Source organism: Vicugna pacos, chromosome 9 (assembly GCF_048564905.1).
Source record: "Vicugna pacos chromosome 9, VicPac4, whole genome shotgun sequence".
NCBI lineage: Eukaryota > Metazoa > Chordata > Mammalia > Artiodactyla > Camelidae > Vicugna > Vicugna pacos.
The window spans coordinates 72,379,532-72,523,710 of record NC_132995.1 but is presented as its reverse complement, the minus strand read 5'-3'; the positions used below and the strand labels follow the sequence as shown (position 1 = coordinate 72,523,710).

General features: G+C 36.5%; 1 protein-coding gene, 1 long non-coding RNA gene and 1 other non-coding gene across 11 annotated transcripts; 1 reads left to right on the top strand and 2 right to left on the bottom strand.

The window, feature by feature from the left end:
• Nucleotides 1-38,666: 38,666 nt before the first annotated feature.
• LOC140698532 (uncharacterized) lies at nucleotides 38,667-40,520 on the bottom strand. The gene is made up of 3 exons (XR_012076349.1): nucleotides 40,441-40,520; nucleotides 38,964-39,173; nucleotides 38,667-38,815 (listed from the first exon to the last, which is right to left on the bottom strand). It is a non-coding gene; the product is annotated as an uncharacterized lncRNA (long non-coding RNA).
• Nucleotides 40,521-72,648: 32,128 nt separating this feature from the next.
• PTBP2 (polypyrimidine tract binding protein 2) lies at nucleotides 72,649-143,090 on the top strand. 9 transcript variants are annotated; one of them, XM_072968157.1, is made up of 15 exons: nucleotides 72,649-72,943; nucleotides 74,599-74,629; nucleotides 96,717-96,792; nucleotides 104,658-104,830; nucleotides 105,821-105,964; nucleotides 110,994-111,158; nucleotides 111,250-111,360; nucleotides 119,433-119,628; nucleotides 120,230-120,274; nucleotides 133,507-133,646; nucleotides 135,110-135,143; nucleotides 135,561-135,653; nucleotides 141,050-141,266; nucleotides 141,368-141,445; nucleotides 141,613-143,090. In XM_072968157.1, exons 1-15 carry the CDS (start codon nucleotides 72,936-72,938, stop codon nucleotides 141,743-141,745), a joined length of 1,644 nt encoding a protein of 547 aa, XP_072824258.1. In that variant the 5' UTR covers nucleotides 72,649-72,935; the 3' UTR covers nucleotides 141,746-143,090. The 9 variants fall into 9 exon arrangements, 6 of the variants coding, with proteins under 6 accessions (XP_072824258.1, XP_072824253.1, XP_072824257.1 ...); XM_072968152.1 differs by having other exon boundaries at nucleotides 72,814-72,943; nucleotides 141,616-143,090; XM_072968156.1 differs by lacking the exon at nucleotides 120,230-120,274 and having other exon boundaries at nucleotides 72,814-72,943; nucleotides 141,616-143,090.
• On the bottom strand, nucleotides 109,826-109,932 carry LOC116281820 (U6 spliceosomal RNA). Its single transcript, XR_004191285.1, has one exon. It is a non-coding gene; the product is annotated as a U6 spliceosomal RNA (small nuclear RNA).
• Nucleotides 143,091-144,179: the final 1,089 nt, after the last annotated feature.

The following is a 144,179-nucleotide window of genomic DNA, read 5'->3' as shown; positions in this document are numbered from 1 at the left end:
TAATTCATTCAAAATCACAAAGGAGCGGAAAAGCTGGGTGGTCAAAACCAGAGCAATGTTAGGAAAATCACATCTGCTTTTAAATCATCATGTTCCTGAGATAAAGCTTCACCGAAGGCACAGTAACATCCACTGGTCCACGGGTTTCCCATTGTGTTTAATTCAGCTGTGATTTGTAACTAAGCTTTAGCGGGGTGCTTTGCCGGCCCTGCGGATGACAGCAGCGGCTGTGGGCTCTCTCCTATCCAGTTCTGTTTATTAAGACGCCTCCTGAAAGAGCAGCGCATTTGTGTAGCTTTCTACCTTCGCCTCTTGTCACAGATAATTATCTCTTAACACTGGTGTTTGTTTACCTTGTGTTTATACTGAGCCCCCCGGGAAGGGATCATTCCTCCTCTGTGATACTCAACGCAAAGCTGAGTCTATCACCAGCGCTAAATAAATGTGAAAGAATAAGGGTCCTACACTCCTGCCATGAAGAACGACTGTTTAAGAAAAGAATAAAATTGAAATCTATTACACAGTTGCCAAAGAGATCCTCTACGGAACTCAGATATAAAAGTCAGACTCTCCATTTCGCTTTTAGTGCCATATAAAAAGGCCATGCTATTTAATTATTCTAACCATAGGTTAAAGAAAATAGCCATTAGCTCTTTTGTTAAAACATTCTTCTACTCTCTTCATTGATTTGAAAATTAATAATGCCAGTGGTTTTCTATGTCACAGTACTGAGTTTTAAAATTACTGAACCTTACTCTCAAAGTCAGAAGTGTCTAAAATGGTAATATAGAGTCTCTACACAGAACAAAATAGGGTATATTTTCTTGAGGTTGTTAGATATCTTAGAGCTAAGGTTATTTTAGAAAATACAAAAAGAAATAAAAAATGTTGAGCAAGGACTCCTGCTTATAAACTGATGTCTGAAAAGTTATCTCTTGGCACCCTCAGAAACACATTTAATGTGTAACTGAATCGCTTTGCTGTACACATGAAACTAACATTGTAAATCAACTACATTTCAATAAAAAATAAGAATTAAAAAAAATTTTTTAAAGAAAACGTTCAAACTTCCTCTGGGGATCACATGGACCCATTCACTATGTCTATTCTTCAGTCTAAAGCAACAAGATCTGATTTAATCTTAAATAAATTTCTAATCTCACTCTAACCTGTTATCCACAACAAAACATAACTTTGTGCCAAATTAACTATCAAATGAAAAATACCAATCGTATCTCATAATTCGCTTTCTTACCCTCCACCAATTCTACCAGTTCATTCCTTTTTCCCTCGTATCAGCATTTAAAACTTTCAAGCTCATTTTATTTCACTCCATCGGGAAACAAACTTTGAGAACTTTTACAAAGTGACTGCTAAAGTTAACTGCCGAAGAGATCCTCCGCAGAACTCAGACATAGAAAGTCAGACTCTCCACTTTGCTTTTAGTGTCACATGAAAAGGCCATGCTATTTAATTATTCTAACCACAGATAAAAGCCCGGTTGACTTTTCACACATACAGGCGCGCATGAAAGCTTACCTCCTCAACGACTTATTTAGTTCTGGGATCTCAGCAGTCGAAAGCAGTCCTCAGGGTGTGCCTCACGCTAGGGCTGAGAAAAGCAAGGCTTCCTTCAATGTCACTCTGTACAGAAACATAAGAAACTCAGTTAAAGGGTTTACAAGCTTGGAAGCATAAATAGATTAAAACTGAATGTGAGATTCATTCAGTAATAAGAGGCATAATTGTTAACAGCTCAGCAGTGGTCCACCAAGTAAACTGAGCCAAATACATCTCAGCAGCTTTGATGAGATCTTTGTCTGATACACGAAGACATAGACTGATCAAATTCTTTCACAATATTCTCATATATAGTAATATCAATAATAACAGCTCTTATTGGTTGAATAATTAGTATATGTTAGGTACTCAATCATCCAACAGCCTTTTGAGATTAGTATTATAACCCACTTTTTTCAGTGGGGGAAACCAAGTTCCAAAAAATACTGTATAACTTGCCCATAGCCAAAACAGCCAGGCCAGGATTTGAACCTATGTCCATCTGACTCAAAACCTGTGTGCTTATACGTTACTAGGTGATAGGATGGTCAGAAATCTTAATATTGATTGAACAACCTCATTTATAGACTGTGAATAGATGTTATTAGTCAGCATTCTCCCAGAGAGCGGTCTCTTGTCCACAGATTTTCACATCTGACCCTACTTGGTTCAATTTTTTTTTAATCACCAGTTTATTAAGATCAACTTTTCAAATTTACATATAAAACAAATAAAGGGACTAGTTAATACCTTGATTACTAAATCCATGTTGAAAAAGATTGCTCAACACACAGAAATAATGAACCCAAACCAGAGATATTTTAATAGAGAGAAGTGTAAAGGAGAAGATCTATCTTAATGTAGCTCATAGTCAGGAAAAAGAAAACCCCTACATATTTTATGTGACCACAGACAGCATGATAACGCTGCCCGCAAATTAAAGGTAATGTGCACTGTCCAGAGAGGAAAATGGTTTCAACATTGTCCTTTGTAATTGTCAGATAATATCTATAATATGAAAATGTGTCCCAAAAAGATATGACACAGCTTATGAAGGTGTGGAGAGGAGACCTCTTGCAGTTTTCAACCAGATTAGAGACAATATCATGTTCAAGTAGGAACCCTTTCTATAATCACCTAGGCCTAAGCGTCTTCCTACTGAAACCCACCACCCGTCCCACTCTGATACAGTAGATCTGTTCAGAGGCTTCAGCAGACATTGAGTTTTGAAAACGCTTCTCCTGTGACGCTGGTACATTTCTATAAGCCCTACAGCTTATATTTCTCCAACCATGCCCATAGCATCCTCAATCTTTTTAAAATATCCCAAGTAGGAGCTATTTATTTGCATATATTATGACTACAAAATAGAAACAGACATTAAAATCATGTGGTAGGAGAAAGAAGCCAATATCTCTTTGGTATATAGTGGCCAGAATTAAGAAACACATTAGCTTCGATATCCCAGCATCAAAGCAAGAAGTGAGAAACCAGGGTTTAAAGTAAGTATTGGAATAAGGTGGTTAAAAGCTAAGATTTTAGAGTCAAACGGATATGGTTTGAATTTCTGCACTGTCATTTATCAGGTTTTTTACTTTGGAGAATTTTTTAGCCTCCTTAAGCCTCAGGTTTCTCATCTGCAAAATAGGATAAAAATCGTTCCTCAGTTTGAATCCCGCCTCCACCACTGCTGGCTTTGCATTCTTGGGTAAGATGCTCAACCTTTCTGGATATTAGCTTCTTCATCTGCGAAATGGCTTAGTACTATCTACTTCATAGGCATCAGGGAGCAAGAAATTAGCTAATATATGCAAAATATGTAAACAACATGCAGCTTATGATTGATCTTCAGTAAATCTCAGCTGTTGTTAACCCTTTCTTCACAGTGGAGATTATGTAACCTGCCTTAACCATTTCACAGGACTCTGACAGGAATCACATCATGTGGTGAATTAAGACTCCTTCTGCAAGTTGAAACTACCATTGAATAGTGTCTGGTATTTCTGTTTTCACCAGTCAGGAGTACACAAAGCATTTGTATAAATTTTAATTTTGATTATATTTCTAGCTGTGTATAATTAGATCATTGCAACAAATCTCAAAATATGTTGCTCAGAATTTTGCACACACCTTGTAAGTATATCCTTAGACACCCATATTTGCAGGAGACTTTGGGAAGAATCCAGACGTTGTGAATCTCAAAACAACTTTTTAATGAACTTCATTTTCAGGCTTCCAGTGGAGAAAGCAGAAGGTCGTTTTTGGTTTTGACTTTGTTTCTCTCGGCCAGACCCAGGGTTGTTTTGAATTGACTTTATCCACTAACCTGGGAAGAGAGAAATCATGTGTCCCCAGACAGGCACAGTCTGAAGGGATCTCCAGCCACCACAGCAGAGACCCTGCGCGGGCTGAATTATCTTCTAGAAACATGGCTTCAAGTTGCACTTTTAAAGTCAATTTCAGTCTTTTTTACACTCATAATTGAATTTCTCTGTATCTGCTGCTTAATACACAGCATTTTGAATTCGTATTAGAATTCCCTTTAGCCTTTCAGTAACAGCCCAACTGTGTTCGTTTGCTGTCTGTTTTACTTCCTCTTATTCTGTTTCACCTACAAAGCGCAAAAGCTGAAATTACAGTAACTACACATAATGCTTGGGGGCTAACTTTATCAAATTAAAGTATGTACAGAATAGGTTTCCTAAACTTAGCAAAAGAAAATCTTGTACCCAAACAGTCAAAAAAACAAGATTTTGTTTTCCATATTTTATTGTAGTACCCAATCAATGGAAAGTCATGCTGCCTCAAAATGTATTGGATTTACTGAACTGTGCCTTCAAAGAAAAGGTTGTTTTATGGAGGAGAGGAACTAGCTTGCTTTTTTTTTTTTTGATCAGAAGATTATCTAGTTTGAAGTGAACTGTTATCTCAAAATAAATGAGAAGCAGCAGTGGAAGCTAAGTGAAAACCCAAGAGACAACGCTTGCTTTGAACTGAAAGTGGAGGCAGCATTACACCACGTGTAAGCGTCCAGCAAGACCATCAGACACGGGTCCCCTTCAGCTCTGCCAAGCGTGCTAAATCCGAAGCCTATTTGATAGCCATCAAAGCCTCCGAAAAGGAAATTTGTTTTCAAATGCCCTGGAGTGTTGATGATGCCCTTAATTTCACAGTGACCAAAAAAGGGATAAAACAACCCTTCTTTTTGGTTTCTGTTGTCTGTCCAAATGCAGTTTCTTCTCACAATCACCTCCTAGTAGATTTTTTTAAAAACAATTATTTATTGGGAAAGGAAGTAAGTATAGAAAGAATATTCCTCTAAAAAATGTCTCTCAAATGGGCCATTTTAAACAAACAGCACTATTGAAAACCAAAGGCTCATCAAGATTATTTCACACCACGAGAAGATGGATACTGGGATGTTTAGTCTACTTTTTAAACAGTATTCACACAGGTACCTTGGGGTCATCTACCTGCAAGACGATGAAGTTTCAGACTGTCTTAGATTGAAGATAGATTGCACCCTTTAGATTTGCCAAGCCTATACTAGCACAGGAACGAGACCTGTTATTAATGAAAAGGAAGGAAAACAGAGGAAAAGTCACAGCTACTCCAAGTGGGTGCATTCCACTTCTTAACAACCCGTCTAAGAGCTCCCTTCTGCAACGCCGAGGTTACTCTCAGGAGCTAGCTCACGGGCCTTTCTCACAACACAAAGAAGTCTTTAAAATTATCTTTTTCTTTTATAAAGGCAAAAATACCCACTAAAAAAAGACTCCTATGGCTCTGCTTCCCCCCATAAGGAGATAGTATCCTGATTGCAGGAAATAACCACTCCAGGGCTTGAAAGAGAATGACTTTGAAATTTTCCCCAAATAACTTTTGGAAGAAGGAACACTAGGACTGTCATATCCATCCCCAGTAAACAAGAGAATAATCCTTCCACTCAGAGTAAAAATACTCTGTGATTGGACCTAATTTAAACTTGGACTTCCAACAACGTTTTTGTTCCAGGAAATAATATGTTAAAAAATGGAAAGGATGCCAAATTAAGACATCAACATTCAGTTCTCATTACCAAAAATACAATCATAGAAGGAAGGGCTTCTGAAATTAGAACCCAAAGTAACTATTGAGCTGACCTCACCTTCAAAGCCAGTACTAAGCATTTAATTAGGCTATTTCTGCCAGGAAAGAGCTGGTAAATCAATATAATCTAATAAGCTTTTCGCCAGGGCGAGGAAGAGCGATCACAATTCCTTGCCATGTGTTTACTCTTGAGGCCTTTTGTGGGGTAACTTCCACTAAAGAACAATACAATCAAAGGGGAAGGAATTGAAAGATTTTTTTTTTAATGGAAGAAGTCTGGCTTCAGGATACTATTTTATGTATTAAAGATACATAAACCTTCTTTGGAAATTCTCTCTAACCGTATGGTTTGAGCTTCATAAGTTTGATAAATGGCTGTTTTTTCTTTTTTTCTCCAGCCTATTAAATAGAGAGAACAAGATGACCGGAACATTCCTGGGTTTAAAGTACAGGACATGAATCTGTGAAAGTTAGCAGCTTTTCTGATTTGATTCACTGTTGTACAAAAAAGAATTGCCTTACATGGCAAGAAGAGGACTTTAAATAACTCACTTAGCTTTTCCAGGTCTTATTTCTATTGTTTGCGAAACAAAAGGGTGGGATTAAATGTTTCCTAACTTTCTTCATAGGACTTTGGTTCCTATATGTTTATATTGTTAAGAAGAAAACTATTCTGACACTTGTAAAACTGATAAGGAAAATGATTACGACATTGTGGTGATCATTTTGAAAAACATAGAAATATTAATCACCATGCTGTGTAATAAGAACATAGTGTTGTAGGTCAATTATACCTCAAAAACCAACAAACAAAGTCAGAAAAAGAGGTCAGATATGCAGTAACCAGAGACAGAAGATGGGCTGAGGTAGAATAGGGTAAAGAGTTAGAATATACAAACTTTCAGTTATAAGATAAATAAGTTCTTGGGATGTAATGGACAACACGATTAATACAATTAACACTACTGTGTGGTATATGTAAAAGCTGTTAAGAGAGTAAATCCTAAGAGTTCTTATCACAAGGAAAAACTTTTTTTCTTTCTTTAATTCCGATGACGGACATTCACAAAACTTCTTGTGATAATCATTTCATGATGTACGTAAGTCAAATCATTATGCTGTACACCTTAAACGTATGCAGCGCTGGATGTCAATTTTATCCCAATAAAACTGGAAGAAAAATGGTAAGGAGGATTTTATTGAGAGCTGTGACCAGAGGTGTCAAGGCTGTCACAGCAGGGGAGAGACCCGGGGCTCAATGCCACTCCCCCTACAACAGAGCCAGCTGGGAGTTTACAGCCAACAAACAGAATGAAGGGGTCAGTAGACGGAAAATTACTAAGAAGAGACATCAAACGTGGAGGAGATTCTTGCTTAACAGACTTAACAGGATTCTTGCTAATGGCAGATTAGGGCAATCAGATCTTAGGAGTGAAGAATTTTATCAGCTACTGAGGTAGGAGGCTTCTGCCTGAGATGACTTCTCAGAATCCTAGCTACAACTGCAGGCCTCGCGGTGACCAAACCAAAGTCAAGTCGTAGTGAAGAAGGGTCCGAGGAACCTGACTAAGGGTTAATCAAGGAGAGTCTTTGTCAGTATGTAGGTCGAAGCTCTCCGGCAGACAGAACACTAGATTTGGAGGAAGCAATGAAGTGCACTTCAGAGTTAGAGACAGATTAGGATGGCCCCCAAAGAGATGCTGTCTGTAAACGGACCATTATTCAGGCCCCTGAACAGGGGGCAAAAATTCGAGAGTCAAATCAAAGGATTCAGAAATAAATCCTTTCAAGTCTCACCTCGCAGCTCGAATAGCCAGCAGGACGGCAGAGCCAGGGAGCAGAGGAGTGGTTTTGGTTCTGACCGTTCATGGGTTCTAGAAGACGTCTGAGGGGACTGAGGAAACTTTTGCCATCTTTTCTATATTCTGTGAAAACAAATGACCAGAAGTCCTGAAGATTATCTCTAGGCAGAGGCTCCGGATGGGGAGGGGAGGTGAAACAACTTCACCTCTGCCCCTGGGGTTAGACCTCCCCCTTTCCCCAGTCGTGTTCTCCAGTTCTAACATGCCGTCCTCACCAGGGCTGCCCCACGGGCCACTGTCACTGAGAAATAGGTCAGACTTGTATTTCTTCTATTGCTTCATTAGAGGTACCATTATATGAGGACCAATAGAGAAGAAAGCCTCACTGAGTTACAAACGCAACACCTTGAGCCAGACTCACCCTGAACGACTCAAGCCCCAGCTTCATGTCACATTTGATTTGAAACGTAAATTCCAACTTTAGTAATCTTGACATTGCACATGGACCTTAAGGGACTGTCTAGTTCAAAGAGTCTCAGGTTCTGTTGAACATAAGAATGACTGTGCTGTCTTTAAATGCAAATTCATAGGCCCCACTCCTAGAAATTCCGATTAGGTCAGTCTTGGTTGGGACTCAGGAATATGCCTGTTTAATAAGGCTTCCAGGAATATCCATTTAAAAAATCAACATATTTAAACTAAAACAAAAACAATTCTATTCATTTCCCCCACCTCTGCCATCCCTCATCTCTGGCAACCACCAATCTGTTCTTTGTATCTGTGATATTTACACTCCACATATAAATAAGATCATATGATATTTATCTTTCTCTATCTGACTTACTCACTTAGCCTAATGCCCTCAAGGCCCATCCATGTTGTTGCACATGGCAAGATTTCATTCTTTTTTATGGCTGGGTAATATTCCTTGATAGATAGATAGATAGATAGATAGATAGATAGATAGATAGATAGATAACAATTTCTTTATCCATTCATCCATCAATTGACATTTAGGTTGTTTTCACACCTTGGATACCATAAATAATGCTGAAATGAATGTGGGGGTGCATATATCTTTTCAAATTAGTGTTTTTGCTCTCTTTAGATAAATACCCAGAAGTGGAATGGCTGGATTATTTGGTAGTTCTATTTTTAACTTTTTGAGGAACCGCCATACTGTTTTCCATAGTGGCTGTATGAGTGTACGTTCCCACCAACCATGCACAAAGCTTTCCTTTTCTCCACATGCTCACCAACACTTGCTGTCTCTCATCTTTTTGATGATAGCCATTCTAACTAGTGTGAGGTGATACCTTATTGTAGTTTTGATTTGCATTTCCCTGATGATTAATGATGCAGAGCATCTTTTTTCTGTGCATGTTAGCTATCGGTATATCTTCTTCAGAGAAATGTGTATTCAGATCTTCTGCCCATTTTTCAATTGGATTGTTAATTTCTTTTACTGTTGAGTTGAATGAGTTCTTTATATATTTTGGATATTAGCCCCCTATCAAATACATAATTTGCAAATATTTTCTCCCAGTCAGTTTACTTTTCCCCGTTTTGTTGATGATTTCCTTTGCTGTGCAGAAGCTTTTAGTTTGAGGCAATCTCTTTTACTTATCTTTGCTTTTATTGCTTTTGGTTTTGGTGGCAGATTCAAAAAATCATCACCAAGACCTATGTCAAAGAGATTAGTGCCTATGTTTTCTTCTAGGAGTTTTATGGTTTCCAGTCTTACTTTTCATGTTTTTAATCCATTTTGAGTTAATTCTTGTGTATGGTGTAAGATAGTGGTCCTGTTTCATTTTTTTGCATGTGGCTGTCCAATTTTTCCAGTGCCATTTATTGAAGAGACTGTTCTTTTCCTATTAAGTATTCTTGGTTCCTTTGTTGTAAAATAATTGACCACATACGCATGGGTTTAGTTATGGGTTCTCTGTTCTGTCATTGATTGGTGTGTCTGTTTTATGCCAATACCAAACTGTTTTATGCCAATATCACACTGTTTTAATTACTGTGGCTTTATAATACAGTTTGAAATTGGGGAACTGATGTCTCCAGCTTTGCTCTTCTTTCTCAAGATTGTCTTATTTACTTGGGATCTTTTATGATTCCATACAAAATTTAGAACTGCTTGTTCTATTCCTGTGGAAAATGCCACTGGAATTTTGTAAGGACTGCATTGAATATATATATATTGCTTTGTATTTTATGGACATTTTGACAATACAAATGCTTCCAATCTATGATCATGGAATATCTTTTCATTCATTTGTGTCTTCTTCAATTTATTTCATTATGTTCTGTAGTTTTCAATATACAGGTCTTTCACTTCCTTGGTTAAATTTATTCCTAGGTAATGTACCAAGAATATCTGTTTTTAAGTCAGCTTCTAGGAGATTTTGGGAAGTTTTTTTGAGGAAACCCTATCTAGCAAAAATCACAAGTATCAAAACTCCTCTGAATTCCAATAACCTGTTACTTAGGAAAAACTGAAATCATTGCATCATCAGCACAGAATTTAAAAGTGAATAATCACATGAGAATAAATCAAGCTGAGGTATCCCTGCACCATGAAAATGCGGAAACACACTTTACTTGTCCATCTCTTTTTATAAAATTTAAGTTTGAAGAGTTTTCCTTAAACTAAAGCCTCTCATAATAATTGGAGTGAAGGAATGTTGTTGTAAAGTCAAAAATTGCATCCTCTGCTAAGTACCACTATAGTAAGGTCCCTGATTTGCTACAGACAAATGTATTTTTCAACTCCCCAAATTAAGACAATCTATAAAGAAATGTTCATTTATTAGCAACTTGTGTTTGACAGTTTATTTCATGTCAGCCTCCAGCTTTCCTTTGCAAGCTTATTTGCATAATGTGTTATTATGTCTAAATGGAAAACTAAATGCCTCCATGTGGTCTTTAAATGACAAGTGCTTGTCAGCTTCATGCAATATTCAGAAGTAATAGATCCAAATCACAACAGCACTCACTGAGATGTTAAAAAAAACTTGTTGTGTATCCTTCCTTGACAAATTTACACTTTGGTACAGAATTGTCAATTAGACATTCCATGTGTTAAACAGTTTAGTTCAACTGTGAAGGAATTTACTGTAGTTCTATTCTACAGTGTTCTAAGTAATTACAATTCACATTACAATTTTTTTATTTCAAACAAAGCAGCTCCGGGAATAATCTCCAAACGACCTTGGCAAGATATCTCCAAGAATTTCTCTTTTAATTATTTTAGAATACATAGAAGTTTGATGATAATGTTTTTAAGAACTATGAAAAACCCATTGTAGGAATCAAATTTGGGGAGTATCTTAGACTTGATGTTTAAGACCAGCAGAATGATACTAATTTTGGGTATTTAATAATAAACACAGTATTTTAAGGGAGTTCTACTGCATCATGGTTTTCCCCCTCATATGTTTAGAATAGTTCTTTTCAACGTACTAATTGATTCCACGTGAACATTTGACTCAACGTGAGCACCAGCAAATGAATTCCAGAAACTTCCTCCACACATAACCCACTGAAAAGAAGCCATTTTGTTTTGAGAGCCTTTTCAATTGAAAGACAACAAGGAGAATTAGCTACAAAATCTCCATTCACGCAGCTTCTCCCACTTCACACTGTCTTCCTCCCTCCCACTCGGGTGCTCGTTCAAACAAAGCTCAAGCCTGAAGTTGCAGATGACCCTCAGTGGACCCGGCCTGGAAAACCCCATGAGAGAGAAACATAAAACCATAACGGCGGTTTGAGACCTCTGGTTGAGGGATCCTGGGGAGCCTGAAGCAAAACAAGGCAGGACTGAGGTTGCCATGGGGAGACAGGACTGCCTGGCCTCTCAGACGAGGCAAGAGCAGGAGGCGTGGGTTCATCTACGTGCATCACACAGACCCTCTCCGTAAACTGAGTGGGCAGGGGTGGAAGCGGGGCGCTGACAATGTGACTGATTTCCTGAGTGGATCCCCTAGGACTTAGCTGATTTGAGTGATGAGAGTTCACACGCCAAGTTCTAGTCGGTGGGAAATGTGCTTTTAGGGATGTTTGACCCTCTTCCTGACCCTAGAGAGTGATGATGTGCTCGGTCGCTTCACTTTGGGAGGGCAGGAGGCTGCTGATGGATGGCGACTGAGTGGGGAGAAGCTGACCTCAGAATAGGAGCAAGGACCCAGTGAACCCAGATAATGGCCTATTGAAGTCAGTTCCTAAGAGACCTCAAAATGTAGCCACAGAGAAAGAATTCAAAACAGTGTGATGAAAGTAAGCGGCCAGAGAGGCTGCTTTGTAAAGGAGAAAAATCATTGATCCAGAACTGTGGGAGTCGTGGAACGCCGGACACGGAGGGCACCTGAAAGGCACACGCACTCGTCCAGGACTCTGACTTTACGGACCACAGAAGAGACGCCCAGGAGAGTGAGTTACAGAACGATTTATCCCGCTGCTAATGGCATAGCTGGACCTGGATCTGGATCATCGAGGACTTAGTCGTGGTGGCTTTCACCATGTCACGTTGCAGAAAATATCAGTTTACCCAAGTCCTCTCCAATTCCTTAGTCACAAAGTCAAATAGGGTTAATGGACAGGTAATAAATCTAATCCTGTTTCATTTACTATCCAAGGGGTTCCCAGAAGTTCACAGTTTGGGGTCATTTTTACTAATATTAATATTATCTGTTATAATTATACTATCAAGAAGAAAAATGATACAGTAAACAGTGAGTGAAACTGCTCTCTTTTTGGAATCTTATTAAACCATTCTGATTACAGTGCAGATCTGTTCAAATCTCTTTTTAGCAGAATAAGAACATAACATTTATATATTAAAAGTCTAGCTGATAAACCAAGATGTATTTTTTTCAATGCCTATTCTGTTCATTATTTCAACAATACATAAATTACCTGTTAGGTCCCAGGCATTGTTCTACAAACTTGAGATGTAGCAGTGAACAAAACATAAGAAGTCCCTACATTCATAGTGCTTAGCCCTAAAGGAAGGTACACTGATTATGTAAAATAATTCACAATATAATCTCAGAAGGGGTAAGTACTGTGCAGAAAATGAAGCCAACTCAGTGAGTGGGAGCCCCGGTCTAGTCTGTGATCACCAAGCAGTACGTTATTTGGTCGTGATGGCAGCATGAAATCATCGAAGAGCTTTAGAGGATTAAAAATGCATCGCACAAAATGTGACCCGTATGGTACTGGTTCTGTCAGATAATAACAGGTGCTTCGTGCAAAAACAAAAACAAAAGAAACCCACTGGTTAAATAACTTGAGGAAATCTTGGCTGAAATAAAGTACATGCATTTCTGTGCAGCTCTTCAGAGCGTGTGGGATGCTAGTAAGCACTGGGCACGCCAAGGCAAAAGTGATGGAATATTATGGGGAGTATTTCCCTCTTTGACTCTAGAACTTGATGAACGAGTTTTCTGTGGAAAATATTTGGAAAAATGCGGTGCTGTAGACTTTGACAGAACGGGGACTGGAATTTATATCTGCAAATACTTGAGCTGTATAGACACATCATTAGTGACCCAAATAGCCATTTTGTTTACTATAATGATGGGTTCAGTGCTTAATTTTAAGAAGTGATTGAAGCATCCAACTTTGAAAATTGGTGCCTGAGGAAACATCTGTTGCACATTTCCGCTAAAGAGAAACATATGTTATTTTTAATTACAGAACGTATAGTTAACTAGTAAAACATAAGATGGGCGTCCCAAGAAGGAGAGCTTCTATGGCGCAGACAAAATGCTTGTATTTGTCTATATCCCGTCTAGACAGTGTGCTAAAGAGACGCCAACCAAGTCTCGCCTGGTGACACGGAGGACAGTGCTCGACAAATGGTACACAGACCCTGAACGTGTGCTAAACAATGGGTCAAAGAATGAATGAGGGTGAGGTGGCCTCAAGGCTGTATTGTGCAACATGGGGAATATACCCCAAATTTTGTAATAACTGTAAATGGAAAATAACCTTTACAAAATTGTGAAAAAAAAAAAAACTTAAATGAGTGAGGATACCACATAGCATTTCGTATTACCATGCTTACTTTATCCTATGGTTGACATAGTGCAGTATCCTTTTTTATTGTTGAAGTAAAATTCACATAACATGAAATTTATCATTAACTTTAAAACAGTGAGCCATTCAGTGGCGTTTAGTACGTTCACAATGTGGTGCGATCACTGTCTCTATCTAGTCCCGAGATAATTTGACACCCCAAAAGGAAGCTCATATGCATTAAGCAGCTACTCCCCATTGCTCCTTCCCCCTCAGCCTCTAACAATGACCGATCTGTTTTCTGTCTCTGGAGATTTAACTATTATAGATATTTCATAAATGGAAACTTACAATACATGACCTTTGCACCTGATCTCCTTTATTTAGCATGTTTTTGAGGTCTGTTCACATGGTAGCATGTTATCCGTATCCATTCCTGGTCATAGATGACGAGTATTCCATTGTAGGTCTACACCACAATATATGTATCCATTCATCCATTGATGGACATTTGAGCTACTCCTTCCTCTTGGCTATTGTGAATGCTATGAACTTACTGCTGTGAACACACACATACCTGTATTTGAGTACATGTTTTCAATGATTTGGGAAATACACCTAGTTACGGATTTGCTGGGTCGTAGGATAATTCTGTGTTTAAATTTTTGAGGAACTGTCAGCAATACTCTTGAGAATTTAAAATTTTTTTTCAATTAAAAAATGTCGGAATCCTGTAGCCTAGCTAAAATTCTGCTATTGCTCAAAGATAAAGAAGGAAAAATAGAGGGAGTCAGGTAAAATTTGTAAGTATGAGATTGTCTTTGAATTCAGCTTCTCAGGGACATATGTTCTTTTTATCTTTCCATAACTCATTCCAACCTTAGTGTCCTGTGCGCTCCCCTCACCTCCCCCATCAAGTCGTGCTCTCGTGTATACGTTACTGTGAATTCAAGCTACTGTGCTCCTTTGCGTTGTCTCTGCCATTACTATCTTACAAGGTTCCTGGGAGCAAGGACTTTTCCTGCTCTTTGCTGTTTTCCCAGCATCTTAGACAGTGACTGGCACATATTAGGTGCTCAATTAACATCTGTGGCCTGGTTTCTCTAACTATGAAACAAAAATAGCTTGTGCTTGTTAAAAGAACTTCAGTCATCAGCAAACTGCCATGTGTGTGTTCGTGTGTGTGTGTGTGTGTGTGTGTGTGTGTGCGCGTGTGTGTGTGCGTGTGTGTAGATAGGAGACATCTAAAGGGGAAGAAAACACTGAGACATGGTAACCCCGGGCAGCCACTTACTCTAACTATGCACAAGCCAAGTGGACGCCGGGATCCTCCCAGGCCAGACAGATGGCCAGTTCATTCTAACCATCTGCAACAGTAAGTTACAAAGTCTGAAATCTCCTAAGTTTGGCTTAGAAAAAGAAACTGGGGGGGGGGGCTGCTATTCTCTAAGGTGACAGCGACTTATAGGTGTGGCTCTCCAGGTATCACAGAGGAAATAAACCCTATGATGTCTGAAGCTAACAGAAATAAAAAGCTTTCTAATGTATCTGTACAGCAACTATCAGCCAGATTTAATTTAATTACCTGGATGGCAATCGGACTGTTTCTTCAGGTAAGAATAAATTAAAAGCAATAGAAAGTTGTGTAAATACTGCTATTTATTCTTAATCTATTGTTACAATCCTTCACCCAACCTTGGTATCCTTATCTGGGTATAATTATGCATGTGGAGCCTGGTTGCAACCTTCAAGGCAACTGTGGTAGATTTCAGTGCTTGATAAGGTCCGATGGTAATAAAATGCAGCAGGACCTTCAAGACAACGTGGTGGGGGGCAATTATGACCCATTACTTTGTGAATCACACACTGTGATTAAACTCGGAGGAGGCACTCAGCATCCGCACTTGTTGTGAAAAGGGTCCTGATTAGCATTTGTACTATGCATTTTGGTAATCAGAAATCATTACAGAGAAGGCAACATTAGATGAAGGAATATGGCAATCTCCCATGCATTAAATAGGCTAATTTTTAAAAAGAAATGATTTTATATCTGAAGCAAATAACATCATTTCTTTTCTTGCAAAGCACTAACACTTGGTCAAATGCTCTCTACTGCAGTCCTGTAGTACTGCCCACAGTGACCATTAGATTAGCAAATATCCACTCTGCATGATATAGGGGCTATTTTCATTTAATTGCTGATATGTAAGAGCTATTTTCGCTATGTGTCTTTAGTCTTGGAGAGAGCTAAATGATGACTTAAACTAGCCAAAGAGAGAACAGCAAGTTTTAAATTCTTAAATCTTTCCAACAAACGAGGTCAAGATTCAAGAAGGTTTCTGACAGAAGCATCAGAAATAAGTTTTTGTTGTAAAAAATATTAACAGAAATGAAAGTTACTAATACAATGTTTTTGACATATTTTGACACTTGATCTATTGTTGCTTCAAGAGATTTGCATCTACTCATTGTATTAAAGTCTTCATTGTATCAAATTGTGTTGTGTATGAATTTCAAAGGCTTTTTCAGTGTTGTATCTGTAAGCAAATACATTCTGAGAAATCTTTTCTGTATCAAACCTTTGCAAGATCAGATTCTCCCCACTCACAAGTACTCAGTTTCCTTTGTTTTAATTATATAGATTCCTTCGTAAAACAGCCAAGAAAAGAGACATTGTCAAGAACTGAATGGGATAGTCAAACTCTGCATTTACTCAAAAGAAATTTTAAACACTAAGCAGGTAAAATTCCAACTAATCATTAAATGACCATTTATTCATGATTTTATGCCATATGATTAAAAGAACTCTTGACTTTGACAATAATGTTGCCAAATTAACTCACCTAAGCCTTCACTGCTGTATTTTTCAATAATTCTTCTCTGGCAAGCCATTTGGATTGATTAATCAAAGAGCTAAGCCTGGCAAATAATAAAGTAATTACCACTTATTTCAAAGTACATTAGACAATAGCTAAATAAAGAACTTCATTGACATATTATAAAAAGATAAAAACATGATGACTATCCAACATTCTCCTTTGCTTTGCATTAACTGATATTACTCTAAAATTATTCTGTGAGTAATGAAATGCTCATGAAAATTAACTTAGTAGCATACCCCAATTGTAATTATCCATGATTTTTTATAGAGATGTTTATACTGACCTTTCAGCACGAGAGTACTCTATGTATACCCTCTCTCCCACTTTGTGACCAGAAGCATATTTTTGCAGAGCTGTTTGCCATTAAGAACTATGGTCATTATCTATAATGAAAAAGATTATGAAAATGAACACATGTATGTGTGTGTATAAGTGAAACATTATGCTGTACACCAGAAATTGACACAACATGTAAACTGACCATACTTCAATAAAAAATTTGTTAAATTTTTTTTAAAAAAGGAACTATGGTCATTCATGTAAAACAGAAAGCTGGTGACTTGGTCCTACATTGAGGTATGACAGTTTTGAAAAAGAAGGAGAGAGAGGAAAGGGAAAGTAAGGATAAATGAGTCCCATCATGTATATAGTTTTACACATTTTAAAATTAACTTGAGCTGCACACACATTTTAAAACCTAAAGTGAGCCCCGCATAAAAAAGTGCAAAATAACACAGGAAAGTAGTCAAATCACCAAAGACAGTGGAAGTCATCCCCCCAATTTTCAAGTTCAGCTCCTTTAAAAATTTCATCTGTCTCGTAGTCAGTGTGAATTCCATGAGGAACATCATCTGGGTTCACTGAGTGACAATGCTAAGTTGAAAAGTATATTGTAAGACGAAAGAGCTGCATGTTTACTCAGCAGGAAAAAAATGCTAACGCTTTCTTTTTTTTAATTTTACTTGAAAAGGTCTTGGCCTGGCATTATTATATAATAGAGGTTTCACTGATGATGGAACTTGGGTTCAAATGCTTTGCTGAAGTTAAGAGGAGAAATACGTAAGAATATGAAGTTGTCTATTTGTGGGAAGAAGGAATCACATGGGGCACTCTGGGTTCTCAAGGTCAGGGTGAACAGGGAAGGTTGGAGACAAACTTCAGCAAAACCATCGGGGTGAGTTAAACTGCAAGAGAAGATCTTTCCATGCTTTTTACATCTGAGACCACTTGAGATGCTCACGTTGCCAGGTGACAGAGATCTGAACCGCCTAAAAAGAGAGACTGGAATCAACATTCACTTCCTGAGTATCGTCACGCTTGGCGTTGTCGCAGGCACTATGCATTTACCATAAAATGAGTAAGTCGCACCGTCAAGCTTGCAACCTCTGGAGCCTTATGCAACAGGGTGGTGCCGAAATTACTCGTATCTCCTGACCAAGCCCCAGATTCTGCCCACTACACATCCAGTACTATGCTCAGTGCTTTTATGTAGATTAATTTCTTTAATTTCCACAACTCTATGAGAGAATTATCTTTGCTGTCCCTATTTTACAGATGAGGAAACTAAGACTGAAAATTGTCCATGGCCTAAGTTCAATGCTCAAGCCCACACTCTTGGCTAACCTTAGGCTGGATCTTCAGGTGTCCCTGGTGTCCTTCACATTCTGAATCCCTTCTACTCTGTGAAATCACATGAGCCATTCATCACCCAGAGTACATCTTAGAAAAAAGAAGTGGGGAAAATATGAAAGAGTTTACAGTTAGCCTAAAATATCTGAGTTTCCTGAAGAGATTGTTCTGGATTCTCTAGACCCAGTCATAGCACCAATATGGGATGGTAGAACTGGTCCACCCCGAGCCTGGCAGCCTTTAAGCATGACTGGCCTTTCCTGCTAGGTTGGCTTGACCTCCCTGTGCCTGCACTGGAACATGAATCTGAAGCCTCTTGCCTCTGCTCTTGGAACACAGTTCACAGAAGCCTCACCCTGACCCCAGCCTCTGCTGAGCCACAAGCTTGTTCAGCATTCTTGTGTCTTCCCACTGGGGCCTGCTAGGGCCTCTGCATCTCCTGCTTGCCACGTACCAGCCACGAGGCAAGCCATGGGAGTAATGGAGCTTACTTAGAGCTTACCTACCTAGCCACCTCCCAGTAACGTTGCACATCGTTGTCCTGATGCATGCTGGAAGGGGGTGGGGAGTGAGGGAGAGAGGCGTGGGGGTGTGTGTGTGTGTGTGTCCCCATACTTTGCTAACCTAGGTGCTTGTAGTCTCCTCCTTGTGCACCTGGGAAGCATATCATGTTTCATCTTCCTCTTGGAAGACAGATTGCTACCTGAGACAGACTGCTCCAGTGCCTGGGTTCCACTCTCAGCCCCGTCATTTACTAGCTGTGCAACCGTGGGCAAGTCACTTAACATCTCTCTGCCCCTAATTTCCTCACCTGTAAAATGGGTCCCCTAGTAGTCCCTCCGCCATCATTGTTTCTATAAGGATTAAATAACTTAAAGAAGGTATGGTGCTCAAAGCAGCACCTGACACTGGTAGGCAACGATAGTTTGTTGCTAATTTTCTTTTCCATCTCCTCTACCTTCTATCCACTTCTCACCACGACCAGAAAGAGCAGGCTTTCTACTTCTTCCATGCTGTATCTCTCTTCTCCATAAGGCAGAAACCTTCATAGTTCTCCAGGTGAAAGAGGTTTTATCTCTGCATTATGAAGGAAGGAATCTCCCCTCCAATTTGAGAACTTTCTGCTTGGTCCCTTGATGCCTCTGTTGAAACAGCCTGACTCTTAAAATTATGGCTTCTGACAAAATCCAATTTGGGTATCAGAGCTGAACACTAACCATTCTGTTTGCATTCCTATTGACACCACAGTTTCCAAGGCAGGTAGATACCTTGGGCTGACTAGACCAGTCAATAAAAATATCACCAAAGTATAGATATCATTACTGTATTTCAAATTATCATTCTTATTATGCATACAATGCATTATTTAAGACCCTTTAAGGCAATGAGTGTTTCTCAATCTTAGATATATGTCAGAATCACCAGAAAAGCTTTTTAAAATATAATTTCCAGTACCTATCCAATTCTACTAAATTAGAATCCCCAAAGATCATCTGTAATTTGAAAATGAAATTCTAACCTGCAATTAAGGTTAAAAGTCACTGCTGTTGACTAACAGAAGAATGCATAAAAATACATAACTTGGAAAAAGTTGGACCTGAATTCTAACTCTCATCTCACTTACTAGCTGAGGGACCTTATTGAAATTTTATAAACCTTACTTTTTCATCTACAAAGTAGAGCTAAAAATAGTAACCACACGGTTGTCAGTATAGAATGAGATACTGCAAATACACTGGCATTTGGCAAACACCAATAAATGTTGACTGTAATTAATATCCCCAATTTATGGATGGGAAAGTAAATTCTCAGGAAGTTGTGAAACTTTCCCATAATCTACAGCTAATATGTAACAGAGTAAGTACACGAACCGCTGCGTATCTGACTGTGAAGCGCATGAAAGAATGTCTAGTAGCATAGGATTCAGACTCAAGGGTATCTCATTTTGAAACTCGTATGCTTTTCACTTCCCCACCCTGCTTATCAAATGCAGGTGGCAGAAAAAAAAATCAAGGAAGGTAAATAGAAGCAGAATGAAAGAAGGTATAATCAGCTCTCAGTGAGGCTTGCAGTACTGCTGGAAGTGATAGGAAGTGGGAGGCATTTGACTGGGGTACAGTATAAACTTCTGACTACGTGCACCCAGCTTGTGAGTCAAATTTGCCAAGAGGAACAGGGAATCCAAACAATGTCCCTTGACGTTTGTTGACATCAAGTCACCTAACTTGCTCTTCACTAGAAAATATTTCTTCCTTCTCAAGTAGCACCAGCCAACAACTTTTTCAAAAGAATTAATTTAAAAACCATCACGTAACAGTTTGTATTTTACATCCTCAATCTTAAACCTTCGTATTTGTCAGGTGTTTTGTATCTTTTCATGTGATAGTCAGTCGGGTGCAGCCACAAGAGGAGCTTGAGGAGAGGCTCAGGAAGATGGTGTGTTATACTGGCAGGTCCAGGTCCGCGACCGGAGGCCCGGCATGCCACACAGGGCCACGTGGAAAAAACAGTGGTTGCTCAGGGGGCAAAAGACAGGAATGACGGCAAAGTGGGTTTTTTCCTAGCTTTCTGGGGGGAGTGGAGCGGCAGATTTATTTATTTACTTATTTAAGGAGGTGCTGTGCACGCTCAGCACACACTCTGCCATCGAGCCCCTGCAGGGCCTAGTTCAGACCAGCGCCCTTATTGGGGTTTCTGTGGGAAAGGCAAGGCGGGGCAGGGTAAACAGCGCCAGACTGGCTAGTTTGAATCATTGCAGTGGGCTCTAAACTAAAGAGGTGACCCTTAGCTATCGGAGACCTGGCCTTGGCTGGTGAAGGCCAAGGAGTATTGCCTCCTGGGGTGTACAGGCCAGACAGAGGACGTACAGCTCTGGGCTGGGCAGTTCGTGTACCAAAGGCATGTTCCCGACTGAGCACTTCGCCATCTCTAAGAATTTCTAGCCCTGGGAGAGGCAGTCTCTCCCCAAACAGAAGGGTTTGTTTTTTTTTTAACAATGTCATAAGTATTTAGGTTTTGATGTCTATATACAAAAATTATATACATACATATTTAATTAATAACAGGTACCTTTTAAGTTGCATATTCATACATCAAACTATTTTTTCATATATAATCTGAAAAACATACCTTGAAACATAGTTATCTATAAATAAGACTGACTTAACTGACTACCCATACAATAGTCTGAAACTACATACTGAATCAGTTCATTTCCAATGGCAAAAAAACTGGATGATTTGGGTTGTGTTTTTTGGTTTTTTTGACAAAAACTATAAAAACTTTACGTTTGCCTTGTTTTATAAACGTCCTTTCATTCTAAGTATTGCTACTGTACGAATATCGTGGTGAGTGGGCAGGACTCGCTTTATAAGGGCTCGGGAAAGCGACAGCGTCATTACCCCCTGGGGAATAGGGGCGACTAGGACCCCAGGCCCCAGGATCGAGCAGACGATCACATCTCACTGACGGCTCCACCTTTTCCTTATTGAGACGGGTTCCAGCAAAGCTGCCGCTGTACAAGGGTGACAGAACGTGACCTCCACAGGACGCAGGAGAATTCAAGACAAATTGAAATTTCAGGTAATTTATTTCAAGTTAGAAATGTAACGAAAGCCTTGTGCTGATAAAGAGGCTCTCACACAGGATCAGAGCCATTAATCTCTAAGACCCAGCTGAACAAAACGCAGTATCCTATTAGTGATGGAGAAAATACGTTTGTGAAAACGGTAGGCACGGCTATCATCTGAACCTCAATTATTAAAAATAATCCCATTATTGAGTAACAACTAGATCTAATGCTCTGGATGAGGTATGGTAAGGAATAAAAAGATGTTTAAATGATAGTCCTTACACTCAAAATACTTGCAATCTAGAAAGGGAAAGACCAAGTATATAGGGTAGAATTATCTGCATTTTCCTTGGTCTGGAAAGATCTCAGGACCCCTCTGCAACTCCACCACCCCTTATCCTCACTTCTCTGGCACAGAAGCTCCAACTCCGGTTCCAAAACGCCCTTGTTCTTTGAAACCCTCGCCAGGTCCCCCACACGGAGTCACCGCCTGCGTGCTGCTCCTGGAGCGATCTGCGCGACTTCCGCCGCGGCGCTGCTGTCTCGCCGCGGTGTCCGTCCGCCCCGCGCCCCGCGCCCCGCGCCCCGCTAGAACAGGGGCTCCTCCCGCCGCCGCCGCCGCCGCCCTGTGGCCGGCGCCTCCCCCGCTGCAGTCCCACGGACGCCCCGCAGCGCCCGGGCTCCACCCGGAGCAGGTGGGGGCGGAGCGGAGGCCACGAGCCGAGGCCACAAAACCGCACGAGGTGGGATGGGTCTCAGTCTTAGCTGGGCCTGCTCCTATCTCAGTGGTACTTTCCTCGCACTTCGCTCTTCCCAGTCTCTGGGGGCTGCAGATTGCCCCCGGCGGGGCTGCCTTAGCTGGCCCCGTGAAGAAAGCCGTGGCAGCTGCCCTCCGAAACTGCGCTCAAGAACAGAGTGGAAGCAACGCCAGCTTTCCGGAACCGGAGGGGGCTTGCGCTAGATAGGATAACTTCTGATACTTCAGGTTTTAAACGGTTCACGTTGGCTAGAATAGCCCCCAGAATGGAGAACTCCACGAAGGTGCTTGTGCCCAAAGCTTAGATTTCAAGCTAAGAGAATTAAAGCGTTCACACGCAACCTTGGTTGGCTTGACATGCCGTCTACCTAAATGTTCTGGCTATTCATCCAGCAGCCCGCGTAGCCCGTATGGTTACCATGGAGCCCATGTTAGACTGAATGCCATTTAAATCTTCTAAATCCCTCTGTTAAAGGATTTCATCCCACACTCTGCTTCCTCCAACAAAATAAAATGTTGAAAGGTGGCCGTCAGTAGGGAACTCAGAACCAGCTATTGATTTTTCAATTTCTCAATTTGTAAAACAGAAATGTGATTTCTTTTCACATAACATTTCGCTAAGAATCTTGCCAGTATTTGGGTTTTGATGTCTGTAAAACGTCCTGAATCCCTTAGAATTAAAGCTATCTGGCCTCTCTTTCTAATTTGGGGGAGAAAGTTTGATTGATTTAAAATACCTATAATGAAATATGTCATTAATTCCTGCTAATTCTGCTACAAGTGTACATTTCTGAAACCTTTTCAATTTAAAAAGAAAATAAATTAGAAGACAAAATCTTGAGTCCCTCCCACCCCACCCCGGATTAGAAGGGACGGCTTTCTGTTGTTACTGCAGTCCTTTCTTTTGCCTTAATCATTGATTCATCTTTAATTTATCAGCTGGCGTTTTCCCAAGGGATCTAAACAACTGCTATTTTCGGTGTGAGAGATTTGTGATTTTTCCTCTCTATTTTTTAAAATATGCAATTATTCACACATAATGAGGAATGTTGTATTGGTACACATCTCAGCTTCACCAGTTGGAGAATTCTGTCCCTAAAAACAGTACAAACAAATGGTTTGTGGGAGGGCAGAACGCCGAGATGTTTTCCTCGAGATCTCGTCAGAAATCCATCTCCCATGCATGTAGCTGAACCCTTTTAAGTACATTCTTATTTCAACCTATACTGAATCTTGAATACATTTCCGTTATTTCAATGTCCATTATATAAGGTTCTAGTATCATTTACTTGTTTTACATGTTTCTTCTTTTAAGCCCCAAAGGACGACCCGTTCTAGCTCTACGGCTGTCAGTGAACAAGTCCATGTGAGTTACCCTTTTCAGATCTTTCACAGTATGAAGTTGACTGAAGCCCCTCTAACCTTTAAACTGCAATGTTCTACTTATTTAATATATTTCATAGTCACTATCACTGAGGGATGACCTGATAAATACCAACACGTTAGCCTTTTCAGGAATCATTCTTTTTATTTCTCTGCGACATATGACACTGTTGATCACATCCTGTTTCCTCAGATCCTATCCTACCCTGGCTCCTCTGACACACTGCATTACCCAAACGTTTGCTCCGCTCTTCATCCTTTGTTCGGTAAATAGTCTCTTTTTGCTTCTGGGCTCCAGCTCTTCCTCTGTGTGACCTAAATTTAGAATTTGACTGTCATTCTTCCCAGCCATCCTCATCCCCTCTAACAAGTTTTTTTTTTCTTTTCTAGTTGACTTCAGGAGTCAATCTAGAATGCCTTTTTTTTAATAATTCAAACAAATCCTGAATCAAAAATGAAGGATTTCAGATTTAAAACAATGTAGGTATGTTATTTTATTATCTCACCCTTGTTATGCATCTACTGAAAAATGAAATGCTTTGCAGCCCAGGCAGCCCCAATAAATCTTTCCAAAGTTTATGGGCAAGTTTATCTTTCCATATTTGGTTAAGTTGAGTGCTCATTGCAGAATATTACCTTGTTTTTCTGGGTCAGTTACAAATGTGTGAAAATAAACTACAGCCCCAATCTCTGGGAAGCTTCACAGATTGCGTGTCTCCAAGTTACAGCTGCCTTCTAAAAAGCAGAGATGCGAAGCTCAGCAAGCTTCGTTTATTATTTAATTGATTTCCTTGATCACGTGAGCACTAAAATGCAGAGCTCTCCTAAGATGGTCCATTCTCTCTCTAGAGATGCCCACTTTCCTGCGATGTTCTGATTCTACTTTATCATTACACTATAGATACTTCACACGCAAACTTTTTTTTCATACAACCTCTTGTTTATTTCCTGTATGTATACTTGAAGGCTATTACAGAAGAAAATACAGTGACAACATGAATAAGAATTACAAAACTTCTGAAGAATTTTAATAGATACTACAATATCATTATGCATAACGAGAAATGCAATTTAATTTATTTATGTTCAGTTTTAATTATATTAAAATGGAAATATTAAATGTGGATTGCTACATTAACTGATCAAGCTGGCCTTAGAGGCACAATGAGATAACATCTAAGGCATGGAGTTTAGGGGGAAGTTTGAACAATCATGAATTTCAACAATATCAAACCTCTCTGCAAAACCACTTAAATAATTTTGTGTCCTTTCTAGAAAGGAAAGACTGTTTCAAACTGCATTTGATGCAGTTTTTGTCACCGTATTTGGAGAATCAGTTTTGTATTTGTGCCTTCTTTCTCCCCTATTCTAAATCCTAATCACAACTTAAGTTGCTTGGGAGTGTACAAAAGCATAAAATATTTTGACTGAGTTTTTTCATCTTGACCATTAACAATTGTGCATTTCCAATAAAAATGTAGCAGCTGCGTATGTGTGTATGTGTGTGGGTGTGTAGACTGACAAAATGATTCTAAAATGTAACCAAAAATGCACACAGTCAATAGCAATAATAATTATCAAAAAGGACAAAGTTATTTGACCTGCACTAGTAGATATGAGGACTTATTATAAGGCTACATAATTACCCCTTTATTTATCTGTGACAGCGGTTCCACTACAATGCACTGAGGAATGGGTAATCATTTCAATAAATGATGCTGGGTTAATTTATATTCATACAGGCAAAAACGAACCTTGACCCCCATCTCATACCATACATAAAAGTCAATTTCAGACGGGTCATAGACTTGAATGTAAAGAATAAGACAATAAAGTGTATGAAAGAAAATATGAAAGAGTATCTATGTGCCTGTAAAGTAGACAATGATTTTCGAGAAATCAAAAAAATCACAAAATATAGAAAGCACTAATCACAAGAAAGAGATTGGCAAATAGGACTTCATTAACATTTGGAACTTCTGTTTTCTGGAGACACCATTAAGAAATTAGAAAGGCAAGACACAGAATGAGAGAAATTATTGGCAATATATACATATACATATACATATATGACAAAGAACTCATATCCCAAATAAAGAATTCCTACATATCAATTAATAAAAGATAGAAACCCCAGTTTCAAAATATGGGCAACATTTTTGAACAAGCACTTTACCAAACAGTGTATACAACTGGCCAAGAAGCATATGACCATGTCCTTAGTCATCAGAGAGATGCAAGTTGAAACCACAGTAGATACCATTTCACATGTCAAAATAGCAAAATTAAGTATTTTGACTGGTAACGCTAAATACTGGTGTGAAGCTAAAGCAATCAGGACTCTCCAATTGTGCTGATGGAGTGTAGATCATTGCCACTGCTTTGTAAAACTCTTTGGCAATGCATAGTAGAGCTGAACACATAACTACCATATGACCCAGAAATTTAACTCCCAGGTACATATCCCATATGAATGAGTTTATATGTTCACCAAAAGATGTGTCAAAAATATTCAAATCAGTTTTATTCATAATGACCAAAATAGAAAAAATCCAAATATCCCTAAACAGTAGACAGGACAAGTAAATAGTAGTATGTTCGTATAGTGAAACACTATGCAGCAATATAAAAGAATACAGTACTGCAAAATGCAAAAACATGGATTAATTTGTAACATTAACATAATGTTGTACCAAAAGCCAGACAGAAAGACTTTCTATGATGTTCAGGATTCGACAGAGCTATTCTACGGAGATTGGACTCAGAATAGTGACCGCTTTCTGGCAGGAGGAGAATGACTGGAAGAGAATACAAAGGAGTCTTCTGTGGTCCAGGAACCGGTCTACACTTTGACCTGGGTGATGGTTCTCTGAGTGTACATGTATTTCAAAAACTCATTGAGCTATACGCTGAAGACTTGAGTACTCCACTGCATGTGTATTAGACTCAAAAATAAAGAAGGAGGAGGAAGGGGGGAGGAGCAATAAAGGAGGAAGAGAGGCAGGAGCAGAGGCAATAATGGGACAACTCATACATTCAACCTGCTACAAAATGTCTACATTTATGAGAATACAGATATTTGCTTCATAGAATCATCTCTAATGGCCTTATTAGTTTGGCTTTAATAATAAAACATGAAATTTAACATGGCGGAAAAAACCCTTCACCTTCTCCCAATGGTAAAATCACAGAGTATACCCTAAGTTTTCATAATGATTTAATTTGCTGTTATCTGTAGTTATATTAAAGGTTATTTTACAATTTTTCTTATTAGTTTACCGTCACTCCATGTATCTAGCTTTTTAACTTTTATTCTGTAATTACCAAAATTTTTTTAAAAACCTCATAGCTCATAGATATATTTACACATATATAAAGCACATTATTAGAGAAAACAATCCACAAATTTTAAATGACTAGCATTTTTATTAAATTATGTTTTCTAGAAGTGAACATTTATCAGTTATTTTTGCTCAGACTTATGTGTAATACCAAAGTCATAATAAATCAGTTACAGATAAAATAAACTAATACCTTTATGCAATATTAGTTATAACATTAAAAGAGTGTACATTTATAGCATGCTGTTAATAATTATGCATTAGACAATAATATAAATCACCTGAGTGGCATTATTTAATATGTTACCTAATTTGACATATACGTTTAATGCATGCTTTAGATTCATTCACTTTTCCAAATGTTTGAGATTATATATTTTTAGAATCAAATCTATATAGACATATCTAGCTAAAGTTTCCATGTAATAATTTGTGTATCTGCACTTGGACATTTGAAAATAAACAGTAAAGATTTCTTCACAAGGAGTGAATATCATAAATTAGTCTTTAAATCAGTAGTGTGAACCAGAAGTGGTGAGAATAGTCAATTAAATCTAGTCCTTATTTTTAAATTTTTTTTCAATTTCTTAGAAGAACAGCATGGTTGGTGAGTGTAACACTATGTACACTGGCTGCCTTTGTTCTGAATTCTCTCTTTCAAACATGTTTGTAGGGCAAACAGCCTTGAAAGAGAGAGAGTCCCCCTGTGGGGCGGAGCATAGGCTTGTGTACTGTCCAGTGTAATACAGGTAATGTCTCCCTCCAGGGGAAAGTTCTGTCAGGTTTGCTTTCATTTCATTATAAAAGATTCAGGTCCCCCGAACTCAGGGTTGTTCCTCTGTGGGACGTAAACCCACCATGTGTACACGGCACCTGCCTGGGTCTTCCGCATCACGAGGGGAACCGGGGCAGATGTAAATCTCATGTCACTTTCTGTACTGTGAGTAACAAAGTCCTCGTCTTCAGCTTGGTGGTGCAGGTGGAGAGGAGAGGAATGAGGGTCTCCGTCTGGTCTTATTATTTACAGCAACACACGCCTGGGTTCAAATCTTAATCTTGGGAGAGGAGCTTAACGTCTCCAGGAAGAGCCAGCTACGTAATTTGTGGGGTCCAATGCAAGATTAACATGTGGAACCTCTTGTTCAAAAACTTATTAAGATTTTCAAGACGGTGAGAGTGAAGCATTAAACCAAGCATGGGAGTCTTTCTAAGTGGAGGAGTCTGTCAGCTCAGGGGCTCACGTGCCGTGTCTCTGGGCTTCACACTCCTGATGTGAAAATTGTTGATGAAAATGACTGCCTCACTGGGTTCTTGGAAGAGTTACTTGAGTTCCCTAGTCTGTTGTAAACATTCAGTAATTATTGCTTCTGACCTCCCCCCTCCCCTTCCCTCTCTTTCCCCCACAGCCTTCATTGTAATAAATACATTAAATACACCTATACTATTGCTTAAATTAACTGTCAAAGAAACAAATATAACATACATGTGCATAATGTTAGAGATAATTTTCTATAATAACAATGATAGTACAGGAAGATTGAAATCCATGAATTATCTCAAATCACTTCCTAAGTCTAGCATAAAATTTCTCCCCATCAATTACGCTTAATGAGAATTAATAGGAATCAATTTTTCCTGTGCCATATTTTACAATTACAAGTATAGTGCTGGAATTAAAATAAAGATCTTTTCTTAGTTCAATTCCATATACATTAGAGCACTCTGCTTTAATTACCTTAGAATTCACTGCACACTCACAAAAGAATGGTATCTGCTGTGTGTATATTTTTAACAAAGCATAAATCGAAAGAATTGGTTTTGTTTATTTTTATATAGTCAGTCTGGACAGTAGCAGAGATACCCTGCATGACAAGTGTCCTGAATATGAAACTTAAGTATTTTATATGAAATTCCCTCCTGAAGATATTGAGAAAATGCCAAGGCATCTGCTATGTAAATTAAATATCAGCCTTGGGCAGCCATGAGGTATGGGTCATTCACATTATACAGTAAAATGTTTTACTTTCTCTTAACTAGCACAAATTCCCTCTAGACCTAAAGTAAGAGTCACTCACAATCACATATTTAAGTACAGAAAATGTAAATGACATGCTTCTGAAACCCAGTCATAACACCAAAGAAGATGCAGCTTACAATCATTGAAAATGGTATTTTCAAATACATTTTCTAATATTTTTGTTTTAATTGTCAAAAGAGTTGATGCTTTTCTTTTAAAATGCTATGCCTAAAAAAGGTAAGTCATGGAAAATTCATTAAATTGTAACAGAATAAGAAAATATCCAATGGATCTTATAAGTGTGACTATCATTTCATTTATAACATGGTTCGTATATCAAAAGATTCACTCTATCTTCACAAAACTTAACAACAATATTGTGTATATATATATGAAATATTATATAATATATATGTATATTAAATAATATGTGTGTATCCAAGAAGATCTTGGATCTTGATCTTTTTCAATCTATTGTTAATCAGAATTTTTTCTTCTTTTTTTTAATTGGAGTATAGTTGATTTACAATGTTGTTAGTTTCTGGTGTACAGCAAAGTGATTTAGTTATACGTATATATATATTCTTTTTCATATTCTCTTTCTTTGTAGGTTATTATAAGATATTGAATATAGTTCCCTGTGATATACAGTAGGCCCTTGTTATCTTCCTGTTTTATATATAATGGTGTTTATATGTTAATCCCAAACTCCAAATTTATACCTCCTGCCCCTCATGCTTTCCCCTTTGGTAATCATAAGTTTGTTTTCTATGTCTCTGAGTTTAAACAGTTCAAACAGAAAATGCTGCATTAGAAAATCACATATGTACTTTCTGCTTTAAAACCTCAAGTTGGTCATCTGCGGACCACAATACTAATCACCATGAAGCACTAATTTTTGAATGACAAGCAAGTGATGTAGAAGAAAGAGAAACAGAAGAAGACTTCATGTGTATGGAGTGTCTACCAGTGTCTTATATTATTTGAAGAGAATGAACTCCTAAAATATCTGAGCTCTATAACACACACTACCAATGACTTACTTCTCAAATATGGATACAGAAACATATGACAATGCTATCTAGTGATTTCTTACCTAAGAAATTTTACAAATGATAAATAATTATGACAAAAATCAAGACAATGTGGTATTGAAGGTGAGATGCATGCATGGATCAATGGAACAGAACTAGATCCAAATGTGTGCTCAACTGATTTTTGACAAAGGTGCAAAAGCAGCTCAAGAAAAGGATAGTCTTTTCAGTAAATACTGTTGGAACAAGTGGACATAAATAAGAAAAAAAAAAAGAACCATGACCTAAACCTCACCTTTTATAAAACTATTAACTCAAAATGGATCATAGATCTAAATGGAAAATGAAAAACTATAAAACTTATAGAAGAAAATATGTATTACCTGGGGTTAGAACAAGAGTTCTAAGAAAAGCAAGGGAAAAAAAATCAATAAACTAGAATTCATAAAAATTTAAAACTTTTGCTGTATGATAGACCCTAAGAAGATGAAAGATAAATCACCAACTGGGCAAAAAATGTTTGCAAATCACATCTCTAACGAAGAACTTGTAAGCTGAATACATAAAGAACTCTCTAAACTGAACAGTAAGAAACCAAACATCCTAGTTAGGAAATGGGCAAAAGAACTTGAATGGACAACCCACCAAAGAGGATATGCAGACGGAAAATAAGCACATGAAAAGACATTGAATATCACTAGCCATTAGGGAAATGCAAATTAAAGCCACGATGAGCTACTATTACCCACCTGTTAGAATGATTAATTGAAAAATAATGACAGTTATCAAGTTCTAACAATGACCCAGAGCAACTAGGTCTCTCGTATGTTGCTAGAGGGGATGTAAAATTCCACAACTACTCTGGGAAACAGCCGAGCAGTTTCTTATAAACATTCATTTACCATACAACTCAGCAATTGCACTCTAGGGTATTTACCAGAAAGAAATGAAAACATATGTCCACACAAGAACCTGTACATAAATATTCATAGCAGCTTTATTTGTAATTGCCAAAAACTGGAAGCAACCCAAATGTCTTTCTAGGAGTAGATAAAGAAACTGTCCATACTACAGATTAAAAAATAACTACTGATACATGCAACGGCACAGCTGAAACGCAAAGGCATTATGGCAAAATGAAAAAAGCCAGACACAAAACGTTCCACACTGGAGGACTTCATTTGTATAACACTCAAGGACAAAATGATAGTGATGAAGAACAGACGAATGTCAACCACATTTTCGGACTGAGAAGAGGGTGTGATAATAAAGGGTGACTGCGAGGGACTGTCTTCACGGCAACAGGACAGTATTTTTACCGTGGAGGTTGTTATGTAAATCTATATATGGGATAAAATTTCACACACACAAACAGAAAGAAAAGAGTGCATTGAAAAGCCAGTGAAATCTGAACATGTCCTGTAATTTATTTAATGGTATTATACCAACGGTGATTTCCTGGTTTGATGATTTAGTGTGGTTACTTGAGATGTTATTGGAGAAAGCTGGGTGAAGGAAACAGGAAATTTTCATACCCATTTTTGCAACTTCTTGTGAGTCTTAAATTATTTCAAAATAAGTTTTTAAAAAGTAATGTATGATGTGATTGGAATGTAAATTTACTTCCACCTACGACTTCAAGTCTATATGAATACCTATACTGGTTTAAAAAAAAAAATCCTTGACACATCTGAAACATTCAAATCCACACCGCAGCAGATATAGAAAGATCTCTGAGTGATTTCTCTAGTAATCAAGTCTTCTAAAAATAATATTTACAAAACCAGGGGAAAAAGAATAATTTATGGGCCTGCAAGGAGTTTTGAAAGTGAAGGAAGGAGGGAGGGGGGAGATTTGAAGCTAATACCAGAGGCAACCATTGGAGATAAATTCAGGGACAATAGACCCGAGATAATTAGTTATCAGGAAAAGTTCAGTGATGAGCGAGATTAAGCAATGAGTTTTATTTAGTGAGATTAAAGCCAAAGATTACAATTTTAACTTCAAATTGCTGTTTCTATTATTTGCTGTCTTTTTAAGTAAATGATTGAAATACTTTGGAATTTAAAGTCCTGGGTTTCTTTCTTTTTTAAAAGCATAGGACGTCTTATTTCATTGGGTGACAATATTTATGTTATATTATCATTCATCTCTAAAAATTTCTCTCAAAATTCAAGAAGTTCTTTTGCAATTGGAACTGTGTTCATTCCTGTGAAGCTGTTTACAAATTGTCTTAGCATCTTGCAAATGTACTGGCCTTGGCTCATGATTTCAAATGATTCTCCCGTCTGCAGAGATTAAACTTCTCCAAAGTTACACTAGGGAATAAGCTTGCAGTCTCCCTAGGATTTGCTAACATTCTACATCTTTCCTCTAAATTAAAGATTATAAAGCAGTGACATCAGAAAATCGGGCATTTGTGATATGGAGGACAAGGATCAATTCTTGGATGAATATTCAGTGCACCAGATTATAGACACTGATGCAGCCACCACTGCAGCAAATGGACTGCAACTACGTATTTTGACTTACTGAAGCAGTGGCTTGGAACTATTCAGTAGATCAGATGTATTGCCTTCCTTCACGAGACTGATGAGAATTCAGCTCTGCTAGCCACACTCCAGCGCAGAGGACTGGAGGGCATTTAGCATGCTGAGAAAGGTCAAAGCAAGCCCGTATCAGTTTCTGAACCTAAAAATTCCAAACTCCTTGCTACCCATTAAAATGAATGAAGAAAAGCTCTGTTTTGATGTGTAGCATCCCAGAGATTTGCTTGAGGCATAAAGGAAAGAAACTTCTCCAGCTCAGACCAGGAAATGCTTATTTGCTACCTTCCAGAGCATGAAAAGGACCACGGCGCTCTGCACTGTCTCACTTGTGAAACATTACGGTACCAAAAGTCACATGCAGCTTAAATAATGGGCGTTCCAGCATAGACGATCTATTATTATATTTGGCCCTTCTTTTTGGCAGATATTCCAGAAACAAACAGCAAAGTAATTTTGCTCTTCAAATTGATGGTGAAATTGATTTTGCATACAAAAGGCTGGAGTCAGATTTCACTGTAGGCAAAAATCTAAAAATTTAGGGAAAGCACTAATTATGCAGAATATTAGGTTTCTGAGAAAATATTTACCACTAATGATGAAATATACTCTTAAATTGAGCTCAACTCCAGTCAAACCACCACAGCTCCAAATTGTATGACATGAGGAATAGCCTTATTTAAACATGTTAAATGATTGTTCCTTAAGCTGAAATAGTGGGAATTTAACAAGGTATAGGATTTTTTCTTGCTTATGTGCTTCTTATTAGCATGTCAGACCGATCAGGACTAGAATTCTATCACTCTCTTTCCTACCTGTTTTTTCTCCTTCCTACCTTTTTTTTTTTCTCCTTCCTGTGACTCCCTCTAGCATCAGAGATCACAAAGAGCTTGCTATAATTACTGAATAATTTGGCTTCTGGAAGAAGGAAATGTAACAAGCAATGTGCTTGTACGCACACACACAAAATTTCTTTCCTCTGAGTTTATATCTGATATTTTTTTATTATCCTTATCCCCAAATTAAATAATAAGGGTCAAATAAAATCTTCCTTTGAGACCTTATAATGGGCAATCTCCTGGAAAATGGAAAAGTAACATTTATTATCAATAATTTAGCCTCCCCCCTAAAAAATATAAAATAAAGATTAAAAAAAATTGCCAAAAAAAAAGATTTATTTGTAATTTAGAATGCCCATGGTAGCATGGTAACAAAAAGGGCTAACTTTGTCAAATAGGTTTCTGTTCCATCCTTTTTTATTGATTAATATTTGCTACATATGTAAGAGTATATGTAACAAATTATAAGTCAATGAATTGAACAGTTATTAACCTAGTCCCAGCTTAAGGATGTTGCCAAGAATGTTGCATCTACCTGTATGTCCCTTCCTTATACCAATTCTCTGACTCTCTATTACCCCAAAGTTACACTATTCTGATATTTGTGTTTATCCTTCCCTTGCCCCCAAACAATGGTTTTATCATAAATGTATTTAGGTCTAAACAATACATTGATGTTTTTGTTTGGAGATTGTGAAAATGGTAACTAAAGAACACATTCTTCTATGATTTCCTTTACTTAAGAACATTCTATGTCAAGGATCCATTGATGTTGCATATAATTGTAGATCATTCATTTTCACTGCTGTATGAAATCACATTGTATAAATATTATATACTTATCAGGTGAAAGAAAACACTTAGTGGTGGTCCTGTTAGAATGAGGGAACACACGCTCCCGACTCACAGGGCTGCCACATTACACACAAATGGTGTTCTCTGTGGTCGTGCTAATATGGCAGCCCTGGTTTTCTTACATAACCAAAAATTTGGAAGCAGGAAGTCTCTACAGCTACCCCACAGTGCTATCGAAGACAAATGCTCATTTAAGCTATACTTCTGCTGTGTACTAAGCATGCAGTTTTTGTCTTCACAATTACAAAATGGCTGCTGTACCTCCATACATCACATCTGTGTTCCAGACAGGAGAAAAGCTGAGGGTCATATGTTGTCTTCACACAGAGTTTCTCCTCTGGGCTTCCCTTCCCAAAAAGTCTCTGTTTATATTATCATTGACCAACATTGTGTCTTATGACCAATCAAGCCTATAACCGTGACTCAAAAATCAAGTGTTTTAACTTTCCAGCCTCTAGAGTAGAAGACACAAATTTTACCAACATATCATCCCTTCCCTTGAGGGTTAAATCAGAACATTTTTCTTAAAGTTTAAGGAAATAGCCCTTATGAAATGTATATCTCTTGCATTTCATTATGGCTTTGACTGCGGTGTTTTAGGCACTACATAAATAACTCTCAAATGATGAACATTTTGCAAAATAACTTCTTAAAGATTACACCGCAAGGCCAAAGTATGTGAAATAAACATGGGAAGAAGACAGGCAGCAACAATAAAAAAAGAAACACATTAATAAATGGAAGATAGAGGAGAGAAAACTGAATTAAATGTGACGAAATAGTTCGTAACCATCTGAAGTTTCTCAAAATCAAAGTCAACTTGCTCTCAGTCTCATCTTCACGGGGTGCTGATGAGGCTGCTACAGAAGAGGAAAAGGTCCAGGTGCTTCCGCCTCCACAGAAACACATGTGTGATCATTTTCAAACATGAAAAAAATGTTGACTTTATTATGCTATGTACGAATATTAGGCCACAGGCTAAAGAAAACAAGTTTTTCTCTATCTGAGGAATTAAAACCAATGAGTAGATTTAAAATGTACTCAGAAGTTTGCTAACAACATACTACATATAAAATTGGAGTGAATCAAAGATTCTTCTTTTTAAACTCTCTTTTGCTTGCTCGCCTTTTCCCTAAACATACATACATAAACACATACACACACAAATTAATTCAAATAATATTATATTTCTCCATAGGATTTAAATAAAATGTATACACAATTTAATAACATGTGTTTGTAAATAAAATGAGATATTAGACTATTAGAGCATATGGCTTAACTTATAAGGGAGCAAATGTTTTCAAATTATCCCCTTTTTTTAAGACTTTTTTTTTATTGTAGTCTAGTCAGTTACAATGTTTCAATCTCTGGTGCACAGCACAATGTCCCAGTCATGCATATACATGCATATATTTGTTTTCATATTCTTTTTCATTAAAGGTTATTACAAGATACCAAATATAGTTCCCTGTGTTATACAGAAGAAATTTGGTTTTTTATCTCTTATATATAGTAGTTAATATTTGCAAATCTCGAACTCCCCATCAAATTATTCCCTTTAATTCTTTCATTTGTTAAATGAAACAAGATAGGACGGCAATAACGTGTTCCATTGTCTAGTGTTCTCCTTTATCCTAACTTACACCCTTCTGCATGAAAATGCAGGTACAATTTGCCACAAACATTATAACACAGACTTAAAACGGTTACAAAATGTCTTTTCCATTTAAGTTTTATGTCTCCACCATCTTAGTACTATAATAATAGTATTCATTTTCAAGAATACTTCAAAATCCACTTTTAATATCTGTACATAAACTACAATTCTACAATTGTGAGTATGTTTGTAACCATATTGCAACTAATACACTGACCAGAGAGCTCATGAATAGTATCTAATAATTTTATCACAGTAGGATAAATAGTCACATTTTAAATTCATTAATTCATTTGACATAATTTTTTGAGCACTTGCTATGCGCCTGATATCATAATTGACTCTTTCCTTATTCATAGCACACGATGTGAAGCCCATGATACAGAGGCTAAGTGTGGGGTCTGTCTTGCTATCCACTCAGTTGTTAGCACCTACCTAGTGTCTGGCACACAGTAAGTGTCGAATAAGCATTTGCTGAATGCCTGAATTAACATTCATCTCTAAGGTCTGTTTCTGTGTTCTGAATCATTTTAGTCATTGTGAATCAAAACCTCTCTTCCCAAAATGTAATCTCTTTCCTTATAGCAGAATTTCAGGCTTGAATCATGGTTCCATTTGTTTCCCAGCTGTCTACACATGTGCCAAACTGCTTGAGTGAATTCTTAAGGCTTCCTTCTTGCTCTTCCCACTTCCCATTACCTGAATTCGAATCACTAGCCAGAAACTTCGTGGGTGTCTTCTCAGAGGCATTCTGTTGTGAAAACCAAGCACTTTCAAATACACGCATCACTGACTCACCCAAAAGGCTGCTCAACCAAAACTGTCCTCCCCATGGAGGGCAAAACTTCCAAGAACGTCCTATTTTAAACTCATTTTCTTAAAAAGTATAAATACCACTGGTGAGTGTAACATTAAATTTCAATAATTTTATTTATTTATTTTTTTTGAGAAGGGAGGTAACTAGTTTTATTTATTTATTTTTTAATTTAATGGAGGTTCTGGGGATTGGACCCATGACCTTATACATGCTAAGCATGTGCTCTACCACTGAGCTATACCCTCCCCCCATTTCAATAATTTTAAAATTTAGTTTAACAGATTACTTTCCTTGCTGAGAGAAAATATTGAGGGCACGTCGCAACTACTGGGAGTTCCCACGTATTTCCCAGGAATTCGAGATCCATCTTGTACATTTAGCAGTAAGCCATAATATTTAATACAAACTGCTTTGTAAGGTTAATGCTCATATAAAACGAGGTTAGTGAATGTCTTCTTTCTAAGAAAAACATTTTGGATGTGAAAACACATTTACTGGATTATTCAGGGTAGAATTCTGACATATCTTGACTGTGAGTTTTGGCTGCGTATTATACATACTTTATTAATGACTTGGTGAATCATTTTAGAGAAGTATCATAAAGTAAAAAATATTGTCAGTACACTAGAAATGTCTAACTCTGTATTTAGAACAAACTGCCAACCCACCACGAAGCAGCGCCTAATTTTAGGCCTAATTATTGAAGCAGTTACAGGATGAATTATTTCTCATCAAAAACCATCCTGAGTCAAGGGACCTCTGAATAGTTCCTGAAGCCATCTGCTCCCGCATGCAGTTCATAAGGAACCCATATTTTTAAATGTCTATAAATGTTCTCAGAAGCTGTGAATTCCAATCCTGTTCTATCACTAACTAAGTTGCTTTGTAATTTTATGTTGTCTCCTCCCTCAAGTTTTTGTCCCACTATAAGAATGAATTCTAGCATAATACTTTTCTGACAAGGACACTGTGAAATTTAATTAATTAAGATACGTAGAACCATTTGGGAAAATCAGAGGCAAGATACTGTGTAGGTCTAGAGCATTATGCTGAAGTTTCTAAACTGACTTAATGATACAACAATGCACATTTTCAATATGAATGTTCCAGCACTGTATTCTCTGTGCCAATATTTATAATCTATAATAATTATAGTAGCTTTACTTCTCAAAAAAGGACTTCTTAAAAAAAAAAGGACACCTTTGTCTTAGAATACCAAATGCACTCATCTTTTAGCTGTGCTTAAAATGATAAATATAGTAATTTTCTGTTAAGGAACCAAAAGTCAAATATAACAAATTCAAGGAGAGTGAGGAAGATGACTGCCGTAGTTGGCCTGGGCTGGGATGTTTATAAGACATGCTGACATTATTCGGGACGTATTAGGGTTCTCAGGGTGGGCTTACCATGGTTCTACATAGAGAGCCAATTTGAATTTAAAGCAAAACTTGATGAAATGGTGTCTACGTGGCAAAAGGCAACAATTTGAAGAGGTGGGGAAAACTCTGAATGTCACAATGACAACCCTAAATTTTCTTTTGTTTGTTCCACCGAATTGAAAGCAGTAACAGCCCATCATCCACCTGTTATGCATTAAGCCCCATAACTTGTCAGCAGCTAAAATAATTGTCCGACCACTTAAATATTTTCACTATATTCCAGCGAGCAATGACAGTGTCGAATTCCCTCCAAGTATAGAGTATATGATCTTAGAATCCTCTTCCTTTTCCTACTGAGTCCTCATGCATATATAGTTAAAACTCTACTTCTAATAGCAGAACTATTTGAACTCATCATGTCGGTCATTTGTTGTTCTCAAAGTAGTTTACTAATAATAAGTAATCTGTGAGATGTGTCTCTGCTCTGGGCATTACTGTTTGTTTCAGTTGCATGTCCCTGACATTGGTCCCGTCTGTCACGGCCAAGATGTCTGAATAGAGGAATCAGGAGTGGAACCGGAGACCCACGGTCACATTGCAAGGTGGGTGGCTGGTGGTTCTGCTGCTCTTGTGCTGTCAAAAAAAACCCCAAAAAAAACACTTCCATCTCTGGTTCCACCCAAGGATCCATTTCAAAGCCCGACTCCCTAGCAAAATGAGTGCAGTGAAGCCCAGCACAGCAGTGCTGGGTCCAGGACAAAAACATTGCCCTAATCCACACCTGTTTATAGCTCCTTTAACCTGCACTTAATTCACTGCTCCTAGCCTCGGTGTTTCCATTCCTCTCACCCACGTGGCCAACAGAAGACCAGAATGATGACTCCCTTTTCCTGAGATGGTCACGTGGAAATCCAAGTTGTCTCAGAGCACTGGCAGTCGGAAGAGTGCGTCTTGCTTGTTTGTCTTTCTCCTTTTTTTGTGATAGTAACAGCTTATAAAAATAAAGTTTAACGGATACTAAGTGTACAACAGAAACAGTGGATGGTCAGGTGATCCCCACAAAGCAACTTAATAAAGATTTGTCATTTCATCGACTCAGAGACATGGAAAACAAATGTAGGATTACCAAAGGGGAAAGTGGGGAGGGACAAATTAGGGGTTTGGGATTAACAGATGCAAACTACTATACATAAAATAGATAAACAACAAGGACCTACTGTGTAGCACAAGGGACTATATTCAATATCTTATAATAATCTCTAATGGAAAAGAACCTGAAAAGAATACATATATATGTATAACTGAATCACTTTGCACAACACCTGAAACATTATAAATCAACTATAGTTCAATAAAAAGTATCATTTAAAAAAAGATTTGTCATTTCAAGCATTATTTAACACATGCCCTTCTGAGATTTTGTTGTTGCTGCTAAACCTCTGATCCTGAGCACCTAAAAACTATGAGTTCATTGTTACTATCTATTCATTAGTATTTTTGGATAATGCCAGAGTAACACTTTCAACATTAAATTTATTTTAATTAATATCTAAGCTGCTTGGCTATTTCTTGCAAACTTTCATTAACCATTTCTGTAGATAAGAAACTGTGATTCTCACACGAAGATGGAAATTCTTCAGCTTTGTGAAGATGTCAAGTGTTATAAGGATACTCAGAGTCTCCAAAAATAATATTAGCCCCAGAGTGCAGTCTTTCTTTTTTTGTTAATCAAAATGTGAAAGATCCTGGAGTCATTGATACTGTTCAATTATCAAATAAAGCTTCTGAGCTTACATTTTTATATTCTTTCTTCCCCAAATTCCACACAGTAAACATTTCAAGTACAAAGATCCATCTCACCACTGACAGTGGGTAAGAATGCTGTTTGCAGAGGGGACATTTTGTTAAATTTCAGAACAAAATATGGGTGAGATCATATTTAAGGTGCTGACACATAGCACCTTTGTGAAAAGGCAGAAAGGATACCCTTTGAGGAGATAGAGAAATGAAAGCACACTTATGTCTCTCTAAATGTTGAAGAGCCCTGAGATTCAATTCTTGATCTCTCCTGTCTGCCCCTACTCACAAGAAACTTCCCATGTCCTTAAATGTCATCTTAACCCTGGCAGCAAATTTGGATTTTCAGCCTGCCTTTGCCCCCGATTCATGGATCTGTTGTCGAGTCAGTGTATCTACCTTGATGTGTAACTGGTCTGTCAAAGTTAACAGGGCCAAAAACTAACTTTTGATTTCCCTACCTCATCCAAACCTGGTCTTTCCCTTTTCAATTAATGGCGCTACTCTTCACATACATATTTAGCCCTCAATTCTAGAAGGCATCTTTAAATCCATTCCCATCTCCTACTGCAACCCTGAAGTGTCTTCTGTTGGCTCTATATTGACTATAGATCATAATTCAGACCACACCCACACCCTCTACTGTGACTAGCTGGTACAAGCCATTATCACTCTCACCATGACTCCTATAGCAGCTTCCTAACACCTATCTCAGCCTCAATTCTTGCTCCCTGTACAGTCCATCTTTCACACAGCAGAGTGATCTTTTCAAAATTATAAATCAGCCCATGGCATCGCACAGTTCAGACCCCACCAGCAGTTCCCCATCACAGAAAAACATCCAGACTTATTATCATGGTGAACGAAGCTCTACATATCTGGTCACTCTCCAGTGCACAGACTTCATCTAAAATACTCTGGTCTCTTGTTCTCTGCCCTCCTAACATTGGTCTTTCGGTTCTTTCTCAAAAACTCCAAGCTTGTTTCTGCCATAGGGCCGTAAGATGGCTCTAGTCACACATGCCCTCATGTTACACGTGTTTATTGAGGACCAGTCAGAGGATAGGCTGTTTTATGACTCCAGCACCTGCTCTTGAGGAGTTTACATTCAAGTGCGTAAAGAAATGTTCTATCATCTCCCATCACGACTTCTGAAACCGCCTCCTAACCCTTCTCTCTGCTTCTTGTCTTGCTTCCTTTAAATCCCACGCCTCATGTGGCAGTCAGAGGGTGCCACGCTCCACAGAGAGGCTCTTTCTGAAGATTCTGTGTGAAGCAGTGCTCCTCTCTCCATCCCAATTCCCTGTCACTTTCTGTTCTTTATTTTCTTCATGGCCATTATAGCCATCTGAAATGGTATTACGAACTTATCTGCTTATTTCTTAATTACCTGTCTGCCCCACTAGACTATAAACTTTGTAGTGGCGGGGATTTTGTTTTTTATCCCTGTTTCCCCAACTTCTTAAACAGTACCTGATACACAGTATAGTTCAGTAGATACTTGCAAGGGAATACATTAAGAAGGATGTCGCAATACACCACATGCACAGGAAAGAGCCTCAGCCAGGTGGAGGTCATGTCTCCTGGAAGTGCAAACGAAAAGGTTCCAAACTTGGAGTTATCAAGTATGTGGAGCGAAAGGGGCCTTGGAAGGAAGCAGAGTTATCTATTAAAGGACCATCTATAAAACACCTGGAACAGTGGATCTCCACCCTTTCAGTGCCCCATACAGAATAATTTGCATAGCGTTTGTCCTCAAATAGAATCAGTTATCCTCTGAAGAGAGTGGAAACTCCTCTTAAAAGTATATCCTGATTTGTAAATGGAGCTGGTAACACTACAGAGACAGGAGAGTAGAGACAGGAGTCAAGGTGGACCTATAGGACAAAGGGGGAAAAGACACAGGGAAGGAAGGCAGCTCGGCCTGAGGAAAATACCCTCAGTGAAGCATGTGTGTTCATTCCTGCACACACATCTCCAGCCTGCCTGCTCCTGTCCTCATTCTCCTAAACTGAAGCTTGTTCATCTGCAGGACATGATTATTTACACAGAGCCAGAAATCTGCAATCCAAGTCAGGGAAGAAAACATTCAAATATAGACCTGCACAATTGTAATTAGAATTAACATTCACAATAGCATTTGCCATGTGCTAGGCACTGTTATACGTGCTTTAAATATGTTAATTTATTTGAGTCTTACAACTTCTCCATGAGATAGGAACAATTGACAATCTTCCCATTTTACAGATGAGGTACAGAAATGGTGAACTGGCCAGCCCAAGCCCTCAAAGCTCTCAGGTGGCTTAGCTGGAACTCTAACCAGGAAGTCTTGCTCCATGTCAACACGCTTAACCACTACTGTCTTTGTAGAAGAAACTCACGTCATTGTCCTGGTAACCAACTTCATTCCCCATTCATTAATAGAAATGAAAACTAAGGAAAACAAGACACTTGAGATAAATGCGCAACACCAAAAACAGAACCAAAGGAGCAAAGAGAACGATTAACACTGTGGGAAACAAAATTAATTCAAGATGCTAGTAAAATCCTAATAGTATCCTTAGAAAAGCGTCAAGGAGCTCTTGCATCCATAAAATATGAACAGAATGTCTTGACAAAAGGACAATCGGGGGAAAATGTTCTTGGAAGTGTAAAATATCATTGCTGAAAAGAAACTTTGGTAGTGTATCTAAAGAATAAAATGAACACCATATAAGACAAAACGATATAGAAGATGAAGGTAAAGAAATTTCAAGGAACATAATGTAAAAAGATAAGTAGACTAAAAAGATGATAAAAGTAGTTACCAAACATGAAAAATTGATCTAGGACACCCAACATCCGACTATTAAGAGCTCAAGGAAGAAAGAGATCAAGAGTGAAAGTGAGAGCAAGAGAACGAGAGAGAGAAAGGAGGAGAGAGAAGGAAGGAAGAGAGAGGGGAAAGAGGGAATGGAAGAAATAATGAAGGAAAATGGAAGAGAAGATGTATTGTTGATAAAAGACAATGGAAGAAATGGCATGATTAATCAATAATAGAATAAACTGAGGCATGAGCCTGTTTTGAAAGGGTGTGAGTTTCAGCAGGGGAAATTTTTTAAAAGACGTATGTGGAGGAAAACTCATGAGATATAAAAATACCAAAAATTAAGACAAAAATTCTAAAATCTTAAAGACAGAAAGAGTGCGTGTCTTACAAAGAAACAGGAAGCAGAATTGTATCAGTAACTCTGGATATTAGGAAACAATAGAAGAAGGCTTGACAGTCTAAAATTGGAAATGAGAATTTGAAATGTAATCAGGGACTGGATGCATGCAAGAACTCAAAATGTTTACTTCCTATGTATGTTTTTGTAAAACTACTGGAAAATACCTTCCGTAAAACAAAAATAAAAAAGAAAATTTTATAAAGAATTGGAAATGGGTTTTGAGGAGTTATGAAATTAATACAAAATATAAAACTAAGAAAATTACAAGCTGACACCTATACACTAAGACTGGAAACTACTAGTCTAAATTAATACAGAAGTCAAGAGGGCTCTGTGAAGCATCACTTCAAAAAGATAGTAGTTCCTTCAACAAAAATGTGAATACAAAATGTGAATTTCTTCTGTCAATAAGGAAAAGAAAAGGCAATTGGAAACTCAGGAAAACACAAAAAGCTGTACAAGAGAGCCATGTTTATAGAATGAGAATAAAAAAATGTGGCATGATTTTCGGTAATTAACTTATGTTCTGTAACAACATCCATTTAGCTTAATCTTAAAATATTGCATCACCTATGATGATATTTTTTCTCTACAGTAAATCACATCATTTGAGTATCGGTGAATGATGCTTTATAATTATTATAAATGCTGTTCTTGGTTTATAACATTCAGATTTAACTTACTGTCAAAGGTCACAAAACCTTTGATTATAGTCATAGAATGATTTAAGTTAAATAACCCTTTAGAATGTGAGAGAAATGATAAAAATGACAGCATTTGGAAGATGGAATGAGGAGAGGTGAAGGAACACGTAAGGGATATAAAGGGAATTCTATACATTCTGCCTAAATTTGATGAATTAAGACACACAACTTTAAATATTTAAAATTATAGTAACAACCACTAGAGTAGTTAAAATCATGAACTTGGTGGTGGAGGAAGGGAGGGAGGAATTAGATGGTGTAACTGTGGTCACTTTCTACTTGAAACACTGATGCAGCCAATATTGTCTCAATCAAAAAGTACTGGCACATGCATATCACTTAGAGATACAATAGTAACCTCCAGGAGAACCAATTTTTATCACTTTTATCATAAGTAAATAGTCTTATGATAATTAGGAAATTCTTGGTGTCAAGGTAACACCCTGGCTAAAATGAAGTTAATTAGTCTTCCTGTCATCTGGCAGGAAAAATGATAAACTGTTATTACAAAGTAAATATATATATATTCCTACAAATAAAAGTGTGTGAGCTGGGTAAGTTGATTTTTAATGTGAATTATGACCGTTCTTTAATTCAGCTCAAGAGGAGGGAATTTGAGATACACAAAGACGAATAAATAAAATATAAAATGTGTTTAAACAGACAGATAAGTTTTTGCTGCAAAACAACCACCATGTTTTAGCAGCATTCAACAGTCAGCTTTTATTACTTTATTATAATTGCTGTTGTTATTTTGCTTCCAGATCTGCTGCTGGTCTAGGACAACTTCAGCTTTTAAAGGGTCCACTGCATTGGCTCAGCTCCATACGATTCAGGAGCCCAGACTGATTGGCACAGCAGCCATATGAAAAAATGCTTTTCTCATGGTAAAGACTGGATGTTTCTGCAGAGATGAGTGAAACCTTGCTGCCTGTTAAGGCCTAAGTTCAAAATTTACACAGTCACTAATACCTTCATTGTGCTGGGCAAAGCATGTCACGTGCCCAATCTCAACATCGATGGGGCAGAGAATATGATTCCCTTGGGAATTACATAGATATTTTATATATATATATATATACACACATATATATATATAAATTAATGTATATAATTTAAATTATATATTATATATATAATAAATATATAATGGGAGAATATAATCTCCCATTGATAAGGAGAAAATAAACATTTGCTGAACAATAATCTAAGATACCATATACACATAGATGAAATTATTTCTATTGAGCACTGCTGATTTCACAGAAATACATTTTAGGAACTTATTATTCCAGCCACAGATTTTACCTATATTTTTTTTCTCAAAAATAAGAAGGCCAGTAAAAGACTTACAAGGCAAGCTGCCAGTAACACTGAGTTAACAGAGTAATATATAACCCAGCCATCATCTATCATCTCATTATAAGCAGACACTAAAGCAAACTGCATGATAAATTACTTTCAAAAAGGAAAAGGATCATTTGTTCATTGTCTCAACACACACATTTGTGTCTACATTACGTTCATTCTAGAAACAGCATTCACCATTTGTGTGAATGAAAATATGTGTAGCATTTGATGGGAAGTGCTCAGTTTGTCTGTTGAATAGCATTATCATTTGCAATATTACAAATCAATCAGCACATTGGCCACCACAACATATTCCGGTGAAGGCTGACTAAGACCAACAGCATTTCTCAAACAAAATTCTTAGTTGTTTTTTTTTTTTTGAAACAATTTGGAAGCTCTTTAAACATAGGAAATACTACTTTTAACCAAAAAAGTGTATGTGTATGTATATATATATGTATATATACATACACATACACACACACACATATATATATACACACATATATATACATCATACAGTAATTGAACTTGTTTTTTTTTAATCTCACCTCAAAGAGACATTATAGTCTAAGATAAACATTGATTTGAATTTCACAAATCAAGTATAGCTAACCATTAAGATTTTTGTACATTATTTAGACTTTGCTAAAAAGAACATTAAATTAGGACTTAGAGACGTATGGCAGTATCACTTGGATTTGGTTGATTGACCATTATGCTCAGCAGTCTGAATTCATTTTAGAAGCAATTTAAGCAAGTTAGCTGGTAAAACTCAAACAGGGGCAAGAATAGGCAGAATGAGAAGGAGGCCAACATTCTCCTGATAATTTCTGTTTCTCTTTTTCATCTTCTTTCTTCATTCTCAGCCCAGGAAATAGAGTCTTCATGCAAACTTAGTTGAACAGCCATTGTGGTCTTGCCCTGCCTTCCTGGACCTCCCAGCTGCCCCCTACTCATTTCCAAATTGTTCAGTTGAGCGCAGTACACATTTCAATGATTACTATGAATATACGTATCTCTACTGGATAGAGTATGAGCCCTACAAAAGCTTGCATGACCCGTAAACTCTGGAGAACCTATTTTTTAAAAAATCAATATTTCAACTGAATTGAATAATTCAGCAAAGACTTTTGCTGGGAAAAAATCTGTATCTGTCTACATCTATAAAATCTATATTTATGTAGGGAGAGAGAGAGACATGCAAACACACATGTGGGTATCTTTGCACACATACATACACATCTGTATTATATACATATGTAACCCAATAAACCTATGCAGATGCGGTGCACTGTTTTCATGATGTTCTGCATAAAAACATCTAACTAAACATCTAACTAAATGTATTCCTGACTTACACTTTCATAACAAATCAGTAATTCAGAGCAGTAGTGTCAGTGGGACAAAAAAGATTGTCCATGAAATATACCTAAGAGTAATTTCATAAATTTTGTTTAATTTTTTGAAGGAATTAAGTGCATTTACTTTCTCTTTTGCTAAGTGATCTTTCCAGTGTTTTTGAGTTAAGCTTTTGTCTTTAATGGTCTTTCAGATCTCTTACCAGTTAAATCTCTCGCTCCTGTAACTGCAGATTTTCAAATAAGTAAATAATTTGGACTTTCCACTACATCAAATTGGCCATGTCTTTCAAAACTGGGCCAAATTTGTGATATTTCCTGGTACAAAAATAGGGAAAGTAGAATGTTTAGCAAACAATGATGGCACTTAGTAGATGCTCACTAAATCTCTGTTGAATGATTCAGTGAATGAATTCTATAAAACCAGGAACTGAAAGACTAATGTGGCTCATTTTTCTTTATTTCACAAAATTAAATGGTTAGCCATTTGTGAAATTCAAAGCAAAGTTTACTTTAAAAGATCTTATCAAACTACTCTGTTTCAGTAGCAGTCAGAGAAAGTCAAGATGATTTTTTTTTTGGTCAAAAAATAGTATTTCTTATACCTAAGGAGCTCTCAAATGTATGCTATATGTTAGTTAATTTTTAAAACAGCTGCTGACTCCAATTTAACTTTCACCAGGTTGGTAGCAAGGGCTTGGATATACTTTGTCGACCCAATGTAACAATTTTTTTTCATAATTTTACATCAAGTGTGCTTCATTGAATTATTTTATTGTTATTTTCTTATTATAAATAGTCAAAATAATTTTGAAAGAATGCCTGGAAGAGAAGAGGAATAAGTTGCAAAACCTGCAAAAACATTAAACCGTAACATAAAAACTACAATATATTAATGCTTGAATTGATTGACAAAACAGAAAACATTATTTGAAGTCATTTCAATTGTATACCTGCTATCAAAGAAAAATTATCTTAGTGCAAACTGTCAAGGGACACCACTGAGGCATCTGTAAGACATCTAGAAAAAGACTAACATGGTGCTGAGAATATTGAAAGAAGACAAGAATAAATGAGAGGCTAGAAGTGTTGCTTGCAGTGGGTGTGGGGTTTGCTGGCCTCTAGGGGGAGCCATTACAAAGAACAGCCAAGGTAACAAGTTCCTTGGTCCCAGCCATATCGTGGTTTCTACTTCACAAATACAAGGCTGGGTTCCCTCATCCCAACAGAAGTGTCCTTTGGAGAATGTGCAGTCATGGCTACATCACATTATGCCTCTTCTTGGCCACAGATGAGTGGAGATGGGTCATGACAGAACCAGCACAGGTGAGGCGGAGCTATGACACAGGCCAGCCATGCTTGTCTCCACAGACTACTGGCAAAGATAAACCCTGGGTTTGAATCAGAAGTTCCATCGTTTACTAATGTATTTCCCTGCTTGTAAATCGCCTGTCTTCCTCCATACCACTCCTGAGAGATTATCAGCGCCTTAGGGGCAGGCACCTTCGTAGACTTGTTCACTGTTGTGTGTCCCAAGCACTAGGAATAGTGACTGGCACGGAGCAGGCACTCAAACAAGAACTGAGCGCTGAATGAATAGGCCTCCCTCCCCCAGGAGACTAAAGGACCCTTGGGAGCAAGAACCATATTGAACTAGGCTTCGTATATCCTGCATCCAGTTCACTGACCGAGACCGCTTCACATCAGTGCATACTTGTTGAATTAATTAATTGACTATTTGGAAAAAGAACTAATAGAAAAAAACTTTTTGCTTTCCAGTCCAGAGATATCTTCTGTGGCTTCTGTTTATCAGGTGTCCTGCAAACTCGTCTAGTCAGCTGCGGGGCTCAAGGACAAGGATGCGGATGAAATTCGTTTTTCTACAGAGTCCTCACAGAAGCTGATGCATTTCTCAGGACCGAGCATGAACTAAGGTGACATTTCCCAGACCTCAAGCGTTTAAATAAAACTTTCAAAGTTGCTGCTTCCCCTACACCTCAGCTGCACTGATACATTTTTCAATTACTTACTATAAAATGATCTTAGGTTGACAGAACAGTTGGAAGGATAGCACAGAGAGTTTCTGTGTTCCCCTCACCCAGTTTCCCTTAATGCTGACATCTTGCACAACCATGGTCCGTCTGTTAACACCTGAACATTAACTCTGGGACAACACCATTAAGTAAGCTACATACTGTATTTGCGTTTCACCAGTTTTTCTCCTAATGTCCTTTTTCTGTGCTAGGATCCAATCCAGAACATCACATTACATTTAATCAGAATATCTCCTTAGTCCTGTCGAACTTGTGACAATTTCTCAGGCTTTTCTTGTTTTTCATGATCTCGACTGACAGACACAAAGATTTGTGGTCAGGAATTCTACAGAATCTCTCTTAATTTGAGTATGTCTACTGCATCATGATTAGAGTGAGGTTTAGGGGAAGAACATCCCACAGGTTAAGAATAGTTATTTGTTGATTTTTTTTTAATGGAGGTACCAGGTATTGAACCCAGGACCTCATGCATGCTAAGCATGTGCTCTACCACTGAGCTATACCCTCCCCACTTACTCATTAATTTTTATAGTCCGAATGATGTTGCTATTTTGACAAAGCAAAGTCAGCATTTTGTATTACCTGCAACACATGTCAATTTGACGCCAGTTTTGGGTTGTGCTAAGCCTAGAAATCTTGGTAGATAGTTCTTTTGTTCACCAGAACAATTTAATGCATATTCTAGACATACAAAGGTAAGCTGGACGCCTAGTCTGCAGTGGCGGTCAAGGCCTAAATTAAGTGCTTGGATGAAAACACCGGCTCCTGTTTTTGATTCTTCTAGTGACTAATCCCAGCTGCTCTGGGAGAAAAAAAAATGAGAAAGAGACTATTTGGTAGGCAAATATCTAAGTTTCTTATATTGATGTCATGATTGATGACACAAAGTATAATACATGGCACATTGTAAACATAAATTGTTGAATGAATAAATAAATAAATGGCCAGGCCACAAAAGCACATCTCCTGGTACCAATGTCAGAATATTGGGTTCTGGGGACAGTGGATCTGATCTAATATGTCTGGCAATTTTTCTCTTCAGATGTCATAGCAAACTACAAAATCAGCTTTATAACTGTTGAAGAGAAACTGCCGATAAGATCTCATCAAAGGTTACATTAGTTATAAAGGCTAGAAAAACTTAAGTTGAACCACACATATTAAGTTTCTTTCTGCTTTCTTTTTGAACCAGAAAGAAAATTCTAGGAAAAAATATTTTTGTTTCCCTTATTTTAATTTTATCAGTATATTCAACAATCTTAAGCTAAAGCACTTACGTTTTTTGCAACATTAAAATGAAGTACATTGTAGACAGTGCTGATAAGGACTTCCCTTCTCTTGCCAAGCTTAATGTAGTATGTATTATTGGTAATATTTTATTTTCATTATTTTTAAGGGTTTCACCTGGAGAAATCTAAAAATGTACATATCACAAAAAGGCAGTTTTTCTATTTCTGAAATAATTACTCCTCAAAGAATGTGCCTGGCTTAAAGAAAATTTGGGAAAGGTTTTCTCTTTGAAAAAACTCATATGATTGAAGAGATTTCACCTTCAAAGAGTTTCACTCCAGAGGGAGCCCCCTTTGAGAATTTTAAGCATTGCATGGGAAATATATTCTTTGAAGATTTTCATGTTAAAAAACAGTTGCATGACTTGGGTATCCTCTTTGAAGTTTTTTTTTTTAAACAATATTTAAAGGATTTCCCCCTTTGACTGTTTTCATGTTACTGAGTACTGCTTTTCTGAAAAATGTTACTCTCTATTCAAGTGGTGTGGTTTTCTTTTCATTTTTTCCTTATTGCTACCATACCTTTAATTATTTTATTGTAATAAGAGGAATTGAATTTTACCAGAGTTCCTCCTAAGTACTATAAAGCTAGGTTTGAATTTCTCAGCCTCACCCCACATCAGATCAGATTCAGAAGTACTATAACAAGTTCCCCATAGAAGGAACCAACACAGAAATGTGACCTAACATAGGAGGTTTTGTAAGAATTGGCAGTGTCTGGATGAATTACTCAAGGGCATCATAAATTGGATACAGATAATAGAGATCACCTCAAAGAATAATTTCATCATCATATCCCTAAATCAGATACAGCTAAAGAAGAGACAGACAAATTTTGGAGAGTAGATTAAATGAGGCATATCAAGACAAATAACAGGTTTCTTTCATTTGACTAACTTCCAGGGAGATGCTACTATATCACAGATGCCACATAAGCCAGGAAATAAACAAGATATCAGCCTTACTCTCAAGAAGTTTACAATCTTACAAGAAGGCATAAAATGCACACAAATAGCTATATTGTCTGGTTTTGTGTTAATAAGTGCATCAGGAGTAAAACTAAAAAGCCCTATCAGAGCATAGAGAAAGGAAAGGCTGTTTCTGACTAGGGGGAGAAATGTCTTTGTGCAGGCGGGGACATTTTAGATAAGCACTAGAGCAGTGTTTTCAACTGGAGAACTGTAGCCCATAAATCGGTCAAGACACCAACCTAAGTGGATGAGCCCAGCATTTTCCTTTAATGAAGTAGAATAGAAGAGAATACAGTACAATCCAAAAGAAAATTGTATGATTCAAAGAAGGAAAAATATGCTTTCATGAAAATTTTGTTCCATTTTATTTTTATGTACATGTTTTTATATGTGTGTTGGGTTGCAAGTAAAATACATTCCTCGCAGTGAGTCTCAGTAAAAAAAATAAATAGATAAGCAAACAAAACAAAACAAGACAAAAAAACATTTGAAAGCCACTAAAAATGGAAAAGATTTCAAGGAGAAAAATGAGCTAGGAGAATGTGTCTACATTCTTGGCAGAGGTCAAAAGCCAGAAAACATATTGAAGGACAAAGTAATTCAATATCGGGAGGATGGAGTTGACTAGAGGAATGAGATAAGGCTGGAAAAGTAAAATGAGATGAGGAAGGGAGTGAATTTTGGAGGAACTTGAAGTCCAAGCCAGAGACATCAGGTTATTTTTCTAGAGTAGAAGGGAGCCATTGAAGGTTTGGGGACAGGAAGTAACAATATCAGAATTTGTACTAGGATTAATCCATCGGTTATAGATAGCAGGAAGTAGAAATTCTAAATGGAAGAGAGATTAGTGGTATATTGTAATACTGACTGAACAAGAGAGATGTTTGTTATTTTAAAGATAAGAAATACATATATACACATGAAAAATATAAATTTAAAACACTAAAATAGTGTAAAGAATCATTATTATAATCTCAAATACAGATATGTTTTTCTTATAAAGAAATAAGTTAAAAAAACTTTCCCTTTAATTGTGTTCTTTTAAATAAGAATAAAAACTTATACTGCAGTGAACTATGGCAATGCTATGCACAAATATCATATAAACTGGGAACGAATGTGGAGGCCTCTTCTTGTTTTTTTTATTAGTAGCATTAGGTTTTTTTCCTCTAATTATTTAAAAATTAAAATTCGGAGACGTCTTTTGAAGTTATATTACTGTTACGTTTAGTATCTTATATATAAAGGTAGAACTCAAATTGCTAATATAGCCAAGAATTACCATAACTTAAGAAAACCACTCAAATGCCAGATCATATCTTTTGCCTCCTATATTTCAGTCCCTAGGACAATGTCTGATGAATAGTAGGTAATTTTCTACATTTGGCAAATTAAACTACAGGATTCCCAGTGAGATTTGAATTTTGGATAAACAATGAATAATTTTTTGGTATAAATATGTCCCATTTCAGAAAACAAACAACTTTTTGATATAAGTAGATCCCAAATATTGCATGGTATATATTTACACTAAAAAAAGTATTCATTGTTTTCCTGAAATACAAATTTCACCCAGTGTCCTGTATTTTATCTGGCAACCCTAATAAGACATGTTCACTAATGTCAAATAAATAACTGAATGCTTATATGTGGATTATTTTTAATGTGATAAAACATACGTAACAAAATTTATCATTTTAACCACTTTAAATGTACAATTCAGTGGCATTTAGTAGATTCACATTGTTGTGCAACCATCACCATGGTCCACCTCCAGACGTTTTCACCATCCCAAACTGAAACTTTGTATCCATTAAACAATGACTGTCCCTTCTCTGCTCTCCTTGGGCCCTAGTAATCACTATTCTACTTTCTGCCTCTATGCATTTGTCTCTTGGAGGTCTCTGTTGTAAGTGGAATCACAAAACATCTGTCCTTTTGTGCCTGGCTTCACTTAGCATAATGTTTTCAAGGTTCATCTATGTTGTGTCATATATCAGAATACCCGTCCTGTTTAAAGCTGAGTGCATGTGTTTTCATTAGAGCATCTTGCTAGAGTGCCGACATAAAGACCGCACCACAGGGTCCTCATGTAGCCTTCCGAGTTTTACCCCAATCCTAGCACTTTGCAGGCTAGAGCTGTGAGTCCCCATTTCCTTCTTCTGTCCCTGAGCGCTGCTGCTTCCAGCAATCATACTTTCCCCATTTTTCAGATCCTGGAGCTTATCAACCCAATCCTTCCAGAGCCAGGACTTGTGTTTTCTAGCTTGGCTGAATCTTGAGCCTGTGACACACTGTCTGACCATAGATCCCTACCAAAGCCTTTTCCCCAACTGCTACTCTGTGCTGGGGTGATAGCCCATTACAATATGTTCAGTAAGCAGTTATAGCAAATATTTACTAGCATGAGCTAAATTCTTTTTTATTATTTTGAAAATTTTGCCATCACTGACACACCATTGGCCCTTTTGAAATGATGTATGGGGACTATAAATTTAACTCCATGGTTCAACTTGAAAACATCTTTGGAAATATGTTTATATAATAATATTTTTGATATAGCTGAGATTTGTTTGATTTTCAGCTCTATTAAAGAAATTTTGTACTGTTCTCCATATATATGAGATGGTTGCTAAGAAACTATTCAATGTAAATATCAAGTAATTCAGGTTTGGGCTTCAAAGGGCAAAGAACTGAATTTGAGAGATCAAGGGAAGATAATTTTCTCCCTACTTGAAAATGCAGAGAGATAGTCTAAAGTCTCCTTTTGTTTCTGCACAAGATAAATCAGCCCTGGCACGCTTGCCTTGCCCATCATGACACTCATCCCATCTTACGGTGATTGTTTAATAGCTCTCCTCTGGGCTGAGCAGCCTGCTGTGTGAGGATTGCCTTGTGTACCTTCCTCAATTCCCGGGGCCTAATAAATTCTTATTCCATCTTGCTTTAAGCAGTCAATCATATTTGAAGAAGTTTTTAAAATGAAAAAAAAAAACTCTTAAATATACCACATATATCCCTTTTCCAGCACTTCTCATTCCTTTATTAAGATTCAATTTCCCATCTAATACAATTTTCCTTTTGGCTAAAGAACACTTTTCTTGTAGTACAGATATGCTGATAAATTGCTCAGCTTTGTCTGGAAGAGAATTTCTTTTTCTTTCTCTTTTGAAAGATGTTTTCTCTGGACATAGAATTTTCGTCGGAAAGGAGCTTTTTTCAACACTTTAAAGATGTCGCTGCACATCTTCTGGATTGCAAATTTTCCTGGTAAGAAATCTATAATCATTATCTTCTCTGACTGGTTTTAGGATTTTTCTCTTTATCATTGATTTTCAGCAACTTGATTATGATGTGGCTTTATGTGTTTGTGTGTGTGTTTGTTAAGTTCTTGGATTCGTGGATTAACAGTTTTTATCAAATTTGGAAATTTTTCGTCGTTGATTTTTCAAACTTTTCCAGTCTTCCCTTCCAACTCAGAACTTCAATTACACATGTGTTAGACTGTTCACCATCGTACCAAGGGTCATGGAAGCGCCGCTCAATCTTTTGTCTTTTCTTCCTTTTTTTGTGTCAGTCTGGGTAGTTTCTACTGATATGTCCATCTTCATGCTCTGTAATTTTTTCTTCTGCAGTGTCTAAAACCCCCATTAATCCTGTCCACCATATTTTTTAATTTCAAATATTGTCTTTTTCAGCTCTAGAATTTCCATGTGACTTTTAAAATTTCTTAATTATATATAGTATATAACAATAATTTTATATGTAATAATCTTTTTATACCTTTATTTCTGTCATATTTGTTTTTTCTTTAAATACTTGAGTATATTTATAATTGCCATTTTAAAGTATCTGCTAAAATCCATCATCTCTGTAATGTCAAAGTATATTCCTATTGATTGACATCTTTCTTAGCTATAGGTCTCATTCTTCTGCTTATTTACAGGTCTTGTAATTTTATATCGAGTTCAGAACATAGCAAATTTTATGTTGTTGTGTGTCTGTGTTTTGTAGTCTTTTAAAGAGTGTTGAATTCTATTTGGTAGGCATTTAATTTACTTTTGGATCAATTTGACTCTTTCGTGATCTTTTAGTCCTACCATTAAAGGATGACATTTCTAGGGTCTCTATTGAATATCCAAGAAATCCAGTGAGGACTCTCCACTAGCTTATTGGAACTCAAATATCCCCTGGCCCTGTGTGAGCAGTGGGCATTGCTCAGCTTACAGCTCTTCAGTCACTGATGACCGGCCTTACGGAGTTCCATTCCGTGCACGGGCAGCTCAGCGTTCACGGCAGGCTCTCGGGTAACGCTGGCAGATTTCTGGAGCTCTCTCTGCTCTCCTTCCTCTCCGGTTTCTCATCAGTTCAAATTTCAAGTGATCTAGCCTCCCCTAAATCTTAGATCTGTCACCTCAGCGTACTGAGACTGCCATATCCTGTTTTGCTTAACTCTGTTCTCACCGTATTTCAGAAAGTGCCTTCAGGTGCGAAGCTGGAGAGATCACAGGGCTCACCTCGTTTCTTCCCCTTTCTCGGTCAGTCCTGCACTGCTTGTTGTCTAATGTATGAAAGCCATTCTTTATATTTTTTTCAAGTTTTCTAGGGTTTTTTTATTTTAACGGTAGGAGGGCAAGTCACGTCCCAGTTACTCTAATGCCTAAGGACACGAGTCAGCCGAGCTTGGGTCCTCATCTGTGATTGACTTGTCCTGACTCTTTGCAAGCGAAGCTTCTGCTCTCCCTGCCGTACTAGCTGAGAACACGGATTTCCCGCTACAGAAGTATGTTCAGTTTCATTTACTTCTGAGGGCTGGGTATGGAACGTAGCAATCTTAGAAGCAAAAAAAAAGAAAGGCTGGGATGACCTACTCAGTGGACACTATTTCAACGACAGTTCAAGGGCTTTGTCCCCACTGTGGCTGGGCCAGATGCCCAGACTGGTGAACCTTTTTGCTCCCAGGGATTCACTCAGGATCTTGACCATTACTTCTTAACCCAGGCGGTATTAATTCCATTAACATTCTTTAAACTGTTTATGAACATTTGTGTATAGTAAGTATGAAATAATTCACAATAAAAATTAAGAGTTTTGCTTACAGTAAGGTTAAAACTTTGGAATTATCAAGTTCATATTTCTGGGTTTTAGCCATTGTAAGGTAAATATATTCCTGTGGGTACATTGCTATCAAAAAACAACAAACAACACACAAACGAACCAGGAAATAGAAACTCATTTGCCAATGGACCATCAACTCTAAAGATAAGATATTCAGAAGAAAATATTAATTACTGTGACAAACTTGATTAAATATATTTCATATTGCAATACACTAAAAGATTTGGTAGAACAAGGTGAAAAAAAACATGTAGTTTCTACCCTGAAGGACCTAAAAGGTATGTATGGTGGCAGAGTTGGGGGGCCTGGGCTTAAAGAGACAATTAGAAAATAACAGATAAAAGTGGGTGATGGAGAGCCAAAGGTGTTATTGCAGCAACAAAGGAAAGATTCTTTTTTAGTGTAAGTGACATATTAAATGATTCTAATAAAGGAAGCAGAAATTAATTAGGCAAAGGACATGTGTGATGTGGTGCAGTGTGGGAAAGCTGGGGAGGTCATGAACAGGCATAAATGAGGGCACTGAGGCGAGAATACCATGCTCGGTGCAGGAACCGTTGGTGTCTATTTGTCCAGAGCATGAAGTGGGAGACTGGCGGTGTCTCAAAATGAGGCTCAACTCCATGAAGAGTTTACACAGCATGTTAACAAGCTTGGACTTTACCTACAGTGTAAGGGAGCCATTAAAGAATTTTCAGAAGGTGGGTTCTGTAAACAGCTCTGTTTTTACATATGTCCTGTGGAGCATAAAGTTGGTATGAATAAGAACAGTGGGTACAAGAGTCAAAGGTTTTCCTAGTAACTGAGTTAAGAGAAGATGCCTGCCCCTGAACAAAATTTAGGGACAGAAGAGGGAGAGTAATGGACGGATTACCGGATGACACAGCATCAAGGAACTGCAAGAGATACCCTTCATCCTCAAAACTAGAGGGAAGGAGTAAGCGGGAATGGTTTATCTAAGAGACTTCGTAGGTGAGGGATCTGCAAGTTAAGAGAGATTATAATTATGGCCTCAGTTTTCCCAGTGAACGGGGTCTGAAAGTGAATGGAGAATTTGATAAGATTTGTGCCGATCTGAAGGAGTAGCTGAGAGAGAGGAGGCTGTGTACAACTCAAGGGACTGATAGCAGAAACTGAGGATCCAACTAAGGTTTGGAAATATGATTTTATGGCAGCAGCTTCTAAAAGACTGGGAGACTTCTCACCTGTGGGACTCAGCTGCTCAGCTGTAGGAAAGGGAACGTGGTAGGTTGAAGCCCTAATCAGGGTTTTGTTGGGCTGAGTTAGGAGGATAGGGTTTCAGAGTTTTTCTGAGTAGCCATTAAGAGCTTTCTTTAAACAATCAAAACCCATCTTTCAAAACTTCTTTCACACTCCTATAATGAAGGAGAGAAAATACATTCATTGGGATTCCTCCGGGGAAGAACACAGTTCAGTTTTATTCGGAAAACTTTTTCTTGGAGTCAGGAAGGAGGCCCCAAAGGCATGTTGAAGAAATGATACTCACTAAAACAATACGCATGAGAGAGGGAGGATGTTTTGTGTTACTTCAATAGAGAGGAGAAAGAAAAGAGAAAGAAAAGGAAGAAAAGAAAGTTGTCACATAAGTCTAACCCCCGCACAATATATCTCTTCATTGTCAACTCCAAAAATTCAGGGACAATCTCATGAACACTTGGTCGAGATTGATGTGTCATGTAAACTTAACAAGCAACTGAATTTCACACATATGTTAGTGCAAGGCGTACAGATACAAGAAACATAGACATAGGAACTGGAGGCAGAGTCGATCAGGAGAATTTAAGCTCCCAGGAGTGGACATTGGTAATTCACACCAGTTTTACCTTCGGTGGCAGGAAAGCCACACAATAGCTTCTCTCAAAGACAGAATTCGAACTGATCGCTCCGAATTTCCTGACTGCCGAGCTTATGCCTTACAGACAGGGAGCATTCAACATATAAGCAAACTCTATTCTGAGTCGTCCTTCCCAAGGATGCATGCTACCTTTTCTAAGAGGAACAGGAAAGAAAAGAGTGGCTGCATCTCTGACCTTTCACTGCCTTCAAATAAACAACTCAAAGCACACCTCAGTGCTGTCATTTTCACATAACAAGGGCACGACATTTTCAAACATCAGAGTACTATGATAGCACGTGTAAATTTTCTAAGTGACTGGATAACAAGAGACATGTGCCTTCAGTAACTATTGTAAATCCCTGTGGCTGGGCTGCAAGTAAAGCCGCCCTTATAACAATCCTGCACCAACACCTGTAGGCATCGGGTCCTAAAGACAAAGTATTGGCTCTCAGTTGTCCTCTGGCTGGTCCAGGACATTGTCCGCAAAAAGCTTGTCAGCTTGGTCACTGTAACAGCTAACACTGGATTATCTAATAATCAGGCTAAGTTCGTGCTTCGGATTTCAGCATGGCAGGGGCATCACATTTTCTTTCAATGAAAGTCTTCCAAGTAGTCATTAGAGGAAAATGTATTAGGCAAGGTTTAGTTTTGTTTGTTTGGGGTTTTTTCCCCTAAATTTTGGATTAAATTGGGAGCTGGAGAGATGCGTAGGGGGAGAAAAAGTTTTCCTCAGCCTTCTTGGGTCCTTAAATGGGTCTGAAAATCAAACTGACAATGACAGATTAACAGGAGAAAAGCATACAAAATTCTCTGCGTTTTTACATGCACGTAGGAGACTTCACCAGGGAACAAAGGCCATAAGAGCAGGAAGCTGGTATACCTTTTAGATAAAGAAACAATAAATGTGTGAAGAGTTGACTGATCGAAGGGTTTGGGCTAGGTGTAGCAGGTGGCGAAGAAGTAACGAGGAAGACGGGGGTGAGTTTAACAAGGTTTGTTTGTTCAGATTACTCAACCCCAGATTCCTCAACCCCAGATTCCTCATCTCCAGTGATGAGGGGGTTGTCATTCCTCCTGGTACAGGGAGCGCTTCTTTCAAGTGGGAGTTTTGTCATCTGTTTAACGAAGAAGAGTGAGGAGGTGGAAGGAAGTCAGAGTGACCTTCCTGCTTCTGCCTTTTCTCAAAACCCTTCAGTTTAAGGTATTTGATATGGCTGCATATTTTGGGTCAGTGTGTCCCGAACCCCATAAGATGCAAATCACACTTTTGTTAGTAATTATGCCTTCAAAAGTCACTCTATGGCCTATGTAGGTGGATATTTTCCACAAACACAATGGTGTTGGGTTCTAAGCAAAAAAGTATCAAAGCAAGATGGGATTCAGCTGGAGAAAGGGGGAATGTCCAAGTTCATTTGACAAAGATGAAAGACAGAAAATATTTCACCATTACGCCTTACTCATTCAACCTCAAGTCTTCAGCAACTCAAAACTCTTAGAGCTAACAGTCTGTTGACTAATAAAAATCCTTAGGGGACTGACTCACTGAATAGATAAGAATTATTCATAAATTAACCATAATTAGCATTTCAATTGTATGTAAATGAACTAGTTCTGAAGTACTTAAGGGTGTAAAAGGTGCTTAGAAATAGTTTATGGTCAATGTTATTTTAAACATTCTGCTTATACTTAGACAATTAAGTCGTACTCTTTGTAAGTAAGCAGAGACGAACTTTATTCAAGTCTAGCTCAACCTCGGAAGTTCCAAAATCCATAAAATCTGAATATTGCTGAGTTTTTTAAAAAAGGTTTTATTATAGCTTTTAAATTCTCTTTTTTTTTTTCTTTTTTTAGTTATACCAGGAAGGAGATCCAGAAGATATGCCTACACTTGAGTATAAAAAGAGAGTCCAAAGATATATTTCATATATTATTAAAACCTTAGCTTAAAATATATCCTAACTGGTCACTGTGCATTCCAAAGCACATATAACATCAGACTGGCCAAGCTGGTATCTTCTATTTAACTATATTCTTGTGTCCAGTGGGTTGGAGGGAAGGGAAAAAAATCTCTTCCCCCACCAATTTTAGATTCTCTAACTTGGGCCTGTAAATCAGACTGACTAAAGCCAGATTAACAAGAGGAAAACAGAAGTTTATTAACGTGTATATCTCACATACACACGAGAGAAACTCAGGGGTTAGTAAGAGGTGGCTATACCTCGGGTTTATACAGCATTTTAACAAAGGAACAATACATTTTTAGGGAAGTAACAAAACAAAGGAAAAGGACCTGGAATCTACAGGTCTCAAATTGCTAGAAGGTAAAATTTGGGAAATTAATAGTAAATAAAGGCTGGTTAGCACAGTTTGTTATGCTGAGTCCTCTGATTTGGGTCTTAATTTGTCTCAAGTGGCGACATCTTTGTAAATTTCTGTCCTGCTTTTAGACAAATAGAGGGAGAGCAGAGATCTTTTCTTGCGTCTGCCTCTCAATTGCCTTCCACTCAAAGTCATTCTTACGCCAAAGTGGCATATTTGGGGTGGTAAACTCTTCTACCCTTCAGGGACAATATTTTGCTTGTTGCTGTTAAAACCCAACAAACCTTCCGGTATTGGTAGAAAATATGAAAGGGGGATCAGCTTTTGATGAGATATAAAGAAATTATACTTCTTGTTAATATCAAAAGAAAGTGTCAGTCCATTGCATTAACCAACGTAAAATCCAAGTAATTATCATATTATCAGCATTAATATCAGTGGCAAAATATCCAATTGGCCTATTGTAGAAGTTTCAAATCAAAGACATTTTGAGTACAAATATCATGAAAGAGCAATGAACGTAAATATCTTAGAGTTCAAATATCTTTCATGTATTTCAGTATGAAAGAGAAACTATGAATTCATTATATTGGTTTTTCCCCCTCTTCTGAGATATCAAGAGTCTCACGTGGGCAGCAGTTTTATGAAATAGTCTTGGGATTTAAAAAAGTTAAAATTTTAAATGTCTACTCTGACTCTCTACCCAAATATCTCAGAGGAACCTCATGTCCTCTGTTGCTTAAAACCTTCCAAAGCTTCCTATTGCATCACCTTTAGAAAGAGGTTCAAACTCACTAGTTTGGCAATACAGACATTTCAGTATTGGGTTCCCTCTTCACCCTTTATTCCTTACAATAAAATCTTCAACATCATTATTGCCTCTCTGTCCACAGGTGCAAGCACTTCATTCTCCCCTCTGACTCCCTGTTTTGCACATGCTGTTTCCTCTACCTGCGATGCCCTTCTGTGCCGCATCCACTGGCAACCTGAGAGTTGAAACTTCAACCACTCAGATCACCTGATCACCAACCCTCTCCAACTCACATTCCAGAAAAGCTGTGTAGGGACCTCCTTTGTCCTTCTGGTTATACTGGAGCTGCACTGATTTTTTTTTTTTTTTGAACCAGACTTCAGTAATTGATCTTCTCATCTCTTCTGTCTACCAGAAGTCAAGTTACTTGCGGTTGAAGAAAGTCGGGTTGTGTTGTCTGTTCACCTCCTCTCATCCTTATGATTTCAGTGCCTCGTGCAGAGACTGAGATGTGGTAAACTTTCAATAAATTATATGTTAAATAAGTTAACTTTCAAAAATTTTGAATAGCCACAGACAACATGTTTCCATACCTTCACATATGGCTTCTTACACCTGCACTCTCATACTGTTTTCTTTATCTTCTTTTAAGTCTCTACTTAAATGTCACCTTATCAGAATGGCCTTCCCTAATCTCCCTGTTGAAGCATAGCATTCAATTCTCATTTATTATCCTCTTTCTACCCTGCCTTGCTATTTTTCTATGTAGCAATTTTCATCTCCTGACATGTACATATATATATACACATACATATTTTTTTACTGTCATTCCCTCTAGAATGTAGAGCCTTTGTTTTGTTCTCTGCTGTATTACTAATTTCTACAATAATGTCTCAAACATAGAAAGTGTAAATTCATTTATTTAACAGATATCTATGTTAATAATATTACTATTTTGTAGTGCCAGGGACTGTTTTAAGTGCTTGGGATACACTGGTGAACAAAGTACGCTCGTTCCCTTTTGAGTGTCCAGGACGAGAGACTGGTGAGGGGAAAGGAAGACAAGTAAAAATAAACATAATAAATAAGGAAATTGTTCGCTATATTGGAAGATGTTATGAAAAATGAAAGTAGAGCGAAGAGGAGCAGCTGTGCTTAGGGGGCACTTGATGCTATTAAGCAGGATGGTCAATACATATTAATTGAATAAACAAGTATGTATTTTGTGACAACACACTTGTTTAATGAATGAATAGCTCTTATTCCATATGGGCAGCTGTTTTATATATATTTAAACTTGGATTAGTTAAATAACTTTGGCTCACCAACATGAATGGAAACTTTTAGAATGGAAACTTGTTTGAACTGGATATTTCACCTCACCTCATGTCAAAATGATCTGAAAATCTATGTTCTTAATAAGATAACCTGATTATTGAATCTCTGAGTTGGAAGTAAACCTGTACCCCTCTAGTCATGTCATTTCACAACATTTCTTTTCGTTTGTTTGTTTTGACAATTCTTTTTCTTATTGAAGTACAGTCAATTTTCAAAGCTGTGTTAATTTCTGGTGTACAGCATAGTGATTCAGTTATACAGATATATTTTTTTCATATTCTTCTTCATTATAGGCCATTACAAGGTACTGAACATAGTTCTCTGTGCTATACAGTAGGACCTTGTTGTTTATCTGTTTTATGTATAGTAGTTGGTGTCTATAAATCCCAAACTCCCACTTTATCCTTCCCTACCCCATTTTCCCCCAGTAACCGTTAAGTCTGTATTCTATGTCTGTGAGTCCATCTCTGTTTTGGAAATAAATTCATCTGTGTCCGTTTTTAGATCCCCCACGTAGGTGATATATCACAACAGTCCTTTTAGTACAAAGAAGCTGTGTCCCACCCAGTGTAGGCAGCCGGAGGAAGAGCCAAGCCTCCTGAACTACAATCCAGTGCTCTTTCCATTAGATCGGGCTGGTTCAAAACCAAATTTTCATTTCTGAATTCAACTACTAGCCTTATATAAATGCCACAAATTTTATATCGGTATGCAAAGTCTATTTGTTTTTCTGTATTTCAGTCTTCCAAAGTATGAAACAGGATAAGGAAGAAAAGATTTGCATCTGCCGTGCAGGCAGATAACTAGAAATAATAATGTTCCTAAGTGAACTTTCCTCTAACTTCCCACTTTAGCTCATTTGTCTTATGTATCTAATTACTTATTCATATATTCAAACATTGTTATTGAGTGTCAATTCCGGTCCAGGCTCTGTGCTAAGCACATCCGACATAGAGATGATTACCACTTGATTTAACAAAGTCTATTCATTAATTCATTCCATAATGATTTATTGACTATTTTCTTTGTGTCAGGCATTGTTCTAGGTGTTGGAAGAGCAGCAAAGAACAAAAAATGCAAAGTTACTACTCTCATATAGTTTGCATTTGGGGATGTGAGAGAAATAATTAAACATTTAGATAAACAGTATAATGTTAGGTTGTTAATTCCTTAGAAGAAGAAAGAAGCAAGGGAATCGAGTGATGGGAGAGAACTGCGATTTTAAATAGAACTATCTGGGAAGCCCTTTTGGAGGTGAGGGGTCACTTCTGAGCAAGACTTGGATGAAGGAAGGGAGGAAACCACGCAGAGGGGTGGGAGGAGAGCATTCAAGACAGACAGCCCAGCCTGACGTTGAGGTGCTCGTCGGTGGATTCTGGATGCAGCAAGGTGGCCCGTGTCGGTGGTGTGCTGGCTCTGGTTTATCTACACCCTCCAGAGCCAACTATGCTCACCTCTTCCCAAATCCACATTTAGTCATGTTTGTAGCCTGAAGTCAGCCGTGGTGGGAGTACTACATCATCCAAAACAGCAAACATGACCAATCAGAGCTTTCTCCAGTTGTTAAGCATTTGGCAGTACACCACATCCTCTGTTCCCACGCGCTGGAGGGGAGAATGGTGGTAGTGAAGCCATCTCAGGGGGCAGATCTGCCTTCTGTGAGACCTGGTCCCATGGTGGAGAGCTGGCCAAAAGCTAGTGCCTGGTTCCTTGCGCATCCTGACAATTTCCTCCCAGCCCAGCACGGGAGGTGGAGGGAGCAACCGTAGCAGTTACTGCTCCTTGTAATTGGCAGCTGGTGTCAATGAAAAACCCTTTTGTCCCCTCCTTGCACTTAGGTGCCATTCTGGTTTTTTAAAAATGTTTAGTCTGTAACACCTATTTTATCGCTTTCATGGTACCATCAACAACTAAACCTGAAAGAACAGAAAGGCTAAGTAGAGGACAGGAACACAAAACACTAAAACCTCCCAAAGTAAGGGGGACATAATAGTGGCTTTAAGGTTCCCAAATAGAAATACATAGTACATTTTTGAGGCCCCAAAATGCTCATTTTAGAAGTGTTATCACATTTTTAGAGCTTTATTGTCAGGTATTAACATGATGGCGATGATAGTAAAGCAACTAATGCATTGCAAAAAGTGTCATACAACTTATTTTTTTCAATTAATTGACAGTGTATGCAGTTCCAATTATTGTACAGAAAGGATCTTATCATTACCCTTTATATGTAAACAATAGATTTCATTTATTAACCCAGAGCCTATACATACACATAAACAGTGGTTAAAAGCAAAATAAAATGTTTGCTAGGTGCAAGTAAGAAAAATAACTTGACTGGCTTGCTAGCTTAAAACAGAGAGACAGAGTCAGAGACAGAGACAGATTCAAGGGCAAGAAAACCATTGGGCCTTAGGGAGTACTGGCACAGGGACTGGAACGCCTGATACCCAGGCAGAATAGGCTCTCATTTGGTTTCGCCCTCTCTCTTTGCATCAGCTTCATTCTTTTATTCCATCTACAGACCAGCTATCTCTACTCATTAGCACATATGGTAGAACGTGGCCTTCGTCCATTACTTCTGGGTTTTCTAATCACATATGAAGACCGGCTGAGAGTCTTTTCTCCTATCTCTAAATTTCTAGGTGGGAGAATCCGATGCAGTTTGCTAAGCTGCACATTCCTGGTCTAATTAGCTGTGGCCAAAGGGCCCGGGCTCTCACAGTACAAATGTGGCTGCTGAAAACCCATCCATGTGAAGAGAGTCCAGGAATGAGGAAAGAGATAGATGTTTTTATAGGTCAAGCAAATAGCCTATAAGGGCCCACATCCAAATACTTCAGACCCGATTCTAGAGTAGAAAAGGACTCAAAAAAATCATTGAGTTCAATCCACTGCCTAATGCAGTGCTCTCTTCTGTCCTCTCTCAGACCAATGTAGTCAACCTCTGCTTAAACCCTCGTAATAACAGAGAGCTGACCAAAGCATGAGGCAGCTCATTCCAGAGTGAAGCAGTTTTATTGTTAGAAGTTCCATTCTTACACTGAGCTGAAATCTGCCTCTCTGTGACTTTAATCTGTAATACTTTGTGGAGTAATAAATTAGATGCCTAATTCCTTTTTTTATTTATTTGAAGATGATTAACATGTTCTTCACTGGTTTTCCCCGGGGTAAACATCTCCAACTCCTTCAAACATTCTTTCTTTGGTATGAATCCCTCATCCTTTGCAATTTTCATAATTGGTTCCCTTTCAGTTGTCTACAAAAGATAGTTTTATTCCAAATGTACAAAGCAGTGAAGGAATCAGCTCGGCTCGCATCACTGGCAAATCTAGAGTCAGTCTTCAGAGAGTGGGTGAACCAAAGGCTCAGTTACTCATTTATCTTTCAGTGAATGCTTGGTAGGCATTTGTACCAGGCATTCAGGATATGTCAGGACCCAAGCAAACTGCCATTCTAGAGCTTATATTCCAGTGGAAAGAGGCAGATGATAAATAATAAATGCAAACAAAATCCCCCCCAAATTATATGTATGTTAGAATATGATAAGTGCTTTTAATAAAAAGAGTGGACAAGGAAAGGGGGCTGAGATTGTAAGGGTGGCAGGTGGCAGGTCAGAGTACGTTTCATTGAAATGTGAATAAAGACTTAAAGGTGAGGAAGTTATGGGGGGGGCATAGGAGGTGGGCAGGGGATATTTGAGAGAAAAGCAGAGAAACGACTTTAAAGAAGACCCTAAGGTGAGACAGTGCCTGGCATATTCTAGGGACAGGAAAGAGCCAGGACACTGGCAAGAAATGAGTAAACAAGAGGAGCGTCATCAAAGATGAGGAGAGGGAGAGGACAGGGGACCAGGTCAGGTCATGGAGGATTTATAAGCCTCTGTAGGGACCTTGGCTTTTACTCGAATGAGCTCAGGCTCCATTTCAGGCTTCTGAGCAGAGAAGTGACATAATTTTACTTACACTTGACAAGAATCTCCCTGGCTCCTTCTGAAGATAGATTGTTGGGAGGCAAGAGTTTCTTCCTGTCTCTCTGCAGGCTGTATGTTTAGTTAGGCTCCTGTGGTGACTTGAGCGTGGTTGCCAGTCCATCAAGAGAGAGATGCTGATTGCTACCGTCATCAAATGATGGTAAATTTCATGCTGACTGGCCCACCTCTGAACCAACCCTTGGGTTTAAGGGAATGCAATGCTCTGATTGGCCTTAGATCTGGACTTAACACTGTGAAATGATCACTATGGAAGGGGGGATGATTACTTTGATGGGTTTAGCCCTGAAGCTGGGAATGAAGGTTAAACTCACCCAAATTGCATGGCTACTCCACAAGAGGAGAACAGCATGAACGTTGAGCTGCCAATAATATTGTTCTCCACAATTATCTTGGGATAAATATTATCGTTTTTTCTTAACACTTATTCTAACTAAACATAATCTGTGGGCAAAATATGAGTAGAACACAATGGGACTATTACATCCTTAATTGAATACTTTTATCCCATTAACAAATGCTAATGTTGTAATTGCTCTAGGTCAATGTTTCATGATTTCTTTTATAGGGTCTATCATTAAACCATGTATCCCCTAACATGCAGAGCATTTTGCAGCTTATTTTTAACACCCAAATTTGAGACTTTACATTTATATTCCTGTTGTACCCCTTTCAATATCATTTTGAATGCTGATTCTGTCTTCCTAATATAAGTTATCTGTCATTTGCAAATTTGGTAAATGTATTTCATTTTAAATACTAAATAAGGACAAAATCACATTCATTTCCCCTTTCTTAAAAAGACACTTGGAGGGGAGGGTATAGCTCAGTGGTAGAGTGCCCGCTCAGCATGCATGAATTCCTGGGTTTGATCCCCAGTACCTCGGTTAAAGACAAATAAACCTAATTGCCTCCCTTCCCCCCCAAAATTTAAAAAACTAAAAAAAAAATTAAAAGGTACTTTCTCTATTAGAAAATAGGGGTGAAGGAATCAGACTGAAGTGACAATGCTCCAATAGAAACATCTATTGCAAGAGAATTAAGAGATTTAACTAAATATGAACAATTTTCAGCTCTCATTTCTCAGGTTTTCATTGTCAGTTTTAAGGACATGTATTCAAACTACTTTGAACCCTTTAGAAATATTAAAATAAATTTTGAAAAGGCTGATGGTTTCCATTTATTACTTGGTTCCTTGCTTTGTGAAGTTACCAAAGAAGAATTTAGTTTGGAAGAGTTACTCATTCTGGGAATGAGCTTAAAAGCTGTATTTTGTCAGTTATCATTTAGGTGGTTATTTGCACAAAGCTACACAAATTATAATGTGGCTTTTGTAATATATTTACAATATTGCATGGTTTATAATATGATAAAGCAAAATGTGGTTTCCTTTGTATTTAGCATTTTAAAAATCTTTCACTTCTCTGTGTATTTTTCTTCACTTTTCTCATTCTCTCCCCCAGTTTAGTTCTTTACGCATGATCATTCTAAAAACTGCTGATCCACTCAAAGTATTGTGTTCTCTTCCAAGAATAATCTTTATTATATGCACAGTATAGGAAGGCCAGCCAACTATGCTGAGCTTTTTTCAGTGAACATGTAGATAAGCAGTCACTTTTGCAGAATACAAAAGAGGCAGTGTTTGTGCTAAGACAGTCTTTTTGCTCGCTGCCATCTAATCCTTTCTTTTTTTAATGTAAAATTTATTTTTACCAAAGTAACACATGCACAAGGCTTAAAAAGTAAATAGCTCTGGAAGACTTATCATGAAATAAACAAAACCCATACTGTACTCTTCTGTCTCACCCTTTTCTTTTCCTCAACTATTATGTCTGAGAAACAACCAGTTTCAACCCTTCGCGCCGACTTTCCTGATACTTACCTCCGTGCTTCTAAATAATATGTTCATCCGCTATTTTCTCACCTATCAATTCTAGACCTTATCTACTGGCTTCCTGCTGTGGAATATGAGAATTTATATTCCCATCACACACACATACGTACACAGCCTCGCTTCTCTTCTGTCCTTCCATGAAATTGTTTTGCACTCTCAATTTTATTAATATTCAGTGTTTACCTTTTTATGAAGATGTAACTATTTTTACAACTGATCCTCAAAGTGTACACGATTACATCTCCTTACAATTTTTTATTTATCTTGAAGTTAATTTTTGAAAAATTTCCATCTATCTTTTATTAATTTTTCCCCCAAGCTTGCCAACGGTACTATAAACCCTGCTCAATATAGTCAGACATTTTGGTCTACCAGTTCCATCTTTTCTCTTGGACTAATCTTTCCTGGGGTCCTCGCATCTCATATTGTATTGGAACCCAAGGACAGCAGTGGAGCTGTACAGCTGTTGGCCTAGGCTTCTTTCATTGATACCTAATTTACTTCTTTTATATGCTGGACCTCTCATTTTCTGGGTACCAGATCTTCTTTACTGACATAGTCCTTTGTTGAGGCATACATCTTCCAGAAGATTTCAAAGGAAAAATATGTAGGAAACAAACTTTTTTGACATTCAGTGTATCTAGAAGTATCTTTATTCTACTTTCACAAGCTGATAATTTGGAAAGGAATCCTTTTTCTCAGTACTTGGGAAGCACTGTGTGATGTCTGTCTGAGGTGGAGGGGGGAGGTGGGCATTGACAGGTGAAAAACAGAATCTTAGTACAGTTTTTCTTTGAATTTCTCTTAGTATAAGTGAGGCTCAATATTTTTACTTTTACTTTTACTTTTCGTAACGTTTGTTCATATTCTATTCATATGCTTTATCCACTTTTTTCATTTAGGTGTTGGGCTTTGACTTTTTTACTTTTAGGAACTCCTTATATAGTAAAGAAATCTGCCCTTTTCTATGATAAGAGTTGGTAATATTTTCCTGCAAAGACTCAAGGACCTGGAGGGAAACTGATAGCATCCTTTAAAATTAAAAATGCATTCTACCCAGAAATTTAATTTATAGTAAAGTATCTATCCATATATTCACACATATGAAAAATGACTTATAAACTGAAATATTCATTGCAGAATTGTTTGTAAACAGCAAGACTGGAGACAACCTCAGTGTCCATCAATGAGATCTAGTTAAGTAAATCATGACTTTTATTTGGTGGAATATTATGCAGCCATATATAAAGAATGAGGTAGTTTTAAACATACTGAATGAGAAGGACAGAGCTCTAAGATATATTTTAAGCTAAAAAATAAGTTGCAGATCAATGTGTACTGTGGTTACCACTTTGGCATAAAAAGAAAAACTACGTGTGTACCTAATCAATCTATACATTAGCACATCTGTGGAAGAATATACAGTAAACTGGCAGGATGGGTTGTCTCTGGAACATGGGACACAGCAGGTAGGGAACAGGAGTTAAAGATATGTGCTTTTTCTATTTGTAAAAGCCTTACTGATATATAATTTACATATGATGAAATTCACCAGTATTAAGTGTATAATTTTAGTATATGTAGTAGATTGTACAGCTGTCACCACAGTTAGTTATAGAACATTTCCATTAGCCTAGAAAGAAAACTTGTATATTTTTAGTTTTTCCTCATTCCTTTTCCTAGCACTAGGCAACCACTTATCTACATTTTGTCCTTATATTAATTTGCCCTTTCCAGGCACATTGTATATGCTTTTATCCTTTTGAATTTATACTGTTTTGAATTTATATCCCCTATTCAAAAATATATACCCCTAGAATTATCTAATTGATCCTATTACTTTGCCTCTTCTCAAAGAAAAAAATGCAGCATAAAAAAGCTAAAGGAAGTCTTTAGTACATAAGCAGATGAGAAGTGAGGCTAGGAATAAAATCAGAACATTATGAACAAGATCCTGTCTCCTATTTTTATTGCATCAATATTAGACCTCATTTTGGCTTCACATACACTGAAATTTAGATTTAATTATTGTTCACAGAAGTGTAAATCTCTGTAAAAGGTCAAAACATTTACCACTCAGAAAGGAAAGAACAAATCATACTGAAAAAAGATATGGGTATGAAAATAATACTGTACAAGCACTTCACTTTTTATTGCCTTATTTTGTTAGGAAGCCATAAACACTAATATGATCGTGTCGTATATTACAAAGGTTGACCATCTGCTAGTGTTGAGATTAATAATCTACTCCATGGTTAACTCATAAAATCATACAAATTTAGATCTGGATGAGGTTTTAGAAATTTATCTATGACATTTTCCCAGATTTATTCCTCTAGATACCAGCCAATCTAATTATGTTAGTGACATGTTTAACCTTTGTGAAAGTCTCTATGTAGATTTATTTGTATGAATATTGTTGCTGTTAAAAATCCAAGAGTCAAATTTGTGACCTGTTGCTTCTCAAGTGAATAATAATACTTAATAACAAAAATAATAAGGATGATGATAGCATCCTTTATTGAGTATTTACCAGAGCCCATCGCTGAGCTAGAGAGGTGTTTTACATACGTGAATGCTTCTAGATCTCACAGCCATCTAGGATGAAGGTCCTGTTTTTCATCCCATTTTCATTTTCAGTAAAGGAAATTCCCATTATTTTCAGTAAATGAAACTTTTTCCTGAAGAGGTTAATGAACATGCATAGTGTCACATAGCTATGAAATGAAAAGTGCTCAAATTTGAACCCGGTCTTTAATCACCACGCTTTTGTGATACAGAGCTTTGCATTAGCCTCATTACGACTCCGTGTTGTATTTTATCTTTTTATTTCTTATCTCACTTAATTTATTTCATCTAGTGTTTTATGTGTCTTGACTTGTAAAGAACCTTAAGTCTTTTCTAGAAAGTGATGGGGTTTAAATAAGCAAGCATATTGACTATTGTTTGTTTGTAGTCTCATACCTTATTAGGAGAAAAAAAGGAATAATGTGTTTTTGTGAATACTATACTTTCTTTTGCCACCTAAGGACAGGCTTCCCCTCATGGAATAGTTTGTCTTTGCCATGATAAACCAAGAGCTAATCAATCAATGTTGGTTGTGTCAATGTGGGGAATACAGAGAGTTATGCTAGAGTCCCTGCCCTTTGGGAGCTTACATATTTAATTGTTGAGTGAAAGTGCATGTTCAAAACCTCAGATATGTGAAAAGTGATTATTAATGACACTGATAATGGGTCCTTTATGTATCATAAGTCAATGGTTAAGGCAAATGGAAGGTACTGTAGGAAACGGACTTTTTTTTTTTTTAAGGAATGCCACTCTCTGAAGCAAATCTAGAACTTTTGAGTGCTTTGAAGAGTTCTATTTGGACAAGATGCGCTATAAGGTGTGCCCAACTTGAAAAAATATAATTTTATGAACCACACAGTAAGTACCATTTAGTACGGTGAAATTCCAAGTAATAAAAGGATGAGAGGTTTGCATGAAGGAGACACAGGGAAACCCAGATTGGGCATTGAGAGTAAACTGAAAGACAAAGGGGCTATTTTTCATTTCCCAGGATTAAGAATGTGTGTGTGTGTGTGTGTGTGTGTGTGTGTGTGTGTTGTGCTTGGGCGTGAGGGTGGAGGACAGGGAACATTGCTGGCAAAGCAGTCACCCACTGAGCAATTTTTCAAAAACAAATGCCTTTTCAAATTTTGTTGAATCTCTGATAAAAACACGTTGAAGGAAATGTCCAATATGGAATTAAAATTAAAATGGAGCCCATGAAAGACACAGAAGAGAAAGTCAATTTGAGCAGGCTATTTTCATGTCACTTCCATCTCTAACCAGTGGTGAAGACGGCGCCACCACTCCCACCCCCACTTGCTCATTCAAGCCACCAAATAGGTAGAGCCTGACTTTTGGTGGCAGTTTTTTGTACCAGCCCTTTCATACCTGGCTGAGCCTGTGCTCTCTCCCAGCCAGGGTGCTGTGACTATTCCCCACAGGTGCCCACTAACCATCAACTGAGTGAGGTGAGAATCCCATCTTCCTTCGCGCGGAACGTGAAGTGTCTGGAAGCAGAAGCCTGTGTTTCAACCTGATGATGTGTACTTGGTTGGGAAATACTGTTTTTACTAAGCAGTGGTCTTGATTAATAAAGTTGTTTGTTTGTTTGTTTTTCGAGGATGCCGAGGTCTGTCAATAAAAAGATGGCATAGGAAAAAAGCTATAAATTAGTTCTTTGGCCCCTGGATCGAGGGTAGCCAAGCCAGGACCTGATCTGGAGGGAAAAGCGGCGGCTGTCTGGGGGGCGCCCAGCGGGCCAGGGCCCACCCTCCCGAGGTGCAGGGCGGAGGGTGCGGAGCGCAGGGAGGTGTCCCACCCACACCGCCCGACGAGGGCAAACGGGGTTTCTCGGGGGAACGCACAGGAGCAGCCCAGCACGCGCTGCCCGGCGGCAGCAGGCCGGGGCCGGCGCGCGGAGGGCGGAGGGCGGAGGCCCCGGGTGCGCGTCGGCGCGTAGGAGGCGGCGGCGGCGGCGCCCACTCCCCCTCGTCCCCGCGCCCCGCCGCTCGCCGCCCGCAGCCGGGCGCCGGCGCGCTCGGCTCTTTCCGCCGCCGCCGCGGCCGCGCGCTGCCCCGTGCGCTCCGGCACCTTCGGCAATTTCCGTCGGGCCCTGGCCGCCATTTTCTCTCCGCTTGTGTGTCTCGCTGGCTGCGTGGCTCGGTTCTTGTGAGCGAAGCTTTGTCCGGTTCGGCAATGGACGGGTAGGTAGCGGGGCCGGCGAGGCGGCGTGTGAGCGGGGAGCGGGGCCCGCCCTGGGCCCGGGCCGGGGTCGGGCCGAAAGCCGCCGGCGGCCCCTCCCAGGGCCGGGCTGCCGTTACCCCACCCCCGCCCCATCGCACACACCCCTCCCCGGGCGTCCCCCCGGCGGGCTCCGCTCGCGAAAACGGGCGGAAAGCGGGCTCGTGGGCGCGGCAGGCGTGGGGGCGGCGGCGGGGGCGCCGAGCGCCGAGACGGAGCGGGCCCCGGCGGGGCGGCGGGGGTGGGGCGGGGGCCCCGGAACGGCGGGCCCGGCCCTGCCCCCTCTAGGAGCCATTTCGATCCGGAACGTGGGACCCGAACCCGGGCGAGCGGCGCCTGTGGGAGCCCGTGTAGCGGCCGGAGAGCAGGCGGCGGTGTGGGGGTCCCCGGGGGAGAGGAGAGAGGCGCCCCCGGCCCGCCCCGGCTCGGGGAGATGCCGGTGGCGGGAGCTCCCGGGAAAGCTGAGCGGGAGCCGCCGGGGAAGGGGGGGGCGGGGAGGCGTGCGGCGGCGGGAGGAGGGGAGGGCAGATGTCACCCTCCTTTGTTTTCACTGGAGTCCGCCGGTGGGGGCGGGAGGCTGGAAAAAATGCCTTTTTGTGGGGCCTAAGAACGTTCAAGACTTGGCAGAAGGGCCCAGAAATTAAATCATCCAAAAAACGGAGTGTTTGTGGTCGACATCAATCACATGGGCAAAGGCCACCAGCCATGGCAGGAACCAGAGCGGCTAGTCAACACAGGGCCGTCTTTTCAGCCACTTTGACCAGTTTCTGGCACAACAAAAACAACTTCCAAAGCCAGGACCTTGCTGCATCTTTGAGAGTGGAGATAGAATGCTGAGTTAGGTGATGCAAGGGCTTTGGAGAGTGATACGGACCAGGGTCTCCCTGGTGCTTAATGCTCCACATCTGAAAACACTCTTGAGTAATTTAACTCAGTGTTTGAAAGGAGGCACCCTTTAGGACGAACATGCAGCTGTATTCAGCTCGTTTGTGGGGACATGGAAACAGTATCCTCTGAAAAGTACATTTGTTAGAATCAGAGACAGTATTTGAAGGGTCGGAAGTAAAATATGAGTTTATTTTAAGCGTCTGGAGTTCGGTGTTTTTTTTTTAAGATGCTAAATGAAAATCATATAAAAGTTTACAGGGTAATAGAATTTAAAACATCCTAGAGGTTCTGTAGAGATTATTTTCTAAATGAAACATAAATCCAGAGAAGTTCCCTACTCCCCCAGATCAGTGGGGAAATATGGCAAAACTTGCGCTGGAATTCATGTTTCCTGATTCTGTTCAGGTTACTAAAGAGTTGAATTAAGTTTTAAACTGTTAATCTAAGTGTACCATCTCTATAGAAAGGCCATTATAGGCTTTGGGGTTTTGTTCTTTTTGCTGTTTGAAGTGTTAACAAAATACAAAAGTGTGAATTTCGTCTCACGTGTGAAAGTCATTTCTAGAAAGCCAAGTTGATAATGTGTCACTGACCACCACTGTATTGTTTTCCACCTGCATTGTGAGTGGAAGATTTATGAATGATGAATTACCCTAAAAAGTTTCAAACAGTGACCATTTGAAGAAGCACCAAGAGGTTGAAACTTTTTTTTTTTTTTTTTTTTTTACAGAATTGTCACTGAGGTTGCAGTTGGCGTAAAGGTAGGAAAAAATTGAAAGTAATGAGAATTGGTTGTATTGTCATTAATGGAAGCTTTCTGTTGACTTTTGAAAACTAACACAGCTGACAAAACTCAGAACTCAAGTGTAAAGTGTTTTGTACAATTTTTAAAGTTAGACTATGTAAATTGTTTATAACTTAAATAGACAACCATAAATTTTTCTAGAAAGGTAGTCTGAGAATATCATTTTAAAGTAGGTATGAATGGTGTTCAAAGAATTAAAGGTGCTTTCAGACATGGCTTCTTGTGAATAAAAAATGATAACCTAATTTTCTGAGGGGAAATTACAGTTTTAAAAGGACAGATAAGTGATTTGACCTAAATCATAGAATTTTACTAATCTAAGATGTTTTCACTCGTCTTTTGTCTTACGGAGAATGAAATATATTTTGCCATTAATAAGCCTCATTAGAAATCAGTTACCTTGATCTTTAAAAAGAAAAGAAACTTGATTAGGCAGTGAGCTTCAGATTTGAGTCAGAAGTTAAGAGCTGGTTTGTGGGTGTGTTAAAGGAAGATAGGCCTCATGGAGAGATCCTTTGGAACCTTTCCTCACTCACTCTGGCCGGGAAAACTGCTCATCCTTTAAACCTTAGTTCTAATGCTTAGGCCTTTTTTCCTTGGATCCTTGCATATTTTAGCGTCGTGATGTATTGTAAGCCTTTCTGCCCTGTTGGGGCCCGGTCTTGTAGTAACTTTTTAAAAACTTCCTGAGCGTGTCACGGTACCTTCCAAGTCAGGTACTCAGGTAGTTGTTGGAGGCGTTGACATTTCCCCCTTCACGTTCAGCGATGCTAACTGTTCCCGGACAACTTCACCCAGGACAGTGTGATACTCTTTAGAATACTTTTGGAGATATTTTATGTTTTCTTGGTTATTTTCTGCCCTCTGTATCTAGTATAGACACTTGTCCTTGCCTTAATATTTAGACTTTTGTCAAGTTCATATGATGTAGATTGGGGGAGAAATAATGAGTTTTTGTGGGAAGGCGTATTTATTCTTATTAGGCAATGATACTTTCTAAGGAGAGTGCAAGATGTAGATACTGTAGTTACAATCCAAACAGGTGTACTCTGGAAGTGCATTTTATAAAAGAGTAAGTCATGCAAGTCTGAGTTGTCTGCTGTCAGTGTGTGAGGAAAGAAAGAACCCACAAGACTCAGAATGAGCAGAGGGAAATGAGGGGGCTTAGAGGATGCCCAGATTTGGTGTATTGGCTGCATCAGTTTTCTGTGTTAGTAGTTTGAAGAGAAAACGTTAGATAGAAAATGATATAAAAGTCATTTCTAACCTCTTTTTGTTCTGTTGTTTACTAAAAAAGTTTTGATAACTAAAAGTTATGTTTTATATAATTTTCTAGGATAATAAGTAAGAATTTTTGCTTTGGCATCAGACCTATGAATGAGTAATTAAGCTTTCATGAAATTTTTTTAAAAAATGCAAGTAACACATCTGCATGGTTAAAAAAAATTGAAAATGGGAAGTATTTCTCCTTGATTTCCAGTCATGTTTCTTAGGTGTAGGTAATTTATCTTAAATTTTTTCTGGTGCGTTCTTCCTGAAATTACTAGTTTATATATTACCACACATATAAACATTCTTGTTTATTTACACACTTGGATTCATGCCATGTGTACTGGCCCATATGGTACCTTTAAAAAAAAAAAAGTTTTGAGGTATGATTTGACCCAAACTGCATATATTTAAAATATACAGTGTTTTAACATGTATACAGCTGTGAAACCATCAGCACAATCAAGATAAGGAACATCCATTACCCCAAAGGTATCATTTTGCCTTTTTGTAATCCCTCCCATCTACCTTTCTTTCCCCAAGCAACCACTGATCCACTTTCTGTCACTATACATTAGTTTTAAACAAATAGAGTTATACAACATGTACCCTGGGCTGTTCCACTCAGCGTAATTATTTTGAGGTTTTACTCATGTTGTGTATCATTAGTTCATTCCTCTTTATTGCTTGTAATACTGCATTGGGTAGGTGTTCAGCAGTTTGTTTGGCCACTGAACTCTTGGTGGACATTTGGGTTGTTTCTAATTTGGGGCTATTATAGATAAAGCTGCTGTGAATATTCCTGTGCAAGTCGTTTTGTGAGCATAAGCTTTCATTTCCCTCCGGGAAATACCTATGATTGGAATGGCTGGGTCATCTGGTAGGCATATGTTTAACTTTTTAAGAAACTGCAAACTATTTTCCAAAGTGGTTACACTATTGTACGTGGCCACCAGCGGAGTATAAGATTTCCAATCTATCTCCATCCTTTTCAATGTCTGTTATCGTCTGTTTTCCTTGATTATGGACAGTCTAATGGGTATGGAGTGGAACTCTCTTGTCGTTTTATTTGCATTTCTCTAGTATCTGTGGTGTTGAACATCTTTTTGTGGGCTTTTTGCAAGCTGTACATCGTCTGTGGTGAAGTGTCTGTTTACATCTCGTGCCCACTTTTTAAATTGGCCGATTTCTTTGAGGTTTTAGAAGTCTTCATTCTAGTTACCAGTCAAGTCTTTGGTTTAAAATATTTTCTGCCACTTGTGTTTTTGTTCTCTCTTGAAGAGAGCAGTTTTTAATTCTGATGAACTTCTGTTTACCAGGTTTTTTTTTTGGTATGGATCACACACACTTTCAGTGTCATATCTAAGCCATCTCATGTAACCTAAGGTCACAAAGATTTTCTGCTTTGTTTTCTAATAGAAGTTTTTAGTTTTGCATTTAAGTCTTTTTGAGTTAATATTTTGATTATGGTACAGTGTATTAGTCCACGTTTTTTGGGTTTGGATAGGGACCTCCGCTTTTTCTAGCACCATTTGTTGAAAAGACTACTTTCCCCATTGAATTGGCTTTGCACCTTTTTCCAAAATTAGTTGTGTATGGATGTATGATTCTGTTTCTGTACTGCATTCTTTCCCATTTTTTTTTTTTGTCTGTCTAGTAGCCAAAATACCGTCTTAATTACTGTAGTTTTATATTAAGTCTTGAGATCTAGTAGAACTTTGTTCTTTTTCAAAATTGTTTTGGCTCTTCTGGGTCTTTTACAGTTTTGTATGAGTCAGTTTACAAAAAGACCTGATGGGTTTTTATTGGAATTAACTTGAATTTGTAGAGCAATTTGGGGAAAATTGACATCTCAGCATTGTTGAATTTTCTCACCCATAAACACAATTTCTCTCTCCATTTACTTGTATCTTTCCGTTCTTTCAGCATTGTTTTTAATTTTCACTGTACAGAATTTGTGGGGTTTTTTGGGTCAGATTTATCCTTTTTTTGTATTTTTTTGGTACGATTGTAAGATTTAAAAAAAATTTTTGTTATGAATGTATAGAAATACAGATTATTCTTGCTGATTGCTCTTGTATTCAGCACCTTTTCCAAACTCACTTACTAGATCTAACTTTTTTTTTGTAGATGCCATAGATTTTCTGCATTGACTGCTCATCTTTTCTACCTGGATGCTTTTTTTCTTTGTCTTGTCTATGGCATCTAGTACAATGTTTGAATAAATGAGAATAGGCATTCTTTGTCTTGACATTAGGGTGAATACCTTAAATGCTGTTGTTTTTCCTTAAATGTTTGGTACAATTCACCCATGAACATGTGTGAGCCTTGTGTTTGTTCTCTTTGTGGAAATGTTTTCAAACCACCCATTCACCTTACTGAATAGATACAGGACTGTCCACATTATCTGTTTCTTCTTGAGTGAGCCTTGGTAGTCTTGTCTTCTGTGGGATCAGCCCCTTTCACCCAGGTTGTTGAGCTTATTTCACATGGGCTTGTTCATGATACTGCCTCCTTACATTTTTTTACATCTGTTGAATCTGTAGCGATGTTGCCTCTCATTCATTATAAATAATACAAAAATCAGCTTCCTTGAGTTTTTCTCTGTTATTTTCTGTTTACCATTTTATTGATCTCTACAGTTTTAATGTTCCCTTTGGTTCTAGTTTGCTCCTTTTCTGCTTAGTTAACATTGAAATTGATGTCATTGACATGATCCTTTTCTAATACAAAGGTTTAATGCTATGTTTTCCACATAATTATTGTTTTCATGGCATCTCTCAGAATTTGAAATAACATAGCATTATTTCCATATAAATATTCTTTTCATTCAGTTTAAAATACATTTTAATACATATTTTTTATTTCTTTGACCTATGGGTTGTTGAGACGTGGTAGTAAGCTTCCACATATTTGGAATTTTTAAAATATATTTTTCTGTTATTTCTTATTTAATTTCATTGTGTCTAGAGAACATATTTTAGAAGACTTTAATCTTTGTAATTTTGTTTTATTATTTTATGGTTCAAATATCATATATTCTGTTAGTTTTATGTGTACTTGGTAGAGATGTGCACACTGCAGTTGGGTGATGTGTTCTATAAATGTCAATTAGGTCATGTTTATTGATAGAGCTGTTCAAGTGATCTGCTTTCCTGATTTTCTGCCTGTTCTATCACTTGTTGAGAAAACGATATTGTAATCTATATTGTGCATTTGTCTGTTTTTCTTTACAGTCTTGCCAGTTTTTGCTTTATGCTTTTTGAATTTATGATTAGTACATAAATGTTTAGGATTACCATGTCCTCTTGATTCACTGACTTGTTTATTATTATACAGTGACCATTTTTATTCTTGGTTATCTTTGTTTTAAAATAAATAGCCATCTTGTCTTTTGAATAGAGTTCACATGGTATATCTTTTTCCATTCTTTTACTTTCAGCCTGTTTGCATCCTTAAAGTGTGTTTCTTGTAGCATAAAGTTGAAACCTGATTGTTAAATTCAATCTTAGACCCTCTTCTTTTGGTTAAGACCCTGCACATTCGATGTTACATTGTTAGTTTTTAAAGTACTTTTTGTTGTTTTCTGTTTTTTTCTTGGGTTATTTATTCCCTTTTTTCTTTTTTTCTGCTTGCTTTTGGATTGAGTATATTTTTAAAATTGCATTTTATCTTGTTAGCTGAAAACGAGATAGCTTGTAACTGTTTAGTTGGTAGCTGTTTTAGGATTTATAGCATACATCTCTAACTTACCATTGTCTTCTCTGAAGGGATATTTATGCCACTTCACATACACTATGTGGATAAGAAAAACGTCCCCCCTCTTGGCCTGTGTACTATTGTTACCATAACATTTTACTTTTAATGTTATAAATTCTACACTGCATCTTGTGTTTGTTTAAACACCCAATTATCTTTTTAAGACTTAAACAGCAAGAAAAATGGCTTCTACATTACTTATAGTTATGCACATATATTGAATATTCAGGGAGGATTCTCTGCAGGTTTCCAGAGTTGTCTCTCTGCAGCTCTCTTTGGTACTTTGCAATACAAACTCTAGTTGCTTGGTCTTGGATTCTTGGCTCTTAGGGAATTTTTGAAGCACAGGCTCATGGCCTGGTTTCTCTATGTGAGCTATGCTGTGACCTGGACTTTTACTCAAGGGAGTAAGCTGGAATAGTCATGGGCTCACTTCATTTCTTTTCTGACTCTTAGGGGGTCACTGTCCATCATTGTCTGATGTCCAGTGGTCTTGAAAATCATTGTTCTATGTATTTTGTGTTTTTTTTTAAGTTGTTTTAATAGGGTAAATGGGTTCATGTTATACATTCTTGGCTGGTTTGTGAAAACCACAATGCCAAAATTAGTAATTTGTTTTCTACAATGGTTTATGAGAGTGCCTGTTTATCCACATCCTTACCGATTCTGGGTTTTATAAATAGAATATTAGCTAATTTTAGGGTAAAAGAAATTTTGTAATTTATGTTTTGCAACATGTGAGGCTTTTAAAATTTGACTCTGTGTTTCTATTTCTGTGAACTGCCTCTTTGTATATGTGATCTATTTTAATGGTTGTCTTTATTTTGTTACGACTCTGTATAAAAAGAAAATTGATTCATATGCATCATAAATACTTTTTTCTTTTTTTAAGTGAAAGATTCTTTAAATTCTATAGTGCTTTATAATTTTGAAGTTTCTCACACGTGATTGCATATAATCCCGTATTAGCCCTTTTCCCCCTTACCCGGCTCGCTTTCCTCTCCCCGCTGGCAACCACTAGTTTGCTCTCTGTACCTGTGAGTCTGCTGTTTTGTTTTGTTTTATTCACTAGTTTTATTTTTGAGATTCCACATACAAGAGATACCATACAGTATTTGTCTTTCTCTCTCTGACTTATTTTATTTAGCATAATACCCTCCAAGTCCGTGCCTGTTGCTGCAAATGGCAAAATTTCATTCTTTTTTATGGCTGAGTACTACAGAGGTACTTTTCCTTACAGTTTATTACTTTTTGCTTTCTTCATAGTTTTGGACACATAGATAAATTTGAATTATTAAGTAGTATAATCTCATTTTTTGTCTATTAGATGTTTAAATTTTTTGCCTCAGGTTTTAAAAATTGAGACTATAATAGTTTTGAAGATTAAATGTGATTATAAATAAAAAGTATTTTCCATGAGCTCAACCCTCTGTTAATCTTAACTGATTTATATTACATATAGAATATCCAATTTTTTATAGCTCTAGGGTATGTTGAAATCTCATTTATTTCCCTTAAAAATGTGCTGTAGTTACTCAGTCCTCATTGATTTTAGACTCCTTTCTATTTGGTTAGGTCAGTGGGACTAAACAGTGAATTTTTAATAGGAAGTGTTACGTTTCTTCAAGTTTTTTTTTTTATATTCTTTGATATTTGTAATTAATTTCAGGGTTTCCTTTCTGTACTCTTAGTCATTTTACCACTGTGAAATCCTTGGAAAAGAATGGGCCTATAACTTGGGAAGATAGAAATGCATGAAATGATTGCAGAATAATACCAGGTGATACTTAATATCATAAAATGTTACCTTCTTGGTTGCAGGTTTTAAGTATGATGAAATTTGTGGCAGTTCTGTTTTTAGTAAGTTAACTAAATGCAGCCTTTATAACTGGACCATAATGAAGGACCTGTTTGTTAAAGTAAATTGTTGGCTTTTTTCAACTTAAATTTCACTAGTGTTTTGAAAGCGCTGATTGTAAATTGCCGAATGCACAGACAGTTTAGAGATGTCACTTGGCTGCTTTATTCACCATCATTGGCTTCCTTAGATAAATGCAGTGAAATAATGCTAAAAATAACCTTTTTTTTTGGTAGTAGTTGAGCATAATTGACTTATAACAGGTATGTTACCAAAAACTGTGTTTTTTGGGGTCTTAGATTTTGAGTTTTCTTAAAATATTACATAGTTCTTGCTGGGGTATTTATATTAGAATTTCACTTAAAGACAGTGTTTGCTAAATGATAGCACTGAGTTAAAGACTGGTGATCCAGAGACGCCAAGAACAGCGTGTGCTCCTTGAAGGCAGAGACCTCATTTGCTGTTCCTCCATCAGTAGTGCATGCTAAGTGGTGCAGACTCAGAAGATATTCAGTGACTCTTGAGGGGTCTCTCACTTCAGTTATGTGCATAATCTCATGAGCCACTTATCAATAAAAAGATAAATACCAATTTTATTGCACAACATTCTTTTTGCTGGAGATCCAAAAGAGCTATATCTTATAGGACATCATCTAGTTGAAGAATTAAGTATACAAGCTTTCAGCAAATGCCATATGGCTATAGCAGGGGAGATTAGTTTTGGTAGATACAGTTGAAGTAGATTTTTGTGGAAGTGGATTGTGACCTGTGCATTGTAAGTGAGCAGTGTATGTTGAAGGAATGACATGGCCAGAGTTGGTCAATAGGCTGGCACAGATTCACAGCCATTGAACAATTAGTTGAATGTTTTGCATTTTATAGCAAACTGTTTGTACATGAGAGTGAGAGGAAGGATAGAAGGGCAGGTAGGTTGGAAAAGTCTCAAGTGCAGGTTATGAATCTTGAACTTCATGTGGTAGGCTCTAGTCTGTACACCTGTAAGCTTCCGTACAGGAAAATAGCTCGTTACTCTGCTGTCTTTACAATGTGGAGACTGAGCTCCAGAACAGTGGGCTTTGGTTAGTATATGGAGCACTGTGAATTACAGTCGTGAGTCTCTATATAGTCGTTAACTGTTCTGATCTCTTACTTGGTCCATTTGCGATGCTAAACTGTTACAGCTTTATTAATTTAGTTTTAGACATACTTCATTAGGGGCTGAGGTGTTTAGGTAGTGTTTTTACTTTAAAAGTAATGAATGACAAAAATTATGAAAAGTTATGTTTTTGAGCAGTGATTCTTTTTATAACTACTGTGAATTTTGAACATAGAGAAAACACACAATAGCACTCATGAACCATGACAGTTATCTGTTAGTCCCAGCAATCGTCCACAAACAACTCATTACTAAACCTTAGGATGTTCACATTCTCCTTTTCTCTTTCTGTATTATTTTCAGAAATTATTTCATTCATAGATGTTTTGGTGTGTCCCTTTAAAAGATAAAGTCAGTCCCCTCTCCCCTTTAAGGAAATACAATCACAATACTGTTAGGACATCCCTCCCCCTCAAGAAAAATTAGAAACAATTACTTATTGTTCTCAAGTGCCAGGTTTGTGTGAAGATTTCTATTTGTCTCATGAAAATCATAGTATTTTTGCAGGGATTATATTTAGTGGGAGGTGAGGGATCAGGATCAAGTAAGAGCAACACTCAGTAGATTGATAAGCCTTATAAATTTCTTTTGACCTACAGATTCTCCTTTTATTCCTGTGGGGTTTTTTTAAATTACATTTTATTTCTGAAGAAAACTGGTTGTTGGTCTTCACAGAGTTACCCAGAGTCGGTGTCTACTGATCATATAACTTAACATGTTCTCCATGTCCGTCAGTTGGCAGTCGGATCTGGAGACTATCAGATTATCTTTGTTTTAGTAATATTTTAAAAGTGATGGTATATTTGTCCATTAGAAGACAGACGGTATCTAATTTTGTTTGCATATGTCTGTGTGTGATATTTTTCCCAAGAACATTCTTTGTAACTTTTTCTTCACCTTGTGCTCAGCATAGTCTGTGCTGAGTAAACCTCTGTTCATCAGCATTCTTAAAGGCTGCGTACAAAGGCGCGTGCCTTAAAAGTCCAATTAAAATTCATATAATAGAAATACAGTATTAAAATTGAACGTCAGTTGGGACTATTGATGGTGGACAAGAACATTTTTTCATTGGAGGTCTTGTCAAATTAAAAGCACATGATTTAGAATGCACAGATTTGGGTTGGCCTCTAACATTGAACAAAGTAACCTAAGTTTTATTCTTACAGATTTTTAATGGGTTTAATAGTACCTATCTCAAAAGTTATTTTGAGGATTAGGTAATAGCTAAAAGATTTAGCACAGAATGGTACATAAGTTTTCAGATGATGATGGTGCTTATTTTTGTAGTTCTTTCATATGTAAATCTGATTTGGAAGGAGCACTTTACTAGAAGTCAGCTTTAAAGTTATTTTTTTCTTACTGATTCCTAGGAGTTTTTATGTATGGTGGATAATAAAGCATTCTTAGTTATACATGTTACAGATAACTCCTTACTGTCACTTGCTTTTTTATATTGAAGAACAGAATTTGGAAATTGTAGCATCGCATTTATGTTCTAGTTTTAAGAAATCTTTCTTTAACTCAAGGTCTTATATATAGTCTTCTGGATTTTATTTTGAACATGTTTAAATTTTGATTTTCACATGTAGGGCCTCAGTCTACCTGGAATTTAATTTTTGTATCGTGTACTGTAAAGGTTTAGTGATTTTTGTTTTCTCTTGGGTCGCAGATACAGCACCAGTTCAATTGACTAGTTCATGATTTTTCCACGGACCTGCAGTGTCAGCTGTCAGCTTTTCATATATGTATGAAACTTTCCCTGGGCTGTCTGTTCTGTTTCATTGTCTGTTCGTGTCCCACTCACAATGTCTTAATTTAATGTAGTAAGTCTTAGATTCTTGGAGAGTGAGTTTTAGAACTTTTTTTCAAAATTGTCCTGGCATTTTCTTTACTAAAATGTATATATTTAGGATCATTTGGCTAAGTTGCATGACGACTTCTCAGGTTTTGATTATAATTGTACTAAATTTATAAGTCAGTTGAGGAGCACTGTATTTGCATTATCAAAAAATAAGATGGCAGTGCTTGAGAGAATGGTAATATTTCTTTGAAGAATTTTTTCCATTACCTCCTCGTATTTTCTTTATTTGTAAAAGACATGCTTAATTCAGAGAACTTAATGCTTTAGGCAAAAAGGAAAATAAATCACAGCAAATTTTACCGAAGCTAATCAGCATTGTATGTACTTCTAATCATTTACCCTGTGTATTACAGGGATTTTAAACAGCTTATGTATAAGGCATGAGGAAAGAGCGATGCTTTTTTTGGTAGATAGTTTGATTTCTTCCAAAGTTACTGATTTATTCAGTTATTTAGTACTTTCCTAGGTGATTATCTGTTTTACTGAGTTTCAGATTTCTCAGAATACTTTGGCATTTCTGAATTCTCCCCGTTTTTATTTTTGTTAATATTCCTTTTTAAGTTTATCGTTTTTCTTTGTGTTTCTTGTCAGAGACTTTATTTTACTGGTTTTTTCAAACTACCAGCTTTTGTAATTTTTGTTTGTTTGTTTCATAATACATTGATTTCTGTTTTTATCTTTCTTGTTCTGCCCACAGATGTATTTTATTCTTTTGGTCCACTTTAAATTACATCCTGAACATGTTTATTTTCTTGTTTAAAAATGCATTCAAGATTGAGAAAAATCAATTGATACATTTGGGAGTAAGCTTTTGACTTTCAGAGTACACTTTTTCCTTTGTTTTTGAAAACTGAGATATAGTTGACATAAAGCATTAATTGCTTTCAGGTGTACAGCATAATGATTTAGTGTTTTTATATATTGTGAAACAATTACCAGAATAAGTTTAGTTAACATTCATCACAACACATAGTTAAATTTTTTTTCCCTTGTGATGAGAACTTCTAAGGTTTACTCTTGACAACTTTCAAACATACAATATTGTAACTATATCATCATGCTATACATTACCCCCTAAGGTCTCATTTATGTTATAACAAGTTTGTACCTGTGACGATTACCTTCCCACGTTCTCCCCTCCACCCCGCCCTTCCCTTACGCCCCACTTAATGCTCCTGGAAACCACTTAGTTCCGCTTACCTGCGAGTTCAGTGGGTTTTGCTTGTTTGTTTGTTTTTAAGATTCTGCATATAAATGGGATCATACAGTGTTTTCTTTCTCTGTCAGACTTATTTCACTTAGCCTAGTCCCCTCAAGGCCCATCCATCTTGTCTTTTTATAGCTGAATAATATTTCATTGTATAGATTAACCACATTTTCTTTATCTGCTGATGGATACCGAGGTTGTTTCCTTATGACTATTGTAAATAATGCTACAGTGAACATAGGGCTGTAGATACCTTTACAGATACTGATTTTATTTCCTTGACATAACTACCCAGAAGTGGTATTGCTGGATCATATAATTACACCGTGTAAAATTTTTTGAGGAACCTCCATATTGTTTTTGTTAGTGGCTATACTGAAATTTACATTCCCAGCATCAGTGCACGAGTCTTCCCTTTTCTACACATCCTTGCCAAAACTTGTTATTTCTCATCTTTTTGATAACAACCTTTTTAGCAGATGTGAGGTGATACCTATTTGTGGTTTTGATTGGTATTTCCCTGATGATAAGTAATGTTGAGCTCCTTTTCATGTACCTCTTGGCCATCTGTATGTCTTTGGAAAAATGTCTGTTTGGGTCTTCTGCTCATTTTTTAATTAGACTGTTCCATTTTTTTAGTCGTATGAGTTCTTTCTATATTTTTTGATATTAACCTTTTGTATATGACTTGCAATATTTTTTCCCAATTGGTAGGTTGCCTTTTTATCTTGCTGATGTTTCCTTTGCTCTACAGAAACTAGAAGTTTGATGTAGCTCCACTTGTTTATTTTTGTTTTTGTTGCCTTTGCTTTTGAAGCTTACTACCTGTTTTCTCCTAGGAGTTTTATGATTCCAGAACTTGTGTTCAAGTCTTTAATTCATTTTGAGTTAATTGTTGTGTAGGGTGCAAGATGGTGGTCCAGTTTCATTCCTCTGCATCTAGCTCTTCAGTTTCCAACATTTATTGAAGAGACTGTCTTTCCCCATTCTATATTCTTGGCTCCTTTGTTGTAAATTAATTGGACATATATGTATGAGGTTATTTCTGAACTCTGATCTGTTCCATTGATCTGTGTCTCTGCTTTTATGTCTAAAATGTACTCTTTTGATTTATTCATAGCTTTATAATATAGTTTGAAACCAAGAAGTGTCCTCCTCTACTTTCGTTGTTCTTCCTCAAGATTGCTTTGAGTCTTCGGGGTCCTTGGTTGTTCCATAGAAGTTTTAGGATTGTTTTTTCTACTTTGTGGAAAATGCTGTTGGAATTTTGATAAAGACTGGATTGAATCTATAGATTGCTGTGGGTAATATGGACATTTTAACAATATTTTTTCCAGTCCATGAGCATGGAATATCTTTCCATTTATTTGTGTCTTCAGTTTCTTTCATCAGTGTCTCATGTCTCAGTGCTTCATTTTTTTTCAGCTTTATTTATAAAGCTTCACGATATACAAAAGTAGAGTGATGGGTATAATAATACACTTCTTTTGTCTTCCTGTTGTAGAATGTTAAAACAAATCATAGAGACCATTTTTTATGTCATTCTTATCTTCTTCACTTTGTATCTAACAGATATAATCTTTAAAGATGACATTTATGTCATTACACCTAATACAATTTAAAATAAAAACTTTTTCAAGTATAGTTGACATACAATATTGTATTAGCTTGAAGTGTACATGATTTGACGTTTATGTACATTACAAATTGATCATAAGTCTAGTAGCCATGTCACTATGCAAAACCATTGTAGTATTGACTACATTCCCAGTGCTATACCATTACATCCCTGTAACTTAACTTATTTTATAAGTGAAAGTTTGTATCATTTATACCCCTTCACTTATTTCGCCCAATTCCACCCCCACCCCATTACTAACATAATTTCTTAATCATTTAATCTTCAACAGTAGTCAGAATTTCTCAGTTGCCTCAAAAAAGTCTATTGTATTTTCCTTTTGAATTAGGAACCAAGAAAGTCAACATCTTGATTTGGTTAATGTCTTTTACGTCTATTTATAAGTCAGTTCTCCTTCCCACTCCCCTTTTCTTGATTTTCTTTGTTAGAGAAACTGGGTCATCTGTTCTGTACAATTTTCAGAAAATTGTACTTTTAGTGATTATGCCTCCCTGTTGTCATTTTATGTGTTCTTCATATCCTGTATTTACTGGGTGCTTGTAGTTAGATGAGGCTTGATCAGATTGAGGTTTAATTTTTAGCAAGAATATTTTGTAAATGTGCTCTGTGTAATTTCTGATGTAACACATGGGGAGGGAAATGTCTAGTTACCTCTTTGTGATGTTGACATTTATCCGTGGATTCAGGTGTTGTCAGCTTGATGCATCCAATATAGAGTGCTCCATCATCCTTTCGCCTAGTGGGTTTTAGTAACTAATAATTGCAGAATCTCATTGGGTATTGCCAAAACGCTGATACTCTTTTTTTTTTTCTCCTGTATGTATTAGTATTCTATTCAGGAAAACTTCTTTCATCAAATATTTGGTCATTCTGAAGCACCCTTATTACAAGAAAAGCAAGATAGATGATCACTTAAAAAAATTCCTGATGAATTAGTACTCTAGCATTTCCAGTGTAACTAATGTGAGTGCTTTGTTGCTGATGTTAGTGTCATTGTGAAGGCAAGGATTTTCACATTTATTTTCCAATCTTATTGTAATGATCATTTATTTAAAAATGTTTCAAATTCTCACCTTGTGCCAGCAGCACCTCATAATACCAGTAGTTTTGATACTTGCTTTAAGTATCGTTTCTTGCTCCCAAACTTTAATTAGCCATTTCTTTAAAAAGTCTTGTGTCCGTTGGTGGGATCTGGTCATTAAGTACAATAATGTACGTGGAAAGTTGCCAATTGCTTGTAGGTTGTTGCTGTTTCAAGGCCTTATCGATGGACAAAGCTAACAAAGTTTTTTTTAAGGCAAATATATTTTTGTTTGTATCTCTTATACATTGAACACTTGCTTGCTAATGTTAACATCATTGCATATACACCAGTTTTTTTTAAATCAGTATTACAGTAATATTGTAATATAGTTTTGCAATTTGTTTGCAGTTATGTTTGTCCTCAAAATGTGTTCTGCAAAGAGTGTAGAGTATAATTACAGAGTTTTCAGGTTTATTGAGAGAATTCTGTGTGGTTCTGCCAGAAAGCTGATAGTTAGGTTTGTTACATTTTATTTCGATTTTTAGGGAATTATTTTTTTCAGCTTGATTACTTTTTCCAAAGTCAAAACTGTAAAACAGGCTGCATTCATAGTAGCCTTTCACTCCTTTCTACTCGGCTTTTTCTGTCTCGTAAGTATCTATTTGCGTTAATCCTTGGTTTATCTTTTATTTTAAGCAAAAGTTAGTTTCTGCATCCTTCCTCCCACCACCTTAGAGAAAAGGTGGCACAGTATACGCAGGATTTTTGTGTCTTGCCTTTTTGACTTGATGATAAATACACCTTGGAAACCACTTCATGGCTGCGTATGGGAAGTCTTCACTTTGTACCGCTGTGTAGAAAGTGGGAGTGCCTCGATTCCTCATAGCCGGTGAGGTTTGTTGTCAAGTAGTTGAGATTTTGCCAGTCTGATAGGTGAGCTGGCATCTAAGCCTGGTGTTAATTTGAGTTTGTTTTTAATGTGAGGAAGATACTAAACAATTTTACAGTTTAAAGATAATTTCCATTTCATGTACTAAGAACTAATTTTATGTCCTGCCTGTTTTTTTTTTTTATGAGTAACTGGTCTTTCTAAATTTTTATAATAATCTGTATTTGAAGTTTACGTTCTCTTTCTGACCCAAGTTTTTAGGAACTACTTCAAAATTTTATCTGAATAACTACAGCAATTGAGTTATTCTATTTTTTTTCCTCTTCAGATACCCTTTTGTGTTTGCTCAGATAATATGACCTGTATAATTTCTTCTTTATGGAACTTACTGATGTATTCATTACATAGCATGTGATCTTTTGTGACTTTCGTGGACATTTAAATACAGTCTAAATTGCACATAACTGACATATACATCAAGTGGAGAATTAAAAAAACTGCGGCACACTGATATACTGGAAAGCTCTGAAGCTGTTGATAAAATAAAATCCATTAATATGTGCTGATTTTTTAAAAATCAGTAAGCTATTTTATCAAATATAAAGAATAATAGTAAGCAACACGTGGTGTGATCCTGTTTTGTATGGATATTAAAAACTTGTACACATATGTAAATTTGGGAGAAGGAAATGTATTAAATTTAAGGATAATAAATTTTGTACTGAGAAGAACTTTAATCTTTTTGGATTTGAATTTTCTGAATTAATATTTGGAAATAATAATCAATAGTGAATGTTACCAGTACCGTTGCATATACCTTTATGCTCCTTTTTAGCCCTCTTCCTGCCCTGCTATGGTTAGTGACTGCCATAAATTTTATGTCTTACTTTTTCATACATGATTTTGTCACATGTTACAACAAAAATATATTGGTTTTTTAAACATTTTGTATTGATTTATAATCATTTTACTAAAATATTTTTTTGAGTTTTTAAAAATAGTAGGTCTCACATTTCTGTGACTTATGGGGGTTTTTTTGGTATACATGTATTTTTATTGAAGTATAGTCAGTTTACAATGTCGTGTCCATTTCTGGTGTACAGCACAATGCTTCAGTCATACATGAACATATGTAGATTCGTTTTCATATTTTTCACCATAAGTTACTACAAGATATTGAATATAGTTCTTTGTGCTGTACAGCATGAGCTTGTTTATCTTATGACTTGTGTTTTAAATTCAATGCTGTTTAAAATAGTTAGCCCTATTTTTGTATGTAGTTGTATAATACTAATTGCTGTCATCTTTTAAATAACCCAGTTTGTTAGTTTCATGTGGATGGATGTCTGTCATTTAAAGTTTTTGATTTTAAGAACAGTTTTTATACTTATTGGCACTTGCAAGAGTTTTTGAGAGTATATATAAAAGGATATTTGTTACTGGAATGCAGAATATAGTAAGCTTTACGAGGTAGTACTACGTTATTTTCCAATGTATGGTTCCATTTTGTGTTCTTACCAAGTGCGCAAGAGTTCTTGCTGTTACAGATCCTCATCAGCGTTTGGTTAAGAATTAAATTTCTTAATTTTTGCCCTTCTGGTGTATAATATCTGCTTTAGTTTTTCCTTGTATTTCCTTAATGATTCATGAGGTGTTAAATCTTTTTTTCCGCCCTAACATATTTATGGTCATTAGTGTTTCTTTTTTTGTGAAATTCTTTCAAATACCTACTTGTGTCTGTGCCTAACAAAAATTTGAATTTAACTAATTTTGTAGTTTTTTATGCATTGTGAGTATTGATTGTTTGCTGGTTATTTGTGTTACTAACATCCTCTTTTAGTTTGTAGGTTGCTTTGTCACCACTTTTGATGAGTAAGCGTTATTAATTTTAATTTGCAGCATCTTAATAGGGCCACAAGTTCCTTTGCTATCCTAGTTGACATTATGTGTTCCCATTCTTTATCCACCCATTTTAACTTTTTTCTTGTTCTTCTGGATGTCTTTCATGTTGATTGTTGGAAAATCTTGAAAATAATCCCTTTTAAGTTTTTATCTGTTGGGACACAATCTTTATCTGTTAAGTTTTTTTCATAGAGATTTTCTGGCCACTTTGTGGTAAAACTTAGTAGTATTTTCTGTTATGGTTAGTTGTCTTGTATTTTTTTTTTAAGAAGTCATTACATACTCATAAATAGAAAGATACTTCTGAAAAATTTTAAAGTCTTTTATGTTTGACTCTAATTCATCAGAAATCTTTTGAATTCGTTTATTATATTAAGTAGGGATCCAGTTTCTTTAGTCATTAAATTAAAATATGCAGTGTGTTTTTTCACACTACAGAGGTATGTATCTTAGGGTAAAGGCTAAGCTACTGTAACAAAATGCAGAACATAGTGGCATAAATAGCCTAGGAGTTTATATTTTGTAAGCAAAAGTCCTGCAGATGTGAGAAAATGGTATCAGTCTGCTGCTCTGTAAAGTTACTCATTGGCTTATCTTTTTCATCTGGGTTGCTTTGTGGCTCCCTGAGCTTTTCTTGTCTGCATGGTCTGATGATGTATAATTGTTGCTGTCTTTTTTTTTTTCCCCTGTTGATAAGTCTCACCCAGAGTTTGCTTGTTTTGTTGCCTTGTTTTCAAAAGATCAGATTTTGGTTTTATTGATCCCTATTCAGTGTGTCATTGTTATATGTATTTCATAGGTAGGGATCACTCATGCACTTCCTTGGCAACACCTTTGTTTTCAGGAAAGCCAGGAGTGCTCACATGAGTGAGAATCTTCCTTTCTCTTTGAAAATCTAGTTTTCCTGAGAAAGTTGATAATTCACATCCTTGTCCCATGTCTTTCTGTCATGGTTCCCTCTTCTGTAAAGGAGAAATTAGTTTCATTGCTTTCAGTCCTAAAGACTGTCGGTGCCCAGGGACTGTTAGCCTCCGGTCTTGCTTGCTTTCCTGATAGTTCCAGCAGCACTTCCATCTGGGAGAGATAGATGGTAGTTGAACCATCATGATGAACAGAATATCCAATAAGCAAGAAAAGAGAAAAGGAAGCAATTTTTGTTACTGGAATGAATGCCAAATGTTTAAACTACTTTTTTTCCTCACTTATTTCTTTCTCTTGTTGATACATGGATTATATTTTCCTAAGTGTCTTTTTGCAATGCTAGTTTTAGTGAAATCGTCATTGTTAGTACCCAGAAGGAAAAGTTTCTGTGGTCAGATTTAGACAGACAGTGCCCATCTATCTTAAAACTAAATATTTTTAACTGAATCTCAGATCAGTTGCTTAGATGAATTCAGTTTTTTTTAAAAATACATAAACTTGTATTTGGGAATATTACGGTGAACACCACTGTGAGCCAGGCACTTTGCCTGAGTAATATAATATCTCATCTCAAGGATTATGATACAGATGTTATTTCTTATTTTTCAAATGAGGAAGTTAAGGCTTAGAGTAGTTAAGCAATTTGCCAGTTACATAGTTAGTAGGTGGAAGTGTAACTACAGAACCTTTTTTTTTTTCAATGCCATATTGCATACTTGTCATAAAAACAAAGAAAACTAGGTTAATCCATCACATCAGTTGATGGACTAAAATAGAAGAAACTACATGATCATATTACTAGACTGATAAAAAGCTTTTGACAGAATTCAGCACCCATTCATGATAAAAATTCTCAGTAAAGTAGGAATATAAGGGGACTCACTCAACTTGACAAATCTACCATAAAAAGTACAATTCACATCATGTTAACGGTGAGAAATTCAGTGCTTTCTCACTAGATCAAGTACAAGGCACGATGTCCCCTCTCATCACTTCCATTTAACATCTTCTTAGAAGTCCTTGCTGATGCTATAAGGCAAGAAAAGGAAAAGGTATACAGATTGAGAAGGAAAGGTATAAATCTGTTGTTTGTAGATGACATGATAGTCTATAGAAAATCCAAAACAATGGATGAAAAAAGCTCATGGAACTAATCAAGTTTTGCAACATTATAGGATACAAGGTTAATATACAAAAGTCAACTGCTTTCCTGCAGTGATGTTGAACAAGTGCAATTTGAAGTTAAAAGCAAAATACTGCTTACATTAGCACCCCCAAAACTGAAATACTTAGGTATAAATCTAACAAAATATAGAAGATCTACATGAGGAAAACTACAAAACTCTCATAAACGAATTTGAAGAACCAAATAAATGTGGATAGATACTCCATTTTTATGCATAGGAAGACTTAATGTTGTCAAGAATTCAGTTTTTCTCAAATTGATCTGTAGATTAAGTGCAATCCAAGTCAAAATTCCAGCAAGTTATTTTATGATTATCAACAGACTGAATCTAAAATTTATATGGAGAAGCAAAAGACCCAGAATAGCCAATACGCTATTGAAGGAGAAGAACAGAGTTGGAGGACTGATGGTACTCAACTTCAAGACGTACTATGAAGCTGCAGTAATCAAGACAGTCTGGTTTCAATGAAAGTATAGACAGGTTAATTAGTGGAACAGAATAGAGAGCCCAGAATAGAGCCCCCCATAAATACAGTCAACTTGTCTTCCGTAAAGGACCAAAGGCAATACAGTGGAGCAAAGGTAGTCTCTCTGACAAGTGCTGCTGGAACAACTGGACGTCGTCATGCAAAGAAGTGAATTGAGACACAGACATTACATCCTTCACAAAATTATTTGAAGATGGATCATAGGCCTAAATATAAAACGCAAAACTATAAAACTCTTAGAAGATAACAGAAGAGAAAATCTGGATGACTTAGGTATAAGGATGCCTTTTTAGATATAACACCAAAGACATAATCCATGAAAGGAATAATTTGATAAGCTGAACGTCATTAAAGTCAGTAACTTTTGCTCTGTGAAAGGCAGTATCAAGAGAATTAGAAGACAAGCTCCAGGTTGGGAGCAAATATTTGCATAAGATTCATGTGATAAAGACTGTCACCTAGAATATACAAAGAACTCTTAAAACTTAGCAGTAAGAAAACAACCTGATTAGAAAATGGGCCAAAGACCTTAACAGACACCTCACCACAGAAAATATACAGATGGCAGATAAGCATATGAAAAAATGATCCACGTCATATGTTGTGAAGGAAATGCAAACTAAAACGAGAGACAGCTTATTAGAATAGCCAAAATCTGGAACACTGGCAACGATCAAAGCCCATGAGGATGTGGAGCACCAGGAACTGTAGTGCATTCTTGGTGGGAATGCAAGATTGCATAGTCACTTTGGAAAACAGTTTGGTTGTTTTTACAAAACTAAACATCCTTTTACAATACAATCCATCAACTCCTTGGTATTTATCCAAAGGAGTTGAAAACTTATGTATACACAGAAACCTGCACATGGATCTTAATAGCAGCTTTATTCATAATGATCCAAACATGGAAGCATCCGAGGTGTGCTTCAGTAGGTGAATGGATTAATAAGCTGTGGTGCATCCAGACAGTGGGGTGTTTATTAGCAGTAAAGCAAAATGAGTTTTCAAGCCATGAAAAGGCATGGGAGTGCCTTAAATGCACGTTACTAAATGAAAGAACCCAGTCTGAGAATGTTACAGGCTGTGTGATTCCAACTATTTTCTGGAAAAGGCAAAACTGTGGAGACAACAGAAAGATCAGGGGCTTGGGGGTGGGGTGTGATTGTGGATGAACAGGCAGAGCATAGAGAATTTTTGGAGTAGTGAAAATACTCTATATTATATTATAATGATGGCTATATGTGTCATTACATATTTGTCCAAACTTATTGAACGTACAAAATCGTGAGTGAACCCTTAGGTAAACTGGACTTTCGGTGATTGTGCTGCGTCAGTATAGGTTCATCCTTGGTAATGAAGGTACCAAACCGGTGGGGGATGTTGATAATGAGGAAGGCTGTGCATGTGTAGGGTCAGGCAGTATATGGGATATCTTTCCCTTCTCAATTTTATTATAAATCTAGAAGTGTCCTAAATTTTTTTTTAAACTAGGAAACATTTTTCTTGTTGATAGTGAACCAGTAGTGCTTATCAGCAGTTCTTAAACTTTAGTATGCATCAGAAGCAACTCAAGATTGTTGGACCCTGCCCCCAGCATTTTATTCAGTAGGTCTGGGATGGATCTGAGGACAGAGATTGCTAACAAGTTTCCAGGTCTAATGCTGGCCTAGGGACCACACTTTGAGAATTTCTTAAGTATTTAATTCTGTATATCATGTCCTTATAAAACAGTGCCAGCTGAATCTTCCATACTTTGATAAAAAATTAAACTTGATACAAATAGGGTATCAACATGACTTGATAGTATGTTTTAATTTTTCTCATGCATGTATTTCTCTGAGCATGATGCTAAGGGATAGAAAGCTTTGAAAATAACTAGGGAGATGATGTGTGAATGTTTGTTTACCATTTTGAAGTTATAATACAACTTATTAAATGTGAGTTTAAACACAAATTAGCATAAAGTTTATGGTTAATTTGGATTTTTTTGGACTTTATGAATTGCTTTGGTAAATTGTCTCCTTTATACATTTTTTCCATTTTGGTGGTTGCATTCAACTTTGTACTGATTGATTGTTTAAATCAGCTAATCTTGATTTAGTTATTTTAAATATTAATACCCATGTATGTAAATATACACATACTTAAAATAGGCAAAACAAATGATTTAGCTGTTTTAAATATTAGTCTGTTCACACATACTTTTGTAAATACACAGATTTTTTTAAATTGCTGAAGCAACATTGGCTGGTTTGAACAGCAGTGTGGTTCTGCGACCATGTGACTTACAGCCTTTTCTCTAAAAGAATTAAAGACATGATTCAATCTCTTTTTATATTGGCAGAAAGAAATTTCTCATTCCATCGATCTTGCCTTTGCTTATAGTGTTCTAGATAGTGAAGTATATACCTAATTGTTTAATTTGAATGATGGTGCTAAAAGTGAGTTGTCCAACTCACCAGTGTAAAGTTCTCGTTTTCTAAATACCTGAGTTACCTGGATGAATAAAGGGCTCTGAGGTTGGAGGATTCACAGAATGTCTGTGAGAAAGTCCGGCTGCTGTGACATTAGTTGGTTTAGTTAAAAAAAAATGATGTAATTCTCCAAAGCTTTGATTATGGAACCTAGTCATTTTTCCTATTGTCGTTTGGATTTGGGTGAAAGAAAGGAAGGAAACACTGTGGATTTTGTGGAAAAGGAAGATGAATAGGAAAGTGGAGTTGACTTTTTATTTTAGGGATTAAAATTTTTATTCTTAATTGTGTAACACCTGACATTAGTTTTTCAGTAACTATTTGAAAAGTTACGGGTAAGTGGCAGACTTCCAGAGTAATATTTTTGAATTTAAAAGGAGTCTTACGCTATTTGTTCTTGTTTTTTATAGAGAGGATCTGACGAACTACTCTCAGGCAGTGTTCTCAGTAGTCCAAACTCTAACATGAGCAGCATGGTAGTTACAGGTAAGTGTTCCTCTCTTGTAATGAATGTTTGGGTGTCTGTTTGCCATTTTACAGGGCAGAACGTTAAAACTAAAATTGAGTGTGTTTTACCAGAACAGCCTTTAGTTTTAAATGTTTTATGGAAAGACATTTTAGATGAAATTTTACTAGAGTGTATATCTGTCAAGTGAAAAAGCCTGAAGGTTACTTTTGTGGGTTAGTAAATCTAATTGCTTTTTTTTAAAAAATCACAGAAATTAAAATTTTTTTCTTTCATGTTACCAGTTCCCTCACTCTCACCCTTTTTGTACTTTGTGTTTAGCTTTTATATTTGTGTATTATAGAATATTTTTAAGTATTTCTTTTCTGTCCTACAAATCCTAAAGTCTGAACTGTAAATATATACCAAAAGATTCAATTACATAGTTGTCTTTTTGTGCAGTCTTTTTTCTTTGCTGTAACAATATTTTAATTCTTTGAATTGATTTCCTTTATGTTACTTTCTTGGAAATGTAAGATGATTTATTTATCTTCATAATTAGAATTTTTTTCCTTTAATTTTATGTCTGAAACAATGTTTATTGTTCATAGTATCTGTTGGTTGTTTGTAATGTCTGTCTATAAATATAGGCTAATTTTTAGACTTTAGTTTTATGATAGATGGACTAAATTTGAATCTGTTGATGACTGAATTAGTTTGCCTTATAATCTGATATTTTACATTATTTACCTAAAACCAAAGTTTCATTTTTCTAAACCCCTTCCTGAATTACTTGTTTAAGGAATTAATTATATTGGGCAATACAGAGACTGTAAAAGACTTGGAAGCATTTAAATTTTTTTTAGGTAGCCATTGCTTATGTAAATGTACACACATACACGTCCCTGACAGTTAAATAAAACATATAATGAAGTACTTACCAAATATAGTTATAATGATGTTAAGATGAATTGGTCCACATATCATTATTACTGAATTTTCTGTGTCATGATTATAAAGGAAAATCACTAGGCCATGATTTTGATAGTCAGGGTACTATGTACAAATAATTGGGCAAATAGGATCGAATATCTAGCTCTGCTTTACTAGTTTCATTTTTTTTTGAAATAGTACATATAATGATTGATAATGGAAATGTTTTTAAAATTAGTGTGTAGGGCTATGACAGAGTACTGGTAGCAGCCTTTCCTTCTCTCCATCTTCCCCCAAAATCAGAAACTATAAAAGTGAATAAAATACATGGGACAGCTGTTGTTTGGAATTGATGAGTAAACAGGACAAGATCATCCTTGAGATACAGGGAGCATGAGAGTCGTGTGAATACTTTGGCTTTTCTGCCTTTGGTACCCTGCTGTTGTAGCACAGGGTTGTGGAGCCCCAGCAGAGCAAGGAGGCCTCATTGTGATGAAGAGACTGACATTGGAATTCAAAGCTGCTGAGACATGTGGGATTTGTGGAGAAAGACCCTGATAAAGGAAGTTGTGCAGGGGTTTGGGCATAGGTCAGAGGGAAGAATTCAGTGTGGGGAATTCTCACTTCATTCAGAATTTTGAGTAATGGCAGGGCTGCGTATGTGCAGGCTAGATTCTGATGGTCTATCAGAAATGACCTGCTCTGGGGCTAAGAGCCAGAATGGCTTTTCCATAGGTTGTGTGATGTGAAAAGTCAGAATGCGGACGTCTTGCAAGGTAGTGTCTCAGACGTTCAGTTGAGACTACAGAAAGCTCAGGCCTTAGGAGAAAGGATCGTACACTATAGTAGTGACAGCCTAAGTTAAGAAACTGTGATGGTGTAGCCTGACCAGACATAAAGGTTTCACCAATAATTTAATTGCCTGCCTAAATAAAACAGCACCCCTTAAGGAAGACAGCATGATTCAGTCTTCCCACAACTGTCATCCACAATATCTTGGATACCATCAAAAATAACAAATCACATGAAGAAGCATCAGTAGGAATAGACCTCAGTATGATACAGATTTTGGAATTAGTTGGTAAGTGCTGTAAATATTTTTAAAGCTATAAAAGAAAATATTGAAATAATGAGTGAACACATGGAAGAATGTGTTAAGAGAAAAGAACTATAAAGAAAGCATAAAGAAATACTAACTGAAAAATACAGTGTTTGAAATGAAAAATTTACTGGTTGAGACTAACGGCAGATTGAAGTCAACTGAAGAAAGGTTAGTGAACTTGAATACAGTTTGATAGAAATTGTTCTGTTTTCAAGAAAGAAAAAATGCATGTTTAGGACAATTAGGCAGGCTCACATATGTGTAACTGGAGTTTCAGAGAGGGGGTAAAAGAATGGGGCTAAATATACTTGTAATTGAAGCTGTAATAACTGAAAACTTATAAAATTTGAAGAAAATTACCAAGTTAGATTAAAAAAAAATGCTAAGGCATGTAACATTCAAATTACTGAAAACTAATAATAAAGAGCAAATCTTATAAACAGACAGGAGAAAAGATACCTCACAGGAGGCTAACACCTTGCATTGAAATGAAAAAAGAGTGCTTTAGACTGAATGGAATGACACTAGACAAAAACTTGACTCTGCAGGAAATAACAAGGAGTACTAGTAATGGAAATACATAAGCACAAATTAAAAAGGCTGTCTCTTAATTTTTTACATTTCTTTGAAAGATTGTTTATCAAAGAAGCCTTTGGATTATGTGATTCATTCTGTGCATAGATGTTTATATGACAAGAGCACAAAGTGAAGATAAATGAAATTTTACAGTTTAAGTTTCCTGTATTTTACATGAAATGATAAGAGTGTTAACTCTTAACATAAGAGAATTCTGGTAAACTGAGGTTGAATATTGAAACAGTGTCTTTGAAAAGACACAAAGACGTATAATTAAAAACTAATAGAAAGCTGGAGGGCTGATTCAGTGTTATCAAAAGTTACAATAAAACTTACAGTAATCAAAATTGCATATTAGCGTAAAGAAAGATAAACAGATCAGTGGGACAGAATGGAGAGTCCATAAATAAAGCCAGACAGCTATAGACAACTGGTTTTTGATAAAGGTACAAAGGCAATTCAGTGAAGGAAAAAAAACACGATTTTTTAGCAAAGGGTTCTGTAAAAATAGGATATCCATAGGCCACCAACAACAGCAACAAACAACTTAGATCTATACTTCATACAAAACTCAGCTCCAAATGGACTGTGATATAAATGTAGAACCTAAAAATTATAAAACTTCTAGGCAACCTACAGATCAGATTCAATGCAATTCCTATCAAATTACCAATGGCTTTTTTCACAGAACTGGAACAAAAAATTTCAAAATTTGTACAGAAACACAAAAGGCCCAAATAGCCAAAATGATCTTAAGAAGAACAGAGTTGGAGGAATTATACTCCCAGGCTTCAGACTATACCACACAGCTGCAGTAATTGAAACAGTATGATACTTGCACAAAGACAGACACACAGATCAGTGGAACAGGGCAGAAAGCCTGGAAATAAGTCCACACACTTAAGGTCAATCAATCTGTGACAAAGAAGGTAAGAATATACAGTGGAGAAAGTACAGTCTCCTCAGTAAGTGGTTCTGGGAAAACTGGACAGCCGTATGCAAAAGAACAAAACGAAAACATCCTCTAACACCATCCACAAAAATAAACTTGAAAAGTATAAAACTACTAGAGGAAAACATGGGCAGAGTACTCTTTGACATAAATCATAGCAGATTCTTTCAGATCCACCTCCTAGAGTAATGAAAATAAAAACAAAAATAAACAAATGGGACCTAATTAAACTTAAAAGCTTTTGCACAGCAAAGGAAACCCTCAACAAAATGAAAAGACAACTTATAAAATGGGAGAGAATACTAGCATATGATGCAACTGACAGTGGACTAATTTCCAAAATATACAGACAGCTCATAAGCTTAATATCAAAAAAACAAGTAACTCAGTCAAAAAATGGGCAGAAGATCTAAACACATCTCTCCAAAGAAGACATACAGATGGCCAACAGGTACATGAAAAGCTGCTCAGCATTACTAATTGTTAGAGAAATGCAAACCAAAACTGCAGTGAGATAGCACCACACACCAGTCACAATGGCCATCTTCAAAAAGTCTACAAATAATAAATGCTGTAGAGGATGTGGAGAAAAAGGAACCCTCCTACACTGTTGATGAGAATGTAAATTGGTACAGCCACTATGGAAGATAGTATGGAGATTCTTTAAAAAACTAAAAGTAAGACTTACCATATGATCCAGCAATCCCACTCCTGGGCACATATCTGGAGAAACCTCAAATTTGAAAAGATACATGCACCCCACTGTTATTTTGCAGCCCTATTTGCAATAATCAAGACATGGAAATAACCTAAATGTCCATCGACAGATGACTGGATAAAGAAGATGTGTGTGGGGGGTGTGTATGTATGTGTGCACATGCGCACGCACACACAGGAATATTATTCAGCCATAAAAATGAAATAATGCCATTTGCAGCAACATGGGTGGACCTAGAGATTATCATATGAAGTGAACTAAGTCAAAGACAAATATATACCGCTTACATGTGGAATCTTAAAAAAATGATACAAATGAACTTCTTTATAAAATAAATAGTATTCACGAACACAGAAAACAAACTTAAACCAAAGGCGGGAGGGATGGATAAAGTAGGAGTTTGGGTTAATGTATGAAATAGATAACCAACAAGGGCCTACTATATAACACAGGGTACTGTATAGTCAGTACCTTGTAGTGTCCTATAGTGAAAAAGAAGATAAAAAGGAATATATATATATGTAGAACTGAATCACTATGCTGTACACTTGAAACGTAAATCAACTGTACTTCAATTAAAAAAATAGACATAAGTTTTTGTTGGTTTGAATTTGTGAGTGGAACAGCATCCTCCATAAGCAAAAGGTTTTTAAGAAGACTGAAAAGTATATGAAAAATGATGTAATTGAACATTTCTACAATTTATATGCGACTAGTAAAAGCATTGCGACATCCATTATTGCATAAATTCTTAAAATTTATTTTAACTGTTCCTTGTTTTACATATCCAAACCAAAAGTTTCTGAATTTACCTGGGAAATGAATGGAAAGGATCATGGGATGAAGTCCGAATTAGTGTACTTGGCCTTCTAAAGGATCATAGGTTTATAACCCAGAAAGACCTCGTCTTGCGTACCTCTCTGACAGAGTAATAAATGGCATACATGTTTCATAAGCTGAGGGACACACGTTTTGTGCCCTTTTTCTTTTCCAGGGTTGGGGTATTTTCATTTATGAAAGTAGGCTTAATTATATAATTAAAGAAGTCATTTCCCAATTTTATATTCTCATAATACTGTTATTTAAGATTAAGACTGTCATAATATATAGCACTAAAATATGAGTATGTAGTAGCCACTCTCTGAAGCTGTTAACTAACTGAGAGGAGTATCGGATAGTATAAAGAGCGAGAATATAAATGTTGATAATGGAGTTGGAAGAAAAGAACAGATTCTCCTTAGGCCATTATATATTATGTGAAGTTTTTCTTTGGGGTCCTCCTGTAGTGTAATGTGTTGAGAGCACAGGCTGTGAAGTCATACTCCCTGAGTTTTAATCCTTTTTTTTTGCCACTTCCTGTCTTTACCACTTGGTAACTCCCTGGCCTTGGCTAACTTGCGTAGCTGTGGGCTGTAAGTGGGATTGATGATTCATAATAACAACCTTAGAGTTGTGAAGTACCTGGCATGTAGGCTACCCTCAGTGTATGTTAAGTATTAGCGCAAAAAAAAGTAGCATCTTATCTATCTCAAAAAAAAAAAAGTTATCTTCTCTGTTAAAACTGTCTCCCCTACCTCTGTTTCTTTATTTTCAGCTCTCTCATTCAGCATTCACTGTCTAGAAATAACCTAACATAAATTCAAAACAAATAACCCTGTATATCTTAATAGGCTTGGGCAGGCTTTTGTCTTTGGGGGTTCATATTCTGAGAATCCTTTGAAAAGGGAAGCCTTTTTTCTCCCTGTATGTGTTGTGATAGGTAGTGTCTATTGTGTTTTTTCTTGCCTTTTACCCAGAAGGAAAATGACTAAATTAGGAAAAACTGAAATTTGCTGTTTTGAGTTTCCTGATACCATAAGCTGTAACTCATAGGACTAGGTTGGATTATGAAATGCTTGTTCTTGTTGCTCAAACAGATGAAAGAACAGGAGCACAAGCTATCAGGAATCTATACTCAGATTGCTTTCCTAAGAAAAGGCTTTTAAAAGAATGTGTGTCTGTGTGCCAGTTATGTGTGTTAAGGTACATGTGTATTTTTGATTACCTGCTCTGGTTTGCATTATCATTTAGCTGACCCAGTGAAGATTTTGTGAGATAGATGCCGCAAAATACGAAATTCAGTCTCTTTCTTCTTTCCGACAAGTGTTGGGTGCCTGTGCACACACTAATCTTCATTACTTATGAAAGGATGTGTGGAGAGCTTTTTGAAGTTTTTGGTATTTCTGGAATGAAGAAGAGCTAGATAGCAAGATTTTTCTGGTAATGTGTTCAGAAACCAGAGCTTACTACTCTTTGTGCAAAATCAACCTAAGGGGATTTTTAATTAATTTGCTGTCCGTTCATGTGTATAAACTTGAGTGAAATTCTTGAACTGTGACTATTGACACTTCAAGTTACACCTATCAAGTGAGTTCACGTATTATCTCTTGATGATCTAATAAAATCACTATCACATCACCTTCTAATCCTCTGCTAAGTTACTTTTCGTGACATTCCTCTGCTTTATTTTCTTCATAGCACTTAATCACTATAAGAAACTGGTTCGTGTCCTAGGCAGTCCACCTCTCCCATTAGACTGCAGGGGAGCATCGGAGATCATCCTGCTTTCAGTTCACTGTTGTACCCCCAGAACCTAAAACAGCGCCAGACACATTTTTGATACTCAATAAGTGTTTAAAGAATCAATGTTTGAATACATTTTTAAGACACTTAGAAGATCAAAATAGTCTTAGTGTTTAATAGTGTTGAATGTTTTAGGGGATATACCATAAAGTAGCAAAAATTATATGCAAAATGAAGTATGTTTCTCAGTGTGTAAGGATTCTTCATTTTAGTTAGAGTCTCGGAAGTAGTCTTTAGTTCTTAGAAGATTAAGAACCACCAAAGTACCACTTATTGTATTGCATCTTCAGTAAATTTGATTTTTTTCATTTTGTTTTGTTTTTTGTTTTTATTTTTTGGTGAAGCTTTGTAATAAAAGGCAACTACTTTGTTGGCTAAAATATATCAGTTTACTTTAAAGCTCAGAGTAACAGAATAAGATAATTAAGTCCATGAATGATTTATAGTAGATAGATGTTGATAACAACAAAATATTTAAGTAGAGGATTGTAAGCCATAATGCGGAATGACTGCATAATTATTTTTACCGCATTGCCTTCTTTGATCGCATTTTTTTAGCATACCTTCCAAATTGAACAATTTAGAATTTCTCAGGTAAAATTATAATCTCTCTAATTTTTGCTAAGTCAGATTTTTCACTTTTTTTGGTGTTTCTCTTAGTCTCTAGTAAGCTGATTGAATTGTAAAATAATTGTGTTCTATAGCCATTGGGCCGTTCTTTATGCAATTGTATTTTAATATTTTTGATTATCACTTATTACTCTTCACATATACTGTTGAGAAATATAGTTGCCCAATAGTAATATAATTGATAATTTCACTTAGTAGTAGTTGGTGGGTATGATTTTCTCCATTACTTTGAAAGCTCAGAATTTGACTTTTCAGGAGTTACTCAGGTATGTTCAGCTATGTTTGTAAGTTCTTTGTTAAAGTTTTTTTGTGGTTTTTTTTTTTTTTACACAAATAAGGAAAATTAATAAAGACTTTTTTAAATGTCTTTCAGCCAATGGTAATGACAGTAAAAAATTTAAAGGAGAAGATAAAATGGATGGTGCTCCTTCTCGTGTACTTCATATTCGAAAATTACCTGGTGAGGTGACAGAAACTGAGGTTATTGCATTAGGCTTACCGTTTGGTAAGGTGACCAACATCCTTATGCTGAAAGGAAAAAATCAGGTATACTTCTTTGAGAATTTACAAAATATTAACCCCGAAGCTATCCAGCAGGTGTGAATCAGCTCTCGCCTGATTAGGAGGTAGTATATAGAAGTTGCTTTTCTCAGAGAGCATGACAGAAGTCTCACTCTGACCTTCCCTGGTAGCTGTGTTTGGGAAGCTAATGCTAGGGAGCTACAATGAATAAATCACCATAGTTTTCAAATTTTACCTTTTGAATTCACTTTAGGACTCAACTCTAATTGAACCATTGTTCAGTGACCTCGTGGGAAGTACAGATGAAGTATTTCTTTTATTGTGGCTTTGCTGTTTGTACTACCAGAAATCAGTAGGGACACTAGTAGCATCTTGTCCTCTAAGCTTATTCCAGGGAAATACTTACTGATAGCATTAGGAAAAAAATGCAGCCATTAATTCTAGATATTCTGTATTGAATAGATGCACTGGTAGCAGTAGGGCCCAGATATATTAAAAATCAAATTTTGTTTTAAAGTTTCTAATGATGCCATATAGAAGAATTTAGAGAAGTTTAATATTGTCTTAAATATAGTTAATGTTGCTAATAATCTGATATTTAATTTTTTTCTTTGTCTCTATTAAATTACACTGCTTTAAAAATGACTTGGAGATCTCTTATGTACTCTTAAGTTAGGAGTGGTAAAATTTTGGTGCTAGAAAATGTTTAGATTTTATTTCCTCTAGCCTTTGTTGGGGGAGGTATGTTTGTGGTATGTGAATAATCAGAAGTGGACGGCAAAAGTCTTCCATCATGTGCTCAGAGAGCTTTCTTTCGAAGTTAGCTTTAATTGTATACTTAAATTTCAATAAAAGATTTCTACTTCTACCTGCTAGAGCATCTAAATGTAACTTGAAAGGCTATATGCTAGACACTGATCTTTCTAATGAGCTAAGTAGATTACACAGACATTGAAGTTTACCCTACTTGAGTTTAATTCATAGTATTAAAATTTTTGCTATTTAAATTTCCAGGCATTTTTGGAACTAGCAACAGAGGAAGCAGCTATTACTATGGTTAATTACTATTCTGCTGTGACACCTCATCTTCGTAATCAACCGATTTACATCCAGTACTCCAATCACAAAGAACTAAAAACAGATAATACATTAAACCAAGTGAGTATGTGTAGATACATAAATAAAATGGCCTAGAACATATTAAGAATCTCATAAACATGTTAATAGAAAATAAAAATGTTAACCATTCTGAAGATCTTTCTGTGGGCAGTTTTAAAAATTATTTTTACAGCATTTTCTTGCAGTATGTCCCTAAGTAGTAAATATTATGTTAATTTATAAAAAGTATATACAGCCTGTTATTTCTGTATTTCAAGTTGATACTGGATACTAGTTAAATAGTATTTTTTCAGAGCTTTTAAGGTTCTTTTTCTTTGTGCAAACTAAAATTTTCGTGTAGACACTGTCTAGGAGGTAGGACTTAAGTAAGCATCAGCTGTTCATAAAGCTCTGCTGCTTAGACTTGAGTGTATGCAGTTCAATGCTTTTGGTTATTTGACTTTTTATAGGTCTGAATTTCTTATGGAAAAATTCTTATGAAGATGTATTCATGGTTTTCCTGGAGAAAACAATAGAAGAATATATGAATATATTGATCTTTTAAAAAATGATGTAGAAGATATTATTCAAAATTGATTTTTTAAGGAAAAATGTAAGAACGGTTTTAGATGTAAATACATAGGACTGCAATAAAAACTGGTCTGAAAATTTAAGCTCTTTTAATGTAGTTTTTAGCTAGTTACATCTTTCTGTTTCAGTAAAATCTAAACTGTGTCTAGCTTTTGTCTTATCCAGTATTTAATGGAAAATAATTCCTTATAGATTTTAACCTTTATAAAGGGTAACAAGATATTTTGATACTTTATGAAAAATAATCTTGTAAAACTTTTTGCTTCAAAGATAAGGCTAAAATTTCAATTGTTTTTGTTTTTATAATCTGGAGATAATTTTCATTTCTTTTGAACCAGAAGTTGTACTTCTCAGAATTTATCACAAGGGCAAATAGTAAACGAAAATATTTATTCTTTATTCTTTTTACATGGAGTTTAAATAGCATTTAATATCCCAACTTTATTCTGCGTGTTAGTATTTCCAGTAAAGTAATTCATGAATGCACTTTCATTCTAAAAGATTCAAATGGAATGATGTGTAAAGGATAAAGATAAGGCATCTATAGATAGATGGCATGGCTGAGGAGGGGGAATTTGTAATTTTAAATAGGATGAGCAGTGAAAACCTCATGAGGAGGTGACATTTGAGGACCAGACTTCAGCGTGGTCAGGGACTATGGCACTTGTTACAGACTCAGGGATCAGTTAAAGCCATATTCCCTCTGTTGGAAAAGGAGTTTTTGGTAGCCATATTTTGTATTTTCAAAAGCCCTTTAATCTTCTTTGATCCTCCTCTTTACATTGCACTTGGTCATACTTTGTGACTTCACAGTAATTAAGAATACTGATCAGTGGTGTTTTTTTAAATACTTCACTGTATCTCTTTCTCTAGTCTTAGTTGTTATGTTTATCTTGTTCTCTCTCCTCTTCCACCCCCCACCAATTGTCTGTTTATATTTCAGAATGGACAGTTAGGTTTTATTGGACTTGGATGCTTTCCTCTAGAGAAATGAGGAGTTGGATACTAAGCTGTGATTCCCCCCAAATGCCAGAGATCTTTATTCTTGGCCAACAGAACTCCCTTTCAAGTTCATTTTAAGGAAGCATTTAATTGTTATTGTTGTTTAATTATGGGGGGTATGGTTGAGGGTGGGGAGGAAGAGGAGTTCAACTGTTTGTTAGCAGGACTTTCTGTTAATCCTCTTGTTTTCAGCTTCTCTCTCCTCTTGGTGTGCCTCCTAATTTCTACTCTGATTCCTGTGGCTACCGGTGCAAACCCTGTATGTTCTGTGTTCACTATGTCTTCTGTCCATTTGGTTCCATTCATTTTCTGTGTTCCAGGAATTTGATAAAATTATTCTCAGCTAGTGATGCCCTTCTGTCTTCAGTGTCTGTATTTATTCCATTTTGTATTCGCTTATAGGCATTTTAATAGGTTTTTGTAATAAAAGAGGCAAATGAGTGTGTCAGCCATGAATTCTTCCATAACCTTTGGTCAGATTATAGATTATCAAGTCCTGTGAATTCACTCTTCTCGGTATCTACCCACTTTTCTTCATTTTTCTGCTACTTCAGTAGCTCAGACACAATCATACCTTGGCCATTTTACTATAATAGCTCTCTTATTTGTCTACTCTGTTACTTCTTCTTCTTAAATTCTTTCTCTCTAGTACAGCCAAGTATGTGTGTGTATATACACTGTCTTTCTAGAATGCACAAATCTCACTTAAGTTACTCCCTTGTAGCACATCCTTTTAATGCTCAGGATAAAGGCCATTTCTGAGATGACTGCTGTTTACGTCTTACGAATCCTCTCACCCTAGTTGCCAATGCTTCTTATTCCAGTAGTCATTGTAGATCCTGTAACGTGGCATGCTTTCTCTTATTTTGTCTTTTGAGTCCATTTTGTTTCTGTGCTGTCACATTTGCCTGGAATATTGTGGCCTGCTTGCCTTTGCACCATCTTTCCATCCTATCCTTCATATGCCCAGTTGTTAGACATCTTCAGGTTTCCCATTAGCTAGTTTCCTTCAAAGCTATGCTCTGATCCGCAGAGTGGATTAGGTTTGGATTAAGAACTTTAAATACAAATTAAAATCACAATGAGATACTGCCATCTACTACTATATTGGCTAAAACTGAGCCAGGTAATACCAAATGTGGGAACAAATGTAGAGAAGCTTGAACTCTCATAAATATGTGATGGGAATGTAAATTGGTAGAATCATTTTTAAAACCTTGAAATAATCTAAAGCTGAGCATATACATATTCTTTGACTTAGTAAGTCTACTGATTACATACCTGAAAAAACACATACACAAGTGCATCAAAAGATGTATATGAGAAAGTTCATGGCATACGGTATGCAATAGCCCAAAGCTGTAAATGATCCAAATGTTCAGCAGCAGTAGAAATTGTTGTGGTATATTCATTCATTGGTATACTGTCTGGCAAAAGAATGAACAAGCTACTGGTGCCTCCAGAACTTGGATGAACATAAAATAATGTTTACTGGAAGAAGCCAGACCAAAGTAGAACAGGTACTATGTGATTCCATGTATATAACTGGAAGAAAGAAAGCATGTATATAGCTCCTGGAGGGTTGGTAATGTTCTGTTTTTTACCTAGACAGTCCTTACACAGATAAATTCGACTTGTGATGTTTTATGGCTTGTATGGAGTACGTATATACATGCGTGCTTGTACCTGTAGATGGTATCTGCGGAAGGATACCCAGGGTAATACTTGGGGGGGATGAGTAGGACAAAGCAGACAGGGTGACGGGGTTGCAGAGGAAGCTACAGTATTGTTCTAAGTTGTGATAACTTCCATACTTGTTATGTAATAGACAAAGATATGTAAAAATGTGTTCCCTCATGAAGAAAGGGATGCTGCAATGAGCTACTGAGAATATTTCATTTAAATATGTATTGAGTTAAATATATTCAAACATTTAAATGAATAAATATTGCTATAGAAATCTTTATCCCTTTTTTTTATAACTATGTTCTCCACAGTAATGTAAATGCATCAAATATTTATCATGTTTCAAAATGTTGGACTTCAATTAATGAGTCACTTTAGCCAAGATACATTTCTAGGTTATGTTTTATTTAATTAGTATATAAGTGATGAAGTTTGGCTAGATGAGTATGTGATCTCTTTGAGTTACAAGCTGTATTATTTCCTGGTTATATGTTACATTGAAATGATCACTACCCCCCCCCCAGCTTTTTTGAGATTAATTGACATAAAGCATTGTGTGAGTGTTAAGGTATACAACTTGTTGATTTGATGTATTTATATTTTGCACAATGATTACCCACCACCACATTAGCTACTAGGTCCAAAAACATGTAACGCTTCATGAATTTGGGTGTCATGTTTGCACAGGGGCCGTGCTCATCATCTCTGTACTGTTCCAGTTTTAGTGTATGTGCTGCTGAAGCGAGCACTGATCATTCTTTATTCGCATAAGTGTCCCAATTCTTTTGTGTTCTCCTTCCTTTTCATTCGTCACTGTGCTCTGTTTATATTCCTGCTCATCTGCCAGTAGACTTTTTTCAAACTATGAGACAGTGTAGCGGTATTTGTCATTATTATATATTTAACAGCTATTCGCCTTTACATAGGTTTTCTGACCTGAGATAAGGCAGAAAGAAAGAATTTCCTTATCAGTGAATTTTGCCAGTTTTGTCCTGTTGTTAAATAGGAAAGGCATAATAGAATAAAGGCAATATTTTTGGAGCATTCAACATGAGTTAGTAGACAGGTTTCACAAAACAATGCTGTATTTTTTCAATTCCTTATGTATATTTTTTCATATTTTAAAATCTCAAATTAACATGTCATGTCAACCTATAATAGTTGATGTCATGATTCAGTTAGCAATATCTTATTAGTCCTACAGAAAATAATAATGTTTTATACTTAATGGTGTATTAGATACCATAAAATGTATGGAAATATACTTTGTATTTTATCTTGAAGTATTCCTGAAAATTTTTTGGCTTTGTACTATGGTATACATCATTTTCTGTTTCAAAGATTCTGATTTCGGAAGTTACACCACTATGAAAAAGACTTAATTTGTATCTGAATATTTCTCTTTTAGGATTTATTAGACATAAGTTTTATTGGTGTTTTTCGATAATCTTATAACCCCCTTGTGGAAGTTCACTATGTGCCTTTTTTATGAGTGAATATGTTAAAGTTTTATTGTTCTCTCAAAGTTTCTGTTTAAAACATTTTATGAATTACACATTTTATGAGTATATGAATCTGTCAGGCTAAGTCTTGTTCTTTTGAGAATAAGCTACATTGCCTGTATTTTCCGCTGGTCTCGACCCCTAGATAATTGTTTTGAAGTAAATACTACTAGAATTCTTGAATTATAAACAGACAATACCTGGTCCCTGGCAGGTGCTCTAAAGTATTTGAGTGTTAGATTTTATTTGATCTGTATATGTTGAAAATACCAGGAAAGTTTCTGAGGTGCTTATCTTTCCATTTTCAGCGTGCTCAGGCCGTTCTTCAAGCTGTGACAGCTGTCCAGACAGCAAATACCCCTCTTAGTGGCACCACAGTCAGTGAGAGTGCAGTGACTCCTGCCCAGAGTCCAGTGCTTAGAATAATTATTGACAACATGTATTACCCGGTAACACTTGATGTTCTTCACCAAGTAAGTGTAATCTAATTGGCATGTTAATCTGTAAATTGGAGAAATAATAATACAATAGATAAAATTTGTTTCGATTTTAATGTTTTAACAGATATTTTCGAAGTTTGGTGCTGTATTGAAGATAATCACATTTACAAAAAATAACCAGTTTCAAGCTCTCCTCCAGTACGGTGATCCAGTTAATGCTCAGCAAGCAAAACTAGTAAGTCTAGCTGTTTTTAAGATGGTAATATTTTTGATGGCAGATGGAGATATCTATATATATATAATATTAATACTGGGATAACTTAGTAATACCATATACAGAGCATTTTAGGTGGCACAGGTTGGTTTCAGTAAAATAATACTATAAAAGCTTAGTATTTGTAATAAAAAAATACTTATTTTAACAATAATTATATGTTTAGTTACCTATAATATAGGCTTATTTTGCATTTTTGTTTGATTTAGGCCCAAAAGTTTTGTGCTCTTGAGGCTAGAGCAGAAGATTGTATTGTGCATGCCTATCTGTATAAAATTTTAAGGTTTCCAGTGGGAGTTTCAAAGCAGTTAATTTAACTGTTAAATAGTTTGGCTGAAATGTATCAATACACATGTGGCTCAATTGCTATGATAGGCTCTCAGCTTATTTTCAGTATTCTTTTAAAATATTTTTTTAAAACACAGGTTTTCTGTGTGGGTTCTTTTCATTCACATCATTTACCTTTTTGTTGTTGTAACATATGAGGGTAAGAAACTATTTAAAGAAATAAAATCTACCCATGTCATGGCTGCCGTTGAAAACTGTTCCACATCTTTGCTTCGTAAATGCTTAATCTTCTGTTTGTACGTCGATTTAAATCTACCTTTCTCTGTCTCATTAACTTCTTGTGCCGTATTATCTCATTGTTACTATTATCCCTTTATTAAACTATTAAATATTTATGATGAAGCCATTGTTATTAAACCATTTTAAATTTGCTCTCTCTACTTGTATTTGTCTTACTTCTTTTTCTCCCTTTCACTCTTTCACTTTCAGACTATTATGGTCTGTTACCAGTGCTTCCTCCAGATCAAGAAGACTTGTATGGAACCGCAGCCATTTAAAGTTACTGTTCCATTGCGTTCCATCCTTAGAATATCACTTGGGGCGCAGAAATAGCTTCAGGTAGCAGAAAAGCTATACTAGGAATAATAGCATAGTTGAAATGGTTTTCCAAATTCTGTTATCTTGTTTTTTTCTATGTTATAATCAGAACAGGAATGGTTCTTATACACAGCTGTGCTAAGATTCAGAGAGGTAAATTTCTTACAATGTACAGTATTTTTAAGATAGACATTTTTTCAGTTTACTTTTTTCCAGTATGTTGCTACTCACTGGTTCCCAGTTGGCATGATCTAATCATATTATATTTCCCTTTTCAGGAATAAATTAACAATTAGAATTTTTTTCTTTTCTTTCTTCCTTCCTTCCTTTCTTTCTTTTCTTTCTTTGATTTATTTTTTAATAATTATCTTTCTTAACATGTCCCAGGCCTCCAACTTTGGAGATGTTTTATATTTAAAGAGTTACCAAAATCATTGCGGTATGAGCTTTCATCAGTAGCAGGCAATCTGAAGCCATCTTCTTAATGGCATTTTTCACAACTTCAAAGAAATTTAAATACAGTGAACATTTTTTTTAATGCGTAATATTTTCTTTGCCATTCCCTTCTGATCCAGAGGAAGAGTATTTGGTAAAGGACCAGTGGAATTTGATTTGGAATTATACTGCATTTGGGCTATATCGTTCAGTGGAGAAAGTAGTTTATATGTGTATCTTTAAATATTTGAGGTTTTCGTTTAACCAATCCTCTGTGCACAGAAAGTAAGTATTAAACTATTGGTGTCTGTGAATGTTCATATACACTCACTCAGGTCTCCTCTGTGAAGATATACAATCGTAATTTTAAGAAAGGTAATTATTTTTTTAAGCTTTAATTCTGTTATCTGAACTCAACTATATTTTACATGTTAGCGAAAGAAAAAGGAGTTGGTTTTTTACTTGCTTGCCCCATTATCTTGTAATCCAGACTCCTTATTAAAACGTACACTTTTGATGGCTCCAGTAATTTTTCTTCATGCTTTTATCTAGATTGTTGAGTATATACCTAGGGAGTATCACATAATCTAACAATTAGTACCAGTTTAACTACAAATAGACCCTCTCCTCTCCTTGAAAAATCTTACCACATTTCTCCAGTCAGCATGTTCCCCTATTTTGCACAATTACTGTGTCAGATAGACATTTCTCCTTCCACCAAGTCTCTCTTCACTCTTATGACCATACTTATTGCTTCTCAGAAAAAATAGAAACCATCAGGCGAAAACTCCAACTTTTTTCGCAAAATCTGCTTATACCCACACATACCTTTCCCTTCTAAATGAAAGGAGATATTTCTGAGACCAGAAAATGCTAGATCCCATCCCTGCCCTGCCTCCTGAGAGCCTTTGCCCTCTGTGGTCTTCTCTCTGTCTCATGTGTTTCTTTCTGTTGGCTGCTTCTCACCAGCATTTCAAGGGTGCTTAAGCCTCTCACTTTTTTAAAGTGAATTTACCCGTAACTCCACATAATCTTACCACGTGTCTCTCTTTTTTCATTTATAACCAGACTTCTTAAATAAGCTGTTTTCATTTGCAGTTTATACTTACTATCCTCTTCTTATTTCTCTACCTACTGTAACTTGGTTTCAGCTCCCATTTACGTGAATTGTTCTTCCCGGTTTCACCAGTGATCTCAACAGAATTGCTCGGTCTTTATCTACCCTAACTTCTGGGTAACATTTGACACTGAACCGTTTCCTGTGTTAAAACCCTCGTTTCTCCAGGTCTCTGACACTTCTCATCTGCCTCTCTGACTGCTCCTTCCCTCCCTGCCAGGTGAGCCTCACTTGACCTTACAGCTTGGCTACACCTCTGTGGCTCTCACAGCACTCACATCGCCTTTCCTAGCTCACAGCATATTTGAGAGACACGGGCTAGGAAAGCATTAGACCACAGGCGCCTGCGACCTGCAGCGTGTTCAGTCCTGCCGCGCCTGCCCCTCCCAGAAAACCCCGCCCACCAGAACCTGTTCAGCTTCCAGTATCCCCTGTGTCAGCAAAGGGCAGAGTACCAATTAGTCTAAGAATCAAGCCAGGAAACGTTGAATCTTCTTTGTTCTTCTTCCTTTCAGCCTATCACCAAATTGTCCCAATTCTAGATCCTAAATTTTCCTTTTATCTACCCTTTTGTCTCCAACTCTCTTGCTATCACCATAGTCTGTCAGTGTTATTCAAAGTTCTGATCTCTGAAGCTACAAGGAGCTTGTACCAGAATGCAGATGAGCATACGTTTAGCTATAGTATGTTTAGTGTCGATATTGCTATAAATACAAATTCTGACACAAACTCCTTTGCTTTACGAGGTGACTCGGGCTGCTAATCCATGAACCACAGTTTGAGTAGCACAAATCTAAGCTGTCATCTCTTAAATCCTTACTTCATTGGCCTTCTGACTAAACCCATCACTTTGAGTATTAAGAGTGGATCTCAGAGTCATACTTCTTCTCTCTCAGTGCCCTTCACTGACTGATTTTTGTCCTTAGTATAATGTCCTCCATCCTTAACAGAGCTTACAAAACTCAGTCATTTGTCAGCTTGCTTTTCTGGTCTTACCTCCCACCTTTTTGACTGTATTGGACTGTTTAAGTTGCTTGCATATGCTCTATTCTCTTATCTCACAGGCTTACAAGTTGCTGTTCTGTTCACTGAAACTGTTTTCATCTCTTTATGCCCAACTTCTGACCTCCCTCTTTCAAGTGTCAGTTTAGAAGTCTCTTCTCAGAGAGGTCTTCCATAACCTTTCAACTGGATTAGATCCCGTATTTCTTAGTTCTCACCACTACACATCAAATTTATAATTATTTGTTAAATGTCTGTATTTTCTGTCAGACTGTAATTATAAAAGAACGGGTACCATATCTGCTTTGTTCCTAGAACCTGCTGTGGTGTGTGGCATACTATAGGTGTTAGGACTTTTCAACCCATGTCACAACTTTCCCAGCATCTAGTTTGCTGTCGACCCCTTCTTTTCTTTCAGCCACCCACGCACATCTCAGTGTATTATGAAATGAGTTGGTTCTAAACTTTGTGATTCAGTTGCTATATTTTTATGCTCATTAAAGCAACAGAGGTTACATAAAATTTATAGGCAAAGAATATGAGTTTGGGAAGAGAATCTCAAGCATACTCTGCTTCTGTAGTGATAGTTGTTCAGATGCATGAGAAATGAAAAAATGCCACTCAAGCACTGGGAATGCATTTAGCAGGCGAAATGGACCTTTAGGTTTTGGGGAAGAGAGTTTATAGTGTTCTTTACAGAGCCTACCTACAGTCTTGTCATGTGGATTGCTCATAAAAAATAGCACTCTTCGGCCATCCTGAACTAAGTTACAGTCCTTGGGGTTGGGAGCCCACTACTCTGTGGCGTTTGTTTTGTTTTGTTGTCCAAGCCCTGGGAGTCATTGCTGTGTAAAGGCAGCTTGAGTGACAGAGCCAGCCAGACTCTTCCCATACTAGTTATGATCTTTGGCAATTACTTTCAGTTAATTGGAATTCTTTCCCCCTAGCATTTTGCTTTATAAGAGAACAGCATCAGAAAAAAACATTAACGATGGAGTTTTATTAGTGAGAGTTGGAGGGAAAGATAGAACCATCTCCTGAATTTGTCCTGAGGTTGGTATATATTGCAGTCCAGTCTCTTTCAAAACCTCTAAAGTCAATAAAAAAGATAATACTGTGTATGTTGAGGGTTGACACGTAAGGTGATACTTACGACTGTTACTATGACTTGTGATTATCAAATAAAAAGTAAATTGTTTTAAATGATCCTCACATTTTATTAACTAAAATACCCTAATGCTTTTTTCAGAAATCTTTTTTTATTGGCAAGCAGTGTATTGGACAACAAAGATCTGCCTTACTATGGCTTTCTAGTTCGTTTTCTGTTTTCAAGAAATAGACATAATCTCCTTTTCACCTGTACTTCGAAAAATTGTTTTATACAGCCTTGAAGTTATAACACGCATGGTAGAAAACAGCTGTTTTTGTTTTGATGTTATTAGAAACAGCTTTTCAGGAGCATTATTTCTGTTAGGAATGTGTCCAGTTGACACTGGACAGTAACGATGTATCATTAATATGGTCATCCTGTTTCAGCATGCAAGTGGATTGTTTCTCATTAACCATTCTTTCCAGAAGATTGTATTTCATTAGTCACTAATAGTAAAAATAAACATGAGGTAAAATATTTGCAGCAGTAAGATCATGTCATTAATTCCCTCCCACCTAGTATTCATTGCTTTGTGTAGATTCTTTGAGAGACCTAATGAAATTGCCTTTTCTGTTTTCTTGGGCAAAGATTATCTTTGACATCTGCTTAGTTCTACTTACCTTTTTAGTGCTTACTATCTGTACATTCCATCTTCGTGTCATTGGAAGATTTATGATGAAACTAATGATTTTAGGGTGTTTCAGAAAAATCTTGCATAGTCTGCTGACCGGGTTTGTTTTATGTTGGTAAATAATTGGTCTGAAGTATTTCATTAGTATAATAAATCTGTTTCTGTTCTTGATTTTGACATTTTTTTCATGACTAGCTGAAGTTAAACATTAAAGAATATGGAGCTTACGGCTTCTCTGAGCTAGTGTTAAATCTATGACTCCCAACACTCTCTTATAAACAGTAAGATACAGAGGTTAAAAAAAAAACCATAGAAATCTAATAGAAGTAGGTTTATTGTGGCTTTTCCTGTTTTCAATCCATATGCAGTTTTTCATTATGTTAACTATGCATTCTGTGCCTGACATCTTTCCTGAGTTTATCATGTTTTTGCCATAAATCTTACATTTACTATGAAAGTATTTTTCCTGAATGTTTTCTGTTCACTCTAAACTTTCCCTTTGCGTAGGCACATTTGAGAGGTCTTTTCTGCAAATTAACTTGAGCTTTTACTATCAGAAGTCTGTTCCAGCAAGATCACTGCAGTCCTGATGGCTGAACACAGACTGATTTGTGTGCTTGTATTATTTCCTGGAGCTTTACTAATACGTGAGCTTGAAGAGAGCTTGCATAGATAGTTTGATTTGATTTTTCGCCTTACCTCCTTTGGAGTCACCTCAGCCAACTGTTGAAACTGCCTGGATTCCTGTTCTCTGGCATCCTCAATTCTTGTCCTCTCTTACATTGGTGACAGGTGATTTTAATCTACATATTGTTTGCTGATTTTTCCAGCTTGTGTGCCATAGGTGTACTTACGTATCTCCCACCTACATAAAAGTGGTTTCTTTTTTTTTTTTTTTTAAATTAAAATGAGAATGTCAAGTGTTTCTAGACGGCGTTCTAGCAGTTGGCATTATTCATTGTAGCTGTTTGGCCGTCGACCTCTTTGAAAGATCTCAGCCCCAGAGAAACTCCTTATTTGAAGTTAGTAATTCTGTATCTGAACTTTTTGCATTAATCTAGTTACTGTGACCCCAAAGCCAGGTAATTTTGTACAAAATAGTATTTTTTTCTTTACCATTATTGAAGTAGTCACCTGTGAGTGAGTTTTGCAGCTCATCTTTAGATATTCACATATTGGGTAGAAATGTAGATCCTATTCCTTGTTTCAACATTTTTCCTATAGAAATGAGTAAATGGAGACCTGTTTTTCAAAGCTTTGTTTGCCTTTACAGCAGGATATTGAATTAAATTTATATTACTCTGGCTGAGAGTGGATGCTTGGCTTTCATTCTCGTATGATAGGTGCCTTCCCTGGTTCGAATATAATACAAATCCTGGTGTAGTCCCTTTAAGTGAGTTTTCACCAATCTTGTATTCATTTCAGAGTGAACTTGTGTTGAATTATTTTTTAGGTTAGTTTTTAGCTTGGTAAATATAGTCACATAAAGCTTAATTTTGTATATGAAAGGAAAGGGTTTTCTTTCAGAGAGTGGGAATATTTGAATTACAAGCTTTATTATATATTTAAGCAACTATAGAGGCTTTTTCCATAACAGGATACTCTTGACTATTTTTAAGTCTGTTTCACTTACTTTTCTTAGTGAACAGTATGACAAAGTAGTCAAATGAGGTAGTATAAAAATTCTCTTTCAAACATCAAGTGTGAAAAATATGTTGGTCTAATTTTAATATAATATAGTTCCAGATTTACACACCTAATATATCTTGGTCTACATAAACATCAGGCTTGCTCTGTTTATGTTTTGTTATTAGAACAACTGTTACTTCCTTTTCAAGGTGATCTATAGAGCTAAACATGTCTATTATTTTATATGGTAAATGTTTATTCTTCTAATGAAAAACTAACAGTGTATTCCCACGTTCTTTAGTTTGTTCCAGGCGTCTATCCAGCTGGAGTAGAAATCGTGATTATATAGGAACAGACAAAAACATAATAATCATAACAGCACACAGTCCTTTATAATTCATGATGTACTTTTTACATATGTGATCTTTTTTCCTAATCCTCGTAATAACCCTATGACAAAGCACGGAGGCCACTGTCCTCTCTGTTTTCCAGATTCAGAGAGATTCTGAGATTCAGAAAAGTTTAATAACTTGCTCAGGATGACCTAATTGTAGATTTTCAACTCTCGAGCTTGTACCCTTCCAGTCCAGAACTTCCTGGGATGACATTGGATTTGCCTGTTCAACAAGTTATTCTGATTCAAGTTGAACATCTCAGGTTAAGGAAGATAATAGGTTTTGCCCTATTTCATGGAAATTGCTGTTTTGCATTCTAGTGATATTTATTTGTCTTGAGGCAACTCATTTAATGTGGCATCAAATAGCAGTTACCCTATAAAATATTACCAGTTCTTACATTGCCATCCAGCAACAAGTATATGTATAGTAAAATTAACTTTAAAGTATTGTACAAAATTTTATGGTCCTGTTTTGGGAAGAGTGATATATTTGTGACCCTTGTTTTTATTAATTAAAATGTTGGCAGATTTTTTTAATTCAAAGTATTAGCACATATGTTTAACTGGTTGTATTTTAGATTTAAGTAGTACTTCCTATTTAAAGAAGATAGTGTTTGTGGAAACCAATGTATATTCAGCTGGGATAGCAAAGAACACGGCATGGAATTTCATCCCTTTCCTGGTGGCTTTTATGTGCAGGTTTTCATTGTTGAATTTATTGTTACAGTGATACTTTCTCTAATTTTTATCTGTGAAGATTGTTGATATGCTTTGTTTACTTTTACAGGCCCTAGATGGTCAGAACATTTATAATGCTTGCTGTACCCTAAGGATTGATTTTTCCAAACTTGTAAATTTGAATGTAAAATACAACAATGATAAAAGTAGGGATTATACTCGGCCTGATCTTCCATCTGGAGATGGACAGCCCGCACTGGACCCAGCTATTGCTGCAGCATTTGCCAAGGAGACATCCCTCTTAGGTAGGATTTTTATTGTCTGTACCGCTTTTCTCCCACTTTGCCAAACGGGAAAAGTGCCTGTTAAACTCCAGTAAGTATGATGAATCTATTTTAGAATATATGAAATTATATTAGGTTTTATTTTTCTCAGGTATGAATCTGTTGTGAAAAAAACCCTAAATTCATAACTATAATTAAAATTATATCAGTTACATTTCTTTCACCACCCTCATTTTCTCTCTCAAAATACAAGAAGTAAAGCTCTGATGAAGGAATACTGTTGAGTTCTTAAAATAATTACACTGTGAATTTGATGTCATGCTGCTTAGAGTTAAGTCTAGGTCCTTTGTGCATATTCTTTAGGGCTAATCAGATTGTTTTAATTTAGCCCTGCATAAAAACAGCAAAAAGTTAACAGATACAACATGTAATGGGAGTAGGTGTATGAGTTTTTTTAAAGCGTGTTATAGCCTCTCGTAAAAAACAATTTTCACTAGAAAAAATTTTATGTAAAATTTATTTTGGTATTTATTTGCATTTTGTCTTCATTATATTTCACCTCGTTCTACAATGGATTTGACTCGCCTAACCAAAAAATCCTACAAAAATTTGCAACTAATAGTTGATAGAGTCAAGATGAAGAAAAAAGAAGGGCAAATGTTATTTTGTAAGTAAAATAACTGATGTGATTTATAACATAAGATGAAATTTTACGGTTTGATTTGATGTGTTCAGGAAATTTTTGGTTTCTGAAATTTATAAGATTGTCTTTAAATGACAGTTTCTATACATATGGAACCCAAGATTGATGAGTCACAAACTAGCTCTTAGTTTAGTTTATGTTCATCAGTTTAAAAAGAAAAAGCATTATAATGAAGTAATCCTTGGAAATAGATACTTGTTTATTGTGTGTATGTAACAGTTGTGTTGTCCATTTGTAAATGTGTGCTGTAAGTGGTTCATCTGTGAACAGAGACACACTAATGCACGGGAGAAGCAATTGATACTTGAAATTAATTCTGGTAGTCTTAGACAAAACTGACTCTTTATTCTAATTTTCTGATTCATCTAGCACAAGTCATAGCAGTTTATCATGATAGATTCTTTAGGTTGATAAAATTCTTGAGAGAATCTGTACCACTTTATGGGCCTAATTTAAGCCTTTATTCCCTCAACTCAGCTTACAAGTTAATAGTTTTGTCACAGTATGGGCACTTGGATTCTTCTAGAGAATTCATCGTCGTTTTCCTTGTAATTGCATGGTGAATGTTTTGAAACAGTCATAATAAATACAGAGTCTGATGAAAGATTATGAAGCCTTGGCATAACTATCTGCTATCTTATTCAGTACTTTTATTATTTATTTTTCAAGTGTTCTGCACTTTTGAATTAAAAGAATGTGAGTAAAGTTGCTTAGTTCTTAATAAATAAATTTGTCTGGGGTCTTCTTCCAGCTCTGTGGTGACTGTTTTAATATAATATACTGGTATACCTTGTTTTACTGTGCTTCCCAGATAGTGTGCTTTTTACAGATTGAAGGTTTGTGGCAACCCTGCGTTGTCAGATACTGGTTAGCATTTTTTAACAGTAAAGTATTTTTAACGTTGTTTTAGATGTAGTGCTATTTGTGCACTTAAGACTATACTACAGTGTAAACATACTCTTCGTATGTAGTGTAAGCATGCAAGAGCTGTTACATGCACTGGGAAAACAGAAAAAGTGTGTGCTTCGCTTTATTACGATGACTTACTCTATTGTGACACTTGCTTTATTGTGGTGGTCTGGAACTAAACCCACAATCTCTCTCAGGTATGCCTATGTTTTTGTTCCTGCACTCTGCCTGATAAGGAAAGGAAAATATTTTGTGGTTAAAATACATGAATTTGCATTCCTTACCTATGTTAATGGTTTTGCATTTTGTTATAACTGGGTTTTTTATTTTAAATGTTGTCAAATAGTTTTTGAAAGTGGGTGAGTTTTAAGTTTTAAAATAATAGAATTTACTTACAATTTATAAGGATAACAACTTATATTTTGATGTATTTTCCCTTGCAGTTTTGTGTGTTACTTGAATTGTCATTCTAAGAATTTTTTGGAAAAAATAATTCTGATAGCTGCGTAGCATGTTATAATGGATATACAAATGCTTTTGAAAGTGTGTTTGTTGGACAGTTAGTCAACTTTTATACTGTTTATTAATATAAGCGGCATTGTGACCAACACCTGTATTTTTTGTTTCTCAGACTGTTTCCTTAGACTAGATTCCTAAAACTAGAATTACGGGGCCAAAGAAAATGTTAAAGCTTTCTGATTCTTCCTGCAAATTTCTTTCTAAAATGGTGATACTAATTTATATTAACATGGATGGTAAATGAGACTGGCTCTCCTACTTTTCCCCCTACCAGCATTGAGTTTTTTTTTTTATTTGCTAGAATATTAATTTGATTAGAATATGTCATGTTATTTTAATTAAGTCTCTGAATTAGTTGTCTGACTTCTTTCTGTTGGGATGTACAAACGTAAAATGTGTTAATACTATGTTCGTATTTGTTATGAGCTAAGCCTTTAACTTTATACATGTGTTTTAGACTGACCAGTTATAGGAAAAGTATTGTAAAATAATTCATCTCAATCCAAAAATGTCCATTTATAGGACATTAAAGTAAACCCCCCACGCACACACACACATGTGCACACGCGTTTGGTGGATGCTGTGATCTTTATGAGGAACCTCTTACTGCTTTGCTTTCTAACATAGTCTTAAGACACTCTTCAGAGTGTCACACGGTATTGCTTTAGTGAGATCATGCCTTCTGGAATGGTAACCAAAATATTTTCTACATTCATTTGCCCCCAGTGATGTTTGAAGTCAGGTTACTTCAGAGTACAAGAAACTGCAATCAGTGGTACCCGTTTCCTGCTTGAGTCTTCATTAAGCAGTGCTGTTCAAAATGAAATAATTGATTAGTCTTTATTTCAAAAAAACTGTAAGAACGTAAATACCAGGTTATAAATCTCTGCTGAATATGTAGGAGGATTCACTTTACCATGTATGATTTTTATACTTAAACACTATTGATTAAATTGAATTACTTTGGAATCAGTGTTACAAATTTTGATTGATTTATACAGGTTTTTTTTTTGAGATTAGAATTTATGCCTGGCTTCTCTACTTTTTTCTTTTAGTGCTAGAAAATCAGTGTCTGAAAATGTTATTTATTCAAGAATGGAGACTGAGTGATTTGTAATTAGTTAGAAATCTGACATCTAAAATACATAATCACAAACCTGGCAGACTAACAGTTACTCACGTATTCTGCATCAATGAAGAAGGTGATGAAAAATTCTTGAGATTATAAATTGAGATGTTATAATGATCATTTTATCATGTGTAAGAAGTGTAGTTAATTTATTAAGGGGTGGATCACTTTTAGAAAAATTGCTGTAAGTAATTTTTCATGATCATGTTGTCTACATTTTAAAAACTGGTGCAGACAATACGTACAAAGAATACTTTAGAGCTTTCCATGTATTTTGAGTTGTATCAAGTAGCAGCCATTCTCATATGATTTTAACAGTAAGGCAAAGCAAACTTTGTATAGGTTATCTGTTGACGTTAAGATAATTGATAACAGATACAGTAAGCACTTATCCATATGGGTAAATATGTAGTCCTCATAAAACAGTGTTTCTCAAACTTCCCTGCACATCAGAATCACCAGGTACCTTAGACTAAGAATCATTAGGAGTGGGTCCCATGCATTTGTAATTTTTTAAGATTCCAAGACAGTTTTACTGTTTATTGGGAGTTGAGAATTATTGCTGTAGAGAAAAGTCTGTAATTTTTCAGATGCCATATTTTAACTTTTTAGCAAGTTATTAGTGTTCTCATAAAAGCATTCTTTATAGCTATTGAGCAGTATTTTAATGTTTTTCTTTATTCATGCCATGTAAATCTGTTGGTACAGTTTTTCTGATAGAATATTGTTTAATTTAGCTGTTAAATTGAATTTACTTTGGTTTTCTTTTCTATGTGTTTATGGTGCATAAAATTAACGAGTAAACCTGTTTTTAAAATTTTTTAAAACTTATTTTAAACTTAATATTTTAAAACTTACTTCTTAATGATTTCTGAAAGTTTTTTTTTACTTTTGAATGGGTTATTTACATGGCAATTATTAAAAAAACTTTATCAGAGATTTTGCTTGTCATATACTAATACAATGAATCCCACATATCCATTATCTGTTCACCAGTTCACACACTTGTTTTATCTGTTCATTTTTTCTATTGTATTTTGAAGCAAATCCTTAACATCATGTCGTCTCAAACATTATCATAATTTCTCTAAAATAATGACATTTTCTTACCAAGCCATAATATCATACCTGTCAAAGCTGACAGTGATTTCTTAATGTTACTTAATACCCAGTCGATCTTCAGATTTCCCCGATTGTCTCAAAAAATGTTTTGATTTGTTTAGAATGGGATCCTCTCAAGGATCGCCAAGGACATTTAGAGGTGAAGTCTCCCAGGTGTCTGTTGCTCGTCCCTCTGCTCCCACCCTCGGCTCCTTTGGCTTGTTGAAGAAATCTAATTATAGCCCTTTAGAAAGTGCTGCAGTTTGGATTGGTCTGGCTATTTCCTTATAGTTCATCTTGTTTTATTCCTCCATTCACTGCATTTTTTATATGAACTCCAAAAGCTTGATTAGATTCAGATTTTGTTATTTATATTTTTAAAACAAGAATATCTACATTTTAAAGCAAGATATTCCTTGTGATGTCAGTTGGAAACATGAAACATCTGGTTGTCCCACTTTGAGTGATTTTAGTGATGCTTTAAGATTGATTTTGGTTCCAGGTGATGGCATTCTGATTCTTCCATTATGTTTTTCTATTAGTTTTAGTGCTCACTAGTAATTGCTGCCTTAATTTACTTTATCTGCAGGTTGCACATGTTGGTCCCGTTGGTCCCCCCCCCCAATTTACACATCCTTCTGCAGTAAATTAGTTGGCAGTGTTTGTAAAGTAGTGTTCCTTATCAGCTAGCTATTTAGTTTGTGCAGGACAGTTAAGTCCTTATTTTTATTTACTAATTTTTAGTGGAAGTTTGTGCCTAGTTTTGCTTGTTCTTAGTTAATTACTTAAGCTTGTTTATGAATGGGCACAGTCCAGATTCTTCCCAGCTTCTCCTTTGAACTTTTGAAACCTTGATTACTTCAGGTGTTGGTAGCCCCACACTGCTTAGAGTTAGTGACTTTAGTCTAGGGGTGAGTGGTTTTATTGAATTACGTAATTACTATTTTTTTGTCTTATTGGCCTAAAAAAGTAAGAGGGTTGGATCAAGGACTGAAGAGAGCTAATAAAAACGGAGACATGTTTATCTCAAAGAAAAAAATTCATCCCATAAAATAACCTGGAAGCATTCATATTTATTCATTAGAACTAATAGGCTATAAATCACTTCTCTCTTAAAGCTAACTGGGAGAGAAAATAACCTCCAGATACAAGTTTGAGTTATCTATTCAATCAGAAGATTAACATTCCTCAGGTGTTTTTTCTCTTGTATCCGTGTGTGTTCGGTCTGTGCCTGCTTGTTCTTTTTAATTTGATTCTGTAAGGTGTGCAGTAAAAACAAATATCTTTTGTGAAACATTACTGTCTTATATATGGTATTATAGTAGAGTGATGAGTGGGAAAAACTAGAGAATGAGACTAATTGGAAATTAATTGTTGTAGTATTGAGCTAATAGAGTAGTAATCATATATTTTCTTACAGTGTGTGTGTGTTTTAGAAAATAAAATACATTTACTGTTGTCTTCTAGATACTATTTAATAAATTTAGGCTGTTCAGGGCTTCAGTATCCTCTAAAAATGAATGCTATTTGGATATTCTTGTTTATTATTTTACTGAACCATTCAATAGCCCAGAGCTTAGGAAGAATAAAATTGCCACTTGGAATTTTCATGAGTTCGTAAGGCGACTCCCAGTTAATTTTTGTGATGTAGGCCATTAAATAGACTACTCTAAAAAAAAAAAATGCTGGTGAAAAGAAGTCTTAAAGATGCACATATACCAGTTTCTATGGAGCGGGAATTTTGGGGGATGATTGATAATTGATAGAAGGGATTTAGCTGTTTTTCCTGCCACCATTTGCTCTCCCTGTAAAAGTTGTCTCTACTATCAAAATACCTCAGATAGATCCCTTTGGGGTAGTTCCTACCATAGGAATAATTATTAAGAAATTTATTACTTTAAAAGTAGTAACTTAGTTTCCACTAGTGTTGCTTACAGTTCTTCATTTTATGTATTTTTGTGGCAGAATTTGAAATACTATGCCTTAAAATGGAATTGTCTCAATCCTAGGAACCAAAAGGTTGTCTGCTGTGTGTGAGTGTTAGTAACAGCTGATCACTTATGAGATGTATTGTGTGCCAGGCATCCTTCTTAGCCCTTTACCTGTGAGTTAATCTTCACATCACTCCTGAATGAAGTTAGTTGCCCCTGTTGTACAGATTTATAAACTGGAGCACAAAGAGATGAGCAGTTTACTTAGATTCCAGTGATTAGTGAGGGGCTGAGACAGCCAGGCAGTCTGGCTCTAAAATTCATGCTCCCAAATAATAAGCAATAGAATAAAATGTGCTATAGATTAGCTAGGCCTTTTAGCCTGCCTTTTTTCCCCCTTGTGGAGTTAATGTAGCATAATGTCATTTATACAATAAATATTTAAACCCTATAGTTTTAATTTCCTTCTCTTTTCGTATAGTAATATGTTTTCTGTTGCCATGACAGATCTTTTTTTTTTGCCAAGTCCATTCAATGTTTATATCATGATTACAAAACCAAATTTGAGTATTGTTCATGTATCCATCTAAAATTGGACCCAAAAGAGAGAGATAAATATAAAAGATCATATATATACATTCATAATACATAATATGCAAAACACAATATAGCAAACTGAATTTGTTTTTCATAAATATAAAAACTTACATAACAAAATCTTAAATTTAGCAACACATAATTTATAATATTATTATAAGACTAATTATAGCAAAGAAACTTATGGCCATAAAATCAAACCAAATAACTCAGCTAATGTAGACACATTTGAAAGCTGTCCTCCAGGAGACCAAAGTAATTACTCACAAATTAGCAAACATCCTAGAACTATTTCCTGGAACTGTTAAACTACATAGATTTTTTTTTTTAAAACTGCATTGATTTTTAAAGCATACCACTGAATGCCATGGTAAAACTAAAAATTTTAAAATCATGTAATTAAAAAGCAGTATTTTATCATGTTCAAAATAAATCAGAAATATTTGGTCCAAAGTTCATGAAAATACCTGTCTGATAACTTTCTTTTTCTCATTTTATTGCTGTTTTAACAACTAAGAATTTAGAAACTATAGTTAAGCTTGCCTCCGTCTGTCTGTGCGCATTCTTAGACAATGATGTTGAGTTCCTTGGATTATTGAACTATCCTTTATTTCTCTATGGCTGAATTTTAAATATATTAGTTTTTTCAGTCTTTAAAATGTCTCAGAAAAGTTGTAAGGGCTGAGGTAGAATTGTTCATTTTAAAATTTGGGTAAAATTTTAAGTTGTGAATCATAAATTAACTTCAAGCACTAACATATAGTTTAACTCTTTGAGTACATTTTAAATAGTATGTTTAAATCTGGAATTTCTTGTCTTCTTAGCAAAGGAAATGGTTGGTGGTAGCTGCATAGTTTGAAGGACCACAGATGTGATGTAAACATAGAAGAAATGCTTATTGCATCCACTCGTACTTACTTACTCACCAGCATTCATCAGTGGAATAAGCTTGTTACTGTGAGACTCAGGTGTTACTTGCAGGCTGCTTTTTAACATCCGGGGCACAGATTTGCATTCAAAGTTCTTAATGGATGATTGCAAAGGCTTTGCTTGAGCTGATGTGGTATAGTCACCCATTGTATTTTTCTCAGCTGTAGCTTTAAGAAATTTCTTCTATTAACCTATTTTTACCTTCTTTTCCATGATAGCTTGTCATGTGTGTGAAAACTTCTCTCATGTTCATGTTCTTAAAAGTTAAACAGCCTGAAATCAGTGGGAATCAACTCCAGCCTTTGGGTTATAGAAGAAGATAGATTTAAATTAAATCAGACTGTAGATTTAATCTTGAAAAAATGTTGCTTTTAAGAGTTGACAGTTTAAATATGTTATGGCTAAAACAAAGAAGAGCCTTCTCAAGCGTATTTACTTCTACTTCTGCAGTTAGTAGAAGAAAAACTATATATTTGTGACCATAGTATAAAAATATGCCTCTATCTAAGGGGGATAAAAATTATGCAGAAGATTTTCACACTCTATAAACACACACCAAGAAAGCAATGATATATCCAGGAAATTTTATTTAAATTTTTTTTCTTTCCAAGTTCTTCCTAACTTCATTTTCTCTTCCATTTAGTGTCTATATTTTCTTTTTCCTCTTAATCTTGATTTTAATTTTAAAATGATATTCTCCCTCTGAATCTACCTTTCCTTTTTGCCCCACTTTCTAGAGTTTTCTGATACTCATCTTAAGTAATTGCCATGAGCTTTTCACATTCCTGAAGGGATTCTGCCTCACCTCAGTGGCACCCTGGTTTATTCATTTATTGTATTATTTTTGTGTTTATGATCTGCTTTATAATCTGGTGGAGACAGCAAACATTCAAGTAATTCTAATGTGAGGCAAACTGAAATATATAATAAAGTTAGTGTAATATTAGAGCATAATGAAATGAGTAATTCATCATGCAAAAGAAAAAAATGGAAGGGTTTTATGGGCCAAAGTCCATTTGATTTGGATAAGAATAAAGGATTTTTAAAATATAACATGAGCAGATGTGATAAAGAATATATTATGCATGTTATAAGGGAATGACAGATACTCAGTTGTGAATGAAACATTAGGGTAACGGGAAAAATATGAAAGGCAGTGATACCAGAAAAAACTAGCTTGGGGCTGGATCTTGGAACGGATGCTGTCCCAAGGAGTAGACTGGGGACTCTTAGTCTCGGTAAGATACAATTGTCAGTCTGAAGTAGGGATAGAAATGAGAATAGAAAGAAACAGATACGGGAAAAATAAAACATAAAAGTAATAGGGCTTGGCGTCTTATTGATACGGTTACTCCTGAAGAGTGAAGCTTATGGGGAGCCCACCTAGCAGGGACAGGAGTTCTGTGGGACTGAGGCTCTGAAAGGCCAGAAGAGTGATATTTAAAACTTTGGTTTAAAATTCCCGGGTATAAGCCAGCAGGAAGGTTAAAGACTTGAAACTTTAAGCAGTGCCCATTTATATTGTGGGAAAAATAAAGCAGCAAGAAATTGAGGGATGAAATAGGATTAAAATGAGAAGTGCCTATTCAGTTCAGTAGTTACCATAAGGTTTATCCTTATTCACAGGAGTAAGTATAAATCAAATTATAAAGGATTAAAGATGTAAATATGATAGTTTTTACTGCTCATTGAAGAAGTGTGCTGTAGTAAGGAAGGAGAAATGGGATGGTAGTTGAAGAGCAAATCAGGGCCCAAGTAGAAATGTTGGCAGCGAGGAAGTATGCTTCATCATTAAGTGTGGGCTCCAAGTCCAGACGTCCTCAGTTCAAAAGCTGGCTCAGCTTCAGTCTCAGCTTTCACATTTGTAATGGATATAATGATGGTAATGCCCACGTTCTAAGGCTAGTGTGAGGGTTAAATGTGTTAATAATACAAGTAAAAGAACCTTGCACAGTGCCTGTTGTGTAAAATGAATGCTCACTTCATACTCGCTAGTATTTGCTTTGAAGGCTAGCTTAAGTCCTAGACTTGATTGTAGTGGGTTGAATCAGGAGTATAGTGGAAATGCTGGGGCCTAGGAAATACAGAGATACTTCTTAGGACCTTTGTAAGAACTAATCGATTGAAAATTTTGAGAGAATTGTGAACCTAGTCGTACAAGATACTTGATGAACATAACGAGATTGAAAATAGGGTGCAAGACATACGTCTGGTGGAATTTTAGGGAACTCTTGAAAATAGACTAGAAAACTGCTGACACTGAACAACATCATGTTTGTGGAATCAGTTTTGGGGTGTGTGTGTGTGTGTGTGTGTGTTCACTGTAATACTTTACAAATCCAAATGAAAAGCATAGCCCAAATGTAAGCCCAGGTTTACCCGGGCCTGGCACTGCAGAGCGTTGAAGGGTTCGCAGCAGGCACTGCAGCTCGCTCGGGCTGCACGCTCAGGTCTGGCCATGGGCGAACAGGAAGGGGACTGGTCATCACACCGGCCGTGAGCGGGCTCAGGGTTGTGTGGGCGTAGGAGGATTGAGATGATCCGTGAGAATGGAGTCAGGAAGGGGAAATGAAGGACGTTAGATGCAAATTAAGGAAATTTGAATACTTCGTGGACTTCAGTTAATAATAACATATCAATATTGGCTGATTAATTGCAACAACTATATCATACTATTGTAAGATGGTAGTAATGGAGGGGGGAAGGGTGCCTGGTTTATGTAGGAACTGTGTAGAATCTTTTAATTTTTCTGTAATTCTGAAACTGTTCTAAAATAAAAGTTTATTAAAAATCATAGGTAAAATTTGTGAATGATTTAAGGTAAGTTACCAAATTTAGTTGAAGTGAACAAGGTTAGGGGTGTCAGTGTGCCTAGGCAAAATGTGACCTGAAGGGTAAAGGGGTAGATACACAATTTATATCACTTCATCCCCCGGGCTTTCAATCTCTATCAGATAGACATGGGGCTGTATGTCCACCCATTTAGTAAGGGAAGAGAGAGCAATGTATCAGACCTAGTAGAAGAAATTTATAAAATTGCTGAATCCCTCACAGTGTCTGGGTGGCCCAGCTGATAAAGATCATTTCGCATAGAAGGGATCTTTGTGACACCTTTTTTTTCCTTGCGTTTTTATCCTCCATCATCAATGTATGCATAAAGTGCTTTTTTTCCCCAGTATACCTGCTACCTTAGCTAAAGATGTAAGTCATCGAAGTTATTTCTACAGCTGAAAGTAATCCATTAGAGTCAGTGTTGTATAGCATGTTTTATATAATTTTTACAAAGGGAAGATAGTAAGTGTATCATCTTCTCTTATGGCTAGGAGTTAACATTAATACGAAAAATACAATAGAGAATTCCTTTTCACAGTTTATCATTATGGTATAAATAATGCATCATGAAACATTTTGTAGGTTTTTATATTTTTGTGTAGTAGACAGCATTGAGATTAAACGTTAAAAAAAATTTACCTGATTGACAAAGTAGTTTCTTAGAGAAGCGTGTACTGAGGGAAATTGTGGGATCTGTCTTCTGAGACTTCAAGAATCCAGTAAGAACCTCAGACTATCCCAGCGATTGAGAACTCCGAAGGATAGCCGAAGTAGTTTTCCTAAGTTACCAGCCTGGGAGAAGAAATAGTGGAAGAGAAGTACATGCTAGTGGCATTAAGGACAGTGCCTGCCCTCATCTCTAAAAGTCCTCTTGCACCATGCTCTGGGCTGCCTAGAATGAAGAACGATCATTTGACAGGAGAACAGGTGTTCTGGCTCAGCACAGTGGCCCAGCGTAGTGAGGGGACGTGGGGAGATTGTGAAGCAGCATTTGGACAGTAGCAACATAGCTTACCTTCTGCTTTTTGCTGGGCTTCCCATTATCTCCTTAGTTGGAGGTAAATTATATCTATTTTGAGCCACAAAATTTCACTGATTTTTTCCCCTAGAAAATTTGTCTTATTTTTATACTAAAGTGTAATGTTTATTAAAATATAGTATTTTTTGTTTTAAGTCTTTCAGGTCCCTCACACTTAAAAAAGGGCTTTAGCCTAGACCTTTAAATTCATTTTAATTATTGTTTTAATTCTCAGTGATTATTTTTCTATGATAAGGCTTGAAATGTTTTAAATAATACCAAGTTGCTCCATTATAAATCCCAGATTTAAATTTTTCATCTTTTGAATATTTTGATAAAGTTTTATGATTGTTTAATTGTATATTGGCATGGTAGAAATGTATTTTAGAAGAAACCATTTTCTGCAGAAATGAAGTGTTAACCTTAGGCTGTTGAGTTTAGACTGATGTGTCAAATTTACCGATATTTTATATGTTTCATGAATTAGTCATTTTTCTTGAAATACCAACAGGGAAAGACAAGTAATAAGTAACTTAGAACTATACACTTTGGAATCTAACTGCATGTCTAAGAGTATGCAAGAACAAAATGACTGTGAGTACATGCCTGGGAGTTAGGAATATATCTTTATACTTGACATATTAAGATAGCCATTCAATGTTAAATGGAAACAGCCTGTAAAGTGTACTGAGACCTGTGGTGTTTAATGGGGAGGATTCAGTGCTGCCACAGTGTAGTTAAAAGATCCACACCAGTGGGTCCTAAAGGGCACCAGACACTATTGTGCATCAGTAATTACCAGACATGAGAAGTTTCTATTTTCAAATTAGATCCTTATTTCTGGATTTACTTTAAAAATAAAACTGGTGAGTAGATGTAACAAGATTGGCAGTGAGTTAGTATTTGTTAAATGATTGTGATGGATACACAGGGCTCATTATTCTAGTCTCTTTACTTTTGTATATGTTGGAAAATTTCCAAAACAAAAAATAAAATCTAAAAAAGAATAGAGAAGTTAGGGAAAAAGGAGGGGGATTAAAAAAAATGGCATGAGAAAGCTAAAATAAGCCCATACAGAGAAATAATACAAATAAGGAACGCCATTTCACTGGTGAGAGAAAAGGAGATAGGAGGGGAAAATTGTATAGGTCAAAAACTAAAGAAGTTAAGAAGAATTATCAATCTTTGAGAACCCTTCAGACTACCAGTGAAAGGTCATAGTAGTTTCTGTAAGGTAAAAAGACAAGAAAAACTTGGCTGAAAGAAAGATCTGAAACCAGAGGTAACAGAACATCCTTATGACATATGCAAGAAGGCTGGAAAGAGAAAAGAAGAAATAAAACATCTATTTATGGGACAACAGTACTAAGGGCTTCTACCCAGGTATGTCATGAGTTAACTTTATGTAGGTTGAAAATGTCTGTCTCCTTTATCATGAGAAGGGAAAAAGGGGCATATAATTTGTTTCTTTAGTACAGTAATATTTATTGAGAAATAAGCTAGTGTGTAAGAATTAAGAAGACAGTGTTAAAACTGGTCGGTGAAAGAGGGAAATAACTGAAAGAGAAATCCTGTGTGATACAGCGACTGTCTCATTCTTCTGGGCAAGTGTTGTGTTCGAGAAACTTGTGTTCATTATAACTGCTTGAGTGTGTGGAATGAAGAAAAACAAATTTTGGTAAGACTTTCTTTAGGTCACTTGAGTAAATGAAATAATGATCAGGGTGATTTGTTTCTAAGAATGAAGGACTCACATAGGTTCTTTTAATCTATAATTTGTCTGATTTCAAATACGAGTTTATGAAGAAGATAGCACTTGTCTAAAATAAATTACTGTTATGTTGAAGATGATTTTTTTTTTAGATTTGTCTCCTCATTGTAAACCGTGGAAGTGAGTTTTTCAAGTCTCTGACTTGGAAATATATCCTTTATGCTTGGTTTGCTTTTCCAAAGGAAATGGAATGTTGTGTATTTAATTTTTTTTAACATAATACAGGTATGTACCTTAGTTCTAATATTTAATGATTTCATTGAAACCAGTTAATTTTCACTAACTTAACACTTATAAGCAAACAATTTTTCTAAATGTTATAAAAATTAACTTTCAGGAACCATTTGGAACGGCCAGCCCTAAGCCATGCAGCCATCGTGCTTAAATTGGTTTTTGTAAACGACTTGTGTGTGTTTCGTAAAATATGCTTTATTTTAAAATTAGGGCTTCCTGTTGCAGCTGTTCCAGGAGCTCTGAGTCCTTTGGCTATTCCAAATGCTGCCGCGGCGGCTGCCGCGGCGGCTGCTGGCCGAGTGGGTATGCCTGGAGTCTCAGCTGGTGGCAACACAGTCCTGTTGGTTAGCAATTTAAATGAAGAGGTTAGTAAAATGATTTTGTAGCGTTCATTCTGTAACTTCATTTCATTTGTGAAAGTTTTTCATGTTTATTTCATTTTGCACTTGCCTTTCTTTTTATGTACATTCATTAGTCAGAGTATTTTCTGTATGTTTCTACTTCTGAATAAAATCTATGTACTTGTTTAGGTAATACTTTATTTCCTTAGACGGTCATATCTTTTTTTATATATATATAGATATATATATTTTAACCTAACTACCTATTTTTCCTAAGAAAAATATGGTGAAGTACCATTGTTTGGCTTTTTATCTTTTTGTTATTCTTAAAGGCAAATGTGATCTAATTTGCAGATTTAACTGTAAAACAATTTTGCTCTTTGCCTTTTCTAATTATTTGCTTGTTCATTTCATGCTTATGTGTCATTGCATTTTTTTTGTATCTTATTTTATGTGAACTACTCTAATACATTTTTCTTTGAAGGTTCTTCCAAAGATCTTGACGAGGCACTCTTCCAGTCTTTCTTAGTAATTTTTTCTTTGCAGTTATTAGTCATTGTCTTCTAAAAATATTTTTCAGCTTTATCCCGCCCCCCCACCCTGTTAAGTAAAATTTATTGCTGAGTTATTTTCTTTAGTTGTACATTTTATGTCTGGTATATTTTATTTTGATTGCTATGAAAGCTGGTATGAAATGTGGGAATCTCAATGTATCAGTTTATGAGGTCTAATTTGAATATTTGTTTCATTTTTAATTGGCCTCTGTTAATACGAACATTAGGCTTATTTTATCATTTAATACTGTTGTCATTCACAGTTCTGCATGCTAAAATGTTTGAATCAGAGTGCCTTTATTTTTTGTTTAAGAATTTTGCCTGCATTTCATAACCAGCCATGCTTATGCAGTTAAAGTTCAAAGTTTAAAATTCCTGTGCATGCTTTCCTTCCCTATGTTGAGATGAAATGCTGTAATTTACTCTTTGATATAGATGTACTTTACCCATATTTGTCTTGGATGACTACATTTTACTCAGTTTTTCTTGTACAGTACATAAACCAACCATTTTCTGACCAAATCCTGCATTTCCTATGTACTGACCTATATTTTATTTTTTTTTTTGTTCCCCGATTCCTTATTTTTTTCTTCTGCATTGCTGTTTCCCTTCCCCATTTCATCCTTTTCCCTGTGTGTTCACCTCCCCTTTCCTTGTCTTCTCCCAAATGCCCATTCCCTTCCCTGTCTTATCCTTTATTTTCCTTGTCCTTGTCTTCATTCCCCGTCTCCATTCCCTATGTTCATGCTTCTGTGCTTGAACAAATGTTCCTCGGACCAACTTGCCCCAATTAACCGCCTTGAACCATGATCCATGACCACCTCACCATTCTGCGGGAACCACCCTTCGTTATGGATGATCTGTTCATCTCCGCTCTTCCTCGACTCTTCTCTCTTCTTGTCTTACGCTGCTTGCTCTTCTCTCCTTCTAAAGATGGTTACGCCCCAAAGTCTGTTTACCCTCTTCGGTATGTTATTGTTAGCACTATACTTTTATTATTGATTTGATTTTTGTTTCACCTTAATTCTTATTTGTAGCTAGCACTTTGGCTTAAAGTTGAATAGTAAATCTTTTGCTATTTTTCTTTGCTATTTAAAACTCTCCATAGACACAAAATTTGTTTTAATGCATGCTGATTTATTTTGCATGGTCTTTAATTTAATATCATTCACATAGCTTTGAGGGTTTATCAAAAATTATTCTTTTCAAAATTCACTGTTCAAAATCTTGATCTTCTTTATTCATTTGTGAGAATGATGAGTTTGAATGAGTGATCATGTTGATGTCTGAATGTTTCATTAATATGTCAGAAAGATAATCTTTAGCTGACTTGCACGTAAGATTAATTCCATTTTTGGATTACCTCTCTGTGGCTCCAAAAAAGGTGTTTATGGAGATGTGCAGCGTGTGAAGATTTTGTACAATAAGAAAGACAGTGCTCTAATACAGATGGCTGATGGAAACCAGTCACAACTGGGTAAGATTAAACTCTGTTATCTATACAACTTCAAATCTGATTTCAAATTTGTAATGTAAATCTGTGAATAAAAACAAACCCCTTTTTGTCAGTAAGAAACCATTTATTTTTTTAATAGGGCTCAAAATGTCATGTTAATTTTCATATTTTAATGTGAATAGTTGTACATAATGAACATACTTGTATTTTTCTGCTATCCTCTTAGCCATTTCTCAGGTGCAGTCTAATGGAAAAAGGTTTTGACTCCAAAATTGCAGTTACAATTTTACATAATAATTATGACATTTATATTAAAGATCCTTAGTATTTTTCATTACTGGTTACTCCCTGTAATTGAAGTTAACTGTTCATAGAATCCACAGAATTCTGATTAATGCTATGTTGTTTTAATTCTTCTAAAGTAATTTCTAAGTATTTGACTAAACTTAATAATGAAAAGAGTCACACAGAAAATGTATTTTGGAGATAACCAGGTTCCTACAAAATTGAAAACTTCTACCAAATACCCCACTGTTAATCTCTTTTGAAATCTTAAAATGTGCTTTAGACAAGTTACGCTTACATTAATAGATAATTTAATGAAATCATCAATTATTTAACATCTTGTTTGACTTCATGCGCAAAGCTAAATCATAAATCTAGACTATAGCTGCATGTTTACTCTGATTGACTGTAAATGTCAGTATGTTCTTAGCATAAAATTCTGTTAATTGAGATTCAGGGAAGAAGGTACCTCAGGCTGGGTGTACTTACATTGTTCATTTTGAAATTTGCTATTTTGGATGTAAAAAGTCTTGTATTTTCTTTCTTAATACCGAATAAGACTTACAAACTAACAACATGATGAACTGGACCTTTTAGTGTTCGGAGTCAGATAGAAGTAAATTTGAGATTCAGTGTTTCTTACCAGCTGTTGCAGTGGCTCAGACAGTGTCTAACACTTCATACATCCGGCTGTTGTTTTAAATGGAGATAGCCATCTTTAATGGAAGTCACATCGGTGTTGATCGCGTCATAGGTAGATGCTCACTAAATCCTTTGACCTGCCTCTGCTTGTGTCCCCGTCTGTACTCGGTTCTTGCCGTTGTCTCTGCACTCTGAAAGCAGCGTTTCACAGTGCGTCGTAGCTGGCCGCGCTCACGTAAATACGGGGCACACGGGCATTACGGTTGAGAAGTAGTTGAAGTAGAAGTTAACCGAGTTCTTCTGGATTTGGGGGGATTTTGTTTTACACAAGGACTATTTTAAATAAATGATATTTTAATTTTTACTATAGTTACATTTGCCTGCTTGGGCTGTGATTAAAAACTACCACAGACTGAGTGGCTTAAACAACAAATGGACTTCCTCCCGGTTCTGGAGGCCCGCAGTCGGTGCCCGCAGGTTGGGTTTCCGGTGCGGGTGAGGCCTGCTCCCTGCTTGCGGACAGCGCTCTCCTCCGTGTGTCCTCGCGTGGCCTTGCCGCTCAGGCTTTTCTCAGCCTCTGAGGCCTTGGTGTCTCTTCCGCTGCTTCTCAGGACACCAGTCTTACTGGGTTAGGGCCTCACCCTTGTGACCTCATTTAGACCCTGCCTCCAGATGGTTACATTGGGGGGTTAGAGCTTCAGCGTAAGGACTTTTGGGAAAATACGGCTCAGTCTATAATAGTGCTTGCATTTATAAATCTTTTACCCCTAATTTTTATAAGGTTTTTTTTAACACTAACGCTTTGACTCACTATTAGCATGATTTATAGTTTTTGGACTATATGTAGAGGCAAATAACTATTTCTCACTGCTGTTGGGGTGGATTTTGCTTTCTTGGAGTGTATGACTGTAAAAGTACTGCTCGCACCATTGCCTTTAAAAGACACCTGCAGACACACAGGCACGTGAAACTAGGGTGTACTATCGAAAAAAATCAGTGAAATTTTAAAAAAAAGTAATAAGCTTTGTTTCTGGGCTCTGTTCTTATGTTTTGTTTTCATGGGACTCTATTTGGAAATAATGTAGGTAGATGTTTTCATGCTCAGGCAGTAGCATGGGAGGAATAAATGGCAAGGGAAGTTGAGATACAGCCAGTGGCATGCGAGTGTGAATGGGATTGTTGCAGATCTTAGAGGCCGTCTTAATCATTTTAGACCAGAGTTTTAAAATTTCCCAGCATTAAAATGTTTCTTTAATAAAATTTCTACCATAGCCTGTTTAATTGATGTACTAGTATTTTCTTAAACTGAGTATTTTAGAAATACTGTGATTTGTAAATTAGCTTTAAAAATACTGTACTGATCTTAAATGATTAAAATGAACGAATTCTAATGAAATGCCAGAGTAGTTTCTTTAAAGTGATTATCCAGTTTATCCAAGTCATACTTTCAAGAACTACTACAAAAACGCTTCAGCTGTGTTTGTTTAATATGTAGCTGCCCTCTTGAAAGTAAACTTAGTTCTTCATAACAGACCTTCACCTACTAAACCGTATCTAGCAGAGTATGCCATAGAGTGAGTGAAAGTCCTGTAACTCTAGTGTTAACAGTGTTTGAGTAATTTTTAAGTGTGTTAAGTACACACTGGCTTTCACTTCTTCATGAATGAATAATGCAGAACTCTCAGTCACACTTTGAGGTATTGCTAATCTGACAGAGGAGAGATTCAGTAGACCTTCCCCCAAAAAAAGAAAAGAGGGAAAATAAAAAATGATACTGAGAAAATGGGGGAAAATGTGCAACACTGACTTTTCCCTCCTTTATCATTGATTGCTTTGTTCACTGATGCCGTATTTCTTGAAACAGATTTCAGGATATTCAGAGTCCCATTATTTAAACTTGACCCATTTAAAATTATTCCAATAATTTTCCTCTGCTTTGATTTGTTTAATCAATATATATATACCTTAATTTTTGACAAGCTTTTTTTATTTTTAATACACTTAAAAATCCTGGTATTCAAATTACCTCACCCCCGCCAATCCCCGTCCACTAGGTTACTTCAGATCCTTTTATCAGCAATCAGCTGACTAGAATTAGAATCTCTCCTATTACCTGGCTGCTTCCTGAGGTAGCTGTTTGGTTATTTTGCTTTATTTTAGTCCCATTTCTCTTTCATCCGTCTTCTCTTGGTACATTACTATGTGTAGAACTTTTTATCGTTTTCTTATTTGTGCCCTTCAGTATCTCAAAGCTCAGCTGTTGGTACAGTATTTTTATAACCTTTCAAAGCTGAACTAAAACAGCTTTTCTTATGACAGCCTTAGCTACTTCTTTATGCCACGTTATTCCCAAAACTCATTCCTTATAACACATTTTGTGTGAGGTAATAGCACTTTATCATAAGCAAAGTTCTGTTCACTTATAACAATAGAATTATGGAACTTTAAAAAATATTTTATATTTCAAGTAAGTTTTAAAGGAGTTTACATACCATAATTTTGGGTAATTGAGTTGATTTTTTAAGTGTAAATTTGTAAGTGTATGCAAAATACAGTGTAAGCAACTAGTGAGAAAAAAAATTTAGGCCTGAGAGATGATTTTTCTCTTTTAGCCTCAGCTGAAAATCTAAGAAAAAACTATTACAAATATGTAACTGCAATAAAATAATCAGGAACAGTAAGCTTTTTTTCCCTTGCAGTTTTGTTGAGATACAGCACTGTGTAAGTTTAAAAGGTACAGCATAATGACTTGACTCACAGACATCATGAAGTAATTATCACAATAAATTTAGTGAACATCCATCATCTATAGATGCAAAATTAAAGAAATAAATAGAAAAAAATTTTGTGATGAGAACTCTTAGGATGTACTCTCTTAACAGATTGTATTAGTAACATACAGCAGTGTTGATTATATTCCCTGTGTTGTTCATTGCATCCCTAGTACTTATTTATCTTACAACTGGGAGAGTAAACTTGTTTTTACAAATTAGGGAAGCTGTAAGAGAAAAAAGATTTTTCAGAATGGTACCTTACACTTTTATAGCATTTTCCTTTTCAGACCTGTTTTATATTTAACTGGTTTATACTATGCAAGTAAGTATGACAAGATGCATGGATTTAACAGATTCTGGGTATCTCCTGTGTCAGACTGCATACTGTAGAATACTAATCCACTTAAAAAATACTGGAGAGGAGGGCTTTTGGTCTCAATTCCCTGCTCTTCCATCCTGCCTTCACCTCTCTGTTGTTAATACCTCTAATACTTTGATCTGAGTGGTCAAATAGACTCCAGTGTAGCTAAACTAGATGACTTATGAAATGGTTTTCTTCAGTTGTGAATAAAACATAAAATGTATAACTGTTCTCTAATCTCAGACCAATTCATTTAGTTCAAAAATAACCTAACTGCTGCCTCAAGAAGTAGCCCTGTGATGTTCTGTGTTTAGGCACTGTGGTGTGTGCTGGGGTGGAGACACTGGTCCCTGCTTTCATGTAGCTTACAGTCTGAAGGAGGATGTAGATAATTAAATTGTGATGAACTTATAAAAAGAAGTAAAGGACACTGCATGGGGAATAGCTAGAGAGGTTCTGAACTTTTCTAGAGGAGGAAGCAAAGGCCGTCCTGTGGGAGTAACACTGAAGGACGAGTAGACTAGGAGGGATAGTGAGGGAGATGGGGAAGCGGTACAAGGAGAAGAACACGCACACCAGGCTAGGGGTAGAGGTGCAGTATTCTAGCTGAAGGAAGTAGGTTTTGTCCAGCTGGAACTTGAGCACGGGGGAGTGTAGTACTGAGCTACTGGAAGGAAGTTGCGTGAGCGCTGGGATGGTTCTTGTCTTTATCACTTGATTCTCAGGACTAACGAATACTGTGTATCACCAATAAACACCTGTTCAGGGAGGCTCGGGAGGGATGTCGGGGTCAGACTGAGGAAGGTGTAAGCCATGTTGAAGAGTAAGTTCAGGGCTTTAAGCAGTAGAGACATGATCAGACTTGTAATTGTGAGTCCTCTAGCTGCTGTGTGTAGAATGGATTGGAGACAAGTAGAGAAGACTCCAACCAGAAGATAAAAGACTGATTGGGTTACCTGGATGAAAAATAATGGCAGTGCAAAGCGAAGAATGGAGAGAAGATGAATTTGAGAGAGAGTTAGGAGGAAGAGGATCGTGAGACTTGGCAGTTAGGATACGGAGCAGAAGGGAGAAAAGTTACAGGCGGGTACTTAGTTTCCTTCTTGGGCATTATCAGGACTGTCAGGAAAGAGATACTCATAATCTGGATTTTCATTCTGTGAAAGAAGCTGGCTTTTTTTGTGTAAATGCCTTGTCTAGTGCAAAGGAATTTGTCTTGTCACCAGTGGCTATTGTAAATTCATGATTTATTCTAGAATTATGACAGAATCCAGGCATTTCAGCTATTCTAAAGGAAGAATTATTTTTGCTTTGAACCTTGATACTGTTTTTTAATAGGCACTCTTTCTTTATAGCCATGAATCATCTTAATGGACAGAAAATGTATGGAAAAATTATTCGTGTTACTCTGTCTAAACATCAGACTGTTCAGCTACCTCGAGAGGGACTCGATGATCAGGGGCTAACAAAAGATTTTGGTAATTCCCCATTGCATCGTTTTAAGAAACCTGGATCCAAAAATTTTCAGAACATTTTTCCTCCTTCAGCAACCCTTCACTTATCCAATATCCCGTAAGTATGAAAGCTGGAGTTTATTAAGGATGTACATTTTAGGAATAAAATGTAAAATTTGTTACTAATCTCTACTTTTTTTTTCCATCTGATCTCCCTAGTCCTTCAGTAGCAGAAGAGGATCTGCGAACACTGTTCGCTAACACTGGGGGCACTGTGAAAGCCTTTAAGTTTTTTCAGTAAGCAAGCTTTCTTGTTTTTAAATTAGTGATTTGATAGAAGTAAAAATTTTCTTCAAATAGTTTTGTTTGTTTATAGAAATCTTTAATTCTGGAATGAGCAAAAGTTAAGTATTTAAGCCTTTCCTATTTTTTTTAAAGTTTCTAATTTTATAATTTTGTTTCAGAAGAGATCACAAAATGGCTCTTCTTCAGATGGCAACAGTGGAGGAAGCTATCCAGGCCTTGATTGATCTTCATAATTATAACCTTGGTGAAAACCACCATCTGAGAGTGTCTTTTTCCAAGTCAACAATTTAAAAAAAGGGGCAGATGAAGATTGGAGGTGAATCACATTGTTTGGTGTCATCACCTACTGACTGTTCAGAAAAGTGGGGACCAGAGTTTGATTTTTTTTTCATGCTGTTGTCATTCCTTGGTTATGAGATGAAATGGCATACGTAAAGGCAGAGGCATTAACTGCTCTATTTCATCTGTTCTGTAGGGAAGCCATCTTTATTGTCTGTTTAAAATTTTAGTTTAATTTTACTTTCCTTTTTCAACTTAGTTGACATACGTGCCTTAAAAAGGAAAACTAGTGTTGCTATTGCGCATTTGCTAGGAAAAAAGGCATTGGTTGTCTAGGGCACATTGTTACATGGGAATTATAATCTGTTTAGGCAGGGGTGTGTAAAAAGGTTAAGTTTTTGTTTCTCCTGCTTGGAACTTATTTTGAATTATTGGCTTGTCACATTTATTTCTAGTTAATCAAATAAGATACATGACACTGAAAGAATAAAGCAACGTTTTTTAGTTTTTACTACCTTAGGCTTTATTGCTTTGAAAAAACATTGGCCTTTTGTATCTCACAATTCTGGTCTAGATTCAGTTATGAATGTAGGCATTAGTTACAATTAACAAGATGCAGAGTATTAATTTCTTAAGACAACAAAGTGATTTCTGTAAGTTTGAGCCCTACGTGGAAAGCATTGTGGAATCTTAACCTTTTTGTACACACTCTTGTGGGACGTATCATATAAATGTCAGCACTAAGTAATGTCTTGTTTGTGGCTGAATATTTTCCGTAGATGTTTTTGAAGTTGACATGACTTATGTGCATTTAAATATATATTGCCATCCTTAGTTTGTAATTAAGATTTGGAATATGGTTGTGGATTTCTGAGCATGTGCAGACTGGTCTAGCTAGTTCAGGAACTGGTGCATGTATTTTTCAAAGATAAAGAAAGTGCACTGCAAACATTTGCAGGAAGAGTGATTTTGTGGCAGTTTTCTAAAACTGACAACCAGGTGGGACCAAAGTTTATGTGCCTTTAGTCTTAATTTACCTTGCATTGTAATATTCAGTTTTAATAAATCTTCAAAATATTTTGTATTTAGGAATAGATCTGACTTTAATAAAAACATGGCTCAGAATCTACAGGTCAAATTACTTTGAACAGTTCTTGTCAATCTGAATTGTTGATTCTGTTTAAATGACCAATACTTTTGAAATTGATGTACTTAGTTTCAAGATTCATAGATTCTGTTATCTATGTAGACAGAATGGTCATGTATATTTTCTATTAGTTGAGTTTTTACATCTTTAGAAATGTAAAATTCAGTATAGTTTGAAAGCGGCACAATTAAAAATTAATTTTCTAACAAAGTTGGGAGGTTTGGTGGTGGTTTAATTTCCCTCTGTGTGTACTCTGCTCGCCTCTGTAGCATGCTCAATAAACACTTCTGTGGCTCTGTAGTCACCTTCTCTGTCTTTCTCTGCTGCCTTTTCTCTCTACTCTTCTTTGTTTTCACTCCACTGTGCTTCTGAATTCATGTTTATTCTCTGCCAGGGTGGGAAAGGAATAGTACTACTACAATTCTATGGCTTTATACCATAAATAAATCTAGATGCTGTGGAAGTATACCAGCTGTTTTTTTTTAATTTGAAAGATGGTAACTGCTTTTCAGGAGGACACATATTAAACATTTCCCACCCTGTTATAATCTACTGCTTTTAAGACATAACTTTTACTGTATCTTGTTAATTCTTTCTCTCTCTCTCGTTGTTGTTGTTTTTTTCCAGTAGACTTACGCACTAATAGAGTTTTGGATTTGCCATGCTCTCTTGCTGCAGTTTCATCTTTCATCTTTCGTGTCTGCTAAAGGTTTCCTACTAATCGTAGACCACCTTGTGAGTTTCAAGACGAAGTATTTAATGTTATTGGGAAGAAACAGGATCATAGAAACCTGTTTGTCTTGAGTGGGAAGGAAGACACACATTCAGGTTTTTAAAAACTTAAGGGTAATTTGTGATGTTACAGTTTTCCCTTTTTAAAGGATTTCAATTAGGGTGCTATTCTTATTACTCACGGTATTTTTTTGTTGTTGGAGGGGGTCCTTTTATAAAAACATTCAGGCCATTCTGGTGTCGGATAACTTTGCAGTTATCCGTGTCCCCTAGGTTTGTTCTGACAGTTAGGCGAACTCATACATTGGGAAAATAAAAAATGAAGGTATGTGAGGTATCTTTAGTGTGCTGTATTAATACAGTAATTCAGTCACTTCCAAGAGAGAAATACAAATAAAAATGTTTACATTTGAATCAACGTGGGGGTGATGTGGAAGCCAAGCCATCAAATTTTTGCTGCTTAAACTAGCTCTGTAGTACAGAAGAACTTGCGCCACAGCAGATGCGCCTCGGTCTATGAGAAACACATACCATGAGGGGATAGTGACTGGGCAGTTTTTTTAAGCG

What these genes read in the sequence shown, in the direction of transcription:
- PTBP2 (XM_072968157.1), top strand. An exon ending in AGGTTGCAGTTGGCGTAAAG is followed by an intron (nt 74,630 to 96,716) that starts GTAGGAAAAAAT and finishes TGTTTTTTATAG; the next exon opens with AGAGGATCTGACGAACTACT. An exon ending in GAGCAGCATGGTAGTTACAG is followed by an intron (nt 96,793 to 104,657) that starts GTAAGTGTTCCT and finishes AATGTCTTTCAG; the next exon opens with CCAATGGTAATGACAGTAAA.